At 41.5% G+C, this 122,306-nt stretch overlaps 3 protein-coding genes across 5 annotated transcripts; 2 read left to right on the top strand and 1 right to left on the bottom strand.

Annotated features, from left to right (window-relative positions):
* The first annotated feature begins 621 nt into the window (after positions 1–621).
* Positions 622–19,269, top strand: LOC132829034 (zinc finger and SCAN domain-containing protein 2-like). The gene is made up of 3 exons (XM_060846307.1): positions 622–771; positions 4,675–5,998; positions 18,563–19,269. Exon 2 carries the CDS (start codon positions 4,958–4,960, stop codon positions 5,996–5,998), a length of 1,041 nt encoding a protein of 346 aa, XP_060702290.1. The 5' UTR covers positions 622–771; positions 4,675–4,957; the 3' UTR covers positions 18,563–19,269.
* Positions 13,231–78,941, bottom strand: ndc80 (NDC80 kinetochore complex component). Of its 3 annotated transcripts, none has more exons than XM_060846305.1 (17): positions 78,876–78,941; positions 74,298–74,382; positions 70,866–70,928; positions 62,164–62,290; positions 57,370–57,542; positions 50,034–50,136; positions 46,688–46,786; positions 41,182–41,275; positions 39,522–39,628; positions 34,761–34,905; positions 32,862–33,067; positions 31,342–31,497; positions 21,863–21,952; positions 21,662–21,754; positions 19,390–19,520; positions 18,492–18,594; positions 13,231–17,658 (listed from the first exon to the last, which is right to left on the bottom strand). In XM_060846305.1, the coding sequence occupies exons 2-17, from the start codon at positions 74,375–74,377 to the stop codon at positions 17,536–17,538; spliced, it is 1,893 nt and encodes a 630-aa protein (XP_060702288.1). In that variant the 5' UTR covers positions 74,378–74,382; positions 78,876–78,941; the 3' UTR covers positions 13,231–17,535. The 3 variants fall into 3 exon arrangements, with proteins under 3 accessions (XP_060702288.1, XP_060702289.1, XP_060702287.1); XM_060846306.1 differs by having other exon boundaries at positions 78,863–78,884; XM_060846304.1 differs by lacking the exon at positions 78,876–78,941 and adding an exon at positions 78,751–78,816.
* A 30,766-nt stretch (positions 78,942–109,707) lies between these two features.
* LOC132829084 (zinc finger protein 229-like) lies at positions 109,708–112,490 on the top strand. The gene is made up of 2 exons (XM_060846392.1): positions 109,708–109,789; positions 110,979–112,490. The coding sequence occupies exon 2, from the start codon at positions 110,989–110,991 to the stop codon at positions 112,378–112,380; it is 1,392 nt and encodes a 463-aa protein (XP_060702375.1). The 5' UTR covers positions 109,708–109,789; positions 110,979–110,988; the 3' UTR covers positions 112,381–112,490.
* The last annotated feature ends 9,816 nt before the right edge of the window (positions 112,491–122,306 follow it).

Here is a 122,306-nt window from a genome sequence, read left to right as displayed (position 1 = left end):
CCCGCTTCCACTCCCCCCTCCCCTCCCGCTTCCACTCCCCCCCCCCCATCTTGCCCTCCCATTTGGGTGGCGAATATGTGAGAGTTCCAAAGGGGAATGGGGGCGGGATCAGTTGCAGGGATGCTGTGTTCATGTGAGATTGGGGCGGGGTCTATGGGGTGCTGTTACTGCCCGTGGGGACGGAGTCTGAGGTAGTGGGCGTGCCTGTGGGGGCGGGGTCTGAGGGGTGGTGGGCTCGCCGGTGGGGTCGGAGTCTGTAGGGGGCGGGGATGAGGGGAGGTGGGCGTGCCTCTGGGGGTGGAGTCTGTAGGGGGCGGGGATGAGGGGTAGAGGGCGTGCCTCTGGGGGTGGAGTCTGTAGGGGGCGGGAATGAGGGGTGGTGGGCGTGCCTTTGGGGGTGGAGTCTGTAGGGGGCGGGGATGAGGGGTAGTGGGCGTGCCTGTGGGGGTGGAGTCTGTAGGGGGCGGGAATGAGGGGTGGTGGGCGTGCCTGTGGGGGTGGAGTCTGTAGGGGGCGGGGTCTGTAGGTGGCGGGGATGAGGGGAGGTGGGCGTGCCTGTGGGGGTGGAGTCTTAGGGGGCGGGGTCTATGGGAGGGGGCGGAGAATGCCCCTTTTGTTTGAGCGGGAGCGGGGGCGCGAGCAGCGTTTCCGTTGGTGTTTGGCTGTTGCTGCAGCGGATTTCGACTCGCGCCGTTATAAAGGCTTCAGTTAGCGATCAGCTTCTTGTTTAATAATTATTTCGTTCGACTCGGAGGAAGCCCATTGAATTTTGTGAGTGGAGTGTTTTGTTGGTGGGGGATGGGCGTCCTCTGAAAGGGTCACGGATCTGCCGGTCTCTGGTTAAAGGGGGCAGTGTCGGCTGAACATGAGACCTTGGCTATTCTCTAAAATAGCTGAAAATGTGTTGCTGGTCAAAGCACAGCAGGCCAGGCAGCATCTCAGGAATAGAGAATTCGACGTTTCGAGAATAAGCCCTTCATCAGGAATGAGAGAGAGTAGCCAAGCCAAGAGTAGCCTGCTTGGCTACTCTCTCTCATTCCTGATGAAGGGCTTATGCTCGAAACGTCGAATTCTCTATTCAGGGATGTGAGATTGGGGCGGGGTCTATGGGGTGCTGTACCTGCCCGTGGGGACGGAGTCTGAGGTAGTGGGCGTGCAACACATATTTTCAGCTGTGATCTCCAGCATCTGCAGACTTCATTTTTTATTCTCTCAAGTACCCAGTCCAAAGATGTGCAGGTCAGGTGCATTGGCCATGCTAAATTGCCCATATCATTAGGTGTATTAGTCAGAGGGAAATGGGTCTCGGTGGGCTACTTTTCGGAGAAAGTGAGGTCTGCAGATGCTGGAGATCAGAGCGGAAAATGCGTTGCTGGAAAAGCGCAGCAGGTCAGGCAGCATCCAAGGAACAGGAGAATCGACATAAGCCCTTCATCAGGAATGAGGAGAGTGTGCCAGGCAGGCTAAGATAAAAGGTAGGGAGGAGGGACTTGGGGGAGGGGCATTGGAGATGCAATAGGTGGAAGAGGTCAAGGTGAGGGTGATAGGCCGGAGAGGGGGTGGGGGCGGAGAGGTCAGGAAGAAGATTGCAGGTTAGGAGGGTGGTGCTGAGTTCGAGGGATTCCACTGAGACAAGATGGGGGGAGGGGAAATGAGGAAACTGGAGAAATCTGAGTTCGTCCCTTGTGGTTGGAGGGTTCCCAGGTGGAAGATGAGGCGCTCTTCCTCCAACTGTCATGTTGCTATGGTCTGGCGATGGAGGAGTCCAAGGACCTGCATGTCCTTGGTGGAGTGGGAGGGGGATTTGAAGTGTTGAGCCACGGGGTGGTTGGGTTGGTTGGTCCGGGTGTCCCAGAGGTGTTCTCTGAAACGTTCCGCAAGTACTTTTCAGAGGGTCGGTGTGGACTGGTTGGGCTGAAGAGCCTGTTTCCACACTGTAGGGAATCTAATCTAACCAATAAATCCGTGCGGGATCTCCTGTCATTTGTAAACAGCCTATTTTCAGAGAAACCATCATTCAGGCCATAGCTGATTTCTCTTCAGACAATTTGAGGAACAACATTGATTTTTTTTTTCTGTGGAAACCTGGCATTTATCTCATTTGATCCTGAATGAGAGACGAAAAGAGCTAAACAGATGTTTAGGAATACTTACTAATTTTGAGAGACAATTCAAAAGTCTGGATGGTCCAGCTGCTGAAAACCCTGAGTGTCACCTTTAGCTGTAAAGATTCTACCCTACCTGTACAAAACCACCTCTATCACAGGGCTGCGATAATTTGAATTAACCCCTGAACCTAATTTCCTTCTAGTTCTACAGAGGCAATTCCAAATTGCTGCACTATCCAGTATGTTTATTTTGCATCATATTAGTTATGGCCATCAAAACATCACTGTTACAATAATGGCTGTTTCTAGATCTATGTCACAATTGGCTCATCTTTCATTTTGTAGTCTATTACAGCTCATGATTTGATGTCTTCCAAGACAACTACTGAGAGATTCTCTCCCTTGCAAGGTTAGAAACTGTGGCGTGTGATCATTTTCTAACAAGGATCACATTTCATGTTATTTTCATTCTTTCAGCCAGACTATGGACACCATATCATGACATCATCCTGAACAGTCAATCAATATTTAAGCTACCAGCAGCTTTTCCTGTGTGAGCCATGATTGTTGCATCTTATCATTCATTGGATCATTGTGTGTCTACAGTTACTACCCAAGCCAATTGGCCTTTGGATGTGATAGTTCTGTCCTGTGTGTCATAAATCCTCAATCTACCACCTGGACCTGTATCGACTGTATTGTATTCACTAGCACTGTGAGAATATGATTGTTTTCTATCAGCTACTCACACTCTAAGAGGAAGGAGGTCAGTGAAGGGAAGGGGGATGGTCAAGGGGAAGGGGAGGGGGCAGTATAGGGAAGGGGTAGTGAAGGGGAGGGGAGCAGTGAAGAGAAGGGGTAGTGAAGGGGAAGGCGGGACAGTGAAGGAGAAGGGGGAAGGGGCAGTGACATGGAAGGGGGACAATGATGGGGAGTTAAGGGTAGTGGGTAACAATAATGGGAATGGGGATCAGTGAAGGAGAGGGGATAATAGTGAAAGGTGGGGACAGTAAAGGGGAGTGGGGGATGGTAAAGGAGAGTGGGGGACGGTGAAGGAGAATGAGGAACAATGGTGGGGGCAGTGTAGGGAGAAAGGTTGATGGTGTTGGAGAGAAGATGGGGAGAGAGTACGAGCAGGACAAAGGAAGACAGTAGTGGGGCAAGGAGGACTCTAATGGAGAGAAGGGAGTAACAAGGAAAATTTGAGAACTGGATGATGGGGACAGAGTATGTACTGTACTATTATCAGAATTGATTAATTCAACTATTTTGCATGATATTACCACTTCTTAGTGACCTCAATATGTTGAACAGTCTTGATTACAAAGTGAACACTTAACCTACCTACTCCACATACTGTCAAGATACAATCACTGCATAGTTAAAGTGGCTAACACACTCATCATTGGACTAAAACTCCTTCTGACCAGTCAGTGTCTCCTAATTGATCATGATTGTCATATTCAGCCTCAGAATTCTGTCATGTATCATTTTGAAGAACCTGCTTTTCAGGTTTGGACAGTTCATTGCTTTAATGATATTTTGAATCTTATCTGATAACTGTTCCCCAGGGATTCTTGATGTTCATTCACCTACTATTGCTTTTCCAAACCTACCTTCTGCTGTTATTATCAGAACTCGATGCTTTTATTCTCATTCTTCCTCTATGTGACACTTGTACTCATACTCATGTGCAGTATCTAAGTAGCCTTAAAATAAAGATATAAGAAATAGGAACAGAAGTAAGTCATTTGTATCTTGGAGTCTTCTGAGTCATTTAATAAGATTGTCACTGATCTGAGTGTAGCCTTAACTCTAATTTCCTGATCGTCCACCTAACTCTTAACTCCCCTTTGAGTGTACAATATTCAATGGCCCAGCTCCATTGCTATTCGGGATAGAGAATTACAAACACCGAAGAGCCTCTGAGAGAAGAAATTCTTCCTCACTTCAATGTTAAATGGGAGACATTTCAAAACTATGTTGTATAGTTCTGTCTTCCAATTCTGTCTTCATAAGTTTAGTTATAAAATTACACAACACCAGGTTCTAGTCCACCAGATTTATTGAGCTATGGAAGCTAGTAAGGACTGCACTGAACTTCAATAGATAGAATTGGCAAGAATGTTCTGGAATAACTAGTATTTTTATTCACTTGTGGTCAGAATGTATTGCCCAGACCTAATTGCCCTGGAGAAGGTGGTGATGGGCTGCCTTCTTGAACTGCTGCAGTTCATTTGCTCTAGGTAGACCCACGATGCCATTAGAGAGGATTTTGACCCAGTTATAATGAAGGAACGACAAAATATTTCAAGTTAGGATGGTGAGTGGCTGGAAGGGGAACTTGGGAAGATGGTGGTGTTCCCATTAATCTGCCGCCTTGGTCCTTCTGGATGGAAGTGTTAGTAGATTTAGAAGGTGCTGCCAAAGAAGCTTTGGTGAATTTCTGCAGTGCATCTTGTAGATAGTACAGACTGCTGCTACCAATGGAGTGGATACTTGTGGTGCCTGTTGTGAGATTTTATCTGGCACATACAGTAAAAAAAAATGTGCATTTTCTTCGCAGGATATTACAAATGGAGGAATTACGGATGAGATGCTCAAATCAAACATCATGTCAAGATCTGACAGTAATTTTACTTATCAGGACATTAATATAATTGACCTTGGAATATAGAAGGAAACAGTCAGTGTGACCTGTAAAGGTCAATGAGAGAGCGCTGCAGTGCACTGCTGAAAGAAGTTTACCCAATTACACAGCTGAAAGAGCATCACACCATTCATGGTGGGGAAGAAACTGTATGCATGTTCTGTGTTTGTTTGTTAAATAATTCACAAACAAATCATTGATGATTCATCAACTCATTATTACAGAAGACAGGAAACGTACATTTATGTGTACTCGCGTTGGGAACAGGTTTAGTCAGCTGACTGATCTCTTGGCAGAACAGAGTGTGCATGCAGGGGAGAGACTGTTCATATGCTCCATGTGTGGGAAGAATTTCTCTCGTTCATCAAATTTGCAGGCCCATCAGCGAGTTCACAGTGGGGAGAGGCCCTTCTGCTGCTGCACGTGTGGCAGGAGATTCTCTCGTTCATCAAATCTGCTGGCACACCAGCGAGTTCACACTGGGGAGAGACCCTTCCGCTGCTCCACCTGTGGGGAAGAATTCACTCGGTCGTCTAGTTTGCAGACACACCAGCGAGTTCACACTGGGGAGAGGCCATTCAGTTGCTCCACTTGTGGGAAGGAGTTCACACGCTCATCCCATCTGTTGAGACACCAGCGCATTCACACAGGGGAGATGCCTTTCACCTGCTCTGTGTGTGGGAAGGGATTCACTCAATCTTCCAATTTGTTGACACACCAGCTTGTTCACTCTGGGGAACGGCCATTCATATGCTCACTGTGTGGGAAGGGATTCACTCGGTCGTCTCACCTACTGACGCACCATCGTATTCATGAAGGCGAAAGACCATTTACCTGTTCTGTGTGTGGGAAGGCATTTATCCAGTCCTCCAGTCTGCTGACACACCAGCGAGTCCACTCTGGGGAGAGGCCATTTGTTTGTTGTGTCTGTGGGAAGGGATTCACTCGGTCATCCAATCTGCTGTCACATCAGAGTGTTCATACTGGAGAGAAACCATTCACCTGCTCTGTATGTGGAAATAGATTCACTCGTTCCTCCAGCCTGTTGGCACACCAGCATGTTCACACTGGGGAGAAACCATTCATCTGTACTATATGTGGGAAAAGATTCACTCGCTCATCCAACCTGGTTACACACCAACGTGTTCACACTGGAGAGAGACCATTTACATGTTCTGTGTGTGGAAAAGGATTCACTCGTTCATCTAACCTGCTGACACACCAACGTGTTCACATTTAAGTGAGTGGATTCTGCTGTTAATAATGTCCAGGATTCAGCCAGGTTGGATCTGGAAGTTGGGGTTGTTTATGTTGATTTGAATAACCCTAGAACTGGGACAAATTTTACCACTGAGTGTATGTATTGCATTTGGATTTTCTTTGGGATATAGCTTTAGCAACCACTGCTGGAAGTGGGTTGTATCTCTACAGCATGCCCCATATTTCCATAGACAAAAGATTTTCCAAGATGCAAGATGTTGAAAGGGACCTTTAGTGACTGGCTATGTGTGAATCAAGTGAATCACCAACTATTCAATCACAAAATCAGATTTTAATCAACATGTTTCATAAGAACATTCAGACACTGACAGTTGTCACTTAAATTTACTTGCTGTTCCTTTATCATTCTACAAGATGTTGTCTTTTCCCTCCCAGCTTTCAATTACAGTTAGTGCCATCCAATCAGAGGCCTTGCCCATTAATCTACAACTGGTGAGATTTTGCTTCACACTTGCAGACTGATTTAGAATTTAAACTCTTGTGTTTTTCGGAAATGCTGAGAGCTGAGACGGATTTAAATAGGGATGTAGGCTGTTTGCTTAATACAGGAGAAAAGGCATCTTCGTAGCAAATGCTGCAATTGGAGATTAAGAGAGTATAGTAATAACACTGGAAAGAGCAAGGGAGAATGTGCTGTTGACTCCATCACTAAGGAGAAACTATCAGTGAAGAGACCAAGAACTTAAATAATTAACTTGACAGGGAAACACATTTTGACAGTTAGCACATTAAGCGGATGTCTTGTTTTAATGGAGGAAATGGTCTTTTCATTTGGGTGCTGTAGTTGGTATCTGCCCTTGTTAATTAGGTACAGGTACTTGGGCAAGTTGTCTTGAATCTTCAGCCAACATGAGTCTATTTCTTTTTGGCCCCTTTATCACACAAACTGATGCTGTCAATGGCTATTTTCTGAATTTTATTACCTAGAGGTTAGATCAGAGTTTAATGATTTTTTAAAAATTTGCTTAAAGTGACCTGTTGAGCTTTTAAAAAGTTTGAACACTTTGGTTATTTAGTAATAATATAAAAGATACCAGGGTCTTTGTCATTTAGTGTTATCGATAGATTTCTGGATTATTCCAGATTATTTCAGGATGAGTTTGTCTGTGTACTAGAATCAAACTGTCAGATAAATGGGTGCCTGGTCTGATTAAATGGAGGGCAATCATTTTGCAGTAATTGGAGATAAGGGGTGTAAGTGTTTGCCATACTACTGTTCTTTGCCCTATAATGAAGACAGAACAAATTACATGCTCAATTTAGCTGCCATTTCCTTATTTTCCATTACTAATTATCCAGTTTCACTTTCTATGGGAATTAACCTCACTTTGTTAACTCTTTATGTAATTATAGAAATTCTTTTGTTACGTTTCTGACCAGCTTTCTCTCCTATCTTAACTTTTTCTTTCTCTTTAGGTTTTGGTCATTCCTTGCTTTTATTGAACTCTGTCCAATGTTCTGACATCTGTTTCTGCAAAGTTTGATACTATCTTTAACATTTTAGCTAATTTCTAGTCTAGATGGTAAGCCTGTCCCTGGAATTTTTCTCACTTGTAAGAATGTATTGACTCTGTATCTTTTGAAATTCCCCCTTATTGTCTGCCACTGTATCTTTTCTGATGTATCTTTTTAACCTAATTTACTTTAGCCAGCTCTGCTTTCATGTGCTCAAGATTATCCTTCATAGAATCATACAATCTCTGCAATGCAAAAATAGGCCATCAAGTTCACACCAACTCCTCTGAGGAGCATCCCACCCAGACCCTACCCTTACCTTAATTCTGTAACCCTATATATAGTATGGCTAATCCATCTAGCCTACACATCTCTGGACATAATGGGCAATTTAGTATGGCCAATACACCTAACCTGCACATCTTTGGACTGTGGGAGGAAACCGGAGCAGCCGGAGGAAACCCGTGCAGACATGGGGACAATGTACAAACTCCACATTGAACCCAGGGCTGGCGCTATGAGGCAGCAGTGCTAACCACTGAGTCACTGTGCCTCTCTTATTTAAATTTCTAAAAAGTCTCATACCCACTTTTCTCTCCCACAAACAATGTAAAATTTAATCATTTTATGATCTCTGCTACCGAGGGATAACTTTATGATGAAATTGTGAATTAATTCTATCTCGCCATACAATGCCATGTCCAGTACTGGCTCCAGAACATAGTGTTCTAAGAAGCAATCTGCAAATACTGTGTGAACCTATCCATGCTACCTTTGCTCTTCTGACTTTTCTTGTTGATATGTACAGTAAAATCTCCTGTAATTATTGCTATGCCTTTCTGACAAATTCTCACTTTTACTTTCTTTATGCCCCACCATACCATATGGTTACTGTTAGGGTCCTGTATGCTGATTTCACAAGTGACTTCTTGCCTTTATCATTTCTCCCCAAACCTTTTTCTTCTGTATTGTACTAACCATCATTAACTCATAGACTCGCCCCTCCATTTTTTTTCCCCCAACCTGTCATTCTTAATTGTCAAGATTCTTGTTCCAATTCATGTCATCTCACAGCAGTGTCTATATCTTGGCTGCCAGATCATACTTATTGTTATTTTTACTCTATTCATCCATTTTGTTTCAAATACAATGTTTATTCAGATACAAGGCTTTTAGTTTTGACCTTGTACTGTTTATGTAAATTCTAATTTTATCTGTTGGTCAAAATTCATACTCTATTCTTTCTTCTCATAGTTTGTTTATTATTTTTCATATTAATACCTTTCTCTATGGCCTTGACTGTATTTGATTCACCACATTTCCCCAAAGTTAAATCCTTGCCCCACTACTCAGGTTAAAATCTTCTCTACTTTCCCAGTTATGTAATTGGCAAGAACACCAGGCCCAGCATGATTCAACTGGAGACCAAGTCATCAGTGCAGATTGCACTTTCCCCAACAGAGGTGCCAGTGCCCCACGCCTCACGTCTCCCACACCTATCTTTTAGCTGGGTATTTGTCTCTCTAATGCTGTGTACCAATTTACATGTAGCTCCGGTGATCATGTGGAGATTATTTATGTACTACTTCTTGATGTCGATGTCTTAACTATGCTTTTGTTCTGCTTCCGCTGAAGATACCTAGTGGACCATGATTTTTCCCTTCCCACTTCAAATTCCTGTCTGGTCTAAGTTGATGTCCTGAACCCTGGTAATGGGCAGTAACACAGCCATCTGGATGGATTTTTTTTTGCTGTGGAAAACATCCCTCTCATGTCAGTCACACCCCTTCCCTTCTCCACCCCACATTATACCACCTGTCCCTACTACTATTATATTTTTTCTTACCCTTTTTCTGAGTGGCATCCTGTACCATGTTACTACCATCAGTTACCTATCGCTGTTGGAACCCTCACTGTCATCCAGAGAAGCTGAAACAACCTCAAACCTGTTGAACAAATACTAAGGCTGAGGGTCTTATGCTGTTCCCCTCTGGGTAGCCTTACCTGCCTCACTCATAGTCACATGCTCCTGACCCTGAACGCTTACCAAAATAAATCAAATAAACCAATGCTAAGAGTTGTGAATTCTTGTTGGAAACAGGCCATTTGGCCCAACAAGTCCACACTGGCTCCCTGTAGAGTATCCCATCCAGACTCATTCCATCCCTGTAACCCTGTATTTTCCATGGTTAATTCATCTAACTACACATCCCTGGACACTATGGGCAGTTTAGCATGGCCAATTCACCTAACCTGCACATCTTTGGACTGTGGGACAAAACCAGAGCACCCGGAGGAAACCCATGCAGACATGGGGGAGAATGTGCAAACTGTACACAGCTCAAGGCTGGAATCAAACCCGAGTCCCTGTCACTGTGATTCTTTATACCAGTACCTTTATGGAGGTTTATAAAATCTTGAGGACATAGATAGGATAAATAACTGCTGCATGAACTGCTTTTTTCCCACACTGATGGCAATTTGAATCTGCATTGGTACTTATCTCAGCCACCATTTTGTGAACCCCTATGCTGGGGCTTAGTTCCATTGAGATGCTAGTTCCATTGAGATCCAAGTGCCAGTGAGATGCTAGGTCCATTGAGATCCTAGTTCCATTGAGATGCTAGCTCAAGTGAGATGCTAGCTCAAGTGAGATGCTAGTTCCAGTGCTTTTAAGTCTAGGTGCCTTTCTGTCAGTAATCTCTTCTGGATTGTTTCACATCTTAAAACACTTACCAGTCTGTTTCTGGTAGCAACATTTAAGTTGTCTTGGAATTTGCAAAATCTGTTGATTTCTTTAAAATTGGTATAAATTAGGAGTTAGAGTCTTCATTACGTTGTTTAAGTTTGTGGACCTTTCAGAAATCACCGATTAATTCTGCTGATCAATGATTCTGTTGAACTCCTACCGTTTCTTCATACATTTTGGAACCTGGCTTCTCTGGCTATAGCAGAACTCCTCAGGAGGTTCGTAGCAAAAACAAAAATTGCTGGAGAGACTGAGCAGGTCTGGCAGCAACTCAAATAATTAACTGTTTCTATCTTCACTGATACTGTAAGATCTGCTGAATTTCTGAGCACTTTATGCATTTATGTGTTTTAGATCTCCAACACCTACTTTTTGTCATTTATATAAATTATTTGGATGTAAGCATAAGAGGTATAGTTAATAAGTTTGCAGATGACACCAAAATTGGAGGTGTAGTGGACAGCGAAGAACATTACCTCAGATTACAATGGGATCTTGATCAGATGGGCCAATGGGCTGAGAAGTGGCAGATGGAGTTTAATTCAGATAAATGCGAGGTGCTGCATTTTGGGAAAGCAAATCTTAACAGGACTTATGCACTTAATGGTAAGGTCTGAGGGAGTGTTGCTGAATAAAGAGACCTTGGAGTGCGGGTTCAAAGCGCGTTGAAAGTGGAGTTGCAAGTAGATAGGATAGTGAAGAAGGCGTTTGGTATACTTTCCTTTATTGGTCAGAGTATTGAGTACAGGAGATGGGAGGTCATGTTGCGGCTGTACAGCACATTGGTTAGGTCACTGTTGGAATATTGTGTGTAATTCTGGTCTCCTATCGGAAAGATGTGAAACTTGAAAGCGTTCAGAAAAAACTTACAAGGATGTTGCCAACATTGGAGGGTTTGAGCTATAGGGAGAGGTTGAATAGGCTGGGCCTGTTTTCCCTGGAGTGTTGGAGGCTGAGAGGTGACATTTATAGAGGTTTATAAAATCTTGAGGACATGGATAGGATAAATAGACAAAGTCTTTTCCTTGAGGTGAGGGAGTCCAGAACTAGAGGGTACAGGTTTTGGGTGAGAGGGGGAGGATATAACAGAGATCTATGGGGCAACATTTTCATGCAGAGGGTGGTGTGCATGTGGAATGAGTTGTCAGAGCAAGTGGTGGAGACTGGTACAACTGCAACATTTAAAAGGCACCTGGATGGGTATATGAATAGGAAGGGTTTGGAGGGATATGGGCTGGGTGCTGGTAGGTAGGACTAGATTGGGTTGGGATACCTGGTCGGCATGGACAAGTTGGACTGAAAGGTCCGTTACTGTGCTGTACATCTCTATGATTCTGTGACTCTATCTCTAGTTCTTTGTTGTATTCCTCCGAAGGTTACATGTTTCTCCTCTCACAATACTTGTGAGGATAAATAACACAGGGATGGCGAGATCTGCTATGATTTTGTTAGCTTATAGTCATAGAGATCTACAGCACAGAAAAAGGTCCTTTGGCCCATTGCATCTGACCAATCAAAACTAACTAACTTTTTTAATCCCATTTTTTAGCACTTGGCCCACATCTTTGCAATCAAAAGTGCACATCGAAATACTCCTTAAATGTTTTTAGGGTTTTCGCAAGGTTTGTAGCTCAGGTTGAGGTTTAGGGTGTAGTTTTGCTCACCGAGTTGTAGGTTTGATATCCAGACGTTCCATTACCTGGCTAGGTAACATCATCAGTGGCGACCTCCAAGTGAAGCGAAGCTATTGCCTCCTGCTTTCTATTTATATCTTTCTCCTGGATGGGGTTCCTGGGGTTTGTGGTGATGTCATTTCCTGTTCGTTTTCTGAGGGGTTGATAGATGGCATCTAGATCTATGTGTTTGTTTATAGCATTGTGGTTGGAGTGCCAGGCCTCTACGAACTCTCTGGCATGTCTTTGCTTAGCCTGTCCCAGGATCGATGTGTTGTCCCAGTCAATATGGTGTTTTTTTCATCCATGTGTAGGGCTACGAGGGAGAGAGGGCCGTGTCTTTTTGTGGCTAGCTGGTATTCATGTATCCTGGTGGCTAACTTTCTTCCTGTTTGTCCTACGTAGTGTTTGTGGCAGTCCTTGCATGGAATTTTATAGATGACGTTGGTTTTGTCCATGGGTTGTACTGGGTCTTTAAAGTTTGTTAGTTTTTGTTTGAGAGTGTTGGTGGGTTTGTGTGTTACTAGGATACAAGATGATGAAATTTGAATTCACTGAGCATCTGGAATTAAGAGTTTAATGATGACCATGAATCCATTGCTGGGAAGAAAGTTTATCTGGTTCACTAATGCCTTCTTAGGAAGAAAATTGGCTGTCCTTACCTGGTCTGGCCTCCATGTGACTCCAAAATCTCTAATGTGGTTCACACATGTGTCCTCTAGGCATTTAGGGAGGGGCAATGGAATGCTGGCCTTGCCAGCAACACCAAACTCCTGTGAATGAATGAATGAAGTTTTTTTTGTAAAGGCTGGTGGATAGTGGACAGGCTTTGGGAAATCAGGTGAGACCTCTACTGTTGCAGTTATGGGTATTTTTGTGTCTCAGGGCACCAAACTTACCACCTGTTTTTGTAAATGGGAAGGACCCATGTATCAATATACCACAAGACTCTTGGTATTATCTGTGAGAAGCAAAGTATTCCTGAGGTTTCCTGTTCTTTTTTGAGACTACAACCCAAGCTCAAAATATTTCTCTCCATGTAGGGTAGTCCTTAGTGTTCCTTCAGGGTGGAATATGTGGTGAACTTCTGCTCTATTCAGCTCTTCCCTGGGATGATGTTTTTTCTTTGCTGACTGTACTTACCTTGATGCACCACTGATATCTTCTGGTTGCTTTTTATCGAAATTCCTCGGAAATCTATAGTGAAGGCCACATTTTTTAAAATCGAGTCAGTGGAGTCATCGAGAAGCAGTTTATGTCCTCAACACCAATTTTCTTTTTCTTACATTTCAAAAAAGGATCAGGAGGCCAAAATTTTAAGCAGCAGGAGCTTTATTAAGGAGGTGTTACCTAGGTCCTGTCCAAAATGGCCGATAACATCATTATAATGTTATCACACAATCGGACTCTTAATGTGAAACTCAATTGTACCAAATTCACAAAAGAAATAGAGAGTATGCAAAAGTAATTAGGTTAAGTTAGTGGGCAAAAATTTAGCAGGTGGACTACAATATTGAAAAATATGAACTTGTCCACCTTGGCAGGAAGAATAGAAAAGCAGCATACTTTTTAAATGAAGACAGATTGCAGAGCTCTGATATACAGGGGAAAGTGGGTGTCTTGGTACATGAATCACAAAACCATGGTGTACGGGTATTGCAAGTGATTAATGAGGCAAAAGGAACATTGTCATTTATTGCAAGGAAATTGGAATATAAAACTGCAGCTATTTAGGGCTTTGGTGAGACCAACCTGAAGTGTGTACCAATTTGGTCTCCTCACTTGAAAGGTGTACAGGTTTCCTGATGAAGGGCTTATGCTCAAAATGTCAATTTTCCTGCTCCTCAGATGCTACCTGACCTACTGTGGTTTTCTAGCAACACACACTCTATTAATTGAATTGCTCTTGGAGCGAGCCAGCACAGATTCTGGGTTGGATGCCTCCTCCTGAATTGTAGCCATTCTATTAGAAGTAGACAGCAAATGGTCCCTTTATTAGCTTATTCAGTATTAACAGGGATTTTCAAAGAGGGTTCAAAAAATTGTCTAAAGCTCTGTCTTAGAAAGTAGGAATGAAGAAAATGTTAATAAACATTGAAAGGGGATATCACAAAGTTTGTCTAAATCCTGGTACTCTATTGTATATAAAGAATGTTAGTTTGTAAGGTGCAGTGATACAAGGAGGCCCAGGTTTAAGTTTCATGATATATCTGAATAAATTGGTTGGAGTCATAGAGATGTACATCATGGAAACGGACCCTTTGGTCCAACTCGACCAGATATCCCAATCCAATCCAGTCCCATTTGCCAGCATCCAGCTGATATCCCTCCAACCCTTCCTATTCCTATCCAATGCCTTTTAAATGTTACAATTGTACCAGCCTCCACCACTTTCTCTGACAGCTCGTTCCATACACGCACCACGCTCTGAGAGAAAAAGTTGCCCCTTAGGTCTCATATCTTTCCCCACTCACCCTAAATCTATGCTCTCTAGTTCTGGACTGCCCCTCTCCAGGGAAAAACATTGTCTATTTATCATATCCATGCTCTTCATGATTTTATAAACCTCTATTAGGTCACCTCTCAACCTCTGACGCTCCAGAGAAAACAGCCCCAGCCTATTCAACCCTTTCCTGTAGCTCAAATCCTCCAACCCTGGCAATATCCTTGTACATCTTTTCTGAAGTCTTTCAAGTTTCACAACTTCTTTTCAATAGGAAGGAGACCAGAATTGTATGCAATATTCCAAAAGTGGCCTAACCAACATCCTGTACAACCACAAAATGACCTCCTAACTCCTGTACGCAATACTCTGACCAATAAAGGAAAGAATACCAAACACCTTCTTCACTATCCTATCTACCAGAAACTCTACCTACATAAAAATATTGACAGGCAAGGTGTCTTCTTATTCAGTTGATAAACAACACCTTTGCTAATAGTTGTGGAATTACTAGCGTTCATCATCAACGATAGACTGGTGTGAATATAGGCTCATTAACATCAAGATTATCTATCTTCCAGGTCCCAGCTCTTCAATGTATAGGAGCTGAACTGCAAGGAGGATCTGCCACTGCTGGTGACTTATCAGATTCTATCAAGTTTGTTTATTTAAGTTTCTGAAACCCTGTATCCCACCTCACAAATGTCAGAGCCCTGCTGTCCAATAGCTCCCTGATCCACTTGGTGCATTATTAAAGTGTCAGCTCAAGCAACAGTGAAATCAGAGTCTAATGGAGTTAGGATATTATGGTGGAATGTTAATTTTACCCAAAGGCTTCATTCAATGCTACACCCTTATGCCACTCAGACCTACCTTTGATGCAGACTGTCCTCTGCAGTAAAGAATTTCAGATTCTCTATTCTCAAATAAGAAGGAATTTCTTCTCAGTTTTAAATGGGCAACCCTTTAATTCTGAGATAATGCCCTCTGCACCTGGACTCTCCCACAAGGAGAAACAACTTTCATACATGTACCCTGTCAAGCCCTGAAGAATTTGAATTTTATCAATAGAAACACCCCTGACTCTTCTAAATTCTAATCCTACTCAACTTCTCCCCATAACACAGTCCTTTAATGTCTTGTGAATTTTCTCTCCTTAGATTATGGGCCCAAAACTTAATAGTATTCAAGCTATGGTCTCACTAATATCTTCTGTAGTTTTAGCAAAACCTCCCTTTTCTTTTATCTCATTCTTTTCAAAGTAAAGGCTGGCATTGCATTTGTCTTTCCTGCTAACTGCAGAATTTGGATACATGATTGTGATTTATGCATGAGGACTTCCAAATTCCTGTGTTGTAACTTTCTGTCACTTCTCTCCACTTACAAAATATTTAGCTCCTCTGTTCTTCCGGCCAAAGTACACAACCTCTCAATTTTCCACACTATATTCCATCAACAGAAATTTTGCCCACTTGCTTTATTTGTCTGTAGCCCTCTTTTGTCATCCTCATTTGCCTTCTCAACTAATTCTGTTTTCCCAGCAAGCCTGGCTATAATATATTCACTTTTCTAATCAATTTACATATAAGTAATGGTAGTCGCAGTACTAATTCTCTGTGGCATTCCACTACTTGTGGAATTCCCATCCTGTAAATGCCTCCTTTTTGGAATTCTGTCTTATATTTTTAGCCAGTCCTCTCTACAAAGGCTGAAATGCTCGTGGTGTTGGAGAATCTACGGTGTGGTACCTTACTGTACACCTTCTGAAAATCCAAATACAGTATATTACACAAGAGTTTGTGTGCTAGCTCTCTGATTGAACAATTCACTCAATGCCATTTCCCTTTTTTTCCACTGTAACCCTGCAAGTCCTTTGCTATTCCTCTCAGTGATCTCATTCTTGCAGTCTCATTCTTCAAGACTGCTGCCAATCTCCATGCTGTTTGTTGTTATCATATCAGCAACGTCCTGACAACTGATTACTGGATGGGTTGCGTTCTTCTACTGATCAGGAATTCTTTTGATTGTGGCCAGTTTGACCAACGATAGTCCTCTATTCAGGCAACATTGCAGGTGTTTACACTATTTATTAGATAACCTAAGAACTAATTTACATCATCAAAACATACACATTGAGATAATCATTTTACTAAAATACCTAAGAATATTAAAGCTCAACAGATTACACTTGAAAAATTACTTTAAGCTGAAGACTAGCAGTGGGATTCTGTTTAATACAAGGTAAGTATAGAGTTTCTGCATTTCATGGAATAGACTCCCGAGGCTGGTAAAACAAAACCTTGAATATATTTAGGGAACAATATGATGCTCCAGAAACTTAATGCTGCAGAGAATTCAGGTCTTCTCTAGAGATGTGAACTGCAAACTGAAAGAATCTGAAGATGTAATGGCCATATGAGCAGGCTGCTACCAAACCAAAGACCAATTCCTCCCTCTGTTTTCCTGCAAATTACCTGCCCTCTCCTTTTGATGAAGTAGCTAGTGACCATTCTCCCCCCGCCCTGAGGTTGTACTTTAATTCTGCATGGCAACTGCCAATAGACCTATAATTAATTTAAGCATATATTATCCTCATTGAAGTTTGGAGATTACAGACAGCAATCAGGTCAATTTGTTCCCTCCAGAGACTTGGGCCAGCACAAATACCCAACACCTCCCCACCCCAGTCTCACTTTATATATAAAAAAAAAGCCTGAACCAAAGATCCTGGATTGGAGGCTGTTAGTTAACATATGACTTAAGCAGTGTTTTAATTAAGAGAGAATTTAAGAATTACATCATATCTTGATACTCAAGACTGGAACATTGACTGAAGACTTATTAATATGCAATTTACATGAAGTATCTATTATTCTAGATCAATCACCTTCATTGGTCAAAGCTAGCTGGAAGGGAATTCCGAAAAACCAAGTCTAGGCTCTAAAATTCCTCCATGAGGATATATTGGACACTATATTTGAAAATACTTTTGCTCTGACAGTATTACAAATCCAGAATGGACATTCTGCCTGCAAGAGGTTTTGTTAAGGCCAAGCATCTCACAGTCTCAAAAAAATATCAGTTGGAAGACAATATATTCCTGCATTGGTGTCCTTTCCTTAATACAAACTGTACATATAGAAACAAGACATATCATGCATCCTGTTGCCTACAGCTCAGAGAGAGCTGGCCATCTCTTTGCATGATTCGGTTATAGACTTCAGATCTTTTAAGAAGTCGTCCTTCAAGGATTCCTCACAGTCTCTCGTAGCACCTTTTTGATAATCCACAAGGTAGTTCTAACAAAGAAAGAAAATCACTTCAGTCCAGTCCAAACTCATCACCAAGAGAAATCAAATGTAATTCAGTATCTTATCACAGGTGAATAATGTGTGGAATATAATAATGAAAATCTTAATATCTCTGCAACAGAGAGGGGATATGCAGGAACCAAATAAAATGAATCAAGTTTACTCTCCTCTTCAATTTCTAACAGGGTGGTATTAACCACAGCCCACCTATGCCTTGCCATGAGACCCCAAAACAATTTGTATGCAGTAAGGGAAATTATAAGCATTAAGGGGAAAATGGGCCCAAAGTTGAAGCTTAGTGCAGGACCAGTTAAAGAAGCTGTACAGGGGTTGATAGAACACATAAATTTTTTGGCCTGTGAATACTTGGTTTTAAAAAAAGATTTGCTGAACACACTGTAGTGCAGGTCCCAGAAAGCTCATCAATGAACAAGTCTCACAAATCCGGTTTCTGGAGTGCCTTGAGCATGGCATTTATCTTCCATGAACTGCAGCCGGGTATTATTCACAGTATTGTTGAATTTTGATTAATATTGGCTACATGTTTCTTTTGACTATACTAAATTGAAAGTAAAATGTGTATTCTTTTTTAAAAAGGAATCAGGTTTATGTCAAGTGGTTACAGGGAGAAGGCAGGAGGCTGGGGTTGAGAAACACATCAGCCATTATCAGATGGCGCAGCAGACTCGATAGACTGAATGGCCTAATTCTGATTCTGTAACCTATGATCTAAACATACATTCCTGAAAGGTTCAAATGAACAATTCCTCAATATATACATCCTTCCTTATCATATAAAACTGAAGGTTAAAGATCCCTACCTCTAGGCTGGTGACATGCTGGGTCATTGTGTCCAAGCACAACTGTAACTTGTTTGTTATTTTTCTTTTAGATTCTGTCGTCTTCTGCTCCACTTCATCAAATCTGAGGAAATAATTGTCCAAGAACAACAACTCTTCTAAAAGTATCGATAAATTGAAGTAAACGTATGCTTCAGATGTGGCAGTAAAACAAAAGACAAAGAACTCTTTTCCTCATACAGATATAGGATTTTTACATGGCATTTAAAAAACAATTACACCAAGGAATTTCTGATTCCTCACACATGTTGTCTCTGAACGAGCTATTCATAATTCCATTTAACCAACCTGCTTATTCGGGGACACTTGTTTTCACCTACATATCTTTCAGCAATCCAATTCAACCTCAGTTGGGGAGAGCAGGGGTGGTTAACAGATATTTGGAGAGATTTTAGCCTCATTAAAGACAGAAGGCAGTTTGGTAAAAGAAAATGTGTCTTATTTAACTCAATTCTTTGAAGTAGCAACACAGAAGATAAACAAAGGGAATGCAGTGAATGTGGTTTTTAAAAATTATTGAACCAATTTTTGTGAGATATTATTAGATCACTGGAGCAGGTGGGAACCCAGGCCTCCTGGTCCAGAGTAGGCACACCACTGCACCACAAGGGGGCCCCATGAACGTACAGATTATAAGAAAACATTTGATAAAGGCATTACATATTAGATTGATTAACAAAATTGAGGCTTATGAAATAATAGGATCAACATCTAATTGAATTAAAATCAGCTTAAGCAGTGTTGATCGTTTTTGTGAAATTTTACTTTTATGGTGTGATGTGCTGAAGTTAAAGTTATTCATGACTACAATCTAAAAGCAATACAGAAAGGACCCCAATTAGATTTTACTGCTACGTACCGATATTTAGCAATTTTCAACTGTCCAATTGCTTCATCTAATTCATCGTTCAAGTGTTTCTGCAAACGTTTCCGCTGATTTTCCAGTGATTCAAGCTCTTGGACTTGTTTTGTCGTTTTTCGATTATCTTCCTAAAAAAATTAATTTGGATATTTTGACGTTCCCAAAACAAAAAGCTTTTTAAAACAATGAATATGTTGTAAAACCTGTTATTGTTGTGCAGCAGATTATTAATTTGCCAACATTCATTCTGGTGTACTGACCTCTACCAAGCAGAGACTGAATGCCAGCTCCTTCCCGCACCCCTTGACCATGAAGTCCACCAAACATCAAGTTAGTTTCTTCTTACATCTGGAACTCATTTCTTCCTAGCTTGCATCATTTTTTTCTTCTCTTCTCCACTCTCTCCCCACTTACACCTAAGATTCTTCTGACACTATCAGTTTCAAAATGTTCCTTTGCTGGCCTCCTCTTCACTGCGAACATACAATCCCTCTCCACATCCAGTCCCCATCAGGGTCACCTGAGGGTTTTCTACTTCCTTGAAAAGAAGGTTACCAACCACCACTACCCACCTCAGCTCACCCTCACTTTGAACAATTCTCCTTTAACTCCTCCTAATTTCTTCAGATTAAAGATGTGGCTTTGGGTAGCTGCATGGACCCAACTTATGCCTGTCTTTGTGTGGGGTGCGTGGAACATTCTTTCTACTCAGGTCCCTCCCCAGAATTCTTTCTACAGTAAATCATCATCATTAATGTGGTTTCCCTCTCTCGTCTGGAATTGGAAAATAACTTATCCAGATAATAAAACAAAGAACTGTGGATGTTGGAAATCCAAAACACACAAACCAGAAGTTGCTAGAGAAACTCAGTGGGTCTGGCAGCATCTTTGGAGAGAAAGCAGTGAACATTGAGTCCAGTGATGTCCCCTTTCTCAAAGTGTTAACTTTTTTCTCGCTCCACAGATGCTGCCAGACCTGCTTGGTTTCACCAGCTTGTTGGCTGGATTGTAATATCCAGAAAGTCCCACCTGAGATCTCTTACATTTGGCCAGCATCGCTTGTAGAGTTTTCCAAAATTTCAGGCTTAGGCTTAAAATTAAGGCAATATTTCTTCAGTAAAGTAGAAATCTGGAAAAACTAACCTGGTTCCACAATTCATTAAAAATGTGATAAAGATTCAAAAGCCAAAACCTCTAAAATTGAACAATCTAATCTTCTCCATCTCTATGACTTTGTGATATATGTGCACCTTCAACTCTGGTACGTACACACCTATTTACATTGCTCCAGTATGAGCAGCTTTGCCTTTGGCCAAATATGTCCTAAGCTTTTAAATTCGTTCATGGAAATGAGCATTGCTTTTATTGCCTAACTCTCATTAACCTGGTTAAGGCAATGAGGAGTTGCCTTCTTAACCATTGCATTTTTTGGGACACAAAAGTGCTGTTAGAAAGAGAGCTCCAGGATTCTGACTGGGCACCAGTGAAAGACAGAAATAAATTTTCAAGTCTTGGAGAGGAACTTGCGTCTGCTGCCTTTATTCTTCTAGGTCAGTCCAAAGGTCAGAAGGTGCTGTCAGTGGAAGTTACTGCAGTGCTGAAGCATAGAATCCTTACAACATGGAAGCAGGCCATATGGCCCATCAAGTCCACACCGATCCCCTATCAAGCTTGCACCCTATCCCTGTAACCTTGCATTTCCCATGGCTGATGCACCCAACACACACACACCTTTGGGCTGTGGGAGGAAACCAGAACAATGGGAGGAAACCCACACAGACATGAGAACATGCAAACTCCACGTAGTTGCCAGAGGGAATCGAACCTGGGTGTCTGGTGCTGTGAGGCAGCATTGCTAACCACTGAGACACTAAGCACATCCTGAAGCAAGTGAAGTTTGGATAGGGTATCAATCAAGAGGCTGCTTTGACCAAGATAGTGTCAAGTTTTTCTTTTGAGGGTTTCTGGGGCTGCACTCATTCAGTCAAAGGGGTAGTATTCCATCAGACTCGTGACTTAAATCTTGTGGAAGGTGAACAGGAATTGGAAGTGGCTGACCTGCTGGAGAATCTCCTTGTTAAACTTTTATTGCCCTTAAGATACGCCTTAAAATTGCTCTCTTTGACTAGGCTTCATGTCACCTCCCTCAATATGTCCTTATGTGGTTGAATACTAAACTTTGTTTGGTAATATGACAATCATAGCACATTTTCCACATTAAATAGATGCTCTGTAAATGCAAACAGTAATGTCAATTTGGCATTCTGACCTCCTTTTCTTGTTCAATTGCTTCATCCACCTTTCGAATTTGTTCTTTTAACATTTTCACATCATTTGCTTTGTCATCTATCATGGTCTGAACCTAAGAGACAGAATGGTTATCTTCAACAGATAAATATTTTATACATCCAATACACGTTTTACACAGATTTGATTGCAACTCCATTTACAACACTGATTATCTCCATACCTGTTCTTTGGCCTCTTGCACACTCATTTTCTTGTGCTTCAGATGTTCAATATCATCATTTATTTGTTTTAGTAGATTCATGAGGGCAAGCTGTAAAAATTAAGGAGGCATAGGTCACAAGAAAATTGGAAAGGACAAATTACAAATGGAATCCTACATCTAGAAATTACAGATTAACTGTTTCTGGCTATCATGAAAATCTTCTTTAATGTGCAGTGATGCAGTAAGGATGATGATTTGGCATCAGAGCTGACGATGTTAAAATCGATTATGGCAGGTCAGTTGATATAATTGGAGAAAAGCATGGAAAATAGAAATGGAATTGGAAAGTTGTCACCAGTTTAGACGGTTTGTTCTGTCCTGTCTATTTCAATGATGGAATTTTTAGGATTCAGAGGCAACACAAGAGACTCATAAGAACCAAAAAGCCTTTCATAAACATGTAAGGAGTAGAAGATTTAAATAAGGGGTCGAGACAATTAGGACCAAAACATACACATACTCCAGAATTAATGAGACTCCTAGTCAAGCTGTTCCAGTACAGCTGCAACAATGTCATCTATCCAGTAATGAGACTGCCTAGGTAAGATCTCACTACAGGGAACCAAGAGGGAAATTAAATAGGATCTCAAGAGAAATAATCTTAGGATTACTTTGAGTGCCATGTGCTAGTTAGCATAAGAACAGAAGAATTGATCAATTAACTATGTATCTACAAGACTTATTTAGGATGGAGGGCATTGGATTCCTGAGGGGTTGGGATCATTGCTGGAACAAGGGGGGGATCAGTACAATCTGGACAGGTTACACCTCAAAGGGACTGCAATTGATATCCTCACAGAGAAATGTCCTAGGGACGTTGAAGTGGATTTAACCAAGTTTGGGAGGAGGACTGGAACCTGAAAAGTAACCAAAATTGATAGTAGGAAGACTGTGCAAGGGAGACTAAAAGGAAGGAGCAAAGCCAACAAAATCAATTCATACCTCATAGTCAGCACAAACTTATGAAAGATAAATCATGCGTGACACACCTACTCGAACTTTGAGGATGAAACTAGTTCACTTCTCGATTAGAAGAGCTAGTACGTTCAGAAGGCTTTCAACAGAGTTTTATTAAGAGATTAGCTTGTAAAATAGTGTATCAAAATAGATAGAGAATTGGTTCGCAGACAGGAAACAAGGAGTAGAAATAAATGGGTTATAGAATATGCTTCAAAACATGAATGATGTTAAAAAGACAAAGTAAAGGGCATTTTACCTGCATGCTTGCAGCAGGTAGATAATCTAAAGGCACAAATTGAGATATATGGGTATAATCGAATTGCCATTACAGGATCAGGCTTAATAAAGATGAGGATAATAAAACAAGGAACTGTGGATGATGGAGATCTAAAACAAACTAAAACAGTCGACTGTATGTGCTGCTCACGATGTGGTCTGCTGTACATTGTGGATACGAAATGCAGACTGGGTGACTGCTTTGCACAACATCTATGGTCATTTTTATGTTCAAGAACAATGTTCCAATTGCCTGTCACTTCAACACACCACCATACTCTTATGCCAACCTTTCTGACTCAGATCTGTAGTGCTCCAGTGAAACTCAATGCAAGCTGAAAAAACAATATCCCAACTTCTGCTTCGTGACCGGACAGCCTTCAGGACTCATTGTCGAGTTTAACAATTTCAGAGCATGAACACCTCCTTCCAGGTTCAATACCCAACCCCACAGCCCAGGTCCTGTAATGAAATGGGTTACTTTCAATATAGCCAACCCATTTTTGCCTACTCATCTACCTAGCTTCTCTTCAAAAACAAATCACTTGGAGGCTGAAGGTCTGAAACAAAACAAAAAACTAAATTGTTGGAGAAACTCAGCAGGTCTGACTGAGGTTTTGAAGAAGGGTCATTGGACTTGAAAAATTAACTCTGGTTTGTCTCCACTGATGCTGCCAGATCTGCTGAGTTTCTCCAGTAATTTGTTTTGTTTTTGCTTCTCTTCTTCCTTTGATTAGGATCTCTTTGTCTGCCGACCTTTTTTCTCCTTTCTCCTCTCTCTCTCTCCAGACTCCCTCTCTACCTATTCGCTCACTCCTCGTCAGCATAAGTTACATTTTTTTTAATAACTGCTACCAATTCTGAAGAGGGGTCAGTGCACTTGATACGTTAACTGCACTCTATATGCTAACGCTGTTTTCGCTTCATCATTGCTGTCAGGCCTGTTGAGTTTCTCTAGTAATTTGTTTTCATTTGTTAATAATGGCCAGGACTGTGAACTGAATATTTAAGGATATTTGACATTTAGGAAGGACAAACAAAGAAGAAAAGTGTGGAGTTGCACTGATAATAACAGATGAGATCAGTACTTTAGTAGGGGAGAATATAGGATCAGAAGAACAACATCATGTACAATCTGAGTGAAGTCAAGAAACAGCAGACATTGGGCTGGAGTTATTTATAGGACATCAAACAATAACAGTAAACAGTAATTTACCAAGCGATAAAGAAATATGTAGCACAGGCAACAAAGTTATCATGGGTGACTTCATTCTGCATATCAATTGGATAAATGAATTGAGCAATACAGCTATGATGGACAAGTTCATGGATCGTGTTTTCTACAGCAGTATGTGCAGGAACCAATTGGAGCATGTATTATTTTAGATCTAGTATTGCATAATTAAAAAAGGACTAAGAGGTAAAAGAGCTTTTAGGGATGAGTGACCATAATGATAGAATTTTATATTATGCTGAATAATGAAGTAATTCAGCCCGAAGCAAGGGCATTAAACTTGAATGTAGGTAATTATAAATATGAGGCGTAAGTGGCTGAGCTGGATTGCAAAATAGATTAAAAGACATTACAGACTATCCATTGCCTATGTGCTGTATAGAACTATTACATGTCTTAGGAAGATAGGAAAGGGAGATGGCCATTCAACCCTTTGAGTCAACTCGCCAATTAATCATGGCTGATCTATGACTAAATCCACATTCCTGTCTTTGGCCCACATCTCTTAATACCATTACTTAACAACAAGAAACAAGTTCTCAGATTTAATGTTGGAACTGATCCAGCATCCACTGTTATTTGTGGAAGAGTTCCAAACATCTACTACCCTTTGTGTGTAGAAGTGCTTCATAACATCTTTCCTGAATAATGCCTTAATTCTCAGACTATATCACTTAGTTCTTGAATCCTCAACCAGTGGAAATACCTTATCTTTATCTACCAATCTTTTCCTGTTAATATCTTAAACACTTTGATCAGCTTACCCCATAACCTTTGAAATTCTAGCAAAAGCAGGCCTTTTTCGTATAATCTCTCATCATAACCCCTGCACCTATTTATGGCATTTTAAAAAATTATGCACATGAACCCCCAAGACATTTTGGACATTGACTGTAGTCAATTTCATACCATCGAGTAAGTACCTGATCTATTCTTTTTCAGGCCAAAATGGATAACCTTCCATTTACTTACTTACATCGAACTCCATTTGCCATAGTTTGCTCATTCACTTGGTCTATCAATATCCCTTTGTAATATTGTGAGATCACAACTACAATGCCACTAACTTTGTGTCATCAACAACTTCAAAATATGACTCATACCATTGTCTAGTTGTTAACAAATAACGTGAATAATTGATGGCCTAACACCACAGGTCACATCCTGCCAATGAGTACCTTACTCATTGCCTACCATTCAACCAATTTCCCAACCATGTCAGTAATTTTCCCTCAGCTTCTATTTTATTCAGAACTTTATCAAATACCTTCTGGAATTCCATGTATAAACATCCATAAACATTCCCATGTTAGTCACCGCTTCAAAAATTTCAATGATGTTTATCAGGCAAGACCTACCAACTTGAATCTATCCTTGCTGGCTCTCCCCCTAATTAACTGAAAATCAAGGTGTTCAGTTATTGCAGCCTTGAATATAGACTCCAACCATTTCCCCACCACACCCCACTCAGACTAACTGGCCTGTTTTTCCTCTTTTACTTTTCTTAAAAAGCAGGGTGACTTATAGCAACTATGTACAGTATTTAAGGTACAAAAACCCAAAGACGTCAATCAATTGTGCAATTGTGGCAAACAAAACGTAGTTTGGCATACATGGTCAGGAAACAAAAAGTAAATCTGAGGTGGCTAAGGATACAGCAAAGGAGGATCAAAAAAACTAATAAAGAAAGGAGAATAGAGTATTACAGGCAAGTCAGAAGAATTTGTAATGGGGAATAAAGAAATGGGAGAGCAGCTAATACTTGTTTGTCTGAGGAAGCTATAAGAAATCTTTGAGAACTAGAGATGATGTGGTTAAGGAGAATGAGAAATTGAAGGAAATTAATATTAGCAAGAAGATTGTACAGAATAACTTAATGAGACTGAAAGGTGATAAATCTCCAGGACCTGATTTTCTACATCCCAAAGAGTTGAAGGAAGTGGTCATAGAGATAGAGAAACATGCACTGGTGATTATCTGCTAAAATTTTTATCGACTCTGCAATGATTCTTGTAGATTGGAAGGTGGTACATGTTACCCCACTATTTAAGGAGCAAGCGAGAAAACAGAACCACACAACTAAAATAAGAATTGCAGACACTGGAGACCTGAATTTAGAGGGGGGGATCCAATTGAAACATACAGAGTACTGAATGGTCTGGACAGCGTGGATGTTGGGAAGATATTTCCATTGGTAGGAGAGACTAGGACGCGAGGGCACAGCCTTAGAATAAATGGAAGACCTTTTAGAACGGAGATAAGGAGAAACTTCTGCAGCCAGAGAATTGAGAGTCTATGGAATTTACTGCCACAGAAGGCTGTGGAGGCCAGGTCATTGAGTATACTTAAGACGGAAATTAATAGATTCTTGAATATCAAAGGGAACAAGGGTCACGAGGAGAAAGCGGGAGAATCGGGTTGAGAAACGTATCAGCCATGATTAAATGGCGGAGCAGACTAGATGGGCTGAATGGTTTTATGGTCTATAATATTTGTAAATTTGCAGATTTAGATTAGATTACTTACAGTGTGGAAACAGGCCCTTCGGCCCAACAAGTCCCCACTGACCCTCTGAAGAGCAACCCACCCAGACTCATTCCCCTACATTTACCCCTTCACCTAACACTACGGGCAATTTTTCATGGCCAATTCACCTAACCTGCACATTTTTGGACTGTGGGAAGAAACTGGAGCACCCAGAATGTGCAAACTCCACACAGACAATTGCCTGAAGCGGGAATTGAACCCGGGTCTCTGGCGCTGTGAGGCAGCGGTGCTAACCACTGAGCCACCGTGCCGCCCATGATGTACAGCTAAGTGGGAATAGGAGTTGTGCAGCTGTAAAGTGGCTTTCAGAGGATTTTGGACAGGTTTAGTGAATAGGTAAGAACTTGGCAGGTAAAACAGTATACGGAAAAATTATAGGTTTTACCTTCTGGTAAGAGAAACAGATCTGCAGAGTACTTCTTAAATTACAATAAGTCGGAAAATGCAGACATACAAGGTTATCGAGGTGCCCTTGTCAATAAGTCTCTATATAAGGAAGGCTAATGGAATCTAAGCCTTTAATGCAAGAGAATTTGAGTACAGTTAAGTCTTGCTTCAATTGTACAGGAGCTTGGTAAGACTGCACCTACCGAGTACTGTGCCCTTCTGTTCTCATCTCAGGAAAGATATTATAACCGTATAGCGAGGGCAACAAACGCTCACCAGACCTGTTCCTGGGATGGATGGCCTGCCCTAAGGGGAGAAACTAGGTGTGTATTCTCTTGAATTGAAAAGAATGAGAGGTGATCTAATTTGAAATTTATGAAATACTCAAGGGATAGACAGCGCAGATGCATAGAATCCCTACAGTTCAGACAGAGACAATTCGGCGCATAGCATCTGCACCGACCCTCCCATAAACATCCAACCCAGACCCCATCCATAACTCCATATTTACCATAGCTAATGCACCTAGCCTAAACATCCCTATGAGACTATTGGGCGATTTACCAGAGCCAATCCACCTAATGTGCATATCTTTGGACTGTGGGAGGAAATCAGAACACCTGGAAAAACCCATGTGGACATGGGGAGAACATGCAAACTCTACACAGGTAGTCACTCAAGGCAGGAAATGTACCGGGTCCCTGATTCTGTGAGGCAGCAGTGCTAACTGTTGTGCCACCGTGCTGCCCTTACTTCCTTTGATTGGGAATTTAGAATCAGGGAGCATAATGTAAAAGTAAGGGGGCTAATACCTATGTCAAAGATGAGGAGAAATTATTTTACTCAGAGGCTTGTGAACCTTTAGAATTCTCCACCACAGAGGTTTGTGGAAGCTCAGGTTTTGAGTGTTGAATGTAGAGATTGATAGATTTCTTATTACCAATGCCTTAAGGGTTATGGGGATGGGTGGAGAAAAGGCACTTAAGTGTTTGATCAGCCATAAATGACAAGGTGAACCTAATGTACTGGATGGTTTATTCCTGTTCCTATGTGCCAGCAAAAGATACAAAAATAGCAGTACTCACTATTATATAATAATTTAGTGCATACAACATAATATTTACTGGTTCTAACAAAGAGTACTTATTATTCCAGTCATGCTCCGGGTAAGTGATAGCACGCTGGAAGATACTGGCCCAGTTTTTGTGAACTATGGGAAAGGACAGCACTTCTAACATGTTGCAATAATAGCTTTACAGACATTTTCTGGGCCTTTTAGCATGCATAGTTTCCAAACACCTTTTGCAGTGCAATTAGATGAAAGAATCTTCAGGCATTTATAGTGTGTCAAGTAATACGAAGTATAATATCTCAAATATCCTGTAAAATCACATACTTAAAGTGAAATAGAGAGAATGAAACACACAGTCGAGTGAGATAAGAGACAAAAGATAGAACAAAGATCTTCTTTTTAAGTCTACAATATAATTCTGAAGGAATCGTTTTCCACCATTAGCACTACAATTTCGTGTCAAAGATTTGGATATATTACTGCCAAATATAGTTAAAATTCAGTTCTACCTGAATACATCACTCCTAACCTTTTCTGTCTTTAGTGTGCAACTAACTAGTAAACAAATGCTGTATTCTCTATGGCTAAGGTACTGAGGTGCAGCAGGTTAACTGCAGCTTCCAGATTCTTGTACCTAGTTGCACACATGGACTTTAAGTCAATGGCCAATTTATTGCAGTAAACAATATTTGCTTCACAGTTCTCAACAATAAAAATGCTGGCGGGCCATTGAATTCACTGACAAATGAAATCTGGAACTCAACAGCAAAAAAAAATCTCCCTGCAAAAAAAAACCTGGATACTCAACCCCAAGGCATTAATAACACAACTCAACATGTTACTTTCCCAACATAAATTGGTGTAGTGTTAAGGGTTTAGAGGGGGTGTATTTCTTGAAATGTATCCAGGGAACCCTGAATGTCGCGGACAATCTAGGACTGGATAAAGAGGAGGAGTAGGGCTTTTAGCAAGTCTAAAGTGAGCAATTCAGCTGTGCCCCTTGAGGAATATAGAAAATGCAGGGGGAACTTTAGAAAGCATTTAGAAGAGACATGAAAAAGGACTTGCAAACAGGATTAGGGAGGATCCTAAGATATTTTATAATTAAAGAGAGGAAGTTAACCAGGGAAACCGTAGGGCCCATGAAGGACCAAGGGGGAAACCTGTGTTTGAAGCTGTAGGATATTAGAAGGATGTTGAGTAAATACTTCTCTTTGGTTTTCTCTCTGGAAATGGAGAATGTACATACTGAATTCAGGAAAAGGGATTGCGAGGAACTTGCGCTGTTTGACATAACAACTGGGGAGGTATTAGACACTCTTATCAGGCTTTAAAACAGACAAATCCCCCGGCCCTAACGAACTGCATCCCAGGCGCCATGGGAGGAGAAAACCCATGAGGACATGGGGAGAACGTGCAAACTCCACACAAATAGTCACTCAAGGCAGGAAATGAACAGGGTCCCTGATACTGTGAGGCAGCAGTGCTAACTGTTGTGCCACTGTGCTGCCCTTGCTTCCTTTGGTTAGGAATTTAGAACCAGGAGCATAATTTAAAAATAGGAATTGCAGGGGCTCTGTCACAAATCTTTAGTTCCTTTCTGGCCATGCAGTAAGTGCCAGAGGACTGGAAGACAACTAAATGTTTTTTTGAAGAGGGCTGGTAGGAATGAATCAAAATTACAGACCAGAGTCTCATGTCAGTGGTATGGAAACTTCTGAAAATTCTGAAGATACCAGCTTGGAAAGGTATGGGTTAATTAGGGATGGTCAGAGGGAGGTCATGCCTAAATTTTCTTTTAGAATGTTTTGAAAATGTGACCAAGTGTGTGGATGAGAGTAGCTCAGTTGGTATCATTTATATGGATTTTAGCATAGGTTTGACAAGGTCTCACATGGAAGACTGATTGAGAAGGTTAAAGCACATGGAATTGAGGGAAACCTGGTGAGATGGATCAGAAACTAGCTTACTACCAGGACGCAAAGGGTAGTGGCAGAAGGCTGTTTGAGAGGCTGGAGGCTGGTATCCAGCGGTATACCACAAGAATCAGTACTGGGACCCTTATTGTTTGCATATATAAATAAGTGATATAGATGAAAATGTGGGGGGAATATTAAGCAAATTTTCAGACAACACCAGGACTTGTAGGGTGGTTAATAGCAAAGAAGATGGTTGTAGGTTACAGGAAGATATAGGTGGGTTGATCAGATGGGCAGACCAGTGGCAGATCGTATGTAACCCTGGTAAGTGTGAGGTGATGCACTTTTGAAGAAGAATCAAGGTGAGGGAGTACTTAATGAATGACAAGACACTGAGTAACTTAGAGGAATTCAGGGATCTTGGGTTAATTATTCACAGGTCCCTGAAGTCCGCAGAGCATGTGACTATGATAGTTCAAAAGGCACATTGGACACTTGCTTTCACCAGTCTTGGCACAGAATATAAAAGCAAGGAAGTAATGTTGGAGTTGTACAGGGCGTTGGTTAGACCACAACTGGAATATTGTGTGTAGTTCTGGTTACCTCACTATAGTAAGGATGTGATAGCACTAGTTGGGGTACAGGAGAGGTTCACCTGGATGGAGAAATTGAGCTGTAAGAAGAGACCAGATAGGCTTGGATTGTTTTCTTTAGAACAGAGAAGGCTAAGGGAGGACATGATTGAGGTGTATAGGATTATGAGGGGTACGAACAGGGTGAGTAGAGAGCAGCTATTCTCTTTGTTTGAGGGGTCAATCATAAGGTGGCACAGTTTTAGAGAAAGAGGCAGGAGATCGGGGACATTAGGGAAAAAACCTTTTCATTCAGCAGGTAATGGGAATCTGGAATTCATGCCTGGAAAGATAGCGGAAACTGAAAACTTTATAATGTTTAGATCAGTACTTCAAATATCATAACGTAACATTAATGTTCCTTATAAACTGTAAAAACATAACGTATTTACAAAAAAGTAATGTCTTACTTTTATTTTTTCAGTATTTTGTGGTAGATTCTTTTTCCCAGACACAATATCCAACAGGCTGATCTCAAAGTTTTGTGCTTGAGCATTTTCAGCTGCTTTAGGAATTAGCTTGAGCTTCCGAGCCATTGTATGGTAGTCTTGTAGTCTGACTTCCAGCTGAAGTGAAGCAATGAGAAACAGTGATTGAGGAGCAATCAGTATAAATTTTTAAAAATCATTAGACTACAGAAATATGCAGGATATCAGTTAAGTCTATGAATCAAATCTGAGATTTTCCCCAATACTTGCTATCAAACGATCCACAATATTGCAAAATTTTCTATTCCACATAACTGATCACAATGAACCTAGATGGCAATATCAGCAGTCATCACCTCAGGACTGATTTCAGAAAAGTTGACTCCAAAAACTATTTTGTCAGTCTAAATTTAGGAAGAACCTGTAGGATCCTCCACTTGAAAACAAATTCTTACCATTGAAAATACAAAGCACATTCCAGAAAAACACCTGTGAAATAGTACAATTTCAGCACTGTCACACCAAACTAGCTGGGCAGTAAAGATAGTTCTAACTTTATTTCTGTATTAAAAAAGTAAGGATCAGAGGATTCTCAAAAGAAAAGCTGTCGGTACAATCTTTTGTCAAGATTAGAGTGGTGCTGGAAAAGCACAGCAAGTCAGGCAGCATCCGAGGAACAGGAAAATCGACGTTTCAGGCAGGCTACAATCTTTTGGTCAGTTGATCAACCCAGTGCAGGACAATATGTAATCTACTGATAGCAAGTTAGCTGTGATTTGGTGCTGAATGTGTCCTCCAAACAAAAATATCGGCTCTGTTAGCGAGGTCTAAAGTCAGGAAAAATTAGATTAGAATTGATTGATAACTGGAAGAATAAAATATGAGATCATCCATGTTGGATCAGAGAAGGACCAGAGTACTTCTTAACTGGTGAAAGCTCAAACCATTGGTGGCCTAAAGAACCTTGGGGGTCCAGAAAAATGGTTTGCAGTTATACATGTTCATATTTTAAATAAAATGGCTAACGGAATGCTGGGATTTATATCTAGACAACTAGAATAAAAGTGGGCCGAAACTGTGCTGTAGCCATAAAAATCCCAAGTGAGAATACACACGAAGTACCATGTTCAGTTCTGGACACCACGCTTCAGGAAGGATATTTGAGGGAGCACAGCATTGATTCATCAGAATGATATTTGGACTTCTTGGATTAAATTAAAGAAGTTACACAAACTAGAAACTGATGTAGATCCATGGTTAATTTCAATTTGGATTGATAGATTTTTGTAAACTAAAGATTCAAAGGGATGTGGCAAATACAGTTAGATCAACCATTATACCATTGAATATCGGAACAGGCTCAAGGGAACCTATTCCTCTTCCTACAAGTTTAACAATTTGACACCAGAAAATCCAGTGCTTTTTATTTGGCAGCTGCAAATTTTTACTTTAGTTAAGAATAATTAGTCTCATAATTCAGTCTCATTCAGAGCACACCTCACCATTTCCTTGGCCTTTGTCACTTTTATCTCTTCATTCCACATCCTCTTCTCTGCATCTTCAAGGCTTTTGCTCAGGAAAATTGTTGCCTGATGCAACTCATTTTTCTCATGATTCATTTTCTTAACATCAACGGCTGAGACTTCCTGTACATCATATATTTGCTGCAATTTGTTGCTCTCCTCTTTAACTGCATCTAACTCCAATTCTTAAAGAAAGAGACAAAATATACATGATCCAATACACATCCCTTATTTTAACAAGTAAATTATTTTGAAAGGAATATAAATCAACAAGCCTTTTTTTAAAATCTCAAATCTTCAAATTTCCAGCACCTGTAGTATTGTCTTTGTGCTATTGTTTAATTCATTACCACTTCACTTGACACATGCATCAGCATGTTCTGTTCTTCTGATGGGATTTATTTTTAGCTACTTACTGTTTCTGTTTTTCTTATGTATAAAAATAATGTTTTCATAGCAAATTTCCCCAGCTCTGACTTATTTCATGAGAATTACAAATCTACTCTTCATTTTCAGGTCCATCCATTAACCACATCAACGCTTCACAAAAATGACTATTCTTGCTGCATCTCAGGATCCACACTTCGTGCTGCCACATGAATATTCTTGACCGCAACACTAATTCTGTCTCAAAGCTATCCTGGTTTCCAGTTTCATTTCACCTTAACAGAAAACTTGCCCTCTTCCTTTCAGCCCGTCACTTCCCACTGATCCAATCTTTCCACTAATTTCTACAATTGTTGTGTTTCCATTATATACTTCAACTTTCAGTTTGATTGTTATTTGTTTGATTTGATCTGCAAAGGACTTTGTTTTATTGTCTGACATCCCACCTTCATGAAATGTTGAGCTGATTGCCACTTCCTCTGCATGCATGTTTCTGGCCAGGGTCTTCTCTCGACTCATCAGATCCTTCCGAACATCTCCAATCTCGGTGGACTCATTCACTCTTGAATATTTCACCGAGAACTGTTGAGGTGATGTCAGCCATCTCTATTTCTCTCATCTAACTAGTCTCCCTCCCGAGGAGCTTGAGACATATATCAGCATCATTAATCCTGCTGACAAGTTCTTAACTGGCGTACTGACCGCTACCAAGCAGTTGCCAAACATCAACACTCTTCACATTTCCTCCTACCTCCCATGGATTATGAATCCTATCAAGATAATGCTTCCAGGTTTTCCACCAATCTCATCTCTTCTAGAGATCTTCCTCTCATAGCTAAAGAGGATACAGTACAGAGAGCGACTATTCAGCCCCTTGTTCCTATGTCATCACTTTCAAAGAGCTATGAAATAAGTTTCACTTCTGAAGCCTTTCACCTAGCTAAAACTCAAAGGACATGTGGAACATTACTACAGGTTTCTGTTATAGAATGTCCAAAGAAAAGCCATCCCCATCAGCTATGGAACAAGGACTCTGGGATACAGATTTAAGGCACATGCCAAAGATGCAGGAGGATTAGAGGAGAGTCTGTTCTTGATACAGTGATTGGTAATGATTAAAACCTCACAGTTAGGAAGGTGGTAGTTTCCTTTGAAAGGAAACTGGATGGGCACTTGAGTGGAAGGAACTTACTGGATGATGGACATACAGAGCAAATAAGACTGAGTGGATGCTCCACAGAGTTAAATAACAAGATAACAAGAGGTAAAGGAACCAAATGATTTTCTGTGTCATGGCTCTAAAATACAACCAAAATGAAAATGGAAAGTGTAGCCTAATATACTTTGATTGAGGTTGTTTAGTGCTTATTTGCAGAGTACTTCAATTGTCTCAGCAAAATAACCTTTAAAGTTTCAATGCTATTTTGTTGCAATTAAAATTACTCACCATCTCATTACTCTCCAAAACCACACAACTTTGGAAATATTTACCTGCAGATTCTATTTCATCTTTGATTCCTTTTGCTCTCTGCTCAAGAAGAATTTTGTGCTGTTCCATTTCTTCCAGGTATTTCTTATATTTCTGTTGGTCCTTTTGCAAACTTATTTTTGTTTTCTCCAGTGCCTGAACCCTGTCCTGAAATCAAAAGTTAAGTTCATTATGAAATTGCTCTATAATGACACAGCGCTGGGGTTTCTTTGTTGGAGTTAAGTACTCAACTTTTACCCACACATTTTCAATAATGAATTGGATTTATTAAATAAAGCAAATGCAAGCTCTAATAACTTCCATGTGAACATATACCAGCTTGGAAAGTTTACATGACTGAAGTGTAGTCTGCAGAAGTCATTAGTGTAAAGGCAAAGAAACAAGAAAATCGTGTGCACTGAAGCTATCTTTACAAACTATCCTACATCTCTTAGGAACATTGATACAGATTACACAACTAATCACTAACAAAACCGGTCTTAATGATATAGAACCTGAAAATCCACTACAAGAATAGCCAATGGTCTAAATAACACAATACTGGTAAAGTGACACCACAGGGGAAATGTATGCCAACCTCACCAAATGACTGACCACAGCTCTCTTATGGAAAATCCCTCTTCTGAAAGGGAGCTGCAAATTTCTTCAACACTACATGCATTCACAGACCAAGTGGCCTTACTGTCCACAGATATGCAATAAGTTGTAGCTCCCAGCTCCTTTCATAAGCCCTGTAAAACTTTAGATACTTAAGGATTGCAACACAACCATGACACCACTTGAAACGATGATTAGATACTAAGAGAACAAGTCACAAAATAGAGTGCTGTAGGGCAGGACCAAGGTGTAAAGGAAGAATTTGTATTTGTGGCATGTACAGAGCAACAAACAGAAAATCTCCCAACGGTTAACAAAATTTGACATTAGGACACTAATTTATATAACAGGTGCCAAAGGGTTTCATCAAGAATGTAGATTTTAAAGAATACTTTAAAGCAAGGGGGAGGGTAAGACAGGCAGAGAAGTTTAAGTAGGTAATTCCAAGCTTTGGGCTTTGGCAGCTGAAGGCATAATGGGCAAAGGTGGAGTAATTGAAAATTGGGAACATTCAATAAACCAAGTTTGGAGCAGCTATAGATATCAGACTGATTAGGATGGGAGAGATAGGAAAGGGAGATTCAGTGGATGAATCTGAAAACAAGATTGAGAATTTTAATAGAGGTGTTGCTTAACTGGGATCTCAAGTGGATCAGCAAAGTAATGTGATGGTGAATGGGATCTAGTGACAGTTGGGACACTAACAGATCTTTGGATGACCTCAAGTTTAAAGAGAGCACAACATTAGAGGCTGGCCAACTAGATTGCTGGGATGATTCAGTCCAAGCAAGTCATGGATGAGGACTTCAGAGAATGAACAAAGGAGAAAGTGAGGACTGCAGATGCTGGAGATCAGAGCTGTAAATGTGTTGCTGGAAAAGCGCAGGTCAGGCAGAGTCGACGTTTCGGGCATGAGCCCTTCTTCAGGAATCCTGATTCCTGAAGAAGGGCTCATGTCCGAAACGTCGACTTTCCTGCTCTTTGGATGCTGCCTGACCTGCTGTGCTTTTCCAGCAGAAAATGAACAAACTCAGGCAACGTTACATAAAATAGGCAAACTTCATGTTGGTCTTGATGCATGGCTACAAGGTTATCTTGGGTCAAATATAGTTGCATATAGTGCGACTCAGCTACAGACAATTGTCAGGGAGAGAAATGGATTTTATGGCTTGGACAAAGGCAATGATTTCAGTTTTTCTCATATTTTAAGGTATTGCTGCTCACATACTATAGTACGTCTGACATGCACTATGACATTATGGTACAGCAGATGGCATAAACACACAAAAATAGGAGACGTAGATCATCAGGCTTTGAACAATGCCATTTAATACAAGGTACAGTGGTAGTGGCCAAATTCAGCCATGACAATCCCTGGAATTCTGGATTACAGCTATTACCATGTACAATTGAGCACAGAAACAGAAGGAGTAAATTGTTGGGCAATTGCTGACGAGACATGGATCTGTGCAGATCAGAAGGGCTGTATAAAAGTTGAGCTTAAGGCTTAGTCATAACTGGGAGTGAGTTCCTTGTGGGTATCTTGCTCGTGCTGTTGAGAAGGTGTTAAGCTACACAGAACACTGTAGAGATGGACAGCACCAGAAGAAGAATAGTAACTTAATAGATGGGGTTAGAGTAAATGAGAATAAGTAAAATTCTACATCAGAGTTACTGTTCAGGTCTGTGAATGCATGTAGTGTTGAAGAAATTTGCTCATTCCGGGAGCACTAACTTTGTTTCCCTTGCATTTTGAGGGAATATGTTTTGACTGCACAAAATATATTCTCTTTTGAAGTTAACCAATTGTTCAGCTGTTGAATTTCGTGCCAACCTATAACTCCATCTATAACTCTACCTAGATCCATTCTTTTCCTGTTGATATTGGCTTTACTCCAGTTTACTTTTCTTACTCTGGGATTGTTCAGTGTCCTTTGTGTAGTAACCCTCAACACTAAATGTAATGATCACTGTCTCTTAAACAGATGCAGAAAGAGACAAGAGTTCCCAAAGCATTTTCAGGAAATTTTTCGGAACAGTGTTTCCACCCCAAGGACAAAGGCAATAATGATAGAGTTGGTTCTTGGAAATAAGATTGGCCACGTTGATAGGATGTCAGTAGGAGACCGTTTAGGAGACAGTGATCATTACATCTTAGTGTTGAGGGTTACTACACAAAGGACACTGAACAATCCCAGAGTAAAAAAAGTAAACTGGAGTAAAGCCAATATCAACAGGAAAAGAATGGATCTAGGTAGAATAGATGGAGTTATAGGTTGGCAGGAAATTCAACAGCTGAACAATTGGTTAACTTCAAAAGAGAGGAAATTTTGTGCAGTCAAAGCATATCCCCTCAAAGTGCAAGGGAAACAAAGTTAGTGCTCCCGGGATGAGCAAATAGATACAAATTGTGAAGAAAATGGATTGACATTATAAAATAGGTAAAATCAAGCTGAATATCAAAGTTTCAGATAGGATAAGAAAAGTCAAAGCAGCAAAGAGAGAATATAAAAAGAGAATGGTAGACAACCTAAAACAGTGCCCCAAAGTTTTCTAGAAGCATATAAATGATAAAAAGTGTAATTGATTAGGAACAACAGAGTTAAAAATCACACAACACCAGATTATAGTCCACCAGGTTTAATTAGAAGCATTAGCTTTCGAAGCGCTGCTCCTTCATCAGGTTTTGTGAAGGACACAATTGTAAGACACAAAATTTATCGCAAAAGTTCACAGTGTGGTGTAACTGAAATTATACATTGAAAAATACCTTGATTGTTTGTTAAGTCTCTCATCTGTTAGAGTGATCATGTTAGTTTCACTTCTTTCATATATGAATCACAAAACTTCTTTTAAAAGTTACATTCTTAGGTGAATTTTTTTAACAATTGGTGTCAGCCCAGATAATGCGTTGAAGGTGTTAGCCCCTGTGTGCTGCTGTCTGTGCCATAATGTTTAGACTGATTCTAATCTAAAAATATGAATTAACAGAATCCTACATGGATTCATGGAGTTTTTGAGCAAAGTACAATGTAACTGCAAGTACAAATTCACCCCACAAACATATTATTTTTATGTGATTTTTAACTTTGCACACCTCAGTGCAACGCCGGCATCTCCAAATCAGGAACAATGGCAGTGATTTACATATAGAGACATGGGATACAGCTAAAGTATTAAATGAAAGACTTCCAATGACAATGATATTGCTAAATCATCTACCATTTACATCCTGGGATCATTAGAGTCTTAACTCAACCTAACATTCAAATACAAGATTACAAGAGCAGATCGAAGTCTGGATATTCTATATCAAGTGACATACCTAATTCCACCCACAAAGCACAAGTCAGGAAGGTGACAGAATACTCCCCACTGATCCGGGAAAACGTAGCTTCAACAATACTGAAGCAGCTCAAAAACAGCCCATTTGAGTACCACTGTGTCATTCTGGTTGATGCAGTTTTTCAACCATATGGGGGTGGGGGAAGAGAAGAATGGTTGAATTCGTCCCAAATCACATGTAGCCAGCTAAAAACCTAATATAGGTGAAAAAGTAAAGGAAGGGCTCCCTCCCATCTACAAAATACCATATAAAAATCAATACATATGATAAACTATACAAATGTATCATATTACAACAGGACAAAACAACATATCAGCTTGGCGCTGAAATCCCTACCAAACCAAAGCCAAGAGTTCTACCTTTCCAACTGTGCCACAATTCAAATTCAAACATATACAAGTACACTTCTTCGATGCCACAGCTCCTCCTGCCACATTGCATCAATCCCTCTCTGTTGTTTCCTTGGACCCACCAACTCAGCTAATGATCCAAGGTCCCATAACTAATTGGTGAACATTACCAGATCATAATTCATTGCACAAATGCTGTTGCACTTAGCAACATTCTTTCTTGATCCCTATAAATCTTCAAGATTCAGCTTTAAAAATACAACTTTAAGTTCAGCTTCAAGCAATTCTGATTTTTTTTTCATTTTCACAATCAAGGTCAAACCAGAAGCATTTCATACTCCTCTAAAATGAACTTATAGATATGTAGTCATGTATTGAAAACTGATTCGCACAGCAAGAAACAGAAGCACCAATGTAGGTTTTGTAAATGTGCAAAAATACAAATGGGAAAGACAAAGAACATTACCAACCGGCTCATTCTGTTTCTCTTTCTCCAACTTTTCCAGCTCTTCTGCCAAACTTCTGTTTTCTGCAGTGAAAGCATCAAATTGGGCTTCATCCACTCCAAAATGCTGCTCTACAATGTACAGAATAGATATTTTTCAATAAATCATTTCAATTCAAACTAGGGACCTTAACTGCTGTCAGTAAAATCCCAATTTCAAAGGTATAACAGGCTTCTGATTTTGATTTGCAATAAACACACAGCTAAGGATATCAGCCAAATCATACATTAGAAATTTGTTTCTGGATTCAAAAATAATTAACATTCTTAGAAATACTTTAATAACCAACCAATCCAATCACTAGTCCCCACAATCAAAATGGTTCAAGATGAGATGCCTTGCTTGGAAATCCAGCAAATAAAAAAGAGATCAACATCTTTATGGGTAAAAGGATATGGAACAATTGCAGAAAGCTCTGGAGCCATTAATAATCCTTGCAGGTAGAGCTAGTCAGGTATCGATTTAGACTAGATTCGATAGCAGGACCACATCTCAGCAGGGAGGTCATATTGGAGGTATACAGAACTATGGTTAGGCCACAAGTGTGTGCAGTTCTGGTCACCACACTACGGGAAAGATCTGATTATACTGGAGGGGTGCAGAGGAGATTCACCAGACTGTTGCCTGGGACAGAGCATTTCAGCTGTGAAGAAAGGCTGGATAAGCATGGGTTGTTTTGTTTTGGAGCAGAGAAGGTTGAGGGTATATAAGATTATTAGGGGCATTGACAGGGTGAATTGTAAACAGCTGTTCACTTGGTCAAAGGTTCAATGAAAGAGACAAGATTTTAGCGAGCTTTAAGGCAATGGCTGCCATGGAATTCAGATTAAATAACAGCTGCAAAGTCCCTCAATTGTTAATTTTGTCCCATGGTATAGTCTAACAGACAAGGCTTTGGGGCTTGGTTACTGTTGCTACAAAGCCTGTGAACTGTGAAAAAGTTTAAACAACTGTCCATCATTTTAAACATTTCCCATCATACCACACCCTGTCCCCATTCAGCAGTTGAAATTACCCTATCACTGAGATCTCCCAAAGTCTGAGGCAATGTTAAAGGGGTCACATGGGGAAAGCACAGCCTCAACTGCCCATCTAGTTAACAATTTCTTAGCATGAAGCAGGAACATAAGATTTTCACGGCAGAATATGATGCCAATGTGGGAAGGAGTTATACCATGTGCCAATGGGTGAAAGCTACATAAATTTAATTTTTCTACTGGTTATACATAAATGTGACAAAAACATACAAGTCTCATGATGAGACACAAGATATTTCTAGGAGGACAAGTACTCACTGTGCAATAATCTTTTAGTAAATATTTTTTCCACTTCTACAAAAACATAATTAAGTTCAGGCAGGCTGGATGGGCTGAACAGCCCAGACCTTTTCATATACTTAGCACTGACATCACACTTTCAATACAATAGATCAAAGGCCTTGCAATCATCCACTTAAATTGGTTTGAAGTATTATCAAGGAAAGCACAGAGTGATGGTTAGACACTTGATATTGCAAGTGCAAAGTATACAACTTTTGAATGTATTACTCCTGTTGCAGTGCTGTTGAGGGCAAGGTGGAGACTGTGGGAAAAATTCTATTTCAAAGCCATTAGGTTGTACTCACTCAGTAAAGTCAAGTTCTCCAAATTCAAGTCTTCGTAGTCGTCTATGCCAGAAAGGTAACGTGAATAACACTTACTTGTATAATCAATGAACAGCTATAAAACAAGTAAACACAAGTTATGAATATATTTCTCTCTTTGAAAAATGTTCTTGTCAAAATATTTGAAGTAAAAGAATAAAATCAGGACAGAAGAACTGATTTCTCCACTACTGCTCATGACAAAGTGTTTTCACTTCAGCTGATATTTATATTTTGATAGTGACAAAGTTGTGGTTTATGTCAGTTTTTTTTAAAAAAAGAATTTTAGATTTTAAACTAGTAGATGTTGGTCTGCTTTCGTGAAGGGGTTTAATAATTAATCAGGTCAGTCTTCAAGAACCATGATTTTAAACCAATGTGTCAGAGAGCAGTTGTCTGAAAGCTGACTGGAATGTTAATGAAAGTTTGTATAGATTATGGGAGTTATTACAAGAGAGAATTTTTTAAAAATCAGCTTGCTTTTGGATTTTATAATAACCAAAGATTGATTTTAGCTAAGAAAAACCTAGAACTCGGAAAGCATTTTGGGCAATTCAATGAAAACCTGACTGCAATGTGATAGGAATATAAAATATTTAAAATGGAGACCAAAGCTGAGAAATAAGTTAACTCAATGAAAGTTCATAAATTCTCAGAAGTGTTTGGTTGGAGATCTGCATTGGCTGTTCAAACCAATGGATGGTCAAGCCATTTGCCCACGATATCCTTCCAAGTCTCCATCACTAGGTCTTAAGGGAACAGAAATGAAGGCTGTACTAGGGGAATAAATAAGATGGGGCTGACAGTTTGATTAAATAGGAAGTAGGTTGTACAAGTCCTGTGTCAAATGCAACTGAAATGCATTTATCCCCGAAAATGCTATAAGGCATTCAGGCATTGGAAGGGAAATGAAGGTGAAGAAATAATATAACAGTGATCAGATGTGACTTTATCCTGCAATAGGACTCGCAAATCCACACAACATGGCAAGATCAAGGGAGGGGCCATGAATCAGATTTGGGTAGTTTACATGGAGGGAAATAAGTGCGAGGTCTTGTATTTTGGAAAGTCAAATCAAAGTAGAAGTTTCATGGTGAATGGTAGGGCTTTAAAGAGTGTAGTGGAACAGAGGGACCTTGGAGTTCAGGTACACTTTTCTCTGAAAGTGGAGTCACAGTTAGACAGGGCAGTGAAAGTGGCTTTTGGCACACTGGCCTTCATCAGGCTGGGCATTGAGTAGAGAAGTTGGGAAGTAATGTTGCAGTTGTACAGGAGGTTGGTGAGGCCACACTTGGAATATGGTGTTCAGTTTTGGTCATCTTGCTACAGGAAGGATATTATTAAACTGGAAAGAGTGCAGAAGAAGTTTACAAGGAGGTTGCCAGGACTCAAGGGTTTGAGTTATAAGGAGAGGTTGGACAAGATAGGACGTTTTTCTTTAGAGTATTGGAGACTGATGTGAGATTTCATAGAAGAGTATAAGCTCGTTACAGACATGGATAGGGCGAATGCACTCAGTTTATCTCTCTCACGGTTTGGAAATCGAGGACTAAAGGGCATCAGGTTAAGGTTAGAGGGGAAAGAATAAAAGGGTACCTGATGTGCAATGGGTTTTTTCCACAGAGTGTGGTATGCACAGAAATTGTTGAAATGGGGACATTAACAACATTTAAAAGGCATTTGGACAAACACATGGATAGGAAATATTTAGAAGGATATGGGCCAAGTGCAGGGATATGGGGTTAGTGTGGATGGACATTTTGGTCGGCATGGACTAGTTTGGGCCAAAGGGCCTGTCTCTGTGCTGTAGGAGTCAAGATTAGAGAGGTGCTGGAAATGCAGAGCAGGTCGGGCAGCATCCGAGGAACAGGAAAATTGATGTTTTGGGCAGGAACCCTTCTTCAGGAAGGGGTAGGAGTCTATGACTTTGAGAAATTTGTGGATGCAAGTTAAGTTTATAAATGTTACAGAAGAAGAAAATGCTACTTAGGAATTCTGTTTGGAGAACTCACATCCCTCAATTTCATGTCATTATCTACTTCCAATAACATTTCCACCAAACTAGATGTGTAACAGAAGAAACAAAATGAAATAAAAGCTTAAACCAGAGATAAAGCAAAATCAATTGCTATGTTGGTTCAACACACATCAGACAAAGTATTGCTTCCGCTATTGAACACTTCTAAATCTACTGGTCATTTAAATCTAGGATCTTAATTCCATCACCTATTTGTCCAATTAATAGCGGGTTTGTTGAAGTCCCCATGATGAATATTCAATTTTTACTCAATTTCTTAGGTTGCCTGCATATTTCGTCATTCAACTCCATTCCATGGTTTATGAACTGCACATTATAGTGTGGCTGGTTCTTTATTATCTTTTAACTCTATTCATATGAATTCAATTTTTGTTTATTCCTCCTGTAATTGTGATTTTCAAGTACTGTTTCTCTACCTCCCCTTCCCTGTCACTTCTATGTATGTTTTATTCAATATTTAATTCCCAGGCATGGAGTCATAGAGGTGTACAGCATGGGAACAGATCCTTCAGTCAACCTGCCCATGCCGAACAGATATCCCAACCAATCTAGTCCCATCTGCCAGCACCCGGCCCATATCCCTCCAAACCCTTCCTATTCATATACCCATCCAAATGCCTTTTAAATGTTGCAATTGTACCAGCCTCCACCACTTCCTCTGGCAGCTCATTCCATACACATACCACCCACTGCGTGAAAAAGATGCCCCTTAGGTCTCTTTTATCTTTCCCCTCTCACCCTAAACCTATACTCTAGTTCTGGACTCCACCACCTCAGGGAAAAGACTTTGTCTATTTATCCTATCCATGCCTCTCATAACTTTGTAAACCTCTATAAGGTCATCCCTCAGCCTCCGATGCTCCAGAGAAAACAACCCCAGCCTGTTCAGCCTCTCCATGTAGCTCAATCCCTCCAACCCTGGCAACATCCCTGTAAATCTTTTCTGAACCCTTTCAGGTTTCACAACATCTTTCCGATAGGAAGGAGACCAGAATTGCACACAATATTCCAACAGTGGCCTAACCAATTTCCTGAACAGCTGCAACATGACCTCCCAACTTCTGTACTCAAAGGAAAGCATACCAGGCGCCTTCTTCACTATCCTATCTACCTGCGACTCCACTTTCAAGGAGCTATGAACTTGCACTCCAAGGTCTCTTTGTTCAGTAACACTCCCTAGGACCTTACATTTAAGTGTATAAGTCCTGCCAAGATTTGCTTTCCCAAAATGCAGCACCTCTCATTTATCTGAATTAAACTCCATCTGCCACTTCTCAGCCCATTGGCCCATCTGGTCAAGATCCTGTTGTAATCTGAGGTAACCCTCTTCACTGTCCACTACACCTCCAATATTGGTGTCATCTGCAAACTTACTAACTGTACCTCTTATGCTTGCATCCAAATCATTTATGTAAATGACGAAAAGTAGAGGATCCAGCACCGATCCTTGTGGCACTCCACTGGTCACAGGCCGTCAGTCTGAAAAACAACCCTCCACCACCACCCTCTGTCTTCTACCTTTGAGCCAGTTCTGTATCCAAATGGCTAGTTCTCCCTGTATTCCATGAGATCTAACCTTGCTAATCAGTCTCCCATGGGGAACCTTGTCGAATGCCTTACTGAAGTCCATATAGATCACAGCTACTGCTCTGCCCTCATCAATTCTCTTTGTTACTTCATCAAAAAGCTCAATCAAGTTTGAGAGACATGATTTCCCACGCACAAAGCCATATTGACTACCCCTAATCAGTCCTTGCCTTTCCAAATACATGTATATCCTGTCCCTCAGGATTCCCTCCAATAACTTACCCACCACCGAGGTCAGCCTCACCGGTCTATAATTCCCTGGCTTGTCCTTACCGCCCTTCTTAAACAGGGGCACCACGTTTGCCAACCTCCACAGCCATATTTCAGCAATCTCTACCATGCTTTATTCCTACCAATGCATAATTACAGCCAGTTCCCATTTGATTAGAGATTCTGTACTGCACAAATACTAACTCATTTAAGTACAACTTCCTTTTATTTCCATGAAAGTAGTGTTTTTTCTTACACAATCACTCTTTCATGAATATTCAGCTTTCTTTGTAAATCTTTTGTAAATTCCCCACCACCAAATCTTGAAGGGATCTAATGCCTCAAACATTGCAAACAAGCAAAGGCAAGAGGGATGTCACACTCGGGAGGAGAAATAAAAGATAAATATTACATTGAAATCTTTCAATTTTTTCTCCATCTTTTAAAAATATTCTTCTCACCCCCTCCAATTCCCCAAAAGAAATTCATAAGCTGAAGAAACAAGTCACAGATTTAGAAGTACTTTTTGATGCAACCACAAGATATTTAATCTATAATGACCTTTCTTGGGAAAATTCAGAAAGTTCATCTAAAAAGGGAGGCCAAGAGACAAATGCCATTTTTGCAAAGATAGTGAATATTGAAGCTGCAAAACGCAAGACTGTATTTGTTACATTTGCTGTTCCCAAGACTTTCTGGACCCTAATAACCTAGATGATTAAAAAATAAAAAAATACAAAACTGCTAAAAGTTGACAACGTCATTGAGTTTTGAGAAGATTTGTAGCTTAGGTTGAGGTTCTAGATTTAAGTTTGCTTACTGAGTTGAAAGGTTTGTTTTCAGACATTTTGTCACCATACTAAGTACCAACATCAATGAGCCTCAGGTGAAGCACTGGTGCTATGGTCCACTTTTTATTTGTGTGTTTAGGTTTCCTTGGGTTGCTGATGCCATTTCCTCTGGTGATGCCATTTCCTGTTTTCCCCCCCTTGGGGGTGGTAAATGGGATCCAAGTCAATATGATTGTTGATAGAGTTCCGGTTGGAATGCCATGCTTCTAGGAATTCTTGTGCGCGTCTCTGTTTGGCTTCTCTGAGATGTGTTGCCCCAGTCGAAGTGGTGTCTTTCCTCATCTGTACGTAAAGATACTAGTAGATCCCATTTACCACCCCATGAGAAAAAGAACAGGAAATGTCATCACCAACCCAAGGAAACCCAAACATAAATAAAAAGCGGGCCATACCACCAGTGCTTCACCGGAGGCTCATTGATGATGTTGCTTAAAAATGTGTTGCTGGAAAAGTGCAGGTCAGGCAGCATCAAAGGAGCAGGTAGCTTAGGCTGAGCTTCAAGATGTAAGTTTGCTCACTGAGCTAAAAGGTTTGTTTTCAGACATTTTGTCACCATACTAAGAACCAACTTCAATGAGCCTCAGGTGAAGCACTGGTGGTATGGTCCGCTTTTTATTTGTGTTTAGGTTGATGCTGCCTGACCTGCTGCGCTTTTCCAGCAACACATTTTTAAGCTCTGATCTCCAGCATGTGCAGTCCTCACTTTCCCCTCATTGATGATGTTACTTAGTATGCTGATGAAATGTCTGAAAACAGCTGCTGAATTGGACATACCATTTGAGGATAATTAGCAATTACATACCCTATTATTATGAACACCATCATCAGTCACATTCTCCACCACATCCCAGTCCTTATCAGGACCAAACAGGATCTTATCCGGATCAACAGAGTTGACCAGCTGTGGGCAAAGTAAATATGAACAATTATTATAGTCGCACTTATACAAGCATTATTGACCAGAGACTGCACTTCCAAATCTAATCAACACCTTTTGTGAAGCATTTCGAACTGCTTCCAAACATTGCACAATCAATAAGATATTTCAGCGTCCACCAGTCTCCTAGAACTATGCAAGAACACAATTGCTAACACTTCACTAACGGTGTCTTTCTCACAGCTCAAAAAATAGATGTCACGTGATCAGCTCCAACAGGGTGTATTGCTTAAGTTGGGGTCAAACGAAGAGATACTTCAAGACTGGAAAATAATTTGGAAAGTGAAGAATCAACCATCAAAATCAAAGTTGAAGCCAACATGGGAAAGAACAAAGACAAAATGTGTTTTTGATATAGTAGCAGGACTTTTTTTTTTAAAAAGAAACACTTCTCTTCTGTGCTTACTATGGAGAAAGACATGAAAACTTGGGAAGATTAGTGGGGATATCTTGGGGACCGTCCTTATCACAGTAGAGGTGGTGTTGGACATATTAGAATGCATGAAGGTTGATAAATCTCCTGGTCCTGACCAGATTTTTTCCAAGAATCCTGCGCTTGGCTGATATATTTGCATCATTGCAAGCCACAGGTGAGGTCCTGGAAGATTGGAGGGTAGCAAATGTTGTGCCTTCATTCAACAAGGGCTGCAAAAAATAAAAATGTGAACTACAAACCAGTAAGTCTAACATCAGTGGTAGGTATGTTACTTCAGAAGATTCTGAGATAACATATACATGCATTTGGAAGGACAGGGACCACATGGGCCAATGGGCTGACATGTGGCAGATGGAGTTTAATTCAGATAAATGCGAGGTACTGCATTTTGGGAATGCAAACCTTAGCAGGACTTATACACTTAATGGTAAGGTCCTAGGGAGTGTTGCTGAACAAAGAGACCTTGGACTGCAGGTTCATAGCTCCATGAAAGTGGAGTCACAGGCAGATAGGATAGTGAAGGCGACATTTGGTATGCTTTCCTTTATTGGTCAGAGTATTGAGTACAGAAGTTGGGAGGTCATGTTGCGGCTGTACAGACATTGGTTAGGCCACTGTTGGAATATTGTGTGCAATTCTGGTCTCCTTCCTATCGGAAAGATGTTGTGAAACTTGAAAGGGTTCAGAAAAGATTTACAAGGATGTTGCCAGGGTTGGAGGATCTGAGCTACAGAGAGAGGCTGAACAGGCTGGGGCTGTTTTCCCTGGAGCGTCAGAGGCTGAGGGGTGACTTCATAGAGGTTTACAAAGTTATGAGGGGCATGGATAGGATAAATAGACAAAGTCTTTTCCCTGGGGTCGAAGAGTCCAGAACTAGAAGGTATAGGTTTAGGGTGAGAGGGGAAAGATATAAAAGAGACCTAAGGGGCAACTTTTTCACACAGAGGGTGGTACGTATATGGAATGAGCTGCCAGAAGATGTGGTGGAGGCTGGTACAATTGCAACATTTACGAGGCATTTGGATGGGTATATGAATAGGAAGGGTTTGGAGGGATATGGGCCGGGTGCTGGCTGGTGGGACTAGGTTGGGTGGGAATATCTGTTCGGCATGGATGGGTTGGACTGAAGGGTCTGTTTCCATGCTGTACATCTCTATGACGTTATGACAGGGTTTGATTAGGAATAACAAGCATGGCTTTGTGTGTAGGAGATCATGCTTCACAAATTTGTTAGAGTTCTTTGAAGTGACCAGGAAGGTTGATGAGGACAGGGAAGTAGACGTAGTCGATATGGATTTTAATAAGTCCTTTGATAAGGGTCCACATGGTAGCCTGCTCTGAAAGGTTAGATCGCATGGAATTCAGGGGGACCTGACAAATTGGATACACAATTGGCTTGATGGTAGGAAGCAGAGAGTAATAGTGAAAGGATGCTTGTCGGACTGGAGGCCTGTGACTAGTGGGGTGCCTCGGCTTCAGTGTCATAGAGTCATAAAGATGTACAGCATGGAAACAGAACCTTCAGTCCAACCCGTTCATGCCGCCCAGATATCCCAACAGAATCTAGTCCCTGCTAGGCCCATCATTGGTTTGTTATCTATCTCAATGATTTGAATGAGAATGTGCAAGGCTTGATTAGTAAGTTTGCAGATGACAAAAATAGTTGGCATCCTGGACAGTGAGGAAGGTTATTAGTGTGCCCAGAAATGGAAAATGGCATTTAATATAGATAAGTGAGAGGTCTTCCATTTTGGAAAGTCAAATCAAAGTCGGAGTTTCATGGTAAATGGTAGGGCCTTAAGGAGTGTCGTGGAACAGAGGAACCTTGGAAATCAAGTGCACGGTTCACTGAAAGTGGAGTCACAGTTTGACAGGGCAGTAAAGAAGGCTTTTTATCAGTCAAAGCATTGAGTATTGAAGTTGGGAAGTTATGTTGCAGTTGTGCAGGATATTGGTGAGGCCACACTTTGAATGGTGTTCAGTTTTGATCACCTTGCATGCAGCCTACCATGTAGAACCTTACCAAAGGCCTTACTGAAATCCATACCGACTATGTCTACAACCCCACCCTCATAAACCTTCCTTGTCACTTCAAAGAACTCTAACAAATTAGTTCGATGTTATTAAAATGGAAAGAGTGCAGAAGAAATTTATAAGAATGTTGCCAGGACTCAACGGTCTGAGTTGTCGGGAGAGGTTGGACAAGTTAGAACTTTTTTCTTTGGAGCATAGGAAACTATGAGAGGGATCTTATAGATGCGTATAAGATCATGAGAGGCATGGGTAAGGTGAATGTATTCAGTCTTTTTCCCCAGGGTTAGGGAATAGAGCACTAGAGGGCATCAGTTTAAGGTTAGAGGAGAAAGGATTAAAGGGAACCTGAGCGGCAACATATTTTTTAACATAGAAGGTGGTACGCATATGGAATGAGCTGTCAGAGAAGTGGTTGAGGCAGGTACATTAACAACATTAAAAAGGCTTTTGGACAAATACATGGATAGGAAAGGTTTAGAAGGACATAAGACAAGTGCAGAGAATTGGGGTTAGTGTGGATGGACATTTTAGTCAGCATGGACCAGTTTGGGCCGAAGGGCCTGTCTCTGCTGTCTGACTCTAAATATCCCAAGGAACCTCACTCAGACGGTAATGTTGATTCCTATGGAAATCCCTGATTTATTTAAAGTCGGTCCACTTTTACAAAATCACAATTTTCAGGAACACAGCTCACTGTAAGCAATTCCAAAATTTTGTTTTATGAGGATTAGAGATTCTTACCTTAACATTATCCATCAGCCAAACCAATGCACCAAGAATCAGTGGCCAAGTGTGTGGAGCTCCTACTGTATACATTGAACTTTTTGACAACGGAAAAGGATACCTTAAATCAACAAAGAAACAAATTCACTCCTTTGACACTATCATACTCAATCATGTAACATTGTCCTGTCAAATTCACATTAACTCAAGTAAACATGTGAAACATCAAATATTGAATTGCCTCACTGTTTGATGGTCGTGAATTGTCTCCAGTAATCATTGTGTCATTTTGCTGTGTAGGTACACTTATTACTGTTAGGATCGTTTCAAAACCCTAGCCTGTTGGCTGTGAGGGACTGGCGATATATTTGCGAGTGAGGATGATGTATGATCTGGGAGCAATCTTGCAAGTTGCAATGCTCCCAGGGTACCCTAATTGGCCTTTTGTTTCCACCCGATGCTACATTTTTAACATGCCTTTTACCAGCCAGCTCCCCCACAAATATCGTTCCTGGCTTTGAGTCACGATCTAGCCAACCTGGCTAAGTCCTCACCCCAAGAATTGTTCCCAAAATACCTCCTGAATTGCTCCTACACCACCACTCCAGTCATCTTCTATAAGGTGGATGCGTTAGCCTTGTTTCCACTTCAGTTATGAAACATAAGAGACAACTTGATTGAAACATAATGATCTCAACAGGTTGGAGTTTATAACTAAGGATCGCTATTCCAAAACAAAGCTGTCCCCTTAAAACCGAGATTAGGTGAGTTTTTTTCTCAGTTGTGAACCTCTGGAACAGTCTTCCTGAAAAAGCATGTTTTGAATATTTTAAAGGCAGATTCTTGGCCTGTGAGAGGATGAAAGTTTATACGGATAGGTGGGAACATGGTGGGAAGGTGACTATCAGAAGCAATTACCTTAATAAATACCTACTCCTTGTTCAAATATCCCCCTACTTTTGTATTCATTAGCAAATGGATACAAGATATCCCAATATTCCTACTTGCAAGGAATATTTAATCACCTTCCTAGCTTTAATCTGCCTGAAGGACTTGATGCCACCTTGCACGTGTCACAGGTTCTTCTTGTTTTGCAAGTCTTTTTTTAAATTTGTCTTGATAAGCACACCTTCATTTTTTTTTGTTTCTCATATCTCTATTTTCCTCTTGGTTGAGGGATCAATAACCAGGACATATTACAGTTTACAGGTGATGAGAGGAAAGCAATTCCTCACCCAGAGGGTGGTGCCTGTAGGGGTGGAAGACAGGAATCCTCAACATGGTATTTGGATGTGCACTTGTGACACCAAGGCATAGAAGGCTGTGGGCCAAATGCTGGAAAATGGGATTAGAATAGTTAAGTGGTTGTTTTTGACTGACGCAGACTCATATTGCAGAATCTCCACTGTTGGTCTTCATACAAGTTCTTCCTTTTAAATTCACATTGTCTGTTTCATTTTGTATTAAACGAGTACAGCACTTTCCTTTTAGCAGAATAAGGACATTTTCTGAACTCCTCCCACTGGTAATCTACAGTTTTATCCCCCATTAATAGTACTAGTTCCTATTTATCCACAGTTAAATTTAAAATCTTGGCTCCTGCTTTGCCCTTTTCTTTCATATCTGAATTCAATCATGTGCTTGTTAGTTAAGTGCTTCCTTATTGTTAGATAAAGACTAATTGAATTTTGGATACTATTGGGGAGGATGGCCTCTCAAAGGAAAGCAGCAACGAGGTCTGTGGCAACACAAAGAGCTCTATTGTACAGCAGATAAGATCAAAGTGTAAGTGAGCAGTAGTGATTGGGGAACTCTATAGTTAGGGACAAAGAGGTTTCTGTGGCCACAAGCAAGACTCCATTATGGTGTTTTGCATGGAGCAGCATAGTGGCTCAGTGGTTAGCACTACTGCCTCTCAATGCCAGGGACCCAGGTTCGATTCCAGCCTCCGATGACTTATCACTGTGGAGTTTGCATATTCTCCCTGTGTCTGCATGAGTTTCCTCTGGGTGCTCTGGTTTCTGCCACAGTCCAAAGGTGTGCAGGTTAGATGGACGTGGGAAATGCATAGTTATAGAGACAAGGTAAGGGAGGGTTGATCTGGATGGGATGCTCTTGTGAGGATCAGTGTGGACCTTAATGGGCTGAATGGCCTGTTTCCACACTATAGTGATTCTATCATTCCCCGGTGCCATGGTCAAGGATGTCTGAGCAGGCACAAGATATTCTGAGTGGGTGAGCAGTCCTCGGCTGTGGTCCATATTGCTTGTAATGATGTAAGCAGAGAGACAAGGCTCCGCAAAGAGTTCAGGGAATTATGTAGGAAGTTGAAAATTAGGATTTCTATGATTGTAAGATTACTTTCTGTGCCATGTTCAATGAGGCAAGAAGCAGGAAGATTGTCCAGTTAAATACATGGCTTAAAAAGCTAATGTAGGAAGGAGGGCTTCAGGTATGTGGATCATTGGGATGTATTCTGGGGTAGGCGGGACCTGTACAAGGAGGTCAGGTTGCAACTAAACTGGAGGGTCAACAATATCCTGGCAAGGAGGTTTGCTAGTACAGTGTGCTTTTAACTCGTGTAGCAGGGGATGTAGGAGCCAGAGAAGTAGGTCAGCAAGTAAAATGACTAAGGAGTCAGAGACTAAGGCTAGTAAGGCTAGGAAGAAGAACATACAAGTTGAGATTACAGAATGCCAATCCTATTGTGATCAGAGGTGTAGTTGTTTTAATTAGAGTGTATCATCGATAAGGCAGATGAACGTAGCGCTTGGATTAAAACATATAACAATGATATTGTAGCTATTATAGATGCTTCATTGAGAGAGGGACAAGACTGGCATTTTTGGGATGTAAATGTTTCAGGTGAGATAGACAGGGATGTAAAAAAGATGAGGGCATTGCCTTGCTGATAAGAGAATATTACAGCTGGACTGAGGGAGGTCACATTCCAATGAGCTGAGGAGTGGCAGATAGGGCTTAATTTAGATAAATGGGAGGTGCTGCATTTTGGAAAGGCAAATCAGGGCAGGACTTATACACTTAATGGTAAGGTCTTGGGAAGTATTGTGAACAAAGACCTTGGATACAGGTTCATAGTTCCTTGAGAGTGGAGTCGCAGGTAGATAGGATAGTGAAGGCGATGTTTGATATGCCTTCCTTTATTGGACAGAACATTGAGTATAGGGTTGGGGAGGTCATGTCGCAGCTGTACACGACATTGGTTTGGCCACTTCTGGAATACTATGCATAATTCTAGTCTCCCTCCTATTGGAAGCATGTTGTGAAACTTGAAAAGGTTCAAAAAAGATATACAAGGATGTTGCCAGGGTTGGAGGGTTTGAGCTATAGGGAGAGGCTGAATAGGCTGGGGCTCATTTCCCTGCAGTATCGAATGCTGAGGAGTGATCGTATAGAGAATTATAAAATCACGAGGGGCATGGATAGAGTAAACAGACAAGGTTTTTACGCTAGGGTGGGGGAGTCCAGAATTAGAGGGAATAGGTTTAGGGTGAGAGGGGAAACATTTAAAAGGGACCTATAGGGCATCTTTCTCACACAAAGGGTGGTGCACGTGTGGACTGAGCTGCCAGAGGAAGTGGAAGAGGCTGGTATAATTGCAGCTGGATGGATATATGAATTGAAGAGGTTAGGGGGATATGGGCCAACTGCTGGCAAATGGAACTAGATTAATTTAGGATATCTGGTCAGCATGGGAGAGTTGGACCAGAGATGTTGTACATCTCTATGACATTTGACGGCTCATTCAGCGAAGCCATATGGGTAGACTTCAGAAGTAAGAAGGGTACAATCGCTTTGGGATTGTACTGCAGGCTTCCCAATAACCACTAGGAGAGAAGGGAATAGTTTTGTGAATAGACTACATGGAAAACAAAATCGGTTGTGATGGTAGGTAATTTTAACTTCCCCCTATATTGATTAGGACTTCCTTTAAACCCAGAGGCTTGCATGGGGGAGATTTGTTTGGTGTGTCCAGGATGATTTTTTGAAATTCCTGAATTAGTAAACAATCCAACCAGGGAAACGAGCCTGGCCTGGTGAAGGAGCATTTTGGGATCAGTGACCATGAATCTGGAAATTTTACATTAGTTATAAATGAGGTCTTTGGGTGAAAGTATCAAATTAGGGGAAAGCTAACTACCACAATATTATGCAGGAATTGTGCAATGCAGACTGGGGGTGTCTGTTTGAGAGTAAATCAGCACCTGGCATGTGGGAATCTTTTAAAGGCCAATAGGTTAGAGTTCAGGAGTTCCTTTGGAAATAAAGGATGAGGGTATCTAGATTCGGGAACTTGGATGACAAGGAAACTTGAGAGCTTATTCAAAAAAAGTAAAAGGAGGCATGTGTAATATTTAGGAAACTAGAGACAGTCAGAGCCCTCGAAGAATATAAAAGATAGCAACTTTAACAAGGAGGGCTTAAAGGGGCATGAAATGTCTTTGGCAAACAGAAGGAAAATCTAAAGGTGTGTTAAATACGTAGCTAAAAAGGGTAAGTCCACTCAAGGACAAAGGATAGAACTTATACATGGTGCTGGAAGAAGGGGTGAGGTCCTTAACAAATACTTTGCATCGGTAGACATGTGGATGGTGAGTCTCAGGAGGGCTAAGTTGATATTCTATGGCATGTCAATATAGAACAGGAGGTAGTGTTGAGTGTTTTGAAAAGCATTAAGATAGACAAATCTCAATGACCTGATGGGGTCTATCACAGAATGCTGAGAAAGGCAGTTGATGAAATTGCTGGGGCCTTGTATGAAGTCTTTGAATCCTCTTCAGTCACAGAATAGGTCCCAGAGGACAGAGTAGCCATCATCGTTCCTTCATTTAAGAAGGGCAACATAATCTGGGAAATTACAGCCTGATAAGCCTCATGTCAGTGATTGGAAAATTATTGGGAAAAATTCTTAGGGATGGGATTCACTTACATTTCAAAAAAAGACAAATGTAGTGAAAGGCAGCATGGCTTTCTGTGGGGGAAGGTTGAGTCTCACAAATGATAGTTTTTTTGAGAAAGTGACAAGGATGATTGATGGTCGGGTGGTAAATGTTGTCTATATGGACTTTGCTAGGCTTTTGACAAGGTCCCTCATGGCAGGCTGATACAAATGGCAAAGTCACACAGGATCTGTGATTGGTAAGGTGGATACAGAACTGGTTTTAGACGTAGGAGACAGACTAGCAGTGTAAGGCTGTTTTTCCTGATTGGAGATCTGTGACCAGTGGTGTTCCACAGGGGTCAGTGCTGGCACCCCAGTTATTTGTGATATATGCAAATGATTTGGAGGAGAATGTTGGTGACTTGATTAGTTAGTTTCTGAATGAAACCACTACTGGGAGAGCTGCAGATTGTGAGCAGGATTGCCAGAGGATATGGCAGGAAATGGATGGACTTGAGCAGAGAAATGGCAGTGGAGTTTAATCAGGACAAATGAGAAGTGATGCATTTTGGAAGATCTAATGCAGGAGGGAAATGTATAATAAATGGCAGAACCCTTGGTTGCATTAACATAGAGAGATCTAGGTCCACAGTTCCCTGAAAATGGCAACAAGAGTGAATATGGTGGTCAAAGCAGAATATGGCATGCTTGCCTTCATCAGTTGGAGCAAAGAGTATAAAAATTAGCAAATCATGTTGCAGCTGCATAACATTTTAGTTCGGCTACATTTGGGATATTGCACACAGGTCTGGTCACTACACTGTAGGAAAGATTGAGGCTTTGGAGAGTGTACAGAAACAGTTTACTAGGATGTTGCCTAATTTGGAGGGTCCTAGCGATGAGGAGAGATTGGGTTCACTTGAATGTCAAAGGATGAGAGGTTTACAAAATTGAGGGGCAAGTTTGGAATGGATAGTCAGTCTTTTTCCCCAGGGTCAATTACATGGAGATCATTGGTTTAAGGTAAAAGGTGTAAGTTTAAAGGAGATGTGAGAAGCAGGTTTTTTTTGAAAGTGGTAAGTGCCTGGAATGCATTGCCAGAGGTGGTGGTGGATACAATAGTTGTGTTTAAGAGGCACCTTGACAGATATATGAATAGGCAGAGAATAGAAGGATACAGACAGCTCAGAGGCAAAAGGCTTTTAGTTTAGAAAGGTTTACATTGGTGCAGTCTTGGTGGGCTGAAAGGCGTGTTTGTGTTTGTACTGTTCTTTGTTCTAATAGATGGTTTTGTTCTCTAATTGGTACGAAATGTATGATTTCAGAACATAAGAAATTTATGTCTTTAAGATACTAATTTTCAGTGTGGAAACAGCTAATGTCTCCTATTATAACATCATGGCAAAATATTTCTGTAACCCACTACTTTATCACTGCTGATGGCCTATAAAATCTAGCATCCTTTTCGGTTCTTCTCTTAGCAGTCTACATTCAGTTCAATCTTATTAACATCCCCCTGAAAGATGCAATCTTGGTCAATATTGCTACTCCGTCCTTCTTGCCCTTTTGAAGCCTGTCTCAATTTTCTCAAAAAAATCTTAGCATTCAGCATTAGTCCAAACCATGGTCTCAAAAAGCCTATATTTTTCTGTCAATTCTGAAGGATACCTTTAAAATGCAAAATTTTTGCTCCTAAATATTTCAGGCCTGTGACCTTTAATTAGAATATAAACCTAAAATGTTAATTGCTTTCCTTTTCACAAATGCTGTGTGACCTGCGAGTAGTTCCAGCATTCACTATTTTTATTTTAGATTTCCAACATCTATAGTACTTTGCTTTTCTATTGCTATGGTTTCATTTTTCTTGAAATAAAAGTTAGCATGAACAATTTTTGGAGAAGCTTTTTTCACTGCTCCTTATTGCATGAACTCTGGTCAGAAAGCTAATGAACAGTACTCTGCCCAGGTGGTTAAGGTTAATAAGTAAGTGATGTGAAAGACATGCATTTTGTCAGGAACTTTACAGAACTGTTTACTGGGTCATGGATTTACCCAACACTTTCATCGAGAATACATATTTCATCATTCCCAATTTGTAGTGACACCTCATACTGAAATTGAAATATTGCTTGTTATTTAATCACACAGCAACCAATTTGTGTGCATCAAGATTCTACAAAACCAAATTACACAAACTGCCATTTTGAAAGATTTTGTAACCCTGAAGCCAGTGGCTTTTTATTTCTGGAAATAAAACGTTGCAATGACATGGGTCAGTCAAAATGATTCAAAATTTCATTTGAAGGATGATATTGCTGGCATTCAAGGTAGCACTACTGTATAGTCAAACTGGACCACATGTTCATGGTCTCAGTGGGGTCTTCTCACTCTGAAGATATTGCAGCCAATCTGACATATGTATTGTAGATCTGAAAACAGTTTCAGTCTCACCCAAGAGATTTGAAGATCCTAGGAATCTCTTCCTCAAACTTTGAATCCGGCATCTGGTAAGATTGATCAATCAAGTTATATAAAAAGGCAAAGATCTTCAGAAATTCCTTGGAACTGGGCGATTGCAGACTCTTAGTTGATACAGGTTGTGGATAACCATATTCCCCGAGGAACTTGAACAAATATAGTAAAATAGATTATCTTTTAAATCACACATTTGATTTAAATTTTAAGTACAATAATAAGAATTCTATGAACTAGATACTACCTATTGAATATATATATATATTGGATTGGAGAATACAATATCCTTGAATACATATGGAATTGGAGAGAATGGACAACAGAAATTTGACATGCACGAATGGCCACATCCTTGCAAAATAATAAAAAAAATTCTAGTCTTTACTTGGTCCTTCATCACAGCAATGGACAATTGCAAGAGATTACACACCAACCCATTTTCTACCATTTTGCAGAGAGCATTCAAAAAGCTGTATCAGTACAATAGCAGTAGTTACTCACCTGAAAAATTACACAAGGATGGATTTTATATTGATCATTTCAACATTGAGAGAATCATTGGGAGCTTTCAAGAAAGTGGTTCCCTTTTGAAACGTAACATAATTGCAATGACTGCTGTTTTTCAAGATGTTATTGTATTACAATATTTGGAGGTAAATCAGAAATCTAACATGAATTTACATCAATGGAAGCAAATTTTCTTTTTAAAAATACAGCATCTTGTATAAACAACTGAAATTTCAATATAAAAATTGAAGGGGTGAAAAAAATACAGTTTTATCATGGAGAATACTTTGAAATTTGTACTATCTCATTGTCTGACATCAAAAAGGGAAAGGTCATCTTGTTCAACAAGGATGCAGTAGCTTTGATATCTTCCAGTTTTCTGCAGTTGATTTAGGAATTAGTCTGCCCTTCAAAAAAGTGAATTTGCACCAATTTTAAACAGTCTGCAAGATTGAGTAGAGCTCAATGTTAATGAGTCAGATATCATGGATGTGTGTGGAACATCTGGTGATTTTAAGCAATTCGCTCCTTCATCTCAGGCGAATAAATATTCCTTCCATTGTGGCAAGAACAATTTTATTAATGTGGTCATAGCTGAAAGTTTTTCAATAGATTGCAGAGGAGATAATTTATAATATGCTTAGTGGGCTTGAAGTGTAGATGCTGGATGGCTATTTTACCTTTGGGGGAGAGTCTCGGATCAGTGGACAGAATCTCAGGGTCACCCACGTAAGAAAGGATGATAAATTTATTGAGGGTAGGGAATCTGTGGCACATTCTAACACATAGGGCTATCAAGACTGTGTTGTTAAGTACATTCAAGGCTGAAACAGGTTTTTAATCAGCAAGGTATAACGCCTCGTTCAATCTGTCTCCAAGTTTTAAATCAGGCCGGTCTTGTTCCGAAAACAATATATAAAATGCCACACTGACTAAGTACAAATTGTGTATTTTGAACAAAATAGAACGAAACTGCAAACAAACAAACATCTTGGATGAAATTATTCACCCATAGATTTATATGCATTGTGACAGAAAGTGTGTGTGTGAGAGTGTGAGTAAGAGTTAGAAAATGTGAGCGCCAAGAGTGAGAGAGAGAAAGAGTGGAGAGAGAGCGTGAGAGCACGTGAGCGAGAGAGAGAGAATCAATGTAAATGTAATAAGTAGTACAGTTACTAATTAAGGTGGAGAAGTCATAATTTATCAAGGCAATGCTGTCAAAACAGGATAGTAAGAAAGATTTTACAGATACAAAAGTGTGGTGGGGTCACCTGTATCACGACATGAACTGAAGATCACAATTGAGGCCATCTTCATGGGTATGGTATGGAATTTGGCTATCAGTCTCTGCTCAGCAATTCTGTCTTATTGTGTACCTCAACGTCCACGTTGGAGGACACCTGCTCAAAGATTGGAGGCTGAATGCCCTTGACCACTAAAATGTTCCCTGACTGGGAGGGAAGACACCTGTCTGGCATGGTGTCCATTCAGCCATCTCCGTAGCGTCTGCGTGGTCTCACCAATATACCATACCTTGGGGCATCCTTGCTGCAGCATATTAGATAGACAATATTGGCCGGGTCACATGAGCATCTGCCATGTATGTAGTGAGTGGTGTTCCCATGTGTGATGGCATATCCATGTCGATGATCTGACATGTCTTGCAGAGGTTGCCATGGCAGGGTTGTGTGGTGTTGTGGTTGATGTTGTCCTGAAGGCTGGATAGTTTACTGCGAACAATGGTCTGTTCAAGGTTAGGCAGTTGTTTTGAAGGCAAGAAGTGGAGGCATAGGGAAGACCATGGCAAGGCGCTGATCATCATCGATAATGTGTTGAAGGCCATGAAGGACATGGCATAGTTTCTCTGCTTTGGGGAAGTACTGGACAACAAAGAGTGCTCTGTGTCTGCCTTCTGAGGTTGATGAGGTTTTTCACTGTGGCACAGCAGAGAATCCCTACAGTTTGGACCAAATGGCCTGCTTCCATCAAGTACAAACCGACCCTCCAAAGACCATCCCATTCCTAATCCAATTCCCACAGTTGTCCAGTACTTTCCCAGACTGAAGAAACTGTGCCATGTTCTTCATGGCCTTCAACACATCGATGACGATCAGCATCTCACCAAGGTCTTCTGTACGTCTCCACTTCTTGCCTTCAAAACAACCAAACTAATTAAGGTAGAGGGGTCATAACAATTTATCAAGGTGATGCTGTCAAAACAGGACAGTTAGGAAGATTTTTTACAGATACAGAACAGTGTGATGGTGTTACATGTAGTCTGACATGAACCCAAGATCAAGGTTGACGTCATCTTCATGGGTATGAAACTTGGCCATCAGTCTCTTCTCAGCTATTCTGCATTGTGTATCTCAAAGTCAGTGTTGGAATTCACTTACCTGATGATTAGAGACTGAATGCCCTTGACCATTGAAGTGTTCCCATTGTTTGCAGCAAACTACCCAGCCTTCAGGACAACATCAACCACAACATCACTCAACCCTGCCAAGGCAATCTCTGTAAGACAGGTCAGATCATCGACACTGGTACCTACCATCATACATTGGAACACTACCCACCATGCACATGGCAGATACTCATGTGACATGGCCAATGTTCTCTTTCATATACTGAAGGCAAAGATGCCCCCACGCATGGTATATTGGCTACGAAGATGGATGAATAGACACCAAATAACAATCACCGAGACAGGAGTGTTTCCTCCCAGTCTGGGAGCACTTCAATGGTCAAGGGCATTCAGCCTCTGATCATCAGGTAAGTGAACTCCAACACTGACTTTGAGATACACAACACAGAATCACTGAGAAGAGATTGATAGCCAAGTTTCATACTGATGAAGATGACCTCAACTTTGATCTTGGGTTCATGTCAGACTACATGTGACACCACCACACTTCTGTATCTGTAAAACTTTCCTAACTGTCCTGTTTTGACAGCATCACCTTGATAAATTGTTATGACCTCTTTACCTTAACTAGTTTGGCCAGCTTTGTATTACTTAGCCATAGAGATGTATAGCATGGAAACAGACCCTTCGGTCCAACTCATTCATGCCGACCAGATATCCCAACCTAATCTAATCCCATTTGCCAGGACTTGGCCCATATCCCTCTAAGCCTTTCCTATTCATATACCCATGCAGATGTCTTTTATATGCTGTAATTGTACTAGCCTCCACCACTTTCTCTGGCAGCTCAATCCATACATGCACCACTCGCTGTGTGAAAAAGTTGTCCCGTACGTCCCTTTTATATCTTTCCCCTCTCACCCCAAACCTATGCCCTCTAGTTCTAGGCTCCCCCACCTCAGGGAAAAGACTTTGTTCTATTTATCTAATCATGCCCCTCATGATTTTATAAACCTCTATAAGGTCACCCCTCAGCCTCCAATGCTTCAGGAAAAACAGCCTCAGCCTATTCAACCTCTCCCGAAAGCTCAAATCTTCCAACCCTGGCAACAATCTTGTAAATCTTTTCTGAACTCTTTCATTACACTCTCTCATGCAAACATGTGCACTCACATTATATATGTCAGAACACATATAATTCTATGGGGCAACTCATTTCATCCAAGATGTTTGCTTATTTGCAGATATATTCTATTTTGTTCAAAAAACAGTTTGTAGTCATAGTCAGTGTAAAAAGTGAGGTCTGCAGATGCTGGAGATCAGAGCTGAAAATGTGTTGCTGGTTAAAGCACAGCAGGTCAGGCAGCATCCAAGGAACAGGAAATTCGACGTTTCGGGCATAAGCCCTTCATAGTCAGTGTGGCATTTTATAAATTCCTGCTTTCAAAACAAGACCAGCCTGATTTAAAATTGAAGAGAAGATGCTGAACGAGACCTCACACCTACAATTCAGTGTCTGACCTAAGATGTCACCTTTTGTATCTCTGCCTGATTGAAGTTTGGAAAGTTAGACAGATACTGACAAAACCCTGAATTATCTTGGAGTAGTGACTTGAAACAGATTCTGATTTTGCACCTTAATCAATCAAAACTTGAATCCCCTTTCTAACAGAGTTCTCTATCAAGCATTTTAGATTTGTTCACTTAGACATATTGTATGATCCTTGATCTCTCTGCCTACAAACTCTGTCGGTGCACCCTCTCTCACCGCACATGACAAAGGAAAATTGTTCCAAAAACTTGTGATTTCAAATAAACCTGTCTATAACGTGGTGTCCTGTGATTTTTTGACTTTGCCCATTCCAATTGACCGTTTGAAATTATTCCAACTAAAATACCTCGCAAAGCTGTCGAATGCACTGTTGGACAAAAGCTTTATCATGGAGGGGTCGTGGATCTTTTATCTTCTCTGTGCCTCCGCATGTTCCATATATATTTGTAGAAAATGTTCCAATGCTACTGTTCCTATAATTTAAAAACAACATTTAGGACATATATTTCAAAGCAAATTGCTCAAAGTCAAATAGGAGAGGAAAAAAAAAGGAGAGCTCATACAGTGAACAGTTCAACAATGACCAAGACACACAGGACTGTTCTGATCAGATAAACTCAGTGGCATGATGCAATGAACCATGAACACTTATAATTTATATCAGTAACTTAGATGCAGGACCAAGTAAAATAATAAGATAGAATTTACTCTGCAATTTGAGAGGAAGAAAGTAACAGGAGATGTAACAGTATTACAGTTGAATAAAGGCAACTACTGAGAGGTGAGAGAGGAGCTGACCAGAATTGACTGGGAAAGGAGTCTAGCAAGAAAGACAGTGGAACAGCAACAGCAGGAGTTTCTGGAAGCAATTTGAGGGACACAACAAAAATTCATCCCGAGGGAAAAGAATTATACTAAAGGGAGGATGAGGCAACTATGGCTGACCAGGGAAGTCGGGGATAGCATAGAAGCAAAAGAGAAAGCATTTGATGTGAAAAGGGTAGTGGGAAGGCTGCAAAGACCAACAGAGGACAAAAAAGAAAGAAACAAGAAGAGAGAAGATTAAATATGAGGGTAAGCTAGCCAGTAATATTAGGAAAGTTTGCAAGAGTTTCTTTAGATATATAAAAGGCAAAGGAGAGGCAAAAGTGGACATTGGGCCACTGGAGAATGATGCTGGAGAAGTAGTTAAAAGGGAACAAAGAAATGACTGAAGAACTGAATAAGTACTTTGTGTCAATCTTGTTATGAAGTTAAAGGCATGTACCTTTAAGAGAGACAGAATTCTGTTCTGAACTGAGAGATTACAAGTACCTGTATATATGACTAGGTAGCAGCCCTGGAAAGTTGAAAATATGCAACATTTGCCAGTGAAATGGATACCTGAGTTTTGGTTGCTGTTTTGACAACAATTCAAATTTAATCAGTTTAAATTATGCACCAGGATACTAAACCCAATCAAGTTTGAATTTATTGTTTTGCCAACATCGAACCAATAAGATGATCTGAAGTTTGGGGGTATAAGAATATGGACATTTTTGAAAATTGCCGTAGAGCCAGAGAGCTAATTGCTAATATAATATCCTGCTCTCACAGAAATTAGAAAACACCCTATATCGAAGGTATCAACATACTCACAGTAAAAAAAAAGATGATGACCCGGGGAGGTCAGCAGCCGGAAGAGAGAAGACATAGAAGACAGAGACTGTGGTTTTGAAATTAAGTTGGTGCAATTTTAATAAGCGTCTTATTGAAACAGCATATTGTTAAAGAGTTGGAGGCAAATAGTAAGTAGTTAAAAGAAGTGGAGGGGGCTTAGGTTTGTGAATAATTTTTGTTTAATGTTCATTTTTAGAGTTAGAAAATAAATTGTTTTTTTAATTAAATAGTGGAATTTATGAATTCTGTATATCATTAACAGATTATGAGGTGAGGTGAGCTTTTGTGTATGTTTGGTTTAATTAACAGAGGGGTTCCACCTCCATGTCATAACAGCTTTCACGACAGAAGACATGAGTAACATCATAATTTTGATGGTGCCTTGTATCAAATACTGAAGTTGCTCCAGAGCTTTCATGAACAAGATACAACAGTCATAAATAGAATATGTAAAAACTAGTTGTGAGGAAATAAGTGCAGGATTAAACTGAAAAATTAAAATAAATTGAATGAGTAAATCATTTTATTTGGTGAATATAGTCTCTACATTATTCAAAGATAGGGGCAGAATTCCACTGTTGCACCAAACCACTCATTACGTACAATATGCTACAACTTGTTCGACATCCATTTTCTGTAACAACCATTTTCTCTCATAGAACAATGAAAAAAATTCAGACATTTTCCATGGAACACCCTTCCCATCTCTAACCACCTCCACATACACTGATCACTAGTCCCTTTACTCTCCATACAATCTCCAGCTTCAAGCTCTGGAGTATTTGTCTCTAAACATCATTATGCTGTCCCCAATTCAAATCTTTGTTAAAATCTATTTCTTTAATCAAATGTTTACACGCTTATTATAACATTAAAATTTTTAGCTTTAGTTTTGATTCAGCCACATTTAGACTACTGCATACAGTTCTGGTTGCCACATTACCAAAAGGATGTGGATGCTTTGGAGAGGGTGCAGAGGAGGTTCACCAGGATGTTGCCTTATATGGAGAGCGCTAACTATGAAAAGAGGTTGAGTAGATAAGGATTATTTTCATTAAGACGAAAGAGGTTGAGGGAGGACCTGATTGATGTCTACAAAATTATGAGAGGTATAGACAGGGTTGGTAGCAAGAAGCTTTTTGCCCAGAGTGGAGGACTAGGGGTCACAAGTTCAAAGTGAGAGGGGAAAAGTTTAGGGGAGATATGTGCGGAAAGTTCGTTATGCAGAGGGTGGTGGGTGTCTGGAATGGGTTGCCAACACACGTGGGCACAATAACGTCATTTAAGATGTATCTATACAGATACATGAATGGGCAGGGAGCAGAGGGATACAGATCCTTGGAAAATAGGCAACAGGTTTAGATAGAAGATCTGGATCAACACAGGCTTAGAGGGCCGAAGGGCCTGTTCCTTTGCTGTAATTTTCTTTGTTCTTAGCTCTGGTACTATCACTGATTTGAGCAGTTCAAGAAGGCATCTCACCACCATTTGCTCAAAGTCAAGTAGGGATCAGCCAGCTAGTGATGCCCACCTCTCTCAAATGAACTGAATTTTAAAATAATACATTTTACAATTCCACCTCTAAGGTTTGCACGTTTTGTTAATTCACATTAATACTGGAGAAGTTGAAATCCCCTGTTATTACCCTATAATCTTTTCTCTGAAATTTGACTGCATATCTTCCCTTCTATTTTTCCCTGACTCTGTTTGTGGTTTTGAATAACAATGCGACTGACCCCTTTCTGGTTTTAATTTCCACGTGGCCTCAATCGACACTCAAGTTATCATCCCTCCTTACTTTAGTAAGGAATATTGACTGCGGAGTCAAAATTGTGACACCATCATGTTTCTTACATCCTGCCACAACTCACCTGAAGATTCCGTACTGCAGAACATGGAGCTGCCAACAGCATCCCCTCCAATTTGGAGACCCATGAATAACGACGACTTCTGGAAATCAATGCCACAATGAGCATGCTGACATTGATTGTCTTGCATGGAGTATTGGAATGGCTGCTTAGAAGGAATGTTGACTGCCAGTCCTGCTTCTCTCTCAACCATGTCGCCATGAATACAATGATGTCATATCCCCAGTGACTGACAGTCAAGATTTCCTACATTAAAAATAATGCCATCCGACACTGCCAAATTCCTTTGTACCTTCAGATATCAAGTTTTGAGTTCTGGTGGGGCTCTCTCCTATCCCTATTTAGGCAAGTGAAGAGTAATTCATCACACAACTGACTTGCGCTTTGTAGATGGTGACAGGCATTGGGGAGACAAGTGGTGAGTTAATTGCTGCAGATTTCCAAGCCTCTGATCTGCTTTTGTAGCCAGAATATTTATAAGGCTGGTCCATTTCCATTGGAGTTGAATCGTAAACTCTGGAAAGTTGATAATGCATTTTCATCAACTATAATGGTATTGAACTTAACTGTGAAATTTCCTCTTGTTGGAGATGGTCAGTGCTTGATATTTGTGGTCTGAATGTTACTTGCCACTGATCAGCCTGGATGTTATTCAGAGCTCATGGCACATGAACACTGTAAGAGACCATATTTTTGTCTTTTTTTTGGACTGTGGACTGAAAATGAGGAAAAAGCCTCTGCTTTACAAAGGAGAGAATGTTTACAGTTGTTTTCAGCTAGAAAAAACAGCTAGCTGATGTGTAGGAAAGTTGCACAGTTATGGATTCAGAAGCGCTCAGTATAGCAACAAGCTCTGGTCAAGTTGCAGTTTAACATAAACCGAGGGAAATGAATCAGAGAAGCAAGTAAAACCATCCGAAGTTAGCTGTATCAATGTTTTGTTTCTCCCCTTTCTCTGTAAAGCTGCTGACTTTGCAAAGTAACAAAAGACCCCAGGCCTAACCAAGCAAATCAGTGAAATACAGGCTGATCATGGCTATGCAGAAAACTTAAAATGTCAAGGAACTACGTAATGTTGGACCAACCCATCTAGATTTGTAATTTTGAACCTATAATACAGAACTCTTCTCATAATCTGTTTTCCCTCTATTCACAATGTATTTTCTTTTGTGTGCCTGTATGTGGGGGAATTTTGAAAGGGTTAAAGTATTAAATGCATAAATCAAAAATCCTGTTGATTTACTATTCTTATTCAACTTAGAAGTGCAATTTTGCCTAAAAATTTCTGTTGAAGGTGCCAGGTGTGGATTAAGTAGCATTCAGTCAGAGACAAATTGGGATCTGTGGCAGTCTCATTGAATCGGTGTGTCTCAACTTCGGGGGGTTGTGGAGTTTGTTTTCAGTGTACTACCCCTATGAGCCATGACAACACGGATTGTTTAAATATCTGAAGAGTCACAAATAGTGAACACTCATTAGTGAACACCCCTATGTTGTGAACTTATGATAGGGGAAAGGCCAGGAATCAAGTGGCCCTTGTGGACCCAAACTGAGCATCCTTTGCAAATGCCATTGGTTAGTACTGTAAGCGAACCCTGCCACCATAGAGTCATACGCAGATGTACAACATAGAAACAAAACCTTCGGTCCAACCCCTCACGTCACTTTTAAATCTTTCCCCTTAAACTTATGCAGTCTAGTCTTAGACTCCCCTACCCTGTGGAAAGGACCGTGGCTATTCACCCTATCCATGCCTCTCATGATTTTACTAACCTCTATAAAGGTCAATATCCTTGTAAATATTTTCTGAACCTTTCAAATTTCACAACATCAGTTATAGGAAAGATATTATTAAGCCAGAGAGGGTTCAGATGAGATTTACTGGAATGTTGCTGGTCTGGAAGGTGCAGCCAACGTACAACAAATGATTACACTTCCAGAAGGAGTAGATACCATTCCAATCCTGCACTGAAAACTGCTCAGAGTTGCAGAATAAGAATGGAGGGGTGAGGGGGCGCTGATAGTGACGGCTCCATGTCAAACAGAGCTAATTAGAATGAATTGATTCAGAAGATTCCGATGAAAACATTACAGAGAGATCTTGTGGGGTTACTCAATGAAATGCTTATTCTCTGTAGTGGAGGGGAACGATTGATGGTTTATTTCATATTTTACTACATTAAACTTCATCTGTCACTTCAACTGTCCATTCTATCAATCTATTTCTCTACACAATTCTGCTCTGCCTTCCTTATAGGTTAGTGTTTCCAAGTTTCGTAAATTAACTTTTGAAATTGTCATCAATGCCAAGGTTTAGGTCATTATTGAATATCAGGACCAGAAATGCCTAATTGAGATTAGAATGTTGATTACCGGAAGTATGATTGATGTTTGTGACTGCATGGGTTTAGGATTCTTTACTTAACTCCAAAGATATATAAAGGTACATGTGCAAATCAGTATGGAGTCAGTTATTAATCGAACATTGCTAGACTCCCAATAATAGCCAAGTAGACGTTGAGTAGCACATGTTAAGGTTGCATATTGTGACTTAACAAAGTTGAAAAGCTGAGTTTATGACTGCAGCAAGTTTTAAATGTGCAAACTTGTCTCTAATGACAGGATAACCTTTGCATAGAGTTTGCAACTGACAAAAGCTTACGGAAATCCTGATTTCAATATGATGTTTGTATTGACATTGAGTACAAAATAACTCAATCTATTTGCACTTCATTCTGAAATTAAACAAGAGCAGAAATTTTATTTGTATATCTTTCTCTTACGTTAGTACTTCGCACCGAGACATGTTTAGCAGGTGCAGCTTGATAGCACTGATGATGACATCTTCCATCATATAGGAGCAGAATTAGGCCCTTCAGTTAATCAGGTCTGCTCTGCCATTCGTTCGATCATGACTGGGTCATTATAACTAATTATTGTAGCAATTCCAGCTTCAGAAACATGGTTAAGGAAGGGGTAGGACTGACAGCTAAATGTTCTGGCATATCGATGATTTAGAAAGGATAGAAGGGGAGGGGGCATTGTATTTTGATTAGGGAGAACATCATAGTACTGAGAGAGGACATTCTTCGGAGTTCACCCACTGAGTCTAAATGTGTAGAACAGAGAAATTTTTAAAAAATCACTTTGATTAGGGAGTGGGGGAGGCACTTTGGGAGCAGTGACCAGCATTCCATTCATTTCAAATTAGCTATGGTAAAGGATAGGTCTGGTACACAGGTTAAAGCTCTAAATTGGGACAAAGCGAATTTTGAAGGTCTTAGACAGGAACTTTCAAAAGTTGATTGGGGGCAAGATGCTTGTAGGCAAAGGGACATCTGGGAAGTGGGAGGCTTTTCAAAAGTGAGTAGATGAGGTTTCAGGGCTAGCATGTTCATATTAGAGTGTGGGTAAGACTGACAGGAGCGGGAAACAAGGGTCTGGTCAAGAAAAAGGACATGTATAGGCAGCTGGGATCAAGTGAATTCCTTGAGTATAGTGGATGTCAAAGGCACTTAAGAGAAATCAGGAGGGTTAAAAGGGAATGAGATAGTTTTGGCAGACAAGGTAAAGGAGAATCTAAAAGGATTCTACAAGTATATGAGGGGCAAAAGAGTAACTTGCGAAAGAATATAGCCTCTTAAAGATCAACAAGGTTGTTTGTGTGCCAAAGGTCTGGTTAGAGTGACAGCCCTTGATATCAAAGCTGCATTTGATTGTGTGTGAGGAATCAAGGAGCCCTAGCAAAACTGGAATCAATGGGTATCAGGAGGCTGGCTCTCTACTGGTTGAAATCATACCTAGCATACTGGCTGATGGCCGTGGCTGTTGGCGGTCAGTCAGTCCGCCACTCCAGGGGTTCCTCAGGATAGTGGCCTCAGCCCAACCCTTAATGACCTTCCCTCCAGCAAAAGGTCAGAAGTGGTGAGGCTCGCCAATGATTGCTCAATGTTCAGCACCACTTGCAACTCCTTAGACACTGAAGCAGTCCATGTTCAAATGCATCAAGATCTAGACAATTTCCAGGTTGGTGTGACAAGAGGCAATTAACACAAATTCCAGGGCAATGGCCACGACCAATAAGAGACAATCTAATCATCACCCGCTGACATTCAATGGTGGTCCAATCACTGAATCCCCTACTATCAACATCCTGGAGATTACCATTGTCCAGAAACTCAACAGAACTTGCCACACAACTAGTAGCTACAAGACCAGGATAGAGGTTAGGAATACTGCAATGAGTAACTCACTTTCTGGACTTCCCAAAATCTGTCCACCATCTATAAGTGACAATTCAGAAGTGGGATGGAATATTCCTCACTTGTCTGGGTGGATGCAGCTCCAACAATATTCAAGCTTAACACCAGCCAAGACAAAGCAGCCCATTTAATTTGCATTGCATCCACACCCACCACCACCGAATCTCAGTGGCAATAGTGTGTACAAGGTGCCCTGCAGAAATTCACCAAAAATCCTCAAAGCACCTTCCAACCTATGGCCACTTCCATAGGAACAAGAGCAGCAGATATATGGAAACACTGCCTCCTTCAGGTTCCTTCCAAGTCAATCTCTTGGAAATATATTGCCACGCCCTTGCTTTCACAGTCAAAATCCTAGAATTCCCTCCCTAATGGTATTGTGGGGTCAACGAGTTCCTTTCTCAAGTCCATTCGCAAATCAGAACAATGCAAGATAATGTAAAGTAGCTGTTTAAAGCTGAAGGTCAATGCTGGGAATGGATTGATGTGAACAAATCCTTGCCTGGAGAAAACACTGTAGTCAACACTGGCCTAGCTACCAATATACATGATTGCATAAAAGTTAAGAGAAGAGAAAGGATTCACAAGAATGGCTACATAACAGAGGAATTTCAGTAATGAAGGCAGATTGGAGTTATTGGGACTGTTTTGCATGAGTGGAAGGGTTTGAACAGATTGAACAGTATTTTATAAAATCATTAGGGGTCTGGACAGACCTTTAATCAGGAAGAAGCTTCTCGAAGGACAACAAATAAGGCAACATAGATTTAATGTATTTAGCAAAAACAGGAATTGGATACATGAGGAAATACACTTTTATATCAAGTGTTTAAAATTTGGAATGTGTTGAAGACAGGTTCAATTGAGTTATTCCAAGGTGGAATTAGATTATCTGAAAAGAATGAATGTGCAGGATTACAGGGAGTAGGTACTAAATGAAATAGATTTATTTGAAGAGCAGGCGTAAACATGACAGTCCAGACGGCCTCTTGTATAGCAACAATTTTAATTGTTCAGAAACACTTCCTTCATATTTGCATGAAAACTATATTGTTTCAATCATACAGTATTTGAAGTGTTTTACTAAAGTAGCCACATGTTAAATTATACAGTTTAGATTACAGCCTGCACCTGCAATCGCCTTCTGAACAAGATCACTATTTTCTAAAGGGCTTGGAATTTAAAAAAAGAAAACAAAAAATCAAATAACACAATCTTGAAAAATGTTCCTTGGATCAGGGAAGTTGTGCTGATATTACCTTCTTCCAAAATAACTGGTCCTTCTCTCGGAGGTTCCAGAACCAAACCGTGCATTCGACACACTAGAAAGATAAAGTTTAGTAGATGATAAACCACACAATCATCTGTAAGATATTAAATATAATATTCTCATCATACACAAAATTAAAGTCATAACAGCATTCAACTGCAGAAGCATAAAATTCGGCCTAGATCTGTGGTAACTCTTGGTGGGAGCAAGTTTCAACCCTTTATACTTTAGCCTGTAAAGGTTATTTCAGACAGTTTTCCAACAGACATTTTGAAAGCTACAACTGAATCTGCCACTCAGTGCTTTCCAAATCCAAACTACTCATAATGTGAGTTTTTCCTCTCATCTACTTTGGTTCTTTTCTCATTCAACTAGATATTCACTGATTTTTGTCCTTTCATTCAACATGGAGTTTCTGTCTATACACCCCACAAACAGCTCGGTCAAACTTTGTTCTCCTCCACAAAGACATAGCCGAGACAGTCTGTTTTCCAACCTTAACAAGCAGTCCCTGGTTGGTGGATGGATGCTGTTCTGGAGTCCATTCACAAGTCAGAACACTGTGCAGGACAATACAAAGTACTTGTTTGTAAATACAGGAAACGCTTAAAATTACATTATGACTGGCATTTACTTTGGAAAATATCTCTCAGGATTTGCAGCTCCTTGCGTCTGCTGTACACCGCCACCTATTTTTGCAGCTCTTGTCATTTTCTCCCATATTGCTTTGAGCTCAAGCTGCTGTTCCTGAAGCTGCACCCACTGAGCGAGGTCTGTTTCACGAGTTACTCCAGATTGTTCTGTAAGTCAGCAATCTTTTCATTAGATTAATGATACACAGCTGTTTATCTTGCTTCTGTTCTTCATCATTCAGCTCTTCATTATCTTTGCAAGCTAAGCAGCAGTAACCCTAAAATAATTCCTTCAACTGAGATGGTATTTTCAATTTTGGATTTATCTTGAGCCATCTTCTCTAAAACTTTCATTTACTCTCCATAGTGGGGAGGTGAGATTTTAGCTCCACTAAGTCAGAAGAAAGTGAAGTGTTCCATTCTTCATTCACAGTCAGTTCTGTGAGTGTTTCTTGAATAGTCTGCTGCAGCTTATGACATTGGTCTGAATCAGTGATTGAGACAAGTGAGAAGCAACAGCGCACTGACAAACAGTACTCGCACTTGCTGGTGAAGCAGAGCCTACAACATAGAACATCTGTGACATCCCGGAAGATCGATTGTACTTGCAATCCAGTGCTAATGATTCTGCATATGATGAATCATTGCTTGAAGTTTTACTTTTATAGGTTTCATCATGGTTCCCCATATCTGGGGATACATGCTTTCAAAATACACAAGGTTACTATCTTGGCACTTGTCCGTGTCCACCCCAGCCACTAACAAATAATCACCTGTTTTTAAAAAGAACAGATAATTTGAATTTTTGCAGTGACTTTGGATTGACATTGCTGTTCTTTACAAGACTGAGTGCAAAACACATTCACCAACCATTCAGTGGCACTGTAAACAGAGCGGCACGGTAACTCAGTGGTTAGCACTGCTGCCTCACAGCGTCAGAGAGGTGGGTTCAATTCCAGCCTCAGGCACATTTTCCCAGTGTCTGTGTGGGTTTCCTCTTGGTGCTCCGGTTTCCTCCCACAATCCAAACAAGTGCAGGTTAGGTGAATTGGCCATGCTAAATTGCCCATAGTGTTCTGGGATGTGAAGGTTAGGTGCATTAGTCAGGGGGAAATGCAGAGTAATAGGGGAATGGGTCTGGATGGGATACTCTTCAGAGGGCTGAAGTTCCTGTTTCCACACTGTAGGGATTTTTAAAAAGAAAACATTGTCAAATTCTGGTTTATCAATCACATATGCCTCACGCAAGAAGTCAGACAGACAGTCTTGACTGTAGTGTAAAGCTATGTCCTGTGAGATCTATTTGGGCTGGTGGATAACTTTTTATAGGTGCTTCAGCCTTTGCTCTAATGCACTGTCTCAACCATTTCTGAGACATACAAAACTGATTAGAAATTAAAAATTGGGTACTTCCTTGTCACAGGCAAAAAATTGCCCCTAGCTACCTAGATCTAGTGATTGCGTCAACCATCAAGTTTATACTTGTGACTTACAAGTTTGATTGTATGTATGTCCATCCTTCAGTAGTTCTTTGGTTTGTTTTCAAATACTTCTGGAACAGGGTTTTCTGCAGTTTGAGCTCAATTCTGATTGCGATTTTCTCAGATGGGTAACTGACAAAGAACCCTTTTCTCTGCAACTGCTCATAAAGTGGGCAATGGTTTCTCAAGCTACTGTCTAAGAGATGAGTGACTACAAAAGCTTAATCTGACTTTAAAATTGGTCTCTAACATGATTTATGTGGAGATCTTCATTTACCAGTACAAGGAATTCAGAAAGCAAGAGACATTGACTATTATTGCAAGGGGATTGATTATTGCAAGATTTGCTACAAATTTTCAGGACTTTGGTGAGACCACACCTGGAACACTAATTTTGGTCTCCAATTTAAAGGAAGGATTTACTCCATGACAAAAGACCATTTGGCTTTTAGAAGAAGCTACCCCAGTTTAAACTCAAGTTTTAGCTCTTGGTTCTTGGCAGTTTAGTTAAAACATCAAAGATTCTTGGAGCTAAACAGGGTGGACATTGAGGTTATTTCCTCAAGTTGGGGAATTTCAAAGACAGGATCAGGATAGAAAGTCAATAATTAAGGGCTGAGAAAGGATAATCGAAGGGTTGTGAATCATTCCATAATTCAGTATATTTAATACTGAGACATTCTCACAGGAAAGGAGGGGATATGGGAGCAGGAAAGTGTGGAATTGAAAACAGCCATGATTTAGGATAAAGCAATTCTTTTGATTGAACCCTCATCCATCAATCTAAACATTTGCATCTTCCACCATTGATGCATGGTGGTTGCAGTGTACGATCTACAAAATGTACTGCAGCAAGTCACTTAGGCTTTTTTAACAGCATCTCAAACAAGCAATCTCTACCAAATAGAACAAGGGCAGCCGACTCAGGGAACACATACAAGTTCCCTTCAAGCCACAAATCCTCCTGACTTGAAACTTGTCACTATTCTTTCTCTGCTGGATCAAAAACCTGGACTCTCACCCTAACAGCACTGTGGGTACATCTGCACCACATTGGTTCAAGATGGCAGCTTATGACCACTTGCTCAAGGACAATTACAGATGGGCATCAAATATTGGCATGGCCAGCAATGCCCCATCCATTGAAAGAACACAAAAAAAAGTATCAGACATGAGGACCTGAACGATCTACTAATGCTCCTATTTACATTCTCTTTATCTTGGTGATTTCCATTTATAAAGGTGCAAAGCACCCCAAAATAGCTTGTACAGAAGAACCTCTACAGAAAAACATGTTGTTGAACATACCTCTGAGGTGTAACTAGTCCATATCTGGTAGCCTCACTAACTCGGTGAGGCTGCAAGACTCTGTGGCTCATTCTGCTCATTTCAGCTGAAAAATAACAAAGGCTTTTTAAGACTGTTGATGCACTCTCATATATCACACACATAAACTGACAGTTCTTCATGTATTGCTAACAAATGAAGTTCTGTAGTAATAAAATATTGGCAGCAAAATTAAACTTTATTGTAACAGTACTTCTCATGTGATTTCTAGTTTTTATTCCAATAATTACTTCCTCAAAACTGTAATGTGGAGAATTGAGTATAATACAGTGGTAAAAAGTGAGGTCTGCAGATGCTGGAGATCAGAGCTGAAAATGTGTTGCTGGTTAAAGCGCAGCAGGTCAGGCAGCATCCAAGGAACAGGAAATTCGACGTTTCCTGATGAAGGGCTTTTGCCCGAAACGTCAAATTTCCTGTTCCTATCATACAGTGGTTGCTGTCAAAATGAATTTTAAGGCAGTCGACAAGTTGGCAGACTGGTCAGAAAAGCAAACACCCATGGGAAGTATTGGTTTTGCTTTTTTGGTAGCATGTTGAGAATTGTAGAGCAGTGCTTCCCAAACATTTTTCCAATGTAGCTATTTTTTTTTGGGGGGGGGGGAAATACAGGAGAGACTCTTCCATCACTCAAACCTTTCACGGAACAGTACTTCCACAGGGTAGGCAGCAGATTTCAGATGTGGGTCAGGAAAGGTGGTTTGGGTCAAGCATGCTTGAAACATTTCAGTTCTAGGTTTTTTTAAAAATAAATGGTACTGACATTCAGCAGGATCTGTCTGGGCATACAAGTCCACAGATGCCTGAAAATGGCAACACATGTGGATGTGATGGTCAAGAAGGCATACACATGCTGGCCTTCATCAGTAAGGACACTGAATATAAAAACTGGCAAGTTATACAGAAGTTATAACAGCTGCACAAAACATGTAGAATATCGCATGTAGTTCTCGTTGCCACACAACTAGAAGGATGTGAATGCTTTAGAGGGTGCAGAGAAGGTTTACCAGGGTGCTGCCTGATCTGGAAGGTTTTAGATATGAGGGGAGATTAGATAAACTCAGTTTGCTTTAACTAGAAAGATGGAGGCTGAGGGGTGACCTAATAGAGGTCGACAAAATTATGAGAGGCATAGATAGAATGGATGATCAGAGGTGTTTTCCCAGGGTGGAAAGATCAACAACAAGAGAGTACAGGTTGAAGGTGGAGTTTAGTAGAGAAGTACAAGGAAACTTTTTCACACAATGATGTGTGCCTGGAACACGCTGTCATTATAGTGGTGGAAGCAGGCATGATAACATGTTTAAGGTATATCTTGATAGACACACAAACATGAGGCAAACAGGAGGCAGATACCACACATGGGCAATAAATAATAGGTCTAAATTTAAGATTGGGATTGGTGCAGGCTTGTTGCCCAAATGGCCTGTTTCTGTGCTACATTGTATCATATACTTTCAGAAGTTTTTTAGCATCAGGAATCAGTCCTCTACCATCTGTTCATAAGACCACATTATCAAAAGAAAATAACTGAGGATTTAAAGAGAACTCGCTGCTGTTAGTGCTCAGTTCAAACTTCATGGCAGCCATTACCCCAAAATTTTAGATTATGTCCCCACTCAAGTTCAAATCACAACTTTGGGAAACCCTATTGTAGAGGAAGTGAAAGATCTGGAAGTGCGTGCTCACAGGTGCTCGAAGATGACAATACAGGTAAAGAAACCACATGGAATGTTTACCTTTACTGAACAATGTACAGAATATAACAGCACAAATGTCAAGCTGGTACTGCAAAAAATGTTGGTTTGGCCACAGTTCAAAACATATCAAGTATCATAGTCCTAGAGGTCCATAGGTATGCTCTCAAATGGATGTACAGCACGGAAACAGACCTTTCGGTCCAACTCAGCCATGCTGACCAGATATCCTAAACCTAGTCCCATTTGCCAACATTTGTCCATATCCCTTTAAATCCGTCCTATTCATTTATGATCTAGATGTCTTTTAAACGTTGCAACTGTAACAGCATCAACCACTTACTCTGGCAGCACATTCCATACGCGCATCACCTTCTGCATGGAAAAAAAGTCACCTCTTAGGTTCCTCTTAAATCTTTGCCTCTCACCTTAAACTTAGGCCCTCTCGTTATGGACTCCTCCACTGAGGGAAAAGATCTTGTCTATTTACCTTATCAATGCTCCTCATGATTTTATAAACTTCTATAAGGTCACCACTCAGGGAAAATAATCCCAGCCTATTCAGGCTCTCCCTATAGTTCAAACTCTAACCCTGGCAGCATCCTTGTAAATCTTTTCTGAACCCTTTCAAATTTCACAACATCCTTCCTATAGAAGGAAGAACAGAATTGCACACAATATTCCAAAAGTGGCCTAACCAATGTCCTGTGACCACATGACGTCCCAATTCCTATACTCAATGAATTAACCAATAAAGACCAGCATACTAACTGCCTTCTTCACTATCCTATCTATTTGCAACTGCACTTTCAAGGAATGTGAATCTGAACTCCATGATCTCTTTTTTCAAAACACTCTCCAGGAACCTACCATTAAGTGTAGAAGACCTGCCCTGATTTGCCTTTCCAAAATACATCACCCCACATTTATCTAAATTAAAGCTTCATCTACCACTTCATACACTCACCTAACATTAAAGACAGATGACTGGTGGTTTAACCTGATAGTCACCACAACTCAGGCGAGGCTGAGAAGGTGAAACCTCACAGTAACCTCAAGCAGGTAGAAGAACTGAACCCTTGCTGTTAGCATCACAAATCAGCCAACTGAGCTAACTGATCCCCAAAATGGTGTACACAGTCTAGTCACATTACAAGAAGGACAAAATTGCTCTGGAGGTGGCGAGAGGAAATTTACAATAATGCTTGCAAAATTACAGCTATGAAAACAAATTGGACTGGCCAAGGTTGATATCCTTAGAAACAGGGAAGCTAAGGAGTGACCTATGTGAGACATGCAAAATTATAAGGGACCCAGCTAAGTAGACTGGGAAGGCTGACTTCCTGTAGAGGAGAAATCAAGTACACAGATTTATGGGGATTTAGTTCATAAGATATCGGGGCAGAATGAAGGCATTTGGCCCATGGAGTCAGCTCTGCCCTTCGATCATGGCTGATGAAATAGCTTGGATTAGATGGAAAATGTTTTCACCCAGCACAGTGTGATCTGGCATTTGTTGGACTTAATGGGCGCCAGGAATTTGCAACTCAATTTGGCGGCAGTGGAAGCAAAAAACTTGTAATTCAGGACAAACCTGCATATTGCTGCCTGTGTGTGAAAATAAGCCTTGGAAGATAAAAGCAAACTTTGACAAGAGTCTGGACTTGTTAAAAACAGGTTCTTGAAGAAAAGAAAATCCCTTTGGTCAGAAAATAAGTTTTCAGGGCTATGCCGATCACAGCTTTCATCAGACAAAGACTGGAAATGAATTTCTTAACACATTAGTCAAGATAAGACTACAAGGTACAGGGGCAGAATTAGATCATTTTGACCATTGAGTTTGCTCCACCATTTGATCATGGTTGTTATGTTTCTCAACCTCATTCTCCTGCCTTCTTCCCATACCCTATGATCCCCTTAACAATCAAGAACCTAGCTACCTCCACCTTAAGTACACTCAATGACTTGGCTTACACGGCCCACTGCTGCAATGAGTTCCACAGATTCACCATCCTCTGGCTGAAAAGATTCACCTTCATCTCAGTTCTAAAGGGTCATCCCTTCACTCTGAGGCTTCTAGTCTGCACTACTATCCAGACCTCTCAATATCATGCAAGCTTCACATCCGCTAGAGGCTGCAGCCACCAGCCATTGGCTGCAGAGATTAACACTCCAGGAGCAGCAAACTGCTTCAGTTTATTTTAAAAATAAATATTTAATTATGCACATCTAGCTGTTATTTCTTAATAAATTCCACCCCCCATCAAATCTCACCAACCCAGACATTTCCACCATCACCACCTTCGAAGTTCCCACCCCTCCAATCCTTATCACCTCCCTCCAGACACCTCCTTGCTCCCAGTTTTTAATCAACCCCTTCCTCCTAAAGCCTGGCCACTGGATCAGTTTATTTCTTTCCCCTCTGCCGCTGACCCTTTCTCTTTCCGCCCTCCCCCACCCCCTTCTTTCCTTGGCATAGACTACAACTTTGTTCTTGAGGCTGAACAGAGTCTCACCCTGGGCCCTCACTCACTGCCCTGACCCTCCCTCGGACTCCCTCTCCACTCCAGGACCCAGATTCTTCCCCTCCCTGCTCATGCCGGACAACCCCATTCCCTGCCGGAACCCACACTCCCGTTGTCTCCAACTGCCCCCCGCCCAGATCCTCCACTACCCGGACACGGCGAAAACCCCACAGCCCTCCCTGACCATCCATTCACCTGCGGGACTCCGTCTCATCCCGAACCCTCTCAATCGTCCTCCCTGACCGACCAGTAGCTGCCCTCGTGTACCCCAGCACAGCCTCCTCAGCTGCACTCCCCCCTCACCTACCTCACTCACTCACCGTTTGGATTCCGATTCTCCTATAATTTGGAGTTCCCGCCCAAACAACATCAAAATAACGGTCACCGGAAACGGAACTGCATCATCGCCCGTCCGCAGCAACGGCTCCTTGCGACCTCCCGTCACCGTCAGTTACGCACCACTGTCCCCGCGGGAGGGGGCATCACTGTGCCCGGGGGTGAGGGGGAATCACTGTCCCGGGGGGGGAGGGGGAATCACTGTGCCCGGGGGGGGAGGGGGAATCACTGTCCCCAGGGGAGGGGGAATCACTGTCCCCAGGGGAGGGGGCATCACTGTGCCCGGGGGTGAGGGGGAATCACTGTCCCGGGGGGGGAGGGGGAATCACTGTCCCCGGGGGGGGGAGGGGGAATCACTGTCCCCGGGGGGGGGAGGGGGAATCACTGTCCCCGGGGGGAATCACTGTCCCCAGGGGAGGGGGAATCACTGTGCCCGGGGGTGAGGGGGCATCACTGTGCCCGGGGGTGAGGGGGCATCACTGTCCCCGGGGGAGGGGGCATCACTGTGCCCGGGGGGGGGAGGGGGAATCACTGTGCCCGGGGGGGGGAGGGGGAATCACTGTCCCCAGGGGAGGGGGAATCACTGTGCCCGGGGGTGAGGGGGCATCACTGTGCCCGGGGGTGAGGGGGCATCACTGTCCCCAGGGGAGGGGGAATCACTGTCCCGGGGGAGGGAGAATCACTGTCCCGGGGAGAGGGGGAATCACTGTGCCCGGGGGTGAGGGGGCATCACTGTCCCCGGGGGGGAGGGGGAATCACTGTCCCGGGGGGAGGGGGAATCACTGTGCCCGGGGGTGAGGGGGCATCACTGTCCCCGGGGGGGAGGGGGAATCACTGTCCCCGGGGGGGGGAGGGGGATCACTGTGCCCGGGGAAGGGGGAGAAGGTGGATCACTGTCGGTGAGGGAGGGGGAGAAGGGAGTTCACTGTCAGTGAGGGAGAAGGGGATCACTGTCCCTGGGGGAGGAGGGGGAATCACTGTCACTGGGGGAGTAGGGGGATCACTGTCGGTGAGGGAGGGGGAGTAGGGGGATCACTGTCGGTGAGGGGAGGAGGGGGATCACTGTCGGTGAGGGAGGGGCAGAAGGGGGTTCACTGTTGGTGAGGGAGAGGGGTCCACTGTCCCCAGGGGAGGAGGGGGATCACTGTCGGTGAGGTAGGGGGAGAAGGGGGTTCACTGTCGGTGAGGGAGGGGGAGAAGGGGGCTCACTGTCGGTGAGGGTAGGAGGGGGATCAATGTTCCCGAGAGAGGAGGGGGATGACTGTTGATGAGGGAGGGGGAGAAGGGAGTTCATTGTTGTTGAGGGGAATCATTGTTGGAGGGGAGGAAGTGTTGATGAATCACTATCAGGGGAGAATCACTGTCTTGTGGGGGGGGGACACACATACTGACACTGGGGGGTACGCAGTGTTATTGGAGAGGGGCTCACCGACACTGGATGTATTCACTGTCCCTGAGATTGTCACTTTATTTGGGGTTCGCTCACTGACACTGGGGCCCAATGCTACTGGTGGGAGGGCTTACTGACATGGACTCAGTGACACACGACTCACTGTGATCAGGGGGATTCTCACTCACAGGGTGAGGTCTCACTGACAATTGGGGTTCTCAATCACAATGGACTCACTGACACTGGAGGTGGGACACCGGCAATTGAGGCGTGCTCACTGATACTACGGGTGATCACTCACTGGGGAGAGGGGGGCTCAATGACATGCTCCATGCCCCATTCCTGTTACCTTGGCTGGCACTGGAAAATCCCTGCTTCAAGAAGTAGAACTAGTCATGCACTTCATGAAAACTGTTTGTATCAGGTGTGTTTAAAAAGGAAAGATAAGGATATTCCTGGAAATACATCCAGGGAAATTATATGGGTGGAACTGAGAAATAAGAAAGGGATGATCACGATATTGGGATTGTATTATAGATCCCCTCATCGTCAGCAGGAAATTGAGAAACAAATTTGAAAGGAGATTTCAGTTATTTGTAAGAATAATAGGATGCTTATGGTAGCGGTTTTAACTTTCCAAACATAGACTGGGACTGCCATACTGTTAAGGATTTAGATGGCGAGGAATTTGTTAAATGTGTACAAGAAAATTTTCTGATTCAGTATATGGATGTACCTATTAGAGAAGGCGCAAAACTGGACCTACTCTTGGGAAATTAGCAGGGCAGGTGACTGAGGTGTCAGTGGGGGAGCACTTTAGGGTTGACGAGCATAATTCTATTAGTTTTAAAATAGTGATGGAAAAGGGTAGACCAGATTTAAAAGTTGAAGTTCTAAATTGGAGGAAGGGACATTTTGATGGTATGAGGCAAGAACTTTCAAAAGCTGACTGGGAGCAGATGTTCGCAGGTAAAGCAATATTTGGAAAATAGGAAGGCTTCAGAATTGAGATAACGAAAGTCCAGAGACAGTATATATCCATTAGGATGAAAGGAAAGGCTGGTAGGTGTAGGGAATGCTGGATGATGAGAGAAATTGAGGGTTTGGTTAAGAACAAGAAGGAACATATGTCAGGTATAGACAGGATAGATCAAGTGAATCCTTAGAAGAGTATAAAGGCAGTAGGAGTATACTTAAGAGGGAAACCAGGAGGGCAAATAGGGTTAAGGAGAATCCAAAAGGTTTTTACAAATACATTAAAGACAAAGGGATAACGAGGGAGAGAATAGGACTCCTCAAAGATCAGCAAGGCAGCCTTTGTGTGGAGCCGCAGGAGATGGGTGAGATCCTAAACTGGTATTTTGCATCAGTGTATAACAGTGTGACATGGAAGATAGAGAATATAGAGAAATAGATGGTGAAACCTTGAAAAATGTCCATGTTACAGAGGAGGATATGCTAGAGTCTTGAAACACATAAAGGGGATAAATCCCCAGGACCTGATCAGGTGTACCCTAGAACTCTGTGGGAAGCTAGGGAGGTGATTGTTGGGCCTTTTGCTGAAATCCAGGATTTTGACCCAGCGACCGAAGGGATGATATACTTCCAAGTCAGGATGCTGAGTGGCTTGGAGGGGAACTTGAAGGTGGTGGTATTCCCATATATCTGTTGTTCTTGTCCTTTTAGATGGAAATGGTCATTTGTTTGAAAGGTGCTGTCTGAGGATCTTTGGGGAATTTCTGCAGTACATCTTGTAGAAAGTACACACTGCTACTCTTGAGCGTTGCTGATGGAGGGAGTGAATGCCTGTGGATGCATTGCCAATCAAGCGGGCTGCTTTGTCCTGGATGGTGTCAAGCTTCTTGAGTGTTGTTGGGGCTCCATCATCCAGGCAAGTGGGGAAATTTCCATCCAACTCCTGACTTGTGGCTTCTAGATGGTGGAGTCAGAAAGTGAGTACTTGCCACAGTATCCCTAGCCTCTGACCTGCTCTTGTTTACATGATTAAATTAGAACTATCGGACTTCAGCTCATTCTAACTCTTATCAGTAAGACAATTCTTCACAACACTGACACCGTTGAATTGTTGAAGACATTTAGAATAATTCTTTGCCAAATCAGTATCTATTTTGACTAAAAAATAAATAAAAGCAAAATTATACAATTTAGTCCGCTGAGCCCACTCTGAAATTCAATTAAATCATAGTTAATTTTCTACTTCAACACCATTTTCCTTCACTAACCCTAAATCCTTGATGTCTTTCATATGTAGAAATCTATCAATTTCAGTCTTGAACATACTCAATCTCCAAATCCTGAAGAGGGTAGAATCCCCAGCCGTTGGAAACATCCTTCCTGCCTTTACTCTGTAAGAATTGTTTATTTGAATGAGATTACTTCTGATCAGACCATTAAACTTTTTTATTCATTTATCGGATGAGGGATTTGCTGGCTAGGCCAGCATTTATTGCCCATCCCTAATTGCCATTAAAAGTCAATCACATTGATATGGGTCTGCAATCACATCTAGGACAGACCAGATAATATTGGGAATTTTCTCCCCTAAAGGACATTGGTGAATGAGATGGGGTTTTTTCTGACAAGCGACAATGGATTAATGGTTATCATTAAACTTGAAATTCCAAATTTCTTTACAATTTAAATCTCACCATCTGCCATGGTGGTATTCAAACTTGGGTTCCCAGAACAGTACCTGGGTTTCTGGATTAATGGTCCAACGATATTACCACTAAGCCATTGTCCCCCTATTATTGGAGAAGAATTAGGTCATTTGGCTCATTGAGTCATAGAGGTCCACAGTGTGGAAACTTGCCCATGCCGCCCAGTTTTCACAATTTAAACTAGTCTGTTTTGCATGCATTTTGTCCATATCCCTCCATGCCTATCCCATCCGTGTACCTGTTCAAATGTTTCTTCAGTGACAAAATTGTACTTGCCTCCTCCACTACCTCTGACAGCCTGTTCCAGACACTCACCACCCTCTGTGTGAACAAATGCCTCTCTGGACTCTTTTGTATCTCTCCCCTCTCACTTTAAATCTATGCCGTCTAGTTTTAGACACCCCTACCACAGGGAAAAACTGTCCACTATCTACTTTATCTATGCCTCTCATGATTTTATATACCCCTATAAAGTCACCTCTCGGTCTCCTGTGTTCCAAGGAAACAGTCCCTGTCTATCCAACCTCTCCTGACCAAACAAACCTTCCAGTCCAGGTTACATCCTTGTAAATCTTTTCTGCACTCTTTCTAATTTAATTATATCCTTTCTATAATAGGGCAACCGGAATTGCACTCAGTACTCCAAATGTGGCCTCACTAATATCTTGTACAACTGCAACAAGGTGTCCCATCTCCTCTATATGGTGCTCTGACATCTTTACTCAAATTGTCCTGTAACAAAGGACTTCCTAAATGCTTGCTACATATGTACACCAACATTCAGTGATTCATGAACAAGGACAAAGTTCATTTGAAGATCAATACTTCTCAATCTGTCCCCATTTAAGAAATACCTGTTTTTCTATTTTTATTACCAAAACTGGTAACCTCACATTTCTCCATTTTGTGTTCTATTTGGCAATTTGTTTTTCACTTACTTAGTAGTTCCAATTTCTCTGGAAATATCTTTGCCTCCTCCGCATAACTCTCAGTCTACTTTGTTGTGCCTCACTCCAAACAGAAACAAAGTGGGTAGATTCTTATAGGGGTCTAAGTGACATGGGCTATGCCAAGATGTGTGGCAGAATTGGGCAAAAAGTCCTGTGAGGTCCACTTTGATGTAAGAGCAAGTGAGGAAAGGTGTTGCAGGCAATAGAGTTGTAGAACATGAGTCTTGATGGGAAGAGGATACAATAACATAGAGTGAGTGTGAGGCATTGGAGAGAAAATGGTGGTACTTACCTGGTGAAGTGGAGAAGGTCATTGATTGCTATGTATTCTTCCAGATGGTTAGGACTATTTTAAGCTGGGTGGCAACTTCAGATCAGGCCAGCATGTGATGTGACCTCCACAAAATCTAAAAATACCAATTCAACCAGTCCCTCCTTATGTATTTTGCCAGTTTACTCCTTAAAAAAGCTCCAACAGGTATATTCAACATGTCTTTCCTTTCATAAATTCATGTTGACTTTACCCAATCCTACAATTATTTTCTTGGTGTTCTGTTATCACATCTTTTATTATCAAATCACCTGTTTTCCTATGACTGATGTCAGACTAATAGATTTGTAATTCCTAGCTTTCTCTCTTCCTACTTTGTTAATTAATTTGCCTTTTTCAATGAACAATACTTCATCAAAAATAGCATATTCCCTTCTTAGCTCTCAATGTACAGCTCTAAAAAAAATCTTGCATTAATTCCAAGAATTATCCTTCACAATAATAGCACAAATTAAGTTTGCCAGTATATATGATCATTGAAATCCCCCATGATTATTTATTACCCTTGTTACACACAGTTTAATAGTATGATTTACATTATTTGTTTGATGGCCAATAAGTAACTTCCAGAAATGTTTTCTACCCCTCACAGCTTCTTAGTTCTACCAAAACTATGTTTTTAGAACTGAGATCATTGCTCACGACAGCACTAACATCTTTTTAATTAACAAAGCTAGCCAACCATCTCTTCCCAGTTTCCTGTCCTTCTGAAATGTCACATAACATTGGATATTCAGGTCTCAGCTTTGGTTTCCTTGTCACCACGACTCTGTATTGCTTATCAGGTCATACATATGAATTTTTATTTGTAACAATACTATGGCTTTAAAAGGTTATCTTGTCCTGCATTTTTAAAAAGATAGTTTTAAGACAGAGGTGACAAGATGTCTATTGAAAGGTTCTGGCTTAAAACGTTGGCTCCACTTCTCCTCAGATGCTGCTCCACCTGCTGTGCTTTTTCCAACTCAACTCTCTATCGACTCTGACCCTCTAGCATCTGCAGTTGGCAGTATCTCGGAGTTGCATGTAAGACAATCTGTTTTTCTGAATTTGCCTTTTCCCAAGGGAGTGTTTGTGGGATGTTACTATCGTGGAAAAGTTAATTAGTAACAGTTACTGTATCTATCATTGTGTTAATTATTTCAATAGAGTTACAACTAAGTCAATTCTTTTTTGTTTTGTTGTGTATTTTAACTAAAGTGTATGAATAAATTGCATTTTGCTTAACATCAAGTAGTTTGGCCAATTAAATTGTATTGGGAATGCAGCGCCTTACATTTACCTATAAAATAAGAAAGAATTAGGGTCTAGGCTAGCTTCTTAATATATTTTTGAGGAAGTCTGGTCTGGTCCATAACAAACTGAGGGCTCTTGTCAGGATCAAAATCTCTAAGTCCAGGTCATGTCTGGGATTATTGGTCTCGGAGGAAGCAAGTGGTAAGTGTTAGAGTCTTTTATTTCGGATATTGAATTTGGTTGGTGTAAACAAGGTGTGCTTTGTGTAGTAATGGCTCTTTCAGTCACTAAGAGTTTCCTGGGGGTGGAAAAAGTCACTTCAGGAGTTTTATAGACTGTAAGCAAGGCAAAAACTTTCAGACTTGGCAAAAAAGCTGGAGTTGGGATTGTCTGTGTCTGCAAGGAAAGGGGAGATAGTTGTGGCAATCACGCAGCATTTACAATTGTTCTGGAATGCCATCTGAATTTTTGGAAATGGCTAAAATTCAATTGAAAATGAAGCAGTTTGAACATGAAAAGACAATGAAACAATTTGAATTACAATTAAAAACAGAGGAAAAAGAAGAGGAGAGGAAGGCCTGAACAGAGGAAAGGGAAAAAGAGAGAGTTTTGAACTTCTGAGGTTGGAACTGAAAACTCGACTTAAAATGGTGGAGGTGGAGACAAAAAGTAAGAGTAGTGTTGAGACAGTGATGGAGAGCAATCCCATTGTAGCCAAAGGCCGATTGGGGACTTGTTTAAATATGGCCAAAGTAAGGACTGCAGATGCTGGAGATTAGAGTCGAGAGTGTGGTGCTGGAAAAGCACAGCAGGTCAAGGAGCATCTGAGGAGCAGGAAAATGTCGATTTTCCTGCTCATTGGATGCTGCCTGACCTGCTGTGCTTTTCCAGCACCACATTCTTGACCTATTTAAATATGTTCAAGCATTGCCTAAGTTCGACAAGAAGGATGTAGAAGCCTTTTTCATTTCATTTGAGAATGTAGCGAAACAAATGAAATGGCCAGTGACCATGTGGGTATTGTTGATCCAAACAAAGTTGATAGGTAGAGCTGGTGAAGTATTTGAATCATGATCAAGGTTTCTAGAGAGTATGAGGAGGTGAAAAACACCATCTTAAGTCTAGATGAGTTAGTATCAGAAGCCTACAGTCAACGTTTTAGGAATCTAAGGAAGGATCCTGGTCACACATACATTGAGTTGGAAAGGGTCAGTGGATTGAAAATAAATCAAACATGTGATACATTTTTGGATTCTATTGGAGGAACCACAGGAGATGGGTGAGGTTCTCAGTGAATATTTTTCCTTTGTTTATCATGGAGAAAGACATGAATACTTGGAAACTTAGGGAAGTTAGTGGTTATATCTTGGGGACAGTCCATATCAAGGTAGAGAAGGTGTTGGTTGTATTAGAATGTATGAAGGTAGATAAATCTTCTAGTCCTGACCAGATATATCCAAGAATACTGCAAGAGGATACAGAAGAAATTGTGGGGGCCCTGGCTGATATTTTTGCATCATCATTAGTCACAGATGAGGTCCCGGAAGACTGGAGGGTAGCGAATGTTGTGCCCTTATTCAAGAAGGGCTGCAAGGAAAAGCCTGGGAATTATAGACCAGTAAGCCTATCATCTGTGGTGGAAAAGTTACTTGAGAAGATTCTGAGGAATAAGATAGTCATGCATTTGGAAAGACAGTGTTTGATTAGGAATAGTCAGCATGGCTTTGTGAGTGGGAGACCATGCCTCAAAAATTTGTTAGAGTTCTTTGATGAAGTGACCAGAAAGTTTATCAAGGGCAGAACGGTAGACATAATTTGTATGGATTTCAGTAAGGCCTTTCATGAGGTTCAACATGGTAGGTTGCCAGGAAGGTTGCATGGAATCCCAGGGGGGAGGGGTGTGGGGGGTGGTGCTGGCAAATTCGATACAATATTGGTTTGATGGTAGGAAGCAGAGGCTAATAGTGGAAAGATGCTTGTCGAACTGGAGGCCTGTGATGAGTGGAGTGTCTCAGGGGTTGGTGCTGGGCCCATTATTGTTTGTTATCTATATCACTGATTTGGATTAGATTGTACAAGGTTTGATTAGTAAGTTTGCAGATGACACTAAAATAAGTGATATCCTGGACCTTGATCACCTGGGGAAGGGGGCTGAGAAATGGCGAATGGAGTTTAATATAGATAAAGTGTGAGGTCTTGCATTTTGGAAAGTCAAATCAAGGTAAGAGTTTCATGGTGAGTGGCAGGGCTTTAAGGACTGTAGTGGAACAGAGAAATCTTGGAGTTCAGGTTCACAGTTCTTTGAAAGTGGAGTCACAGGTTAAACAGTGCAGTGGAGAAGGCTTTTGGCACACTGGCCTTCATCAGGCAGGGCATTGAGTATAGAAGTTGTGAAGTTATGTTTCAGTTATAAAGGACATTGCTGAGGCTGCACTTGGAGTATTATGTTCAGTTTTGGTCACCTTGTTATAGGAAGGATGTTATTAAACTGGAAAGAGTGCAGAAGAAATTTACAAGAATATTGCCTGGACTCAATGGTCTAAGTTATAGGGAGAGGTTGGACAAACTAAGACTTGTTTCTTGAGAGTGTAGGAGAATGATAGGGGATCTTATAGAGGTGTGTAAGATCATGAGTGGCATGGATAGGATGAATGCACTCAGTCTTTTTCCCAGGGTTGGGGAATTGAGGACTAGAGGGAATCAGTTTAAGATTAGGGGAAAGAATAAAAGGGAATCCGAGGGGCAACTTTTTTATGCAGAGTGTGGTATGCATATGGAATGAGCTGTCATCAGAAGTGGTTGAGGCGGATACATTAACAACATTTAAAAGACATTTGGACAATTTCATGGGTAGCAAAGGATTAAAAGGATATGGGTCAGACATTTTGGTCAGCATGGACTAATTTGAACCGAAGGACTTGTCTCTGTGCTGTAGAACTCTATGACTTTATGAATTCAAAAGTTTACTTCCTGACTAGTGAAAACTTGTGTGGAAGAGCAGAGAGTTAAGACTGCAAGATTATCAGTGAAAATGGCAGATGATTATGCATTGATTCATAAATCAAAGTTTGGCTTCTGACATCAATTTCAATCTGTGAGGGATAGAATTTTGGGAAAGGGAAAGGTGGTAAGGGAAAAGGAGATCTCATTGAAGATAGTTCACCACAGGGATAAAGGAAACACATGAGGGGGAAAGAGAAGTTAAAAAATGCTCAGGTGCTTTCAAAAAAAGTAGGCCATAGGAGGTGTTGGTGATTTAGAAAAAGTGCTGGGAGGAAGGATGTGGGAAAATGGGATAAGCCAGTGAGTTTTGTTGAAGTGGTAAAGAAAAGCAAAGTGGAAGCAAAAAACCTGCAACAGAGCGTACAACCTGGTCTGGGGTTGGTTGAGAAGAAAGTACCAGGTCCATAACAATTTGAACTGGCAATTCATTATTTTATTACAAATGATAGGTGCATTCAGATACAAAGCCATTAATTTTTATTTTACAGTTTTTAGAAGCACTGGCCTTATCTGCAAGCACACTCTTTAAGTTTGCAATCATTGTCCACTCTGTATTGATTATTATTTTATTTATTGCTACTCTGATATAGAGCCATGTTATTTTCCTCTAATTTACTCAAACTTCCCCTACATGAAGTAATAAGAGATGTTAGCCAAAAACTATGTTTTGAAAAGATCTTTCAGACTGTGTATAGAGTCATAGAGATATGTTGAACTTTTGAAAAAAGAACCTTTGTACACTGGGAAAACAGCAACTGTATTGCAGGGAGCAGGGAGCTCAGGTAGAGTGAATCAGTTGGGAGAACTTCCAAGAGAGATCACATGACCCAGTTTGCAGCTGGAAGACAATTATTAAATTTTGAAAAGCAGAGAGAATTTAAGATTTTTTGAGAAGCATCCATCTATTTCTTTCTCTCTCTTCTCTCATCTCAACAAAGTATGTGAGCTGAAAACTTATTAGAAGTCATATTTTCCACTCATGGAAGATTCCAGAACAGGACTGCTTTGCTTATCTTTGAGGGGCCCTACTCTCTCCGTAGTTACCTTTTTGTCCTTAATGTCTTTATAAAGTCCCTTTGGATTCTCCTTAACCCTATTTGCCAAAGCTATCTCATGTCCTCTTTTTGCCCTCCTGCTTTCCCTTTTAAGTATACTCCTACTGCCTTTATACTTTTCTAAGGATTCACTCGATCTATCCTGTCTATACCTGACATTTATGTCCTTCTTTTCTTAACCAAACCCTGAATTTCTCTCATCATGCAGCTTTCCCTACATCTTGCAACATTTCCTTTCACCCTAACAGGAACATACTGAATCTGGACTCTTGGTATCTAATTTTGAAAACTTCCCATTTACCAGCTGTCGTTTCACCTGCGAACATCTGCCTCCAATCAGCTTTTGAATGTCCTTGCCTAATACTGTCAAAATTAGCCTTCTTCCAATTTAGAACTTCAATATTTAGACCTGGTCTATCCTTTTCCATCACTATTTTAAATCTAATAGAATTATGGTCACTGGCCCCAAAGTGCTCCCCCACTGACACCTCAGTCACCTGCCCTGTCTTATTTCCCAAGAGTAGATCAAGTTTTGTACCTTCTCCAGTAGGTGCATCCACTTGGAGCTAGCCAGGTAATGAAACGTCTGGATATCAAACCTACAGCTCAGCGAGCAAACCTACACCCTAAACCTCAACCTGAGCTACAAACCTTGCAAAAAGGTACATCCACATACTGAATCAGAATTTTTTTTTGTACACACTTAACAAATTCCTCTCCATCTAAACACTGTGGCAGTCCAAGTCTATGTTTGGAAAGTTAAAATCCCCTACCGTAACCACTTTATCATTTTCACCGATAACTGAAATCCCATTGACTATTTGAGGGTCTATTATACAATCCCAATAAGGTAATCATCCCTTTCTTATTTCTCAGTTCCACCGAAATAACTTCCCTGAATGTATTCCCAGGAATGTCCACCCTAAGTGTATCAGTAATGCTATCCCTTATCAAAAATGCCACTCCCCCCCTCCTCTCTTACCCCCTTTCTATTCTTCCTATAGCATTTGTATCCTGGAATATTAAGCTGCCAGTCCTGTCCATCCCTGAGCCACATTTCTGTAATTGCTTTGATATCCCAGTCCCATGTTGCTCACCATGCTCTGAGTTCATCGCCTTTCCTGGTTATGGTCAAATATAGGTAATTTGAGTGTGTTGGTAACAATAATATAAGACAATATGAAGGCTGGGTGTTTGAATATTTTGAACAGAGGATAATAGAATCTTATTAGGCAGGGGAATCAAAAGGGTATTGCAGTAGATAGAAATATGGAATTTGAAACACAGATCAGTTGCGACCTTATTGAATGGTGGAGCAGGATCAGATGTCAAATGGCCTACTGCTGCTCCCTAAGTTGCTTGTTTATATGTTCTATATGTTAACAGCTTGTTTGGATGCAACAATGGTTCCAGGTTCATAGAGTCAATGAGCTGAGTGACAATCTAAGAATAACCTTTGCCAGAAATTTTCCTGTTGTTGAAAGAAGAGACATCCCATAATGATTGTCACAAATAGACTTTTTCACTTTAATAAGTCATAAGATCATAAGACATAGGAGTAACAATTTGGCCATTCAATCCATCAAGTCTGCTCCACCATACAATCATGGCTAATAAGTTTTTCAACCCCATTCTCTCGTTTTTTTTACCCCTTGATAATCAAGAATCTATCTCTACCTTAAATATACTCAATGACCTGGCCTCCACAGTCTTCTGTGGCAGTGAGTTCCATAGATTCACCACTCTCTGGCTGAAGAAGTTTCTCTTTATCTCCATTGTAGAAGGTCTTTCCTTTACTCTAAGGCTGTGCCCTCGAGTCCCAATATTTCCTACCAATGGAAACATCTTTCCAGCATCCAGGCCATTCAGTATTCTGAAGTTTCAATTAGATCCCCCCCTCATCCTTCTAAACTCCATCAAGTATAGATTTAGAGTCCTCAAATGTTCCTCGTATGGGAAGCTTTTTATTCCTGGGACCATTCTTGTGAATCTCCTCTGAACCCGCTCCAGGGACTCTATATCTTTCCTGTGATATGTGGCCCAAAGCTGAGCAAAATACTCTAAATGTGGTCTGACTAGAGCCATATACAGCCTCAGAAGTACATCCTTGCTTTTATATTCAAGTCCTCTCAAAATAAATGTCAATATTGCATTTGTATTCCTAACTACTGACTCAACCTGCAAGTTTACTTTGAGAGAATCTTGGACTAGAACTCTCAAGTTCTTTGCACTTTGCACTTCAGACTTCTGAATTTTCTCCCCATTTAGAAAATAGCCCATGCTTCTATTCTTTTTCCTAAAGTGTGTGATCCCACACTTTCCCATGTTGTACTCCATCTGCTTCTTCTTTGCCCATTCTCCTGACCTGTCCAAATCCTTCTGCAGCCTCTCCAACGTCTCAATACTTGGAAATGGTTGTGAAGCCAAGAAGCAGCCTTCAGGGAAGTGAAAAAGGAGCTATCAATCCAAAGTAGTGCTGGCATGCGATGCCTCCCCATACAGTATCAGCATAGTGTTGGCTCACTGGTGGCCCAACAGAGAAGACCACCTGATAGCGTATGCTTCCAGACTTTGGCTGAAGGCGAATGCAAGTATGCCTAGATAGAGAAGGAAGGCTTGATGGTTATCTTTGGTGTGAGGACATTCCACCAGTACCTTATGGACAGGAATTTGTCATAATAACAGATTACAAACCCCTGCTAGGGCTACTGATGTAAGACAAGGCAGTGCCGTCCATAGCTTCTGGAAGAATTCAGCATTGGGCCTTTATTCTCAGTGCTATCAGTTACAACACTGTCCAGGAAGCCAAGTGGCTTATGAGGATGCCTTGAGCTGCCTCACACTGACAGATATTCCACTGGTGGTGCCTCCCCTCAAAGAGTCCGTTTGGTTTTAAACTTTCTGGACACCCTGCCAGTCACTGCTGACAATATCCAACTGCGGATACAAAACGATCCTGTCCAAGCGAAATTGAAACAGCTGGTGGTAATGGGGAAAACAGAAGGGCCATTTTTGGACCTGGCAAGACCAGATTATGTATAGGGTTGCTTATTACTGTAGGAAGCAAGGATGATTGAGCTGAATAAAAGTCAGATTCTGGCTGAACTCTACCAAAGTCATCCAGGGGTTTCCAAGATGAAGATGCTGGCAAGAAGTTATGTCTGGTGGCCAGGTTTGGTTGCCAACATAGCTGTGTTGGTGGGACAGTGCCCAGAGTACCAACAAGGTCAGAAATTGCCACCCAGCAGTACCACCATATTCATTAGAATGGTAGGATAATCCCTGGACTTGGTTGCCTGTCGACTGTGCTAGTCCTTTCATGGGTTCAATGTTTCTGGTCATTGTGGACACCCAAAGTGGTTGGATGTGCATAAGGTTCATTCAGCAAACTCAGGAATGACAATTAAGAAACTACGAACATTGTTCATGACACATGGACTCCTGAAGTACTGGTCACTGACAATGGGATATCTTTTTCAGGCGGGGAATTTGAATATTTCCTAAATTCCAAAGGCATTTGGCACATAGCTCCATACCATCCATCATCCAATGGTCTAACCGAAAGAGCGGTCCAGACATTGAAGGCAGAATTAAAGGAGCATCCTATAGCGTCAACTGATACCAAACTGTCCCAGTTCCTGTTTGATTACAGGATCACCCCATGCGCAACAACAGAGATAGCTCCAGCAGAGTTACTAATGGGTAGAAGACTCCACATGAGGTTAAACCTAATACTTTCAGACCTGAGGAAGGAGTGTGAAAAGACAGCAAGAATGTCAATGCTGGCCAAATGCATCCCTTAAGTGAAAGAGATAGTTTAATTCAGGGTTCGGAGTTTGGTGCCAGAACCATGGAAATGGCTCTGAATGGATAGAAGTCGAGATTGACACGAAGTCAGGTCCCATGACTTACAATGTTTGTTTGGGTGATACAGTCCTTAACAAATACATGGATAATTTGAAAGCTGTTACCTCGCAAACTGGGCAGGAGGAAAACATACCTGGCTCCTCAGAATAGCCAGGCAGCCTGACAGAAACTGCACATGCTCCCCTTCCATCTAGTGTTGAGGAAACCTCAGAGCCGAAATGGATGCGGCCTTGATGCCATTGCCACCAGAAGAAGAGAAGGAGACTCTTCTGAGACATTCCGGACGCAAGAGATGGGCCACGGTCCGGTACACACTGCCTGTGTCTGAGTCCGAGTCGCAGGAACCAGACCTGGGGCAAAAGTGTTGCAAGAGAAGATACAAGCGGAAGACCAGGTCTACATCCCTAGACTTAGGAGGGAAATGATGTAGTGATTGGAACCAAATGGGCCTCATCAACTATGAGGTTTTTGATTAAGGTTGTTAACTTGAGCCAATCAGGAAAGCCTTGGTTAACTAATATGCCTAGGAGATTAGAATCTCCTCAGTTGAGGACTGACCCAGAGCCGGCTGCCCACAGTCATTGTAATGTGCACTAGCAAATAAAGGACGACTTGATGATGGGACCCGGCTCTGCGCACTTATTTCGGATATATGTCACAGCTGCATAAGATATTCCTGAGGCCACATTTGGAGTATTGCATTCAATTCTGTTTGCCTTGATGTAGGAAGCATGTTTTTAAACTGGAAAAGGGCATAAAGGATTTACAAGGATGTAACCAAAACTGGAAGAATTGAATTACAGTCATACAGCACAGAAACAGAGCCCTTGGTCCAACTCATCTATGCTGACTAAGTTTCCCAAATTGAACTAGTCTCATTTAGCTGCATTTGGCCCATATCCCTCTAAACCTTTCCTATTCTTGTCCCTGTCCAAATTCCTTTTAAATATTTTAACTGTACATGCATTTACTATTTCCTCTGGCAGTTCATTCCACATAGGAAAAGTGTGAAAGGGTTGCCCTTCAAATGTTAGGATCCTGAGGAGATTGTAGAACAGAAATACATCAGGGTTCAGGTATATAGTTCATTGAAAGTTGCATCATAGGTAGGAAGAGTGGTAAAAAAGGTGTTTGGTACACTTGCCATCATTGCTCAGACTATTGAGCGTAGGAGTTGGGACATCATGTTGAGGTTGTATAGAACATTGGTGAGTCCACTTTTGGAGTACTGTGTACAGTTCTACCTGCTGTACTGTGGGATGGATATTATTAAATTGGAGAGGGTTCAGAAAAGAATTATGAGAATGTTAGCAGGACTAGAGGATTTGAGTTATTGGGAGAGGCTGGATAAGCTAGGACTTTTCTCACTGGAGCATTGGAGGTTAAGGGGTGACCCTATAAAGGTTTATAAAATCATGAGGGGGCATAGACATGGTGAATAGTGTAGAATCAAGGAAAAATCCCCAGCATCTAAAATACTAGACAAAACTCTTGAATTTTCAAAACTTTTACAAGGTAAATGAAAGCTGGAATGAGTCTGCGGGAAATACACATCTAGCATAGCCTGGACACGGAGGTGCAGTCTGGGACGACTGTTCAGCCTGGAAACCCAATTTATACCTTTTCTCTAAAAGAACAATTGATCAAAACTAGGATCAAGATCCTAACCTGGAACAGTTTTTATACTTTGGACTACACAGTAAGGGTCCTACAGAGATACTGGACATTCAACTTTGATCACACCACCCTCTGTCTGAAAATCTTGCCCCTCAGATCCCTTTTAAATCTTTTTGCCTCTCACCTGAAATCTATGCCTCTAGTTTTAGACTCCCCTATCATAGGGAAAAGACCTTGGTTATTTAGGGTTCTGGTTTACAATCTGTTATTTCCTGATTTTTAAGTGGTTGGAATTGCTCCCAGATACCTGGCTCTGGACACTGGATTTATTTTGGGAATGACAAATGAAGAGGCAGTTGACAGGTTATTCAGGGCAAAAGAATCTGCATTTATTTAAAATACAAAAAGTAAGCATCATACAAGAAAAATAGTTAAATGCAATAAACAAGGAAATTGACACAATTAATTATACAGAGAACAGTAATATTATTAAATACACTATTAGCTGGATCAACACTATCAGAAACTTAACAAACTGGTACACAGGAAACAACAGTGTTTAATTTCAGACTCTTTAATCAGAATTCCTACCTTTGGGGTTCCAATGCACTGTCACCACTTGCCTTCCCCTCTTTATGAGCTAGGTCAGAACTTTGGGGTTTTGGAATTTATGCTCACCACTCAAAATACAGTTTTGAAGTGTGCCAGATTGTTGAATTTCTCTTTGTTTGAACAGGCCTGTATCTGGAAGTTCTTGTTCGGATAACGCTTTGTTAGCTTCCCCTCCTCTTGGATATCCTTTGTTCCAATAATGCTATTGGTTTCGCTTATTGATTCAGCTTCACTGGCCTCTTGATTAGGCTTTTCTTGGGTCTTGCTTTGGAAGCTGCTTGGTGGGAATGGAAGCCTGTGGGCAAGCTGTTCATACGAAGCTTGTTGTTGAAAAAGGCCATCCCTTAGGTGAGATTGGGGCTGCCAGTTATATTGGTAAAAACAATGACTGCAGATACTGGAAACCAACCTGCCAGTTATATTGCCTATGTGCCCAGTTAACTCCCGACAAATCTGTAGTTTTCTTGAAACCTTTCCAATGGTTACGGTATATATGAGTTAGATTTTCAGACAGAGGGTGGTGTGTATATGGAACAAGCTGCCAGACGGAGAGAGGCAGGCACAATTATAGCATTTAAAAGACATTTAGACAAGTACATGGAGAGGAACAATTTAGAGGGATATGGGCCAAATACAGGGAAATGGGACTAGTTCAATTTAGGAGACCTGATCAGCATGGTCAAGTTGGGCTGAAGGCCCTAATTCTGTGCTGTAAACCTCTATGATTCTAACTTGGGAAAGTGACCTGACAAATGCAGAGGTTGTGGATTCCTTTTCTCCCCATCCCTATTGTAAAAAGCAACACACAAACGCAAAAGCTACATGAAGATACATACACCACATCTGCCCTGATATAAAAAGAGGGATGATCACCCTGAGGCCAAGTTTATAACTGAAACTGCCAGAATCATCATCTATCTAGTCCCATCTTCAATTTGTCCATTGCCACAGGGCTTGGTATGGCTGGTTGATGATTTGCTAAAGAACCTGCACAGTGTGTATATTTAAGTGGATTGGGTTCGAGCATAGCCTGTCCAACTTGGCTTCTGAGGCAGCTATACTGCTAAATGTTCTGGTGCTGTAGTGGTAGTGTCCATACTTCTGAGCCAGGAGGCCTGGGTTTAAATCCCACCTGCTCCAGGATGTAATACTATTTCTCCACAGGTTGATTGGAAAAAATATTTTACTTTTGCAACAAGTGCCACAAGTGTAGCAGCTGAAAGGATACAGGTTTGATTTTGGAATTGTCCTTAGATGATTTAGGCAGAACATTCTCACCTAACTTTGAACTCAACATTCAGATCCTAGGCACTATCTGTGATCTTTCACACTGTCAGCTGACATAATCTTTGCTGGTTAACCCATAAACTGGAATCAAAGTTACCTTATATTACCAATTAAGTCTGATGAAATCTATCAACACAGGTTTAAAGGCATCAAAAACCACATTTAGAACTTGTGTCCACAGTTTGAAACAGAGATTGGCACATGAATTGGGCAGTAGGTGTTTGATTAGTAGAGGCTTTTTAAGACATTGAAAATATGGATGAAAAGCATCTCCTCACCATCACCCCCCTAGCCCTTCGATGAACCAACTACAAGACTAGGTCCTTTGCATGTATACTTTATTCACAGTCTCATGAATCACCTAAATGCCCTGCATGCTTCTCCCCAGATACTCCACACCAAATAAAAGCACACAAATACATCTTTTCCTAACTCCCCTTCTTAACGGACTCATTCAGAAGCTCCTCTGTCCAAACACCCATCGCCCTCATTCAGCCCTTTGTAGGCCCTCTCTCTAGGCCTGCTCCAGGATCCTTGCCTATATTGTTGGCTCTAGATCCATGATCGTGGTTTTGCCAGATGCATTTAGAAACTTTCGCTGTGTTACTGTCCAAACTGCTGGACCCAAATACTTCACAAAAAAACTGAAAGAACTAAAGATGCTAGAAATCAAAAACCAAAACAGAAAATGCTGGAAAAACTCAGCAGGTCTGTCAGGATCTGTGGACAGAAATCAGAGTTAAAGTTTCAGGTTCAGTGACACTTCGTCAGAACTGTTCTGAAGAAAGGTCACTTGACTGAAATGTTAGCTCTGATTTCTCTCCACAGATACTGCCAGACTTGCTGAGTTTTTCCAGAAATTTCTGTTTTTGGACTTGGATGCTTGGCTATCCCTCCTACCAATGTCCAAACCTTGGCCTTCAAAGATCCAGGCTCTGTCATTCTGCTGGTCTCCAAGCTTCCTTCTCTACTTAGCTGTCAAACCCCATGGCTCCACCAGCTTGACAACTTGACTCTCTTTCAGAGTGTCAGCCTTGAATGAATTCCCTCCCACCAGACCTCTTCTTGGCTAAGTGACCTAATGGCAGCAGAAGCACCAAAGTTACAAGGGCAGTCGAAAAAAGTGAGTCCCCAGCAGTCTCCCAGTTACTTTCTGAGGACAAATAATTTATTGAGGAACAAGAAAATGAGTTGATGAACAAAACATAAAATTACAGGATTATCTTGTTAAAATGGGATGGTTGGTCACCATGAAAGCTGCCCACAATTGCTTGCCATTTTTTTCCCCCCGCATTAGACAAGAAGCTGGCCATCAGTGCAGTCAATGTCAGAAGGGAATCCTCCCTTAAGGCAACTGAAATTCTTTCATGGGGATCATGTTAAGTTCAAGGTTAGCACTGGTACTACATCACTGCATACAAAATCCAGGGCAAAGTCTTATACTATACTAGTGAAAACAATGAGTACATAGAACATAGAACAGTACAGGCCTTTTGGCCCACGTTGTGCCGAGTATTTACCTTAATCGAAGATCAACCTAACTTACACAAAGTACTATTGATAGGTACTAGATAATGAGGACCTTCACAATTCGCTGGAGTTGCAAACTGGAAAACAAGCCCTATTTTCCTGCGGTCAGCAAAAAAGCTGAAATTTTCGTAGGAAATATGCAAAATCCCAAACTCTCTCTTTTTCAGACTCTGGTTGATGGAAAACACGACCAGGTTTCTTTATATAACAAGAATCATTCCAGGTCATTAAATTCCAGATACAATTAAACAATTAAACTAAATTAAGTAAATTCTACAAACTAAAATGCTAGAATCAGCTAAACTTTCCCCTATGTACACAGACAGGCAAACATGAACAGGGAAAGTAAATGGACAGTGGGAAAATTAGGAAAACAGTCCCATAGCCTTTCTTCATAAAATCTATTGGGTTGGCTCTTGCCAGTTCGAAGATTTCTTCTCAGCCTTTCTTGTTCCAAATGCTTCCGCTGGTGGCTGTTTCACTAACAAAAGATCTGACTTATTCAATTCAAAGCCACATCTTGCTGCTTTTACAGAAGGATGTAAAATGGTTTTACAATGGTTTTCTTCAGGTTTAGAGTGACTTACTACTGGGACAAAAGAGAGTTTTCAGCTGCCACAGATCTGCTGGTTTCCCTTATGGTTTGTCTAGTTTCTTTCTGTCTTTCTCACAATCTAAGCTTTTAGCTGACAACCAATCACCTTGTTGTTGGCAAGCATAGGACTTTTGTCATTGCTAACTGGTCCCTAGTCCACAAAGCAGTTTACTTGTAAACAACCCCTCTACTCCAGTTCATCTGTATGTTGCTGGAACCTATAGCTGCATAAACAGAGTTCATGATGGGCATCAAATGCCTCACTTCAAAACATGCAGCCACCCTTGTAAACCTGGTTTAGAACAATTCTCTCTCATTTCACAGCTCTCTTTAAAAAGCACAAAAATAGAAAGATACATCTTTACAATATAGCCATCTAACAATGATTGTACTAAATTACACACTGAGCACAAAACTGATTTACTCTGCAGCAGACTGTCCTCCAAATAAGTCCAGAAATCTCATCCAAACCACTTAGTCATAGAGTTATAGAGATGTACAGCACGGAAACAGACCCTTCGGTCCAACTCATCCATGCCGACCAGATATCCCAACCCAATCTAGTTCCACTCGCCAGCACCTGGCCCATATCTCTCCAAACCCTGCCTATTCATATACCCATCCAGATGACTTTTAAATGTTGCAATTGTACTAGCCACCACAACTTCCTCTGGCAGCCCATTCCACACATGCACCACCCTCTGTGTGAAAAAGTTGCCCCTTAGGTCTCTTTTATATCTTTCCCCTCTCACCCTTGACCTATGCCCTCTAGTTCTGGACTCCCCCACCCCAGGGAAAAGACCTTGTTTATTTACCTCATCTATACCCCTCATGATTTTATAAACCTTTATAAGGTCACCCCTCAGCCCCCAACACTCCGGGAAAAACAGCCCTTGCCTATTCAACCCCTCCCTATAACTCAAATCCTCCAACCCTGGCAACATCCTTGTAAATCTTTTCTGAATCTGTTGGAAATAAACAATGTCTACCCTAAATTTCTATGATCTGCACATTTCTTTAATCAATATAACTAAATAAATCAAGAAACCAACAAATATCATCAAAGCAAATTTGCTGGAGAAACTCAGCAGCTGTGGAGCGAAAGCAGAGTTGACATTTCGGCACGGTGGCACAGTGGTTAGCACTGCTGCCTCACAGCACCTGAGACCCGGGTTCAATTCCCGACTCAGGCGACTGACTGTGTGGAGTTTGCACGTTCTCCCCGTGTCTGCGTGGGTTTCCTCCGGGTGCTCCGGTTTCCTCCCACTGTCCAAAGATGTGCGGGTCAGGTGAATTGGCCATGCTAAATTGCCCGTAGTGTTAGGTAAGGGGTAAATGTAGGGGTATGTGTGGGTTGCGCTTCGGCGGGTCGGTGTGGACTTGTTGGGCCGAAGGGCCTGTTTCCACACTGTAAGTCTAATCTAATCTAATTTCAGGTCTAGTGACCCTTCATCAAAACTCTAATTCAAATATGGCGAAAGGCTGGCATTTGCAATGTTTATATTTCCAAACTTGCATTCCCCTGCACTATGAACCTGAAAATTAACATGGAAAAAAAGATGAAAGTGTTAGACCAAGCCTGTCTCACTTACAGCTTGCTCAGAGGCAGATGTGGAAGTACCCAATACATCTGGTAACTTTGTTAAGGCAGAGCTTGGCCATGGCAAGCACAGTATTTAGTTGTTGAATACATTGGATTTTGTTGGTATGTGTTCAGCCCTGAGCTGATAATAGAGTAGGTTCTACAGCACTGCATACTTTGTTTCTGATGACATTCAAGACTCTCATGTTAAACTAGGTCATTCTCATTCTCAAGGTTTGTGCGAAGATTTGTAGCTCGGGTGCTCGTTGTTGTGGTTCTGTTCGCCGAGCTGGAAGTTTTTGTTGCAAACGTTTCGTTCCCTGGCTAGGCGACATCATCAGTGCTCTGGAGCCTCCTGCGAAGCGCTTCTTTGATGTTTCTTCCGGTATTTATAGTGGTCTGTCCTTGCCGCTTCCAGGTGTCAGTTTCAGCTGTCCGCTGTAGTGGTTGGTATATTGGGTCCAGGTCGATGTGTTTGTTGATGGATTTTGTGGATGAATGCCATGCCTCTAGGAATTCCCTGGCTGTTCTCGGTCTGGCTTGCCCTATGATAGTAGTGTTTTCCCAGTCGAATTCATGTTGCTTGTTGTCTGCGTGTGTGGCTACTAGGGATAGCTGGTCATGTCGTTTCGTGGCTAGTTGATGTTCATGTATGCGGATTGTTAGCTGTCTTCCTGTTTGTCCTATATAGTGTTTTGTGCAGTCCTTGCATGGTATTTTGTAAACTACATTAGTTTTGCTCGTGTAAAACTAATGTAGTTTACAAAATACCATGCAAGGACTGCACAAAACACTATATAGGACAAACAGGAAGACAGCTAACAATCCGCATACATGAACATCAACTAGCCATGAAACAACACGACCAGCTATCCCTAGTAGCCACACACGCAGACAACAAGCAACATGAATTCGACTGGGAAAACACTACTATCATAGGGCAAGCCAGACAGAGAACAGCCAGGGAATTCCTAGAGGCATGGCATTCATCCACAAACTCCATCAACAAACACATCAACCTGGACCCAATATACCAACCACTACAGCGGACAGCTGAAACTGACACCCGGAAGTGGCAAGGACAGACCACTATAAATACCGGAAGAAACATCAAAGAAGCGCTTCGCAGGAGGCTCCAGAGCACTGATGATGTCGCCTAGCCAGGGGACGAAACGTTTGCAACAAAAACTTCCAGCTCGGCGAACAGAATCATTCTCATTCTTCTATCTGGGTTTACTGGGCTTACTGGGCAAGTTTTATGGTAATGGAGAATTGACGATGAAACAAGGCTATAAACTTTGACTTCCCTGATCGAGAAGTTGTACGTTGGAGCTATCACAGGCACTATCCATGAAGATCATTGTAGACCTGTGTTGACCAAAGGTGTCTTTGACTGAATAGTTACAAGAAGGATTAGGCTTTTGTATTTTCTGAGTCTGTTCTGCCATCCAATAAGATCTGACAGTGGCCTTAGCTCCTCTTTCCTATCTGTTATGCCCCCTCCTCACCTGTCCCCTTTGGCAACCTATGATCCCCTTGTTAATCAAAACTCTAATTCAACCTTGAATATATTCAATGACCAGCTTTCATTGCTCTACACAGAAGAGATTCCACAAAACTAATAACCCTCAGAGAATGCTTTTGCTTTCATCTTTGCCTTTGTCCTATTTAGGATATAAGATAAGAACATAACAACTAGGAGCAGGAGTAGGCCATCTGGCCCTTCGAGCCTACGCCGCCATTCAGTAATATCATGGCTGGTCTTTTCGTGGTCTCAGCTCCATTTACACACCATCTCACTGTAATTCTTAATTCCTTCATTGTTCAAAAAAGTATCTATCTTAGCTTTAAAAACATTTACTGAAGTAGCATTAACTACTTCAGTGGACAGGGAATTCCACTGCTTACAACCCTCTGGGTGAAGAAGTTCCTTCTCAATGCAATGCTAAATCTGCTTCCCCGAATTTTGAGGCTATGCTCTCTTGTTCTAGTTTCACCTGCCAGTGAAAACATCCTCTCTACATCTATCTTATCAATTCCCTTCATAATTTTATATCTTTCTATTAGATCCCCTCTCATTCTTCTAAATTCCAATATATATATTTCCAGTCTACTCATAAGCAAACCCCCTCAACTCTGAAATCAACCCAGTGAATATTCTCTGCACCCCTCCAGTGCCAGTACATCCTTTCTCAAGTTAGGAGACCAAAACTGCAAATAGTATTCCAGATGTGGCCTCACCAGCACCCTGTACAGTTGCAACATAACCTCCCTGCTTTTAAACTCAATCCCATTAGCAATGAAGGTCAAAATTCCATTTGCCGTCCTAATTATCTGTTGTCCCTGCAGACCAACCTTCTGTGAATCATGCAGAAGGACACCCAAGGTCCCTCTGCATAGCAGCATGTTGCAACTGTTTATCATTCAAGTATAGCTCTTTTTACTGCTACTCCTACCAAATTGGATAACTTCACATTTATTAATATTGTATTCCATCTGCCAGACCTTTGCCCACTCACTTAAAGTATCTATGTTCATCTGCAAAGTTTCACAGTCTTCTGCACACTTTGCTCTGCTACTCATCTTAGTGACACCTGCAAACTTTGACACACTACACATGGTCCCCAACACAAAATCATTGATGTAAATTGTGAATAATTGCAAACCCAACATTGATCCTTGAAGCACACCACTAGTCAGAGATGTACAGCACAGAAACAGACCCTTCGGTCCAACTTATCCATGCCGACCAGATATCCTAACCCAATCTAGTCCCTGCCAGCACCCAGCCTATATCCCTCCAAACCCTTCCTATTCATATACCCATCCAGATGCCTTTTAAATGTTGCAATTGCCTCCACCACTTCCTCTGGCAGCTCATTCCATACATGTACCACCCTCTGCATGAAAATGTTGCCCCTTAGGTCTCTTTTATATCTTTCCCCTCTCACCCTCAACCTATGCCCTCTAGTTCTGGACTCCCCCACCCCAGGGAAAAGATCTTGTTTATTTATCCTATCTATAAATGATTTGGATGTGAGCATAAGAGGTTTAGTTTGTAAGTTTGCTGATGGCACTAAAATTGGAGATGTAGTGGACAGCGAAGAAGATTACCTCAGATTACCATGGGATCTTGATCAGATGAGCCAGTGGGCTGAGAAGTGGCAGATGGAGTTTAATTTAGATAAATGTGAGGTGCGGCATTTTGGGAAGGCAATTTTTGCATGATTTTATAAACCTCTATAAGGTCACCCTCCGAAGCTCCAGGGAAAACAGCCCTAGGTTATTCAACATCTCCCTATAGCTCAAATCCTCACCCTGGCAACATCCGTGTAAATCTTTTCTGAACCCTTTCAAGTTTCACAACATCTTTCCGATAGGAAGGAGATCAGAATTGCACATAATATTCCAACAGTGGCCTAACCAATGACCTGTACAGCCGTAACATGACCTCCCAACTCGTGTACTCAATACTCTGACCAATAAAGGAAAACATACCAAACACCATCTTCACTATCCCATCTACCTGCAACTCTACTTTCATGGAGCTATGAACCTGCACGCCAAGATCTCTTTGTTCAGCAACACTCCCTAGGACCTTACCATGAAGTGTATAAGTCCTGCTAAGATTTGCTTTCCCAAAATGCAGCATCTCACATTTATCTAAATTAAACTCCATCTGCCATTTCTCAGCCCATTGGCCCATCTGATCAAGACCCCATTGTAATGTGAGGTAATCTTCTTCGCTGTCCACTACACCTCCAATTTTAGTGTCATCAGCAAACTTACTAACTATACCTCTTATGCTCACATCCAAATCATTTATATAAATGATGAAAAGTAGTTGACCCAGCACCAAACCATGTGGCACTCCACTGGTCACAGGCCTCCAGTCTGAAAAACAACACTCCACCACTACCATCTGTCTTCTACCTTTCAGCCAGTTCTGTATCCAAATGGCGAGTTCTACCTGTATTCCATGAGATCTAATCTTGCTCACCAGTCTCCCATGGGGAACCTTGTTGAACGTCTTACTGAAGTCCAAATAGATCACATCTACCAATCTGCCCTCATTAATCCTCTTTGTTACTTCTTCAAAGACTCAATCAAGTTCGTGAAACATGATTTCCCACGCACAAAACCACGTTAACTATCCCTGATCAGTCCTTGCCTTTCCAAATACATGTACATCCTGTCTCTCAGGATTCCCTCCAACAACTTGCCCATCACTGACATCAGGCTCACTGGTCTATAGTTTCCCGGCTTGTCCTTACCATCTTTCTTAAACAGTGGCACTACGTTAGCCAACATCCAGTCTTCCGTCACCTCATCAAGCACATATCCCACTCTAGTGACATTTCCCATCATTTGGTCCATAGCCTTTTTAAAAAGATTTTTAAAATTAGATTAGATTCCCTACAGTGTGAAAACAGTCCCTTCGGCCCAACCAGTCCACACCGACACTCCGAAGAGTAACCCACCCAGATCCATTTCCCTCTAATGCACTTAACACTATGGACAATTTAGCATGGCCAATTCACCTGGCCTGCACATCTTTGGACTGTGGGAGGAAACTGGAGCACCCAGAGGAAACCCATGCAGAGAATGTGCAAACTCCACACAGACAGTCACCCGAGGCTGGAATCAAACCTGGGACCCTGGTGCTGTGAGGCTGCAGTGCTACCACTGAGCCTTGTATGTCTTCAAATTATTAGCTAAAATCTGTTCCTACCTTTTCAGTCAGATGGTTCCTACCTCTGACTACCCTTTCAATCAGTGGGTTTCAGATATTCATTGCCCAGTTGGTGAAAAATTACTTCCTTAAATCTCTTCTAAAGATCCTGCCCTTTATCTTAAATATATATCTTGTACTTAGTGATATGTCTACTAAGGATATTTCTTCCTATCAACCCTATCAATCCTCCTTATAATTTGTACACCTTAATCAGCTCCCTCCCCCCCAAACTTTTCTACTCTCAGGAAAGTAACTCCAAACTATTTATTCTGCCCCTGCATAGATAGAACATGGACCATACAACAGTACAGCACAGGAACAGGCCCTTTGGCCCACAACATTGTGCTGAACATGATGCCAAGTTAAACTGAAACCTTCCACCTGCCCATGGTCCATACTCTACCATTCCTTGCTTATTGATGTGCTTATCCAAAAGTCCCTTAAATGTCCCTATCACATCTACCTTGCCACTCCCTCTGACAGCATGTTCTAGACACCTCCCAGTCACTGTGTAAAATAACTACCCCTCACATCTCCTTTGAACTTGCCCTTTTTTATCTGAAAAGCATGCCCTCTAGTAATAGACATTTCAACGGTGATAACAGGATTCTGACCATCAACCCTATCTATGCCTCTCATAACTTCTATCAGGTCTCCCCTAGGCCTCTACTGCTCCATGCAACATCCCTTCCTGACTCTTGTACTCAGTGTTCCAACCAATAAAGGCAAGCATGCCCTATGCCTTCTCCACCACCCTAACTACTTGTGTGGCCACTTTCATGGAGCTATGGACTAGGATCCCAACATCAATGCTGTTAAGGCTCCTGCTATTAATTGTATACTTTCCCTTTACATTTAATCTCCCAAAGTGCAACATCTCACAAATTGCCTGCATTAAACTCCATCTGCCATTTCTCTGCCCATATGTGCAACTGATCTATATCCTGCTGTATCCTTTGACAACCATCTACACTATCCACAACTCCCCCAATCTTTGTGTCGCCTACAAACTTTCTAACCCACTCATCTATGTTTTAATCCAAGTCACTTACATAAGTCACAAACAGCTGAGGTCCCAGTATAGATCCCTGCAGAACACCTCAAGTCACAGACTTCCAGCAAGAAAAACACTCTTCCACTACTCCTTCTGTTTTCTATGGGCATACCAATTCTGAAGCCAAGTGATTAAGACACTGTGGATCCCATGCATCTTAATCTTCTTGAGCCTACCATAAGGGGCCTTGTTGAAAGTTTTACTAAAATCCATGTAAACAATGTCTGCTGCTCTACCCTCATCAATCACTCTTGTCATCTCCTCAAAAGAAAAATCAATCAAGTTAGTAAGACATGACCTGTCCTGCATAAAGCCATGCTGACAAGAGGGGAAAGAATAAATAGGAACCTAAGGGGCAACCTCTTTTACACATAGGGTGGTACACATATGGAATGAGATGCCAGCGGAAGTTGTTGCAGTACACTAACAACATTTAGAAGACATTCGGACAAATAAATGGATAGGAAAGGTTTAGAGGGATATGGGCCAAGTGAAAGAAATGGGGTTAGCATGGACATTTTGGTTGGCATAGACCAGTTGGGTCAAAGGGCCTGTTTCTGTACTGTAGGACTTTATAACTGTCCTGAATTAAGCCATGCATTTCCAAAAGCATGTAAATCCAAGCCCTAAGACTTCTCTCCAGTAGCTTCCCAACCTTGATGTGAGACTCATCGGTCTATAATTGCCTGGATTATCCCAATTTCCCTTCTTGAACAACACTAGCTACTCATTAACCCTCATGAGCCTCTCCAATGGCTAATGAGGATACAAAGGTCTGTGATATTCAACCAACATCTATTTACTCCATTGCCTTTTTAGTCTCAAAATGCATCACCTCACATCTTCCCCTCTCCTCCCTTTCAGTATTCTGAAGAGACCATTCACAATATGGTACTGGTTCTGTCCCTAATCATCCAAACACCCTGTCCCCTTCCCACAGTAGCTTTCATAAAAATGCATATGGATTACTTGCCCTTTTACACCTCTCTACAATATCTAAGGCCCTAAACACATCTTCCAGAAGATGCATTGATTTTCTTGTACTTCTTTCAATCTAGTCTATTGCATGCACTGCTCACAATGTGTTCTTTAAACTGGGGAGACAAAAAGCTGTTTAGAATGACAGAGTACAAAACATTTCCATTCATTTCGCAAGCAAAACCCTGAACTTCTTGTGTTCTGTCATTTTAATCCTGACACTGACATCTCTGGATGGCATTATTTCAGTCCGCTAGTTCCACTCCCTTCGTGACTCCCTCGTCAGATCCACACCCCCCACCAACCCAACCTCCACCCCCGGCACCTTCCCCTGCAACCGCAGGAAATGTAAAACTTGCGCCCACACCTCCACACTCACTTCCCTCCAAGGCCCCAAGGGATCCTTCCATATCCGCCACAAGTTCACCTGTACCTCCACACACATCATCTATTGCATCCGCTGCACCCGATGTGGCCTCCTCTATATTGGTGAGACAGGCCGCTTACTTGCGGAACGCTTCAGAGAACACCTCCGGGCCGCCCGAACCAACCAACCCAATCACCCCGTGGCTCAACACTTTAACTCTCCCTCCCACTCCACCGAGGACATGCAGGTCCTTGGACTCCTCCACCGGCAGAACACAACAACACGACGGCTGGAGGAGGAGCGCCTCATCTTCCGCCTGGGAACCCTCCAACCACAAGGTATGAATTCAGATTTCTCCAGTTTCCTCATTTCCCCTCCCCCCACCTTGTCTCAGTCGGTTCCCTCAACTCAGCACCGCCCTCCTAACCTGCAATCCTCTTCCTGACCTCTCCGCCCCCACCCCCACCCCCACCCCACTCCGGCCTATCACCCTCACCCTCACCTTGACCTCCTTCCACCTATCCAACCTCCATCGCCCCTCCCCCTAGTCCCTCCTCCCTACCTTTTATCTTAGCCTGCTTGGCTCTCTCTTTTATTCCTGATGAAGGGCTTATGCTCGAAACGTCGAATTCTCTATTCCTGAGATGCTGCCTGGCCTGCTGTGCTTTGACCAGCAACACATTTGCAGCTTATTTCAGTCAAGCTCAGCATTAGCTTGAGAAACCACACCTCACCTTTTTGGTTTGGCATTTAATTTGGCCTTCCAGACTCAACACTTAATTCTGTGATACTTGACCAACATCTATTTTTGGTTCCTTTTCTTTGTATATTTCAGTTTTTCTCATTTATTTCAGATAACAGTACATTTGCTCCAGTCAGGTGATTGCTCTCCCCATCTCCATTCCCTTTGGGTTGTGAGTTCTGAGGAAGGGTCACTCGACATGAAATATCAACTCTGATTTCTCTCCACAGGTGCTGCCAGACCTACTGAGCTTTTTCAGCAATTTCTGTTCATGTTCCATTCCCTTTGGTTCTGGACGCTTCACCCGTCATTCATGGATTCATAGAGATGTGCAGCACAGAAACAGCCTCTTTGGTCCAACTCGTTCATGCCAACCAGAAATCCTCACCTAATCTAGTCCCATTTGCCAGCATTTAGCCCATATCCCTCTAATCCCTTCCTATTCGTATACCGGTCCAGATGCCTTTTAAATGCTGTAATTGTACCAGCCACCACCACTTCCATACTCGTATCACCCTCTGTGTGAAAAAGCTGCCCCTTAGGCCCATTTTGGACTCGATGGGCCGAATGGCCTTACTTCCACTCCTATGTCTAAACCTTTCCCCTCTCACCCTGAACCTACGCCCTCTAGTTCTGGACTCCGCCCACCTCCAGGGAAAAGACCTTGTCTATTACCCTCTCCATGCCCCTCATGATTTTGTAAACCTCTATAAGGTCACCCCTCAGCCTCCGATGCTCCAGGGAAAACAGCCCCAGCCTGTTCAGCCTCTCCCTGTAGCTCAGACCCTCCAACCCTGGCAACATCCTTGTAAATCTTTTCTGAACCCTTTCAAGTTTCACAACATCCTTCTTGTGGGTGCGAGACCAGAATTTCACACAGTATTCACGGACACAATCTCTCTTTGGCACCCCCTGTCATGACTGCCCTGTCCCTATTCTGATCAAAACCTCTCTGACCTGTACCTTCCCCAGAACCTGAGAGACTGACTAACTGACCGACCGAGCAGCACGCGCACCGCCGCACCAGCTGCGCCCCCTTCGCGGCGTCAACCTGATCGACAGTTGTCTGGACCAATGGGGGCGGGCAATCACGTACGTAGGACGGGCAGAAAACGGGGGAGGGGGCAAGGAGAAGGCGGGGCCTACGCCTGGCCCCGCCCCAAGCTTTGTCTTTGTTCGCGGGCCCGAGGATTTTTAATGAAGGGGCAGGTCGACCGATTTTCAGAGAATACAGGAATTTCTAAACCCGGGGTAAAACTCCCAGCTGGAGACAAAGAAAATAATGAGTGAGACGGGCCTGGTGGTGAATTGGGTTCTGGAAACCTAGGAGGTTGGGGGTGTCTAGAAACCGTGATTCTATTGGGGGAGTGGGGTGAAGTGACAGATTGGGGGGGAGTTCTAGAAACAGAGATCCCGTGGAAGGGTTGAGAAACGGAGACCCCCCTTTGGGGAGGGATTTCCAGAAAAGTGGGACTGTCAGGGGGGGTGTGTGTGTGTAGCGGCAACAGGGATGGTCAGGGGATACAGACTGTGAGTGGCGACACTGCGGCAGGCAGGCAGGATGTTGCTGGGAGAATGGACTCCCCCTGAAGCAACGATTTTACGACCTTCACCTTGTGGCGGACTGTCTTGCTGCTGTTAAGGTCCCATCGGGAATTCCTTTCCCCCTCCAAAAAAGAAATCTGCGTTTGCATAGCGCCTTTCGCACATCAGGATTGTCCCTAACCATGTTAGAGTGAATTTGGTTCTTTTGAAAGTTTGGAGGAAATATCGCAGAAACTTTTGTAAACAGCAGTTTCCCCACAAATAGTAATGTGATAACGACCAGATCATTTGTCGCAGTGCTAATGGGAGATGCGCAAGTATTGTCCATGTCCCTTCAGAGTGCACCTGTACAACGAGAAGTTTTCCATCCATCTGGAAGGGTACATAGGACTTCTGATAGTGCAGCACTCCTTCAGTACTGCATTGGGTTGACAACCTAAACTGTTGGACTCAAGTGGAGCTTGAGCCTGAGTCAGACGTAAGAGGCTACTCTAGTCCTTTTTCACTCAAAAACCAGATCAGGCCATTGTATGGTCCACATTCCAGCCTACAACAATATGGCTGGGTTAAATAAAGTAAGAGAACATAACAGAGTTCCAGCATTCTAAAAGTGAACCAAGCTGGAAAGTACCACATGCCCTCTTATAGTCAAATATTCTGACATTAGTTACAGTCACATTTCATATATGAAGAATGGTATGAAACAGTGTTTCAGCAGCTTTACCTGGTCAGAATCAATGTCTTTTAGGAGAGAATGGCAATGTAATACTGTTTCGAAGAGGGCTGATTCTAAATTCTGATGATGCCAGCAGGAGGTACAGTATGTGCTGCAGAGGATTTGCAGCTCAACAGGGACTTTACAAGAAATAATCTGAACTGTGTTCTGAATTTCTATGTTTACATGACTGACGTTTGTAATTTACTTTACAGGCTATTAGGAATGGAAGATTTACAGATGGGACAGTCATACCTTACATCATGTCCAGATCTGCAAAATTTGCTTGATTCACCAGGAACTGAATCTCATCAGTCTTTGAATATGGTAGGGAAACACCAAATTCAGAAAAGGGAGAAACCATTTGTATGTTCAATGTGTGATCGAACCTTCAGCCGCTCGTTTAATCTGGAGAGACACAAGCGAAACCACACTGGGGAGCAGCCCTATAAATGTGAAGACTGTGGGAAGGGATTTAGTTATCCTTCTGAGCTGGAAACTCATCGACGTAGCCACACTGGGGAGAAACCATTTGTCTGCTGTGTGTGTGGCAAGCGATTTAGTCAGTTGTCCAGTTTACAGACGCATCAGGGAGTACATGCGGCTGAGAAGCCATTCATTTGTTCAGTGTGTGGGAAAGGGTTTATTCGGCCAGCTTACCTTGAAATCCATAGACGCACTCACACTGGAGAGAGGCCTTTCACCTGTTCTGTGTGTGGGAAGGGTTTCACTCAGTCTTCCCACCTGATGACACACCAACGTGTTCACACTGGAGAGAAGCCATTCTCCTGCTCTGTCTGCATGAAACGATTTACTCAGTTATCAAGTCTGCTGGCACACCAAAGGGTTCACACAGGAGAGAGGCCATTTACATGCTCAGAGTGTGGAAAGGGATTCAAAACTCTTCCTAGGCTTGAAACTCATCAACGGAGTCACACTATGGAGAAACCAGTTATCTGCTCAGTGTGTGGGAAGGGATTTAATTGCCCAGCTCATCTTGAAATTCATCAACGGAGTCACACTGGGGAGAGGCCTTTCAGCTGTTCTGTATGTGAAAAGAGATTCATTTGTTCATCCCATTTGATGAAGCATCAACGCATTCATACCGGGGAGAGACCGTTCAGCTGCTCAGTGTGTGAAAAGAGATTCAACTGTGCATCCTATCTAGAAATTCATCGACGCAGTCACACTGGGGAGAAACCTTTCACCTGTTCTATTTGTGGCAAAGGATTCACTTGCTCCTCCAATTTGCTGACACACCAACGAGTTCACACTGGAGAGGGTCCTTTTACCTGCCCCTTGTGTGGGAAGGGTTTCAAGACCCTACCCAAGTTGGAAACTCATCGACATGTTCACACTGGGCAGAGACCGTTCACCTGCTCTGTCTGTGAAAAGCAATTCAATTATCCATCCCAGTTGGAAACACATCGACGCAGTCACACCGGAGAGAGGCCATTCACTTGCTCTGTGTGTGCAAAGGGATTCACTCGATCATACCATCTGCTCATACACCAGCGAGTTCACTCTGGAGAAAGGCCATTTAAGTGTTCTGTATGTGGGAAAGGATTCACTTGTTCACCTGACCTGCTGCGACACCAGCGAGCTCATGTCTTATGATACTGTGTGGTTTTAGGTGCTATTTCTTTGAATAACAAGTAGGACTGGACCATGTTCACTCTGGCAGTGAGGATTTATTTCTGCTGCTGTGAGTAACCCATAGAATTGGACTGGATTTCAATATTATTAATATAAATCCAATAAATCTCTTTGTTCTAAAGATAGTGTGTGTTAAGTCTTTTATGTTTTAAAAATAAGACAGATTACAATGTTCCTTATAAGAGATACTGTTCTAGACCTGACCCCAGTTAGAGTATAAATCTCAATTTTCACTTATTAAAATCACTTGGCTGATAACTCTTGCTTATATGCATATAAAACAAAGGAATCTTCCTTAACCATGAAAAAGAATAACCTGTCCTGGGAATTGAAAGTTATTTGAGAGCTTCAAATGTTCATCTTCCCATATGGTTCAGGAATTCCTTCAGCATAGGAATGAAAAATAATCTGAATCACAAAATTAATGGACATAAGTCAGCCAGGAGAAAATTAGTGACAATGATTGCAATGTGAGGATCCTTATCCGAGAAATTCTGGTAGATAATATGGTGAAATTGTTATTTATTTGCCCCAATATTTGGAGAATTAAGCTTAATAATGTTTGTAATCTTGAGAGACAGCAACCACAGGAACTAATACATTACTCATTACTGAATGACAAGCAGCTGACCAAAGTAATACATATGGAATACGAATACACAAAATAAGAGCCGTAGGAGACTATCTGGATTCTTTAGTCTGCTGTGCTATTCAGTAAGATAATAAGAATCCTTATGTCATGGAAAGGAGCCATTTGGCCTCTCAATTCCACAACAACCCTCCAAAGAGCATCCCACCCAGATTCATTCCCCCATCCTATCCCTGTAACCTCACACTTCATAGTATCCCTATAGAGTGGAAACAAGCCCATAGGTCCAAAAAGTCTACATTGACCCTCCGAAGAGTAACCCACCTAGGCCCATTCCCCTACCCTATTATCCAACATTTACCACTTACTAATGCACCTAATCTACATATCCCTGAACACTATGGGCAATTTATCCTGGTTAATCCACCTAGCCTACACATCTTTAGACTGTGAGAGAAAACCAGAGCACCCACTGGAAGCCCACACAGACACAGAGAACATGCAAACTCAAGACGGCGACCGAAGGCTGGACTAAAATCCAGGTCTCTGGTGCTGTGAGACAACAGTGTCAACCACTGAGCCATTTGTTGGCTGATTAGTGTGTGTATCAAATCTCCTGTTCCCATCTACCCCGATAACCTTTGATTCCAGTGCCTAACAAGAATCTATCTGCCTTTAAAAGATTTCACAACGCCCATCTCAGTATTTTCTGAAGTGGAGTTCAAAATTCGCCCAACTTAATGAGAAAAAAAAGTTTCTCCACATCTCTGTACCAAAAAGGGATCTCTTACTTTTAAAGCAGTGTCCCCCAGATAAGGACAGATTCTCAAGAGGAAATATCAGTTCCTAGTCTGGCTTGTCAAGACCATTCAGGATTTTCTACCTTCAGTTAAGTCATCCCTCCCTCTTCAAAATTCCAACAGAAGCAAGCTCAGCCTGACCAACCTATCATGTGAACCTATGAATGTGATTGAGAACAGTTGGTTGAGCAGGATTTGGTTCTGTAGTAGTCTTTGAGTATCATCCTTTGACTGTTTCATAACTCCTCCTTGTTGAGATTTGATCTCACTTTCAACCACCCTCAGGGAATGCTTCTGTCTTGTCAGTATTTGTAGGAATGCCACTTCTAGGTAGCACAAGGAACATGCAGTCACAGAAACCACCACCATGTGACAGACACAGCTGCTTTCTGTCCAGCAGAGTTGAGTCACCCTTGGGCATTCAGTGAAGCATGGGGGTGAGGAGGAGATACTCTCGATGCAATTACTGTTTTGTCCCAATTCCAAATTCAGCCTGGAGCATTTATCTCCTTTTCACCATGAGCTGCCCAACCGAATGCCTGGTGCTACTTTGCAAACTTTGCCCTACTTCTGGCCCTTGCTCCCAAAAGTCCTTGCTGTTACTCCCAGAGGGCATTATACAGATGTGTAGCCAATATCATGCATCGAACGTGATGAAGTCAGCTGGACTTGCATAGATTCATTCAGAATTATGGCTGTCTGTTGCCAGTAACTCATGCATGTCTGTAGTTGACAATTTTGACTGCTATCTTAGCATTTGTAGGAGAAAGTGAGGACTGCAGATGCTGGAGATCAGAGTCAAAAAAAGTGTGGCTCTGGAAAAGCACAGCAGGTCGGGCAGCATCCGAGAAGCAGCAGAGTCAACGTTTCTGGCATAAGCCCTTCATCAGGAATGATCTCCAGCATTTGCAGTCCTCAACTTTTTGACTCTCATCTTAGCATTTGTGCAAATCGCTTTTTCTTTTATCTGCTACTTCAAATTTTAATTTGTCACATGGCTTGTTTGATTTTTAGAGAATTTTTCAATCGACCTTTTCAGATATTATTACACACCTCTAGAGCAGGTGGGACTTGAATGTGGACCTCCTGGCTAAGTGGCAGGGACAGCACCACTGCACCACTTCATCTTCTGTTTCACATCGAAGACTGTAGATATTTTCTAATCAAGCTGTTCAGAGGTGTTATGACACAAATCTGAACCAGGTACAACTTGAACTTGGGTCTCTTGGTCCAGAGCTAGGACACTATCATTGTACTACAAGAACCCTCCTGCTTATCTTTTTCTTTTGTTTTTAGTTTTTCACTTTTTACATCTAGAAATGTTCTTTCATATGTTATGAAGATGTGGGTGTACTGTACCTTTAAGAGAGTTAAAAGCTAGCAGAACTACCTGACAGCACCAAGTGTTCTGAATAAGGCAATAATGTAACACTTGGTGAAAGCTAGATTAGCTAGGTTGCCTAGAAACGACAAAACAGATTCAAATTAGACCAACCAGTTTAAATTATACCCTGAAAAATACCAAAATCCAATCATTTGAATTTAGTATATTGACAATCTTAAAAGCCAATGACACAATCCAATGCTTTGGGGGCATAAGACCAGGGAAAATTAAACGGTTGGGAAGAGAACTGCTAAGCCAATGACATCTGCAGACTGCCCGGAGAATAGCTCTCTTAAAGGTACCTTTATTGAATTCGTGACCTGTGAAACATAATCCCTAAGATGAAGAAAAGAAGACAGAGGAAGATTCAAATAGAAGATCTGACAGCTGGCTGGTTTTGAAATTTAAATTTTTTCACTAAATCTTAAAGGGGGATAGGGTGATTTATCGGACAAGTATTATAGAAGGGAAAGTAAAAGGTTAGAGGAAGGAGTTGTAAATAGTTAATTATTCTCTGTTTTACTTTAAGAAATAAAGTTGTTAATTTTTATTTTAAATAGTTCTTGGCCTCTCGAATTTTCACAGCGTACTACACGGGATAAATCTTTTCTGTGTTGCTGGTTTAAATTAAGCAGGCGGGTTTACCCAGTGTTGTAACACATACAACTGAATGTTTTTTGTTTCTATCACCAAATCACACATGGTAGGCTTTCATCCATTAACCACCACCAGTAAACCACCCCATGTTCTCCAATCGAATGATTTACACGTGGAGCCTGTTAAGGACAATGAAGACTTTCAAAGACGAATGGGAAGGCTCTAAATCAAATTGGAGTTGGAAAGGGAGATAGAGCACTCCATCTGTCTATTTTTATTGCTTCTCTTTTCTATTAGCCATAACCCAAAGTTCATTACTTAATTAATTTTCATCATTCTTACTCCTCAATTAATTCATGAACTGACTCCTTGTCACTGGCCACTCAGGTGTTTTTTTCTTCTTCCTGGTGTAATATGAATCAAGTTTTCTGCATGTGATGTTTCTTCACTGTGTCCTACACCTACACACACAACATGGGTGCTGGAAGGAAATAAGCACTACTGTTGGAAAAAAAAATGAAAACAAAGTTTTAAAAAGTCAACCATCAACTGAGGACTTAAAGAAAGCAAGTAATTTGTATTTTGTAACACTTTCACATCCTAAGAATATGCCAAAGTGCTTCAAAGCTAATAAAGTATTTTTGAGGTTAGTTACAGATGGATGATCAATAAATGTAGCAGCTATTAGCCTTTTAAGTTTGTTATGGAAAGGGAGAAAAATGTTCTGCTAAACGAGGTTTTATTGATTTTAAAGCAGATTTTATTAGTGCATTTAAATGGTCATTGGATAGGCATATGGGTAAGAATGGAATATTGTAGGTTAGATGGACTTCAGGTGGCTTCACAGGTCGGCGCAACATTGAGGGTCTGTACTGCACTGTAATGTTCTATGTTCTAAGTCATGATCTGGCTGAAATAGACTGGAAAAGTTACTTGTGCATAAATCTACAGCAGAACAGTGGGACGTCTTCAAAAGCTACGTGGGGAGTACAGTCCCAGCATGAATCATTTAGGGTGAAACATAGGCGCAACAAGTCCAGCAGAACCCTGGTGTCTCGGAATATTCAGATATTCTGGATAAATAGAAAAAAGAAAAACAAGTAATAGGTACAAAGGGAGCAAAATAACAGAGGCTGTAGAGGATTATGGAAAGTGCAGGGGAGAACTCAAGAAAGCAATTAGGAGAGCATAGATGGAGCATGAGAAAATGCTGGCGGGCAAGATTAGGCAGATTCCCAAGGTATTCTAAAAGTTTAGCAAACGGAAAAAAATAGGGCCAATGACAGATCAAGGGAGCACGAAGCCAAACAAAACTGACAGAGTGATAAATGAGTACTTCACATTTGTCTTTACTTCAGAAAAGAAGGATGCAAGTACATAATTTGAGAAGGTGCACTGTGAAATTTTGAGCAGATTGATATAAGATGGAGGAGGTAATGAAAGTTTTGGCAGCTTAAATAGTGGATAAATCCACAGGTTCAGATGAGCTGTCTTCCAGGCTGCTGTGAAACACGAGGGAAGAATTAACAGGGGCCCTGACCAATTTCAAATGCTCATCCAAGTGCTTTTTAAAGATTGTAAGATTAGTCATCTCAATTTCCCTCCTAAATTTCAGACCCATACAAACCTATGGGTGAAAAAGATTTTCCATCAAATCCTCTCTAAGCCTCTTGTCTCTCACTTTAAAAGTGATCTACCCTCTTCTTGATACTGACCATCAGGAACAGCTGCTTTCTGTTCACCCTGTCCATGTACTATACATGGCTCTTGTGATGCAATGGTAATATCCCTGGGTTCAAGCCCCACCTGCTCCACAGATATGCAATAACATCTCTGAACACGTTGATGAGAAAATAAATCCCTCATCTTATAGACCTCTATCAGGTACCTCTCAACCTTCTCTGCTCCAAAGAACACCACCCAAGCTTATCCAGCCTCTCTTCATAGCTGAAATGCTCCATCCCAGACAACATCTTGGTGAATCTCCTCCGCACTCCCTCTGGTGCAATCAGATTCATCCTATGGTGTGGTGACCAGAACTGGATACAGTATTCCAGCAGGGGCCTAACCAAAGTTCTGTACAGCTTCAACATAACCTCCCTGCAATTATAATCTATGCCTCAACTGATAAAGGCAAGCATCCATATGCTTTCTTAACTTTAACTACCCTGTTATCCTGTCCTGCCACCTTCGGGAACTATGGACAAATGCCCCAAGAACCTATGTTCCTCTGAACTGCCTCATCTCCTGACATTCATTGGGTACTCCCTTGTCTTGCTGATTCTTCCAAAGTGCATTATGTCACATTTATCAGGCTTAAATTCCATCTGCTACTGATCTGCCCATCTGAACAACCCGTTATCTTCCAGTAACCTAAGATTTCTTCCTCACTGTCAACCATCCTGTCAATTTCAGTATCATCTGCAAACTTTCTTATAATTCCTCCACATTCTTATCTACTATTTACGAATATCATAAATAATAAAGGACACAGCATAGATCCCTGTGGAACACCACTGCACACCAAGCTCCAGTTACACAAACAGCCTTCCACCATCACTCTCTGTCTTCTGTCATTAAGCCAATTTCAGATTCAACTTGCCAAGTTAACCTGGATTCCATGAAACTTTACTTTCTTTATCAGTTTCTCATAAGGGACATTGTCAAAGGCCTCACTGAAATCCACACATCCACTGCATTCATTGCACCCGGTGTGGTCTCCTCTTCATTGGAGAGACAGGACGCCTTCTTGTGGATCGTTTCAGTGAACATCTCTGGGACACCAATACCCACCAACCCCACCGCCCCGAGGCTGAACACTTCAACTTCCCCTCTCACTCCGTCAAAGACATGCAGGTCCTGGGCCTTCCCCACCACCAAACCATTACCACCCAACGCCTGGAGGAGGAATGCTTAGTATTCAGCCTTGAGACCCTGCAACCACATGGGATAAATGTGAATTTCAACAGCTTCCTCATTTCCCCTCCCTCAACATTATCCCAATCCCAAGCCTCCAACTTGACACCACCCTCTGGACCTGTCCATCACTGCCCCCTCTGACCTATCACCTTCATCCACCTATTGCCTTCCCAGCTATCACCCCCCAAACCCACCCCCCTCCCATTTTTCTCTCAGCCCTGACCCACAAGCCTCATTCCTGATAAAGGGCTTATGCCCGAAACGTTGATTCTCCTGCTCCTCGGATGCTGCCTGACCTGCTGTGCTATGCCAGCACCACACTCTCGACTCTGATCTCCAGCATTTGCAGTCCTTACTTTATCCATACACTAACTGCCCTACCATCACCCATACATGGGCTTAGAATGGGAAAGTGGGACTAGTGTAGGTAGTAGTGTACTTTCATTGGTGCCAATGTGATGGGTCAAAGGACCTCTTCTGTACTCTATGATTCAGTTATCTTGCATTTGACACCAGTTTGAAAACAGATTATTTTGAAGGTCAATAATTTTAGCCACAACTTAGGTTTTGAAATAAAACTCAAACAAAAATGGAAAAACTAAGATCTTGCAGCATCTTTGGAGAAAGGAATAGAATTAACATTTCAGGTCAATGACCATTGTTTAGAATTAACAGAAATAGAAATGTAAGAGTTTTTAAGCTGGTGAATGGGAAGGAGCAAGAAGAACAAGATTTGCAACAGGATGGCAGCCAGAGGAAATTAAATAACAACGTATTTAAATGGCTCAAAATGCAAGAGAATGCTTCTTTTTTCCCTACCTTTTATAACCATTCTAAATATCTAAAGAGGAGGCATCACATTAAAATGAGGCACTAACTGCTATATAAAAACCATCTGAATGCAACATCAAGGGATAAAGACAAAGACTAACCTGGCAGCACAGCAAAAAGGAGCAGAAAGAATAAGATGGCCATGGAGGTTATGATTGAGAGTTGTTGAATTTGGTGTTGAGTCCTGAAGGCTTTACGGTGTTGAGTTAAAACTTGTTAGTTGAGCAAACATTTAACTATTGAAGCTCTGCAAATATAATCTCTCTGCTCCAAAATTACAGTTTAAAAATTTGCACCATCTAAAGTTGTAAAAATCTTCTGGTATTTCAACGCTGTAACAGACTCCAACTTCCATTTCAGATTATGGTCCAAGTGGAAACTATGTGACCCCTTACAACAAGTGGAAGAAAAACACAACCGAGAAATACAAATCATGAATTTAAACTAGTAAGGTGGGGTTGGGGGGTGCGGTTCGGTGGGGGAGGTGGTGGTGGGGGGACCCAGGGAGTTAGTGAGGAAAGGGATCAATCTGAGACTGGTACAGTTGAGAACAGAAATGAGTCAAACAGTCAGGGCAGGCAGGGACAAGGTAGGTCTAATAAATTAAACTGCATTTATATCAATGCAAGGGGCCTAACAGGGAAGGCAGATGAACTCAGGGCATGGTTAGGAGCATGGGACTGGGATATCATAGCAATTACAGAAACATGGCTCAGGGATGAGCAGGACTGGCGGCTTAATGTTCCAGGATACAAATGCTACAGGAAGGATAGAAAGGGAGGTAAGAGAGATGGGAAAGTGGCATTTTTGATAAGGGATAGCATTACAGCTGTGCTGAGGGAGAATATTCCAGGAAGTACATCCAGGGAAGTTATTTGAGTGGAACTGAGAAATAAGAAAGGGATGATCACCTTATTGGGATTGTTTTATAGATTCCCTAATAGTCAGAGGGAAATTGAGAAAGAAACTTGGAAGGAGATCTCAGCTACCTGTAAGAATAGGGGATTTTAACTTTCCAAACATCGACTGGGGCTGCTATAGTGTTAAAGGTTTAGATGGAGAGGAATTTCTTAAGTGCTTACAAAACAATTTTCTGATTCAGTATGTGGATGTACCTACTAGAGAAGGTGCAAAACTTGACCTACTCTTGGGGAATAAGGCAGGGCAGGTTACTGAGGTGTCAGTGGGGGAGCACTTTGGGGCCAGCAACCATAATTCTACTTGTTTTAAAATAGTGATGGAAAAGGATAGACCAGATCTAAAAGTTGAAGTTCTAAATTGAAGAAAGGCCAATTTTGACGGTATTAGGCAAGGAATTTCGAAAGCTGATTGGAGGCAGATGTTCGCAGGTAAAGGGACGGCTGGAAATTGGGAAGCCTTCAGAAATGAGATAACAAGAATCCAGAGACAGTATATTCCTGTCAGGGTGAAAGGGAAGGCTGGTAGGTATAGGGAATGCTGGATGACTAAAGAAATTGAGGGTTTGGTTAAGAAAAAGAAGGAAGCATATGTCAGGTATAGACAGGATAGATCGAGTGAATCCTTAGAAGAGTATGAAGGAAGTAGGAGTATACTTAAGAGGGAAATGAGGAGGGCAAAACGGGGACATGAGATAGCTTTGGCAAATAGAATTAAGGAGAATCCAAAGGGTTTTTACAAATATACTAAGGACAAAAGGGTAACTAGGGAGAGAATAGGGCCCCTCAAAGATCAGCAAGACGGCCTTTGTGTGGAGCCATAGGAAATAGGGGAGATACTAAATGAATATTTTGCATCAGTATTTACTGTGGAAAAAGATATTGAAGATATAGACTGTAGGGAAATAGATGGTAACATCTTGCAAAATGCCCAGATTACAGAGGAGGAAGTGCTGGATGTCTTGAAATGGTTAAAGGTGGATAAATCCCCAGGACCTGATCAGGTATACTCGAGAACTCTGTGGGAAGCTAGAGAAGTGATTGCTGGGCCGCTTGCTGAGATATTTGTATCATCGATAGTCACAGGTGAGGTTCCAGAAGACCAGAGGTTGGCTAACATGCTGCCACTGTTTAAGAAGGGTGGTAAAGACAAAGGGAACTATAAACCAGTGAGCCTGACCTCAGTGGTGGGCAAGTTGTTGGAGGGAATCTTGAGGGACAGGATGTACATGTATTTGGAAAGGTAAGGAATGATTAGGGATAGTCAACATGGCTTTGTGCTTGGGAAATCATGTCTCACAAACTTGATTGAGTTATTTGAAGAAGCAACAAAGAAGACTGATGAGGACAGAGCAGTAGATGTGATCTATATGGACTTCAGTAAGGCGTTCGACAAGGTTCCCCATGGGAGACTGATTAGCAAGGTTAGATATCGTGGAATACAGGGAGAACAAGCCATTTGGATACAGAACTAGCTGAAAGGTAGAAGACAGAGGGTGGTGGTGGAGGGTTGTTTTTCAGACTGGAGGCCTGTGACCAATGGAGTGCCACAAGGATCGGTGCTGGGTCCTCTACTTTTTGTCATTTACATAAATGATTTGGATGTGAGCATAGGAGGTACAGTTAGTAAGTTTACAGATGACACCAAAATTGGAGGTGTAGTGGATAGCGAAGAGGGAGCTCTTCAGCCACGTTCTCAAACAGACTCGCTACGACAGCCACATCTCTCTCTCTCACTCCAGCAAAGAGGGTTACCTCAGACTACAACAGGATCTGGACCAGATGGGCCAATGGGCTGAGAAGTGGCAGATGGAGTTTAATTCAGATAAATGTGAAGTGCTGCATTTTGG

The sequence above is a fragment of the Hemiscyllium ocellatum genome, chromosome 28, assembly GCF_020745735.1.
Source record: "Hemiscyllium ocellatum isolate sHemOce1 chromosome 28, sHemOce1.pat.X.cur, whole genome shotgun sequence".
In the NCBI taxonomy this organism is placed as follows: Eukaryota; Metazoa; Chordata; class Chondrichthyes; order Orectolobiformes; family Hemiscylliidae; genus Hemiscyllium; species Hemiscyllium ocellatum.
The sequence above is the reverse complement of the archived record's forward strand: the minus strand, read 5'-3'. Positions and strand labels throughout refer to the sequence as shown.

Coding starts and splice junctions, on each gene's coding strand:
- LOC132829034 (XM_060846307.1), top strand. CDS start 4,958: ATGATTCATCAACTCATTATTACAGAAGACAGGAAACGTACATTTATG.
- ndc80 (XM_060846304.1), bottom strand. Junction 31,498..32,861: donor TGACAAAGGCCAAGGAAATG/GTGAGGTGTGCT, acceptor GCTTCACTTCAG/CTGGAAGTCAGACTACAAGA. Junction 21,953..31,341: donor AAAATACTGAAAAAATAAAA/GTAAGACATTAC, acceptor TAATTTTTACAG/CTTGCCCTCATGAATCTACT.
- LOC132829084 (XM_060846392.1), top strand. CDS start 110,989: ATGGAAGATTTACAGATGGGACAGTCATACCTTACATCATGTCCAGAT.